General features: G+C 35.9%; 13 protein-coding genes across 31 annotated transcripts in view; 9 read left to right on the top strand and 4 right to left on the bottom strand.

Moving 5' to 3' along the window:
- Positions 1-2167, top strand: part of LOC131522420 (ubiquitin carboxyl-terminal hydrolase 5-like) — a 3181-nt gene extending 1014 nt beyond the window's left edge. Inside the window, exons 3-4 of the mRNA XM_058747902.1 lie at positions 155-1321; positions 2056-2167. Of these exons, the coding sequence (XP_058603885.1) occupies positions 155-248 (94 nt within the window). The 3' untranslated portion in view covers positions 249-1321; positions 2056-2167. The remainder of the gene's footprint in view (positions 1-154; positions 1322-2055) is intronic.
- Positions 1-7294, top strand: part of cd4-2.2 (CD4-2 molecule, tandem duplicate 2) — a 16467-nt gene extending 9173 nt beyond the window's left edge. Inside the window, 8 exon segments of the mRNA XM_058747903.1 lie at positions 3307-3466; positions 3554-3685; positions 3782-4012; positions 4118-4362; positions 4543-4645; positions 5137-5312; positions 5391-5458; positions 6954-7294. Coding sequence (XP_058603886.1) covers positions 3307-3466; positions 3554-3685; positions 3782-4012; positions 4118-4362; positions 4543-4645; positions 5137-5312; positions 5391-5458; positions 6954-7059 — 1221 coding nt within the window. The 3' untranslated portion in view covers positions 7060-7294.
- A 1791-nt stretch (positions 7295-9085) lies between these two features.
- cd4-1 (CD4-1 molecule) lies at positions 9086-24756 on the top strand. 3 transcript variants are annotated; one of them, XM_058746982.1, is made up of 12 exons: positions 9086-9199; positions 17190-17305; positions 18084-18118; positions 19944-20037; positions 20132-20299; positions 20398-20541; positions 21380-21628; positions 22098-22475; positions 23139-23393; positions 23482-23588; positions 23707-23753; positions 24207-24756. In XM_058746982.1, exons 4-12 carry the CDS (start codon positions 19983-19985, stop codon positions 24241-24243), a joined length of 1440 nt encoding a protein of 479 aa, XP_058602965.1. In that variant the 5' UTR covers positions 9086-9199; positions 17190-17305; positions 18084-18118; positions 19944-19982; the 3' UTR covers positions 24244-24756. The 3 variants fall into 3 exon arrangements, with proteins under 3 accessions (XP_058602965.1, XP_058602966.1, XP_058602964.1); XM_058746983.1 differs by lacking the exon at positions 18084-18118 and having other exon boundaries at positions 20164-20299; XM_058746981.1 differs by lacking the exon at positions 18084-18118.
- Positions 24757-57490: 32734 nt separating this feature from the next.
- On the top strand, positions 57491-61600 carry LOC131521837 (C-X-C chemokine receptor type 3-like). Its single transcript, XM_058746932.1, has 3 exons — positions 57491-57620; positions 59004-59387; positions 59750-61600. Exons 2-3 carry the CDS (start codon positions 59007-59009, stop codon positions 60473-60475), a joined length of 1107 nt encoding a protein of 368 aa, XP_058602915.1. The 5' UTR covers positions 57491-57620; positions 59004-59006; the 3' UTR covers positions 60476-61600.
- A 3336-nt stretch (positions 61601-64936) lies between these two features.
- Positions 64937-74179, top strand: LOC131522429 (C-X-C chemokine receptor type 3-like). 6 transcript variants are annotated; one of them, XM_058747918.1, is made up of 4 exons: positions 64937-65149; positions 70776-70851; positions 70957-71156; positions 73212-74179. In XM_058747918.1, exons 2-4 carry the CDS (start codon positions 70779-70781, stop codon positions 73860-73862), a joined length of 924 nt encoding a protein of 307 aa, XP_058603901.1. In that variant the 5' UTR covers positions 64937-65149; positions 70776-70778; the 3' UTR covers positions 73863-74179. The 6 variants fall into 6 exon arrangements, with proteins under 6 accessions (XP_058603901.1, XP_058603897.1, XP_058603896.1 ...); XM_058747914.1 differs by having other exon boundaries at positions 64937-65091; positions 70776-71156; XM_058747913.1 differs by having other exon boundaries at positions 70776-71156.
- Positions 74180-81802: 7623 nt separating this feature from the next.
- Positions 81803-88809, bottom strand: cxcr3.3 (chemokine (C-X-C motif) receptor 3, tandem duplicate 3). Of its 3 annotated transcripts, none has more exons than XM_058747909.1 (3): positions 88737-88809; positions 84261-84611; positions 81803-83091 (listed from the first exon to the last, which is right to left on the bottom strand). In XM_058747909.1, exons 1-3 carry the CDS (start codon positions 88785-88787, stop codon positions 82333-82335), a joined length of 1161 nt encoding a protein of 386 aa, XP_058603892.1. In that variant the 5' UTR covers positions 88788-88809; the 3' UTR covers positions 81803-82332. The 3 variants fall into 3 exon arrangements, with proteins under 3 accessions (XP_058603892.1, XP_058603894.1, XP_058603895.1); XM_058747911.1 differs by lacking the exon at positions 88737-88809 and adding an exon at positions 85136-85425; XM_058747912.1 differs by lacking the exon at positions 88737-88809 and adding an exon at positions 85268-85424.
- Positions 88810-91075: 2266 nt separating this feature from the next.
- cxcr3.2 (chemokine (C-X-C motif) receptor 3, tandem duplicate 2) lies at positions 91076-94999 on the bottom strand. Of its 4 annotated transcripts, none has more exons than XM_058746976.1 (3): positions 94982-94999; positions 93070-93188; positions 91076-92983 (listed from the first exon to the last, which is right to left on the bottom strand). In XM_058746976.1, exons 2-3 carry the CDS (start codon positions 93094-93096, stop codon positions 91877-91879), a joined length of 1134 nt encoding a protein of 377 aa, XP_058602959.1. In that variant the 5' UTR covers positions 93097-93188; positions 94982-94999; the 3' UTR covers positions 91076-91876. The 4 variants fall into 4 exon arrangements, with proteins under 4 accessions (XP_058602959.1, XP_058602960.1, XP_058602957.1 ...); XM_058746977.1 differs by lacking the exon at positions 94982-94999 and adding an exon at positions 93959-94942 and having other exon boundaries at positions 93070-93184; XM_058746974.1 differs by lacking the exon at positions 94982-94999 and adding an exon at positions 93959-94941.
- Positions 95000-102052: 7053 nt separating this feature from the next.
- On the top strand, positions 102053-112022 carry cnfn (cornifelin). Of its 3 annotated transcripts, XM_058747336.1 has the most exons (6): positions 109263-109432; positions 109904-109945; positions 110740-110894; positions 111138-111251; positions 111470-111606; positions 111754-112022. In XM_058747336.1, exons 4-6 carry the CDS (start codon positions 111140-111142, stop codon positions 111841-111843), a joined length of 339 nt encoding a protein of 112 aa, XP_058603319.1. In that variant the 5' UTR covers positions 109263-109432; positions 109904-109945; positions 110740-110894; positions 111138-111139; the 3' UTR covers positions 111844-112022. The 3 variants fall into 3 exon arrangements, with proteins under 3 accessions (XP_058603321.1, XP_058603319.1, XP_058603320.1); XM_058747338.1 differs by lacking the exons at positions 109263-109432; positions 109904-109945 and adding an exon at positions 102053-102139 and having other exon boundaries at positions 110797-110894; XM_058747337.1 differs by lacking the exons at positions 109263-109432; positions 109904-109945 and having other exon boundaries at positions 110362-110894.
- A 153-nt stretch (positions 112023-112175) lies between these two features.
- On the top strand, positions 112176-117579 carry tlr21 (toll-like receptor 21). Of its 3 annotated transcripts, none has more exons than XM_058746990.1 (2): positions 112176-112358; positions 114370-117579. In XM_058746990.1, the coding sequence occupies exon 2, from the start codon at positions 114479-114481 to the stop codon at positions 117407-117409; it is 2931 nt and encodes a 976-aa protein (XP_058602973.1). In that variant the 5' UTR covers positions 112176-112358; positions 114370-114478; the 3' UTR covers positions 117410-117579. The 3 variants fall into 3 exon arrangements, with proteins under 3 accessions (XP_058602973.1, XP_058602972.1, XP_058602974.1); XM_058746989.1 differs by having other exon boundaries at positions 112320-112358; positions 114373-117579; XM_058746991.1 differs by lacking the exon at positions 112176-112358 and adding an exon at positions 112935-113074 and having other exon boundaries at positions 114373-117579.
- Positions 117580-117752: 173 nt separating this feature from the next.
- On the bottom strand, positions 117753-121489 carry LOC131521878 (uncharacterized). The gene is made up of 5 exons (XM_058746993.1): positions 121341-121489; positions 121184-121249; positions 119548-120941; positions 118919-119067; positions 117753-118773 (listed from the first exon to the last, which is right to left on the bottom strand). The coding sequence occupies exons 3-5, from the start codon at positions 120932-120934 to the stop codon at positions 118237-118239; spliced, it is 2073 nt and encodes a 690-aa protein (XP_058602976.1). The 5' UTR covers positions 120935-120941; positions 121184-121249; positions 121341-121489; the 3' UTR covers positions 117753-118236.
- On the top strand, positions 121207-126304 carry pafah1b3 (platelet-activating factor acetylhydrolase, isoform Ib, gamma subunit). 3 transcript variants are annotated; one of them, XM_058746995.1, is made up of 7 exons: positions 121257-121274; positions 121377-121497; positions 122091-122174; positions 122323-122412; positions 122526-122642; positions 123419-123541; positions 124669-126304. In XM_058746995.1, the coding sequence occupies exons 3-7, from the start codon at positions 122097-122099 to the stop codon at positions 124924-124926; spliced, it is 666 nt and encodes a 221-aa protein (XP_058602978.1). In that variant the 5' UTR covers positions 121257-121274; positions 121377-121497; positions 122091-122096; the 3' UTR covers positions 124927-126304. The 3 variants fall into 3 exon arrangements, with proteins under 3 accessions (XP_058602979.1, XP_058602978.1, XP_058602977.1); XM_058746996.1 differs by having other exon boundaries at positions 121207-121483; XM_058746994.1 differs by lacking the exon at positions 121257-121274 and having other exon boundaries at positions 121366-121497.
- A 1922-nt stretch (positions 126305-128226) lies between these two features.
- zgc:158701 (uncharacterized protein LOC100151367 homolog) lies at positions 128227-130233 on the top strand. The gene is made up of 4 exons (XM_058748243.1): positions 128227-128456; positions 128694-128783; positions 129156-129212; positions 129358-130233. Exons 1-4 carry the CDS (start codon positions 128393-128395, stop codon positions 129477-129479), a joined length of 333 nt encoding a protein of 110 aa, XP_058604226.1. The 5' UTR covers positions 128227-128392; the 3' UTR covers positions 129480-130233.
- On the bottom strand, positions 129984-139963 carry ceacam1 (CEA cell adhesion molecule 1). The gene is given in 14 exon segments (XM_058748244.1): positions 129984-130496; positions 130633-130866; positions 130966-131241; positions 132601-132852; positions 132938-133084; positions 133087-133230; positions 133517-133750; positions 133869-134144; positions 134287-134538; positions 135257-135535; positions 135638-135901; positions 136028-136306; positions 138767-139069; positions 139814-139963. Coding segments are annotated over 14 exon segments (3078 nt in total). The 5' UTR covers positions 139863-139963; the 3' UTR covers positions 129984-130407.
- Positions 139964-142920: the final 2957 nt, after the last annotated feature.

Below are 142920 nucleotides of genomic sequence, written 5' to 3'. Positions count from 1 at the left end.
TGAACCCAATAGGTACAAAAGTGTACTTTTTGAAAAGGTATTCCCCTGTGACAGCTTTTGTACCTTTATTTCTGAGAGTGTATGTAGCTCTTGTACAGCAATATCATTTTTTCCCAGTATTAATGTTTTTATTGTCACTCTTTGCTTCTTTCAGGTGGGTAATATTTAATGATCAGAAAGTTTGTGCCTCTGAGAAACCACCGAAGGACCTGGGCTACCTGTACTCTTACAGAAGAGTGGTGGAATAGAGTAAACTAGAATAGCATTTTACACACACACACACACACACACACACACACACACACACACGTTTGTTTTTGTGAAAAGTGGGGACATCCCATAGGCATAATGGTTTTTATTCTGTACAAACTGTTTGTGCTATATCCCTACACCAACCCTACACCTAACCCTACCTCTTACAGGAAACTACTGGCAATTTTTGAATTTCATAAAACACCGTTTTGTATGTTTTTTAAGCCTTTTGTTTTATGGGGACACAGGAAATGTCCTCATAAACCATGTTTACGTTGTAGTACCCATGTCATTATACACATTTGTGTCCTCGTAAATCATATATATACCAATACACACACACACAGGTTTCCATTTTTTGGTTTTTATACTGTACAAACCGTATTTTCTAACACCCAACACAACACCAATCCTACACCTAAACCTACCCCTTACAGGAAACTTTCTGCTATTTCAGATTTTCAATACACTCCATTCTGTGTGATTTATAAACTTGTTTCCTCATGGGGACCTAAAGAATGTCCCAACAAGGTCAAAATTTACTGGTATTACTATACTTGTGGGGACATTTGGTCCCCATAACGTGATACACACCAGGTACACACGCTCTTCTGTATGTGATCTACTGGAAGGCCCAGACTCCTGCTTCTGAACTGATGCACTATTTAATAAGTCAAAGCACTTCTCCATCAAATATATTCACTACCGAGAGAACCCAGATGTAATAATGACAGAAGGAAATAAAATAAGATGTAGGATGTGCGAATTAGAGTGTTCTTACTCGAAACGCCCATGTTGTACAATGCCTTACCACACACACACACACACACACACACACACACACACACACACACACACACACACACACACTAGTCTCCTTCGTGCCTCCCCCTGATTGGATAGTGGCTATTGTGACATCATCGCTTTTAGAGCTAAGCTCCACCTTCCTTCCCTTTATGTGTTCCGGAATGTTTCTGCAAATGTTTAATGGCAAGTAAATGTCACTAAATCACAAAAACAGCTAAATATTATATATTGGAATTTGAAATGTAAAAAATGAATGCAAAAGGTATTGTGCAGTTTCACATTTTTCCTTATGTTTTGTTCTCCTTTTTGGGGGGAGGAAAGAATTCCTTTTGTTCTTTTTGCTTTAAAATAAATAATAATAAAAAAAGTGTCTCTTTGCTTCTTCTAACTCTGCGTATTGCTTGTAGGTGTGTATAAAGGAATTTTCTGCTAAATGCAGCGTCAGCAGTAATAAACATTTTATGTTTGTTACAGAAAGTAACCCATGTGAATGCACGTTTGCTGGCAAGACTGGAAGTGGAAAGAGTATTGATAAATGTAAAAGCATGAAACACTTCTAAGTGTATAAACAACACGAATGAGATTTGGTAATTTAGGCCAATCTGGTTAACAACAGAAAGTTTAAGCACTGCTGATGAGTATACCAAAGTATAAAAGTATATAATTAGTTTAGTGGCCAAAGCCTGTGTGTTTATATGAATGTAGGCTACATGGCTTATCATGTATTTATAAACGTTTACTGTACTGAGAAGCCAATACTTGTATCAATGTGCAAATGCTATGTAGACTTGTTGATTTGTGTAAAAATGCTGACATCTATTTTTTATTAATTTGTATATTACGTTATTGTGACCCTATTTATAAGCTTAATTCTCAAATCTAACCTTATTTGAAGGATTTCCCAGTGAGAAGTGCATGTGAGAGGCGTTTTCTGCTCTACATTGGTTGTTTCTCTCCAAACAACAGTTTTTGCTTTCTTCCGCTCTCATACCTCAGGTTCAGGTTTTAGTGTCGGCTGGTTTCTCGCACGCGCTGGTTTTTATCAGATGGACTAAATGCGCAGAACTTTCTTCAAACTTTTTCAACAAACATAAAACAACCTTCAAAAGTGAGTATGAAAAGAAGAGCGTTCAGCTATAAAAAATACCTAACTTGCATAAGCGAATGGTTTCTCAAGTAAAAACCGGGAAAAAACATGATAAAAAGATAAGTACCAAAATAATTGGTTTTCGCTGTTTGAGGTCTAAGTGTTTAACAACCAAAAGAAGATAGAATTTCTTTAACATTCGGTCTGAAGCCATGATACTCGTGTTTGATCTTTTCGTTAACTTTATTGAGCTTTAAATATTAAATATGTAATCATATAAATATATGGACTGACTTGCTTTTTTCAAATTTAAAATTGCTAGTGTTAAGATTTGGAAGTAAACGACAAATACACATTTTTAGATTATAGCCTAATATTATCACATGATTTTGCAGGATTATGAAAATTTGTCATCTTAATCTGTAGTGACAATAATCTGTAGGCTAATATTATTGCATATTGAAATAGAAATGTTCATTTGCTCTACAACTACTGAGGGAATCTTGCGTATGTTAATATACATTAGAAGTACATTAAAGCTTTGATTTAAAAAAATTACAGTAAACATTTTCATTGTTTTTTAAGTTTTTCTCTATTTTGCTGGTAGTATGTTTAGTTTAAAAGTAAAATAGGCCTAAGTGCATTTATCTCAGATTATTTGAATTTAATGTTAATCAGTTTAAATTATGAATATTTCTAGACCAAATGAAAGGAATAAAAACGAAACAAAATTACTTTGCGTGAGTTGCGTTTGTGGCTCACATATGCTTTTTCCTGTTTGCTCTTTTTCTTAAAAGCATAAGCCTCTTTTAATGAATAAAAATATATTAGTTAAGGTTTTCTCACCGAAAAGAAATGTTAACATAAATCCAGCCTTTTTATTTAAAAAGAACCTCATTTTCATTGACTATAAAGAAAAAGGAACAGAATGGCAATTTTCTTTTTTTTCTTTTTATTTTTTTAGAAAAAGGAACAGAATGGCAGTTTGCAAGATCCTTTTTTTTCACCTTGGTAAGCATAAATACATGAATAAAGTGCATTGTATTATTCTAAGCTTTACTATACATTTTATTTTAAACAGTCTATAATTATTTTGCCTATACAGATTTCTTTGTCTTGCTGTGTTTAACCCTTCTTGCTCTCCTTCCTTCTCTCCATCAGCACTGTGTATATGGTGTGGGAAATGTGAGGTGTTGTATAAGCGAGTCGGGGATGAGGCTGTCATAAAGTGTGGAGTGGATTCAAACAGTGATATAGATTGGAAATTTAACGACGAGCTCATCTTGGGCATTAAGGGCAAAAGTGGAACTAGACGGATGGGTATCAGTTCTTCTCCTTTCAATACAAAAATGATTTGAATGTGAAATTTTTTGAGTAGTCACACTGTAATTGATTTAATTTGAATAGGTAGCTCCCATATTACGGCTAAAGCAAGGTCATATGGAGACACTTTGAAGGTTCCCAGACTGGAGACAAGAGACGCTGGAGTCTATTCCTGCAAGCAGTCAGGAAAACAATACACTCTGCATGTTGTGTCAGGTGAGAGACAACAGCAGTGGTTGTCATTTTTATGTATGTACTTATTTATTTTTAGAATTATTGTATTTTTCATATTTACTCCCTTTTCTCTCTCAGTCTTTGTTAAACCAGGCCCAGTTCTGGTGCAGTCTAGTGATGCAGAGCTGCACTGTGACGTTACAGGAGACCCAAATACTGAAGTACAGTGGCAGAGACCCCCTAATGGTGAAAAATATAATGAAAAAAATCGAGTAATTCACCTGAAGTCTGTGACTTCACGAGACGCAGGCCAGTGGACGTGTCTAGTCAAGGACTTGAAACTCAGTGTAACATTGACTGTTGTTGTTGGTTGGTGTCCCTCAGTAGTTATTATTATTCAGTATGAAAGTGTTTTTATTCCAGTAATACTTCACATTTCATGCTGTCAGTGACATTTGTCTGGGTCTTCAACAGGTCTCCAGACCACAACTGTTAATGTTTCTAAAGGGGACAACATAGAGCTGCCCTGTTCTCTTCCTCAGAGTGTATCTCAGCGTGTTGTGGGTGGGAAATGGAAGGCTGACCACCTTCCCGCAGTCTCTTTCCCATCCCTGAAGAACACAGAAGACAGAGGCTTACACTGGAATGGCAAGAAGTCACCAAAAGTCAACTTTACTACTGGACAACTCGGCACCAACTTTGATGTCACATTGAATGATGTGAATACTTTACACTGATTTAATAATATTTTAATAACCTAAAGAACACTTTTCCTGTATAAAGAAATGTTTGTGGAATTGAAAAGGATCCATGGATGTTAAAGGTTCTTCGTGGAATCATCCATGTCAATACAGAATCATTTTTTATATGTTTAGTAATTTCCCCTCATATTCTCTCAGGTGCAGAGCAGTGATGCAGGGACGTTTGTGTGTACAGTGCAGTTTGAGGGTAAAGCGAGTCTAAGTGTTGAGACGACTTTGAGGGTTGTGGACAAAGCTTCAGGTAACAAAACAACACTGCACAGCTTAGCAAAATAAGTCTTGTAGGAATGCACACTTCATATCAGAACCTTATCATTTATTGGCAGATGTTAGAGATTAGTCTGTATTGTATATATTCACATTGATATTGGACATTTAATTGTGTATGCTCATTTACCCTATATTTAAATTTAGATTATGTTAGCTGTCATCTAACTCTCACTTAAAATTTATATTTAAAATGAATAAATATAGTTTTTCATATTATACATTAACATATTAGATGTCTAAATTGTCACAACTGAAACAATTTATTATATTTTTTTGTGTTATTTTTAATTTGACAAAATAGCTTTATATCAGCCATTTACCTGTTATCAGTCAGAATTTTAATATCACTGCATCCCTAGAAGCATGAACTTCATTCCACAATAGAAATTATGCCCTTTTATGAGCACTAAGCAAAATCCCAGATAAATGGTTCAGTCTCTGTTTATAATGATTACTGAACAGGTGGAAAGGGGTCCACTAAAAGGAAAGGGAAAACAGCTGCAGTTCAGGAAATCTTGAATAAGGACGTGTATGGTGTACAGCTGTGGATCTGGATTGCTGTAGGAGCCAGTTCTGTGGTTCTGATTGGACTTATCATCATGGCTGTTTTCCTCCATAAAAGGAACAAACATAAGAAGGTGAGAGAAAGAAAAGAAGAAGGCAAGCAAGCAAGCTAGAAAGGAAGTGGCTCATCTAATGTTTTTATTTCTACCTAGCAGAGGGTGAGAAAGCTGAGATCCTTGCGGCAGCCTCTGACAGCCAAAGACTACTGCCAATGCAACAGGTACTTCCTCCACTTCCATTCGTCTGTGTAATACAGTGGTACTAGTATTAGTAACCATAAAAGTTTGTACAATTTATATATTGCCTTGAAAGGATAGTTAAAAAAAAAAAATCTAAATGCTAACCCAGAAAAAGATACACTATATTGCCAAAAGTATTGGGTCACCCCCTTCTAATGAACAGGTTTGACTAATTTAGTAATTTCCATGAGTACAAATCTTAATGTTTAAGTATATAATAATATTCTAGGGAATTGTGTGCTTCTAATTTTACAGCAACAGTTTGGACAGGACCCTTTTCTATTCTAACATGACAATGCCTCTGTGTATAAGGCAAGGTTCAAAAAGAAATGATTTAGTCAGTGTGGAAGAACTTGACTGGTCTGCAGAAAGCCAAGTCCTAATCCCAGCTGAACACCTCTGGTGTGACTTTAAATGCAGATCTCGAGCCAAAAACTCTTTACCAAACACCAGTGACTTGTACATATGGGTGCAGTCATTTTAGACACATTCAAAACTGTTGCAACAGAGATGGAAATACAATTTTTAAATACATGAATTATGTTTCCATCTTTGTTGCCACAGTTTTGGAAGTGCCTTTTTCTGTTCTAAAGAAGTGGGTGTCCCAATACGTTTGTCCATATAGTGTATGTACAAGTCACTGGTGTTTGGTAAAGAGTTTTTGGCTCAAGATCTGCATTTAAAGTCACACCAGAGGTGTTCAGCTTGGATTAGGACTTGGCTTTCTGCAGACCAGTCAAGTTCTTCCACACTGACTCAATCAATCATTTCTTTTTGAACCTTTCCTTATACACAGAGGCATTGTCATGTTAGAATAGAAAAGGGTCCTGTCCAAACTGTTGCTTTAAAATTAGAAGCACACAATTCCCTAGAATATCATTATATGCTTAAACATTAAGATTTGTACTCATGGAAATTACTAAAGTAGTCCAACCTGTTCATTAGAAGGGGGTGACCCAATACTTTTGGCAATATAATGTATCTAATGTTGAAATTGCAATATATATTATGTTAAAATTTATTTAATGTGACCTTATTTTTAATTTTTCAGTATTGGATATTTAAATGTTTGTGGTCGTTTCCCTATTTTGACATTTAGATTGCCTTTTTAATACTGTACATTAAAATGATGCCTACATTCACTTGTAGCATTTTAAGAGATTTTAGTCTTATTTTAAAAATTATTAAAAAAAAATAATGTAGAGTTTTAAGATCTGCCATTTATCAGTATTGAACAGAATACAGGTGCATCCCTATTGTTTACACCATATTGTATATTTACTGGTAATGTCAAAATGGATAAATGTAGGGATGTTATATTTACACAGTCCATATTTCTTATGTATTCTGGGGCCCAACATTTGTTTATTTCCTAATTGGTAGTTAACAGTTCATATAAGTTTAAATTTAAAGCATAAATGCACTATAGTAACTGCTACATTGTTATAGAAGTCTTACATCATTTGTTTTTTTTAGAGATGAGAAAGAAGTGGAGTTGGGAGAGCAAATGAGGCCACTTCCAGTGCCCAGACAACAGCGCAACCCACGTACACGTACAGCAGGCCCAAACCATACCAACTGAGAGGAGCAGAGCGCAATACCTGGGCCTGTGCTTTTAAATGTGCTTCTTGCTTAATGATGACAAATAAGACATACACTTTGCATGACTTGCTGTAGAACTGGGCGATGAATATGTATTATTTACTGTACATTTAAAACAAATTCTGTTGCAGAGTATATAATATGTTTTTACAACTGTACTTTTTGAATGACAAGAATGTTGAATGTTTTTAAATAAAAATTTTATATTCTTTTAACATTCTTCTGCATGTGTGGCTGCTGTGCGTGTGTGTATTTCCCCACATTTTAATGAGCAGAAACTGGTGCAGCTGGAATTGTTGTAGTTCACAGGTGTCCATACGTGTACAGCTGTTCACAGACATCAAAACAAACAGAACAAAATTGCATGTTTATTTTTTTCATGTGCAGCAATTTGAAAGAATACTATCTTATGAAGAACTTTAATCAGATTTTGACTACAAAAGTGTGTTTCTGTGTTTTGACATACAGTCTCAAATAAAAGGTAAAATGCTGCCACTACAGTGGTACCCTAAGGTACAAAAGCTGAAAGGTACATCTTTACTCTTAAATGGTACATATTACAACCTTAAATGTATATATTCATATTTTAAAAGTACATATTATTACCTATTTTGTCGTTAATTACTCACCCTTCATGTCGTTCCAAACCCGTAAGACCACTGCATAGACAGCAATGCAACTGAAACGTAAACATTCAAACAGCCCAGAAAGGTAATACTTAAACTAGTCCATGTGGCATCTGTGGTTCAACCTTAATGTTATGAAGCTAAGAGAATACTTGTGCGCAAAGAAAACAAAAATAACGACTTTATTCAACAATTTCTTTTCTTCCGCATCTCCACATGCATGTGGTGCCAGAGCCAGTGTTCTGACATACACTGTAAAAAAAAAATCCGTAAAATTTACGGTAAAAAACGGTAACAACATTTTTGGTTTTACTGTTTTAACTTAAATTTACAGTTAAATACTGTAATTTCATTAACTGATATAATGTTAATATACCAACCTATAAAAGTACTGAAATCTGTTTTGTACTTTTGAAATACACTGATAACCACCAAATGCAGGTGGTGATGAGAAAGTCACATGATGAACCAAAGCCCATCACAAGCAGCTTTTAAATAATAACATATATAGATGGTGCACAGTGTCATTCACACAAGCACTAAACACTATCATGGTGAGACTGATTAAACTGAAATATGCAATAAACATTAATTTAATAACATTAGATGTAACATACAACCCTAATAAACATAACTGATAAGAAAAAACTAAGAAGAAACATAGTTATTTCAAAGAAAAAACATCAAATTCAAACTAAATTTGAAATGCAAGGCAGGGAATTCTGGGAACTTCAGTTTACGGTTTTTCCCTGTAAATTTTACAGGAACTTACCGTTAACCATTTAACAGGTTTTTACTGTAGTATTTTCACAGTTTTTTACCGTTAAAATCACAGTCATTTTTTACAGTGTAGAAGCTGATGCGCTGCACCTTGTTTACAAGCAGAGGAATGCAGTTATTGTCTATCATTTTTATGTTGATGGTTGTATTACTGTTTGTAAACTGTTTTTGACTCTTGAGCATTAATAAAAATGCACATGCACATGCGTGCATCGTAGTAAACGCACAGCGGAGACTGATGCAGAAGAGAAGAAATTGTTGAATAAAGTCATTATTTTTGTTTTCTTTCCACACAAAAAAAGGGTTCTTTTTGTGTGCATTTTTTGTCCTTCAGAATTTAATTTTTTTGGTGAACTAACCCTTTAATACCTTTTGAAAGGGTATTGTTTTATACCTTTTTGAGTTTAGAAAAACATAAAAATGCAAAGAAAGGCAAAGACATTAAAATGCAAGAGAAAGGAGCTTTAAGAAAAGCTATCTGATGCAGACGAAAGGCCTTTGGTGTGATAAGTCATGTGTGAAAATGATATAGGAGTAAATAGTACTTAACTGTCAGAGTAAAAACAAAGGCATAAGATACCACAGACACACGAGTGTAGAGCCGCGCGAATCACGTTACAGTTTCCTGTCGTGTATGACAAGAGTGTGTTTGGAAGAAAATGTCAGTGTAGCTCTGAGACCCTGAACAGAACACACACTCGTCTCATCACAACTGTAAGTATTGTTCTGTTACTATGACAAACACAAACCATGCTGCTTTTTGTTATTGTCCAGTCTGAATGCCTTTGTTTTCTCATATAAAGTCAAAAGTGTTTTGTCTTCAGCTAAATGTCTGACACAAATAGTGAGCTATAAAATATTCCGATCAAAATGACAGTCGTGGATATAGGTTTGTTAGTTAATGATGTTAACAAGCAGCTTGTTTTGATCAGTACAATCATATGGTCCTATATAAATTTTTAATACTCTATTGTAGCGTTAAGTTTTGCGCATATGTTTTAGATGCCGAACTGACGTTTCTGATGTGCTGTTTGTATTGAATGATCAAAAGTTTAATTGCTAATAATAACATGAATAACCATTTGAAAAGAGATTTTTAGGTGTACTGGTATGTATTATTTACATATAAATATTTGGGGTTGTTTTTCAGATATTTTAATGCAAATTTGTATCCTTAGAGTAATGTTTTTGCGTTTGGTAATAAGCGTTTGTAGATTACTTCTTATTACTCTTTGCTGTAGATATGAAAGATTTGAAAGTGTTAGCCTTCATAATGCAGAATATTAACAGATATTAGATGTTTTATTATTGTGTTTAAGTCTATCTGTTCTGTAGGCCAAGGCCTCACTATGGACCGTTAATTGAATATTCAAAATTATTTGTTATTGACAAGGTAGACTCTTGTAAACTGGATGAAGATTAAGCCAAAGACTTCATGTATTGTTAAATTTTAGTGTTTTGTAGTTTTGTGATAAGCAGAATGTTTTTGAAGTTTTAACAGTTTTGTGATACGTTAAATGTTTACAGCGGTTGGGTTAATACCACTGGGTCAAAACAACCCAATAACTGGGTTTGTCCACATTTTAACCAGTGCTGGGTTGTATTTAACTGGGTTGTGTACACGGTTACACTGAATCAGTCAAATTGGATACTTCTGTATTTGCCTTTTTGTATTTGCAACATTTAATTTGTCATATAAGGTCACTGAGATACCATTTCAAAAAAGTAAAAAAAAATGTGTACATTTAAGTAACGGTAAACAAGTAGTGAATTTTCTTAACCTACATAAAACATCATTCACAAAATTAGACGTTTTTACATTTCTATTTTCAAAGTATATTTATGTTAAAGACACTAGTATAAATCACATAATGTATTGCTTCAAAAATGTGCAGGTGCGGAATGCCGTTCTTTCTCTATTATTAGTTTGATACTGTCTGTGCAGGAAACAAAAACTGAGGACAGCGTTTGCGCATAACAGCAATTATTTATTTATTTTAACAGACAACATCCTCGCTTCCACCTAGTTTTATTAATGAAAATCTATCCACGTTAATTGCAGTTTATCCAATTCTTTTTTTATACATTGCCCACAAAAGTCAGACTTAAAAACTAATGTCATTGCATCAGATATAATAACAAATATAACATCAAAATATAAAAGCAAGTGGCATCTGCGAACAAAATGCTGCTAGAGCTTTGCTCTGTCTTTTCATAGCTAAAACACGCTGTTAGCAATGGCAAGGTCATAGGTTTGATTCCCAGGGGATGCTTTAACCTGATAAAATGTTGATTTGGATGACAGTCTGCCAAATGTATACCCTGGCTTTAAATTGCTATTTAGTGGCTACATGAAGTAATTTCCCCCTAAGGTTACACAGGTGTCTTAGCAGATGAAACCACAGGTGTAGCTTATCACATGAACTCGTCTGACAAACTAAAAGCATCCAAATATTTCTAGTCTTCATTTAAACAGTAAATCTATTATAATATTATTTAATATAACTCCTATCAAATAGTTTGCTTGAAAATTGTGCTATTGAAAAAACAACAATGCAATTTAATGTAATATTTTGTTATCTAATGCAATGATTTTCATATGTTTGGCTTAGGTGTCCAAATACATTATGAAAAATAAGTTACGATAGAAATACGAACACATGCCCGATGAAAAACAACAACTGTGCGTCATTGTCAGACATCGCTGTCTTCTGTTGAAGATCTAGTTTTGTTCTTTCTGAGGAAAAATCGCAAACAAAACATGGAAGAGATACTTCGCAACCACATTAATTTAGGTTTTTTTCAGGAGTCCAACAGTGTAACACGTTGCATCCGTCAAGTGAATAAAACATGCAAGCATGTCGAAGATGTCATGTAGACATTCTATTTGTCAGCGTATACTGTACTCGCAAATGTCTGGATATGGATATCTTCCATGCATGCTTTTTATGACATGCTAAGTTATTCTGAATGTATTATTATCATTCCAGGATGACTAACTTTATAGAAGTCTACTGACCTTAAGCAACAACAACAACTAAAAAACAGTATTTTGAACAAGTAGTGTTCAGAGGAACATGTAGTAGACACAGCTAAACTGAAGCTTTATTACATTTTTGTCTCGTTCTGTCATGGCACGATAAACCATTTGAGAAAAAATCAATGCAAATCATTAAAAACATCTTTCCAAAATTCAACCCACCAAGAGCACTTTTGACCTCAGATGCAGTTAACGCCGCACAGTGAAATCATTGACATATATTTTTAATAATCACCTTAGGTTACACTTTATTTTAAGGTGATATTATTACAATGTACACAAGCAAGTACTGGGTAATATTAATTAACTACATATACTTACTATATAGGGTTAGGGTTGAGGTTTGGTTTAGGTAATTATGCATCATTTACTATAGCATGTACATGTAACAAGGGTAATAACATCATCTTAAAATAAAGTGTTACCTCATCTTATGTTTTTAGTTATTGTAGATACAGCATTATTAATGGTGAAAGTGTAAAACAACATTATAACAGTGGATTTTGCCTCCAGCCGTTTGCTGTCTAATGCAGCGGCCTGTAGTTGTGGAATGGCTCATAAAAACACTTGTAAGACAGACACAAAATGCTTCTAGACATACACTGAGATAATAAAAGAAATTCTGGATCAAAATGATTAAATGAGTGCAATTATAAAATGTAATGTCAGCTGTTTGCACACACCTTGCGTATACCAAATACCTTACAATGGGAAATTATGCACAAGACATGCACATCTGCAGTTTCTCAGGCAAGGAATTGTTTGGTCACCGTCGAGATCTTTTGCTATCATGTTTTTCTGCCTATCTGTCCGATAACATAATATTATGCTCAATATAATACATTACAATTAAGATTATCCATATGCGCAGGAACGGAAAGTACAGTATGTTGTTTATCAGTTAAAAAAGTATATACAATAAGCCATTAACCCAATACATACATACAGATATACATATACACAAAGTTTAATTATGTGCATACATGCATTTATGTTAGTTTATGAAAGAAGTTTGAACGACGTGTATATGCAGTATGCCGTACATGTACAATCATCTTTAATATAGCAGCAGTCCTACATTAACGTGCCAGTCATTAGATGTTTACTCTGAAAATTGAAGGAATTAGCGTGAATCAGTCGGACAAACTATGTGGAACAAGCCGTTAATCCACAAGGGTGTAACATGTTTAGAGTATTAATTTCATTAAAATTTACACAACTTTGAATTAATACCTTCTCATTTTGTTATTTCAGTAGCTGAAATTTTAGTTATTTTGTGTTATCAAATGAAAGTCATAATTGTTTTACAGTATTTTATGCACTCTTAAATAAAGTCACGAGACAACGACATGATCTCTTGATCTTCTGAGAATTCAGTCTGGCAAAAAACATCCTTTTCTGATTGTAACTGATTGTAAATTGTCTTGAAATCATTAAGTCAAGAGAATAAGATATAAACAGCAAACCAAGATTCTCAGATTCTGCATCACTGAATGTGGAATTAAACTAAGAAATATTATAAATGTGTTTTAATAGAAATCACCTTTTCGTGTGGTTCAGTGCCATTGCAGATCACAATGGGTGACCCTTTATTTTCATTAATGCAGTACTTGACACATATTGTGAAACGGTGACTTTAACAAGTCTGAAAATAGAGTGCACCTGTGTTTGATTTTGGTGTTTGTGCTGCTGTTATGAAGGAGGGAGTGATTTTCATAATGAGAGCAGGATTCCCTCTTTCACAGTGTGTCATACAGACATTTTTCTCTATTTCTCATCCTCTCACTTCAGCTTTGTCCCACACACATACCACACATTTTGTCAAAGGGTTTTCCTACCTGACCCTTAGTTTTATTATGGAACAGAAAATGCAATTCATTAGAAAGAAATTAGCATGTGGCTTTATGGATGGTCTGGGACGACTGTTATGGGTGAGGCATTCAACAAGTTAGTATGTTTTTGAATGTTTCATAATGTCCTCTCAGTTTGTCACACTCAGGATGTCTAGTGATTTGTTCAGCTCAGTATAGTAAACAACCATCATCATATCCAAATGTGAATTGCAAAACAACATATTTTTAATGTATACTCTGCATTCAGAGGAAAAAACTCCACGTGAGAATGAAAATGAGATCACATAAATATAGGAAATGACACAGCAAATGGCAGATTCCTGAAAATGAGTGTGACCTTTTTATAAGCATTTCTGTGAAAGTACATCAATAATAGGCTAATGACAATAATTTGCAGACTTCAGCAGAAAAAACACAACGTGCAAGAGATAAAATGACATGAACTTAATTACGCAATGGAACAGAATCACAATCTGTATCATGAGGTTTCGAAATTTGCCGTCTAAAATATGATCTAATCTTCTATACATTTATCTAAAAATACACATTTTCGTAAGCATCAGACCAAATGTCAGTAATCTCTCGTTCTCTCGACATCTCTTTCCACTGACATTTAGCCATGCTTGCATTTCAAACCTACAGGACTTCATTAAATGGAGGAGGTTTGTAACTGAAAACTCAAGAACGAAAGAGACGAATGCAATTTGTCTTTATATGTAATTTCCATTCACTTTTCCAAAACAGTTCGTCTACCATGTGAAACTCTTACTGTAGAAAACCAAAAGCAATGGTGTCCATCTTAGTCCTCTTCAGCGCTCTGCACACCTCAGACTTCTTCAACATTTCCTACGGCCCACAGTCTAAGCAGATGTGTGTGAATCACTGAAAGTTTCTGAACATTCAGATCTGCTAGAGGGATCCCCTCTTAGTCACAAAACCATAGCGAATCTCTTACAATATATGCATAAAGTTCTCACTAATTTTAGCAGACCACACGAAGACTGTAGATAAAATGGCAACAAAGAAGAAAACTGCAGATTGTTCCCTCTAAAAATACCTTCACACAAGTTACCCGGGTTAGATGTGTGGGAGACGAAGACAATATCAGTCTTCGGTTCTTCAGTCGAGTACACACCGAAATGACTTGCTGAAGGGGAAACACGTAACGAAAACCTGTATGGGACATATTGAAATAAATCGCCCACTTTTCCTGCTTGCTTTCTTTCTTTCTCTCTTTCGGTAATGATTATGTTGGTGTCTCAACACCTTTTCAGTCTATGTGAGTAATGAGGGATCCCTCTAAAATGGGTCTTTCCTTTCAGCTTTGAGAGAAAAATGAAAAATACATAGTTAGATAGATAGATAGATGTAACTGGTGTAATAAAGAACTGTGTAAAGCTAAAGGTACTGTATTTTTTGAAGAAGACGAACAGAACATGGCAGGAAGAGAGAGAATGACAGAAGGGTGAAACCTCAGACACAGATGTGAGGCAGGCAACGTGTTTGTTTCAACCTTCATGTGGTTCCCCTTAGCAAACCACTCCTGTCCTACAGCGCTGAAATATGCTCTACAGTACCTGTCTCTCTCTCTCGCGCTTTTCTTTAACGTACTTATTCTTCTACAGCAGGATGCTTTATTCACCCTTAAACATGTTACAGTTTTAAATACTGATGCCATTGGAGAATCCACAACTTTTCGACACATAAAAACTTTTTTTGTGTCTGGTCTTAAAAAAAAACAAAAAACAGACAAAATCAATGAACTGGTGCTTAGAGATGTAGAGTTTCTTAATTTCCAAAGAATTTGGCCAAAAAACAAACAAAGATAAACCTTCCAGTGTTGGTTCTGGTTAAGAATGGTGCTCTTTGCCAAACACAATATGCTGCAAAGTATGACTGAAGTATCTTCATTTTTAAGAGTGCAGCTTGTTTAGATAGGTGTGTATGAAGATTTGTGAATCGCTTATGGGCTTCTAAATCCTCTGCAATGCAAATGCAACAACAATCATGAGACTTACAAGACAATTTGTGCTTATGAAGCATTTAATTTGCTGAGTTTCAAACTATAAATGTAAGAGATAATCAGTAAGCAGCTCTAAAGAGAAGTATTGTGCAGAAAGATGCTGACTTGACTTCAAAACAGGTGCCTTCAAGTAAAAAAACATTGTTCTCATTTCCTAAAAACCACTTGGATGACCAATGTATTCCATAAGCCTTCATTTCAGTATTTGTTTTATTTGTGTTCCTCTACAGAACCGCATTGGTTTAAATCAGTTTGTCTTATTGCAGAAGTGATACATTACAGAGAAACCTTTTTTTCAGGCGTTAAAAAACAGTCAGGTTAGCACATGGGATTTGTCCATTTTTAGAGGAAGTTGAGTTGTGATAAATTGCAGTCTTTTAATAATATCAGAAACAATAACATTTTATCCATGACATCACTTCTTTAAAAGATATGATCTATATATATGATCTATTTAATCATCATTTTCCTCATAATTGCTTATTACATAAGTATGCATTAAATGATAAATGGATCCAAAGAATTTACACTAAACAAGTTCACGAGTCGCATTCACACTTTCATATTTTTTTCAAATACTGTTTCTCGTTTCTGTTTTCCACACATTGTTTTGAAATGCTTGGAAAAATAACATAGATCAAGAAAATCTTTGTTGTAATTTACAATACTGGGCATTTTTGAATATTATTTGATTTCTCTATCAAATCAAATTTATCTGTGTGGATGTACGGTTATCCATTTTAAAGTCTGGATGTGGTGTTTTATGCTGATTTAGCAAAACTGAGATTGTTTGTAAAGGTTAAAATGATTAAAGTTCTTATACAAATTACACCAAATGATCTGTTCATAGTGCAGTCGTTATACGTTGTAACATTCCACCCATGTTTGCTCAAGCCGTATGCGCACTCGGGGATTCAGATGAAGGTTGATATTAGAATAAAGGATCTCTTTGGATCTCTTTAAACAAATAACAGATTAAAAGAATGCGTAAATGTAAGGACAATGGAACAAACAAAAAAACAAAACAAAACAAACAAACAAACAAAAAAACAAAAAACCCAGAGGAATAGAAAGAAATATTTATTTTGTTGGGCTCGGAGGGTCAGCATTGAGGATGGAGGAGATTCGATTATTATTAGAATTTATCAATTGCTCTGTAGCAGTGCTCGTGGTTACTAATAGGAGACTGACATTTAAAAAAAGACAAGATAAAGTCAATTATGCAATAATTTGGCAAACAAACAAACAAAACAAAACAAAAACAGACAAACTAAACATAAAACTACATAAAAACTAGCAGTTCAAAAATAAAATGAAAGGTAAAATAAGTCAAATAAACAGGGCTTCAGAGAAAGTTATTCTTGATAATCAAACACCTCCGTTACGCAGACCAGAAAAACCTACTTAGAAAAAAAAATTAATTAAGCGTAACACAGCGATGTCAAGTTTTTTAAATGTATTATTAGAAAACTTAGAAAACATTTCAATTTTATCAATTAATTTTATTTCATGATTGTCATTGAAACTTTTCCCACATGGATCTGACTATATATTTCTATTATCTGTTATTATAAATTTATTATGAAATTTTATATTGGTCTAACAATAATGTTTTAGAGGGAGAAACAATACGGTTAGAAAAGTAATTATCACACACATTTGACAACTCGTTTGACAACTCAAGATATTCAGTGGAAAAATGTAAAACTTTTTTTTTATTTTATTTTTTTAGAAATCTTAATTCAACAGCCTCAAGTCAATAACCGGACGTCTTCTTTTACCTCTCAGGCCAATCAGACGAAGGGGAGGCGTCAACGAAGGTTAAATAGAAATATTTTGGCCTGTAAGTGAACACATCCGCTGCACGACTTTGAAGAGGAACGATAAAGAATTTTGCTCATAAGGTGAGTATATTTACACATATACCACATTTACATATACCCTGTTATCTACACATGGCAACTTTAATTATTTTTTTATTATGAATCTGTTTTTATGTCTTCTCAAAATCACAATAGGGAATAAAATCCTTTTTAATGTTGATCTTTTAAAACCTTTTTAAGTTGTATAAAAAAACTAAATGAATCTGCATTATTTACTGAGAATGAAGTCTGGAATACAGTAGGAATTAATGGACAAATTAGCCAAATTTGCATTTACATATTATCGGTTCAATTAATCTGACAGCATATATTGTGCATTGATAAAAACTTGGTTCATGTTAAATTTTCAAATAGAAACATGAAAACCTTCCTATACACAATGTATAACACTAGACTTCAAATGCACGGGAGGTAAAACAGAAGTGTATTCTCCTAGTGCATGCGATGCTGAGAGTAGATGTGAAAATTAACAGAAGGACTGTCTTCGGCTCTTTTATAACATGAACAATACGGAATATTAGAATCAATGTTTATATTTCCACTGTGTTTAGTTTTAACTAAACTGAGCATTAAAATAGCTTGGAATTCCATCAGAATAATTTATTGTAATCAAAAAAAACAAACAAAAAAAATTAACATGAATGAAAATTAACATGCTTAATCCATCAAGTCCATTACTTTTTTCTAAATGTTTTGTCATGCATTTAGAAATTGAAGTTCTTGGTCTTACTAATGTTCCCCTCCCTTCTCCTCCATCTCTGTGTGTCTGTTTGCTGTTTAACCTCCATCCTGACCACAGCCCTGATCATCTGTCTTTCTGGGTTACTTGTTCAGGTGCAGTCTCTGGCTTTCTTTATCTCTGCATCTATCGTCTGTGTGTCTTTGTGTGCTTCTCCTTCCTCTGTTTCTGTTTCTCATTCTTCACAAACTTTTCCCTCATTTCTTACACATTTCTGTGCTCCACTGGAGACTTAAACTTAAAACTCACAATATTACAATTTTCCCATTGGTCATTTTCGTAATAAATGGCAGCAAAATCAAGGCAAATTTTAATTCTGAATCAGAGCAATAAAAATATGACTTAAACTATTATAAATTTATGTCTCAACTAATAGTTTTACATTTACTTTTATTCATTTAGCGGGCGCTTTTATCCAAAATGGATTTTACATTCCCGGGATGCAAGCACTGCTCATTGGTTGATACTGATTTAATTTAACCGTTGATAACAGAATGTGTCTGAAAATGGCACTTTTTCATACTAAAATTCAGCACTTTAAATTCAGCCAAATCATAGACGCATAAATAGCCTGCACCACGTCGCCCTTGTGAATATTTAGTACCCCACTCTGCATGAAAATGTGTATTCCCTATAGTTAATCGCACATTATTGCGGATTATATGTTTTTGGATTTTTAGTACTTGTAATAAAAATGTAACTGCCATGAACAGAAAGTCACAAACTGTTCTATGCAGTATACTTTTGCGTGCTTTATTGCTGCAAATTATGCTGCAGAAGTTATGTTTACTAAACTTATTTACTATAAGAAAGCACATTTTCACAAGAATGCGCTACTTCATTTGTCAATAAAGTGCGTGTAGCACAACGAAGCTGTATCTTGTTTTAATTTATATATCAATTAAATTACTCATCCTATAAATCTTGATCCACTTTTTTCTTGGTGGTTCTCAGTGGTGGACAGGCAAAAATAAAAATAATACATAATTTTAAAACCAAAATCACTAAGTTGCAAGTGGAACAATATTGGCTGTACATGATTATTTGCCTATATTTTATTGTTTCTGATGATTTTCTTAAATGTGCATTTATGTTTGAGCATTAGTATCTTAAAATAGTCATAAGCATTTATTTATGCTTTTGTCAGATGATTTATCCAAAGCGACATTTAAGTATATATTTTAACAATTCATGCATTCCTTGGGAATTAAACCAAGACCTTGGCGTTACTAGTTTAGGAATCTTTTTCTCGAAGAATATTGTGAATTAACATTAATAAATAAATAAAAAGGTTTACAGAGTGGAGTCACAAAGATACTGCATGTATACAGTATAAAACATTGTAACAAATAAATGAGGTATCTGCATTTTTCTAGTTTGAAGCGTCAATCTCTTCAAAAGGAGTAAAAAGAGAGATTTGTGTGAACAAATCACATGCACAAAAAGAGAAAAAGGCAAGATCAGATATAACAGGCATAACACACACCGCACTCCAAGCACAGCGACACCACCAGCAGCGCCATGTGGTGTTCTTTTTTCTGTGTGTAAGCGTGGAGAGATCCGCCTTTCGTGGAACAAGGGAGGAAGAGAGGGGGTGTTATGGAGGAGGAGGTGAAGAGGTGAAAACGAAAGGGATAACAATCTACTCCCTGTACAATCTCAGCCCACCACAGACACACCTCTCGGCGTCTTTTTCTTGCCGTCTTTCTAGCTGTTGTTCTTTCATGTTTCTTCATTGACACTCGTCTTCCTTTATGTCTGTAACCCATAGCCCACCACAAAGCTTCTGTCTCCCCCTCACTATCCGCCACTGTTTCTCTCAATCACTCCAAAAAAATCTGAGCCCACCACAAGCCCCTTCCTTCCTCTGTATGTTTATGCTCTTTGTGATGCATTTCTCTATGGCTATATGTCTTACAGATCACCCTTCATCCTCTCTGGCTCTGCTCTGAGGACAGAATGATGTTGTGTTGGATACTAATATCACTGTCTGTTGGATTTCTTAAAGCACAAGGTAAATTGCAAATATCTTGATAGTTGTTATATGGCGAAGATTGTAAAATGCAGTCTGTATAAGTATTTTTTTTCTGTCCAATCTGTTCTTTTAGTATCAGACAACTCTGTGGTAATTTACGCACAGGTAGGAGGGACTGTTACCCTACCGAGAGACAAGATAGAAGGAACTGGAGGAAAAGATAATCTTTATGTGAACTGGTACCGCGGGTCAGACACAGACACAACTATCAGCAAGAATCCTCAGAGTGTGATCCAAAGGGGTGAGAAACATGTTTTTGAGGTCATGCATTTTCACTCTACAGTAATAATCAGGCTTTCATGTTTGTTATAACTGGACATGTATGTTTGTCTTTTGTAGCGAAAGAAATGAAGACATCTGTTGATCTGTTGGATGATTTCTCTCTCCAAATCTCACCAGTACAGGATTCTGATTTTGAAATCTGGCGCTGTGTACAACATGTATTAATGAGTACCTTTGAAAAGTCCTACAAACTGTACCATGGTAAGAGAGAGTGTATGTTTGAGAAACAAGAAGTTATTTAGTCACATCATCTCTTAAAGGGATAGTTCACACAAAAATCTGTCATCCTCCTTTTCTGCGGAGCACAAGAGAATATATTTTGAAGAATGTTTTGAATTGCTTTTGTATATACAGTGAAAGTCACTGGGGTACCAAAAACAGCATTGGACCCCATTGTCTTTCATTGTTTGGGGTATTTTTATTTTATTTTCAAAATATTTTTTGTGTTCCACAGAAGAAAGAGTAAAAGAAGAGCACTTTGAATAAATGATAAGATAATTTTTAAGGGTAAACTATCCTGTTAATTGCTCTCATTTAATTTCCTAAAAGTAAAGGTGAGAAATAAAATTAGTATTTCTAATACATTTTTCAAATATGAGGAAATGACACTACGCATACTGTTGAGCTCGCTTTAGGATGTGAACACAGAAGGAAATTTCCCCCCTTTGTTATTCAGCTGAACTGCAAAAAAAAAAAAAAAAAATATATATATATATAAATAAATAAATGAATAATACATGACAACTTAATCTATTAATTTAAACTAATAATTTATCTCCATATTACACACATGAAGGCAATGAATTATTCATGTATAATATGACCACTAGAATTATATTAACCTAAATTCTGCACTGCATATTTGGCAGTATGAACAGGTTACTCCAGTTACACACACACTCTTCATAATCAGTTACACACACAAACTTTGACATTATTGATATTTTGTAGTGTAGGCTATAACTTTACACATTACATGAAAAGATTCCTCTAACATTGTCGTATTTCACGTTTCAAAATGTGTTCTTCTCTGTTTCAGTCACTATACCCAAAGTGCCGGCTGTGATGGCTGGTGACTCTCTGTCTCTGGAATGTAAAGTGGATTCTAGTCCAGTTAAACCCAAAGTAACATGGATTCCACCTAAAAACTCAGATTGTAATCTATTAAATCATTACCGCGAGAAAATTGAAGTCAGAGATGTGTCTAGGTGTCATAGTGGTGTTTGGACATGCAAGTTGGAGTATGATGGGAGAAAAACTGAAGCAACAACAACTGTTTCTGTAATCGGTGAGACTATTGTGTTATTAAACTCCCCAATGTATCTATCCATTTACTTGAGTGTTCTCATTCTCAAAGTACTAAAGAATATAGGTCTACAATACACATGAAACATACACAATGATTACAGTCAGGATCTATAAGCAGAAAAAGGAATGTAGTGGATTAATGAGAGAGCACCGATGAAACCTTTTTTAATCTCATAACCCCAGCCTAAATATAAATATATAATATGCTAATATAATTGCTGCAATTTATGTAGGCGAGACTACTTTATTAAATAGTTCAAATGAATTTTCTTTTTCAAAAAGTGACAAAGTTAGATTTATTTAATTCGTTCAATTTAGATATGCCTTCTAAAAAGAAAGAAAGAAAATTGTTGCTTTTTATTTTATTTATTTTTTATTATTTCCTTGACACAACAACAACAACAACAATAATAATAACGTTTCCTTTATTTGTATTTTTTTTCCTCCAGACCTTTCCACTTTTTCAGATACCATTCATACCTCATATTCGTCCTCTACAGTCAACATTCCTTGTTCCTTGTCTTCTAACATTCCCTGGTCAGTCTTGAAAGAATCTGGCCTCAGGGGTGGTAGCTGGAGCTTCAAACCTCTCAGCGAACCAGAGCCAACACAATCTCTCCTGAGCCTCGACATTGGTCCGGTGGTCAGATGGAACATCACACAGGGCGCAGACAATACCATCAAAGCCAAGGGAAGAGAGTTGAAAGACCAGGATCTATCGATACATAATCTGCCCGTATCAGAGAAGATCAGGGGGGATTACACATGCGTTCTAAAATTTAAAACCAAGACCCTCAGCAGTAAAGTCAAGGTGGAGGTTCTGAAGGGTAAGTGAAATAACAAGTCTTGAACTAATGGCTACTTTCAGTTAGTAGTGTGAGAAAATTTATGGCCTCCTAAACAAGTGGTATTCACTGAATGGATCTCTCACATGTAATTCCATGTGCTTTAGTACTGCTGTTTTATTAGTTTTCCCCACAACATCTACATTGCTTTCTCTTGTCATTACAGTCATGAAAACATATTCGAGTGGGGGACTTTTTAGGTTTTTTCGTTATAATCACATATTTTATTATATGCTAGGACAATATTTTTAACTCCTAAGTGCATTAAATTGTTGTGCTTGTTATCTGTTTAAATTTAATGACAAATTGAGTCCTTTGAAATTTGCTCCCCACCAAGTGCACTAGAACAACTAGAAAAAAAAAGGAAGATAAAATACCACTATCCTATATAAAATAAACAAGATTTTATTAGGTTATTTATATAACCGTTGTCACCTCAGAGTATTATTAAATGTTATTCAAAGTAAAAGTTTAAGTGTTCCTTTAAATTATGAGTAGCTTGTAGCTTGAAGTTGATTCTCCAGCGTTGGAATAAAGGGTTACTGTGCATTAACTGTGGCTTGAAACAGAAAGTGTTTTCTTACTGCACTTGCAACGCAAACATATCCTTCTTTTAATCTAAACTCTTGAAATTTCTCCTATTAGTTTCCTCTTCTGGAGGATCTCGAGTATATGAAGGCCAAAGTGTGAATCTGACATGCACATTAGGACATCAACATGCCTCTGACCTCGAGGTGAAATGGAACTGCTCGTCTTGCTCCTTTGTTTCCAGTCTCAAGACTCCTCATCCATCTTCTCTGTCCATCCCTGAAGTGAAATTGAAGGACCGTGGAAAATGGACATGTGAACTCCGGAAAAACGGGAAGAAGCTGACATCTGCTGTGCTGTATTTAAAGATTGGTAAGAGAAGTGAAATAAAGAGGGAACGAGTGATACATGTGAAATAAAAAGTGTGTAACACTTCTGCTGTCAAAAACATGTTTCACAGAGAAGGCTCCTGTGGACGTCTGGCTTTGTGTTGCCATCAGCGGTGGAATCGTGGGCTTCATCTTGCTCCTAGTGATCGTCATCATATGCATTCGCAGACACAGACAGGTTAATGTTCACTACTCGGAGCGATTTTATCCAGTTCAGCACACTAGGATGTCATTTGTAAAGTGTGTGAAAGGTGAAAATCAAATGCCTTAAATTTTCTTTTTATTCCTCTTAACAGACGATGATGTACAGACGACGCAAAACCAAATTCTGCTGCTGCAAAAAGTGAGTTTGGTGGTTATTAGATATGCTGCTTTCAAAATAACACATACAGTTGCCCTAAGATGTATTTAGCCACTTAAGCCACACTTAAGCCACAAATATATGAATGTCATTGATACTCAACTGACATTTAAAAAAATAAAATAAATTAGCACAAATACACCTGTTTCAAGAATAAAACATCACAAAAAGCTGATTTAAATGATAAACTACAGACATACTTTCCAATATTTGGACACATTTCAGCTGCTTCATGACATGTTTATTGTAGCTACTCTAATAGGGCATCATTTGAACTGACTTCATAAGTTGTTTGGAAATATCACATTTTGCTAACTAATGCAATGTAATCACATTTACAGACAATTTTAAGTGTCCAAATACATTTGGTTGTTACTGAATATATGAACATTTATCATTGTTAAAATCATGTTTGTTTGTCTATCTCTGTCTCAGTCCCCAGCAGAATCAAAAGGGATTCTACAAGACGTGAGGATCCTCTGCTTTTCATTTTTATAACCATATTAATGTACAGTTGCCTGAACAAATCCTCCCGTGCCAGAACTGACTGTCGTCATTGTGCAGATGATGCTGGAATTTCTTTATAATTGTGTCAAATGTGAACATACTTGATCACAAACTATGTTAATATGCAACTCAAACAATATGCTGTATCTCTTTCGGAGTATATAACATGATATCTTTTGTTTGGAGGATAAATGTGTAAACAGGATAAAACTAAGTGGCTATTGTAATTTAAGCACAGTCATTATATCTGTAAATTCTTTTATTACAATTGCCCATATTGCCTCCTTATGTTGTTCTGATATTATCCACTCCTGCTTATTTACCTCCTTATCTTTTGAATGCTCTTTTGCATTTGTAAATTAACATTTTTGTTTGTTTGTTTTTTGTATTTCTTTGTTTCAGAAAACAGGACCTGAAAATATTGATAATGTAAAATAAAATATATTCGATGAAATAAAACTGTATGATCATTCTCGCACCAATATGTCATTTAACCCCTAATAATAATAATAATAGTAATACAATGCTTGTTCTCATTTGATCCACTAATATCTGCAGTCTTGATTAATCGTGTAGCTAAACACACAGGTGTATGCAGGATGAATAGATTTGTCTCCACTAGATGGCAGTCAATAAAACTCATGTCATTGCTGATATTTATTTGGAGAGAAATGCAGGCACAACCTGAAACCAAAGAGTTATCATTTATAGAAACTACAGCTTTGCTATTTATTTCAGATATGTTAAAATTAAAATTAAAATATGTATCTACAAATAGTAGCACACAATGTACTAACTATTCTAATTCCTTACAAGTCAGTGATGAGCATAATTTAACCAGCAAAATGAAAACATTGAAATATGTGAGAATAATGAGTTCCAAAAGACAGGAATCTATGTGTGTGTGTGTTTTTTTTTTTGCACAGCACAGGAAACCGCATGTGTAGTGAGTATTGAGACTCAAGCACAAGTTTATTTATTTTTTTAACTGATGTTATCACTGTAGTACTGCAGAGCACTTGTGGTTTTAGGGGGCACATATTTATCTTAACCTATTTTCAGTATTATTGGAAGTAATTTTGCTATGTCTTGAATCACATTTAGAGGACGCTTTTATCCAAAGTGACTTACAATGAGGAATACAACAAGCAGTTCATCAGAGGCAATAAACACAAGAAGTAAACAGAGGTGTGATGTGGGCTCTCTTGGGCTCATTAAAGACCAGTTGTGCTGCTGCGTACTGGGATCATTTGTAGAGGTTTGATTGCGCATGATGGAAGTCCAGCCAGAAGAGTGTTGCAATCTTCCAGCTTAGAAATGACAAGGGCCTGGACAAGAAGTTGTTCAGCATGCTCTGTTAGGAAGGCCCTGATTCTGTTAAATACTGATGGGAGGATTCATTCATAGCATCTGTCATTTGACAAATGAACAAATGACGCGGGAGGTGAAATAATCGTTTATGTTTTACATTGTATGTCTTTGGCTGCATTATATTATTTAATCAAGTCAAGTCACCTTTATTTATGAGATGGTTTCAAAGCAGCTTTACGGGGATAAACAATAGTGCCACTGTTCAGCTAAGGTCAGCTCAGTGTTCTTCCCAACTAAGCAAGCCAGAGGTGACAGTAGCTTTGCCAAACTCCATTGGTGACAAAAATAAAGATTTGCCTCTGGCCATAAGGATGAACATGGTGTGGTTTAATTCCAGGCTGCACTGCAAGTCAGATTGCCATTTTATGTATTAGTAGTTGTATAGTAAGCTTTATAATATGTGTTTTAAAACTCTTTTGGCTCGAATTGTTCATGAATGACCATCATTTCTCTCTTCTTGCAGTTTCACTTCTCTGCATTTATCTTCTACATGGAGTTTAAAAAACTGTGGCACAAGTGTTGATTTTAAATAAAGACTCAGAGCTCTTTTCTGTCAGAACGCAACCAACCTGCTTGAAACTCTTTACTTTCACTTTCAAAACATCGTCACAGAAAAGCTAAGAAAAAAATAAATAAAATATATATACCAACAGCACCTCCCAGTGGTCACTACTTAAAATACGAGGAAAAACCTTTCATGACACACTGCTTAATAGTTTAACAGTCTTCAAGAAGGGAGGAATAAGAATAAACATACACAGGTCCAACAAGAAAAAGAAAACATTCTGATAAGAGTGCTTTCCAACACTCCTTCTCACTCGCAAACAGAATGATCGATTAACTGGTTTCACTCCAGCCATCTCTCTAAGCTTTTTGAACTTTTCTACACTCAGTCCTTTCATGAACATGTCAGAAACCATGTCGTCAGCGTCAGTGATTTCACTTGCAATTTTATCTCGAATTAAGTGGTATTTAATGTCAATGTGTTTGGCACGTCCATGATATTGAGGATTCTTTGCCATGCAGATAGCATGATTATCCTCAAACATCACTGTTGGTCCTGCTTGGTTGACCTTTAGATCTGTCATCAGTTGTTGCATCCAGACTGCTTCTTGAGCTGCACTTGCCAATGCTATGTACTCAGCTTCAGAAGTGGAGAGAGCTACACACGTCTGTTTCTTGCTTCTCCAACTCACAGCTGCTCCACTGATTTGAAACATATATCCTGACATGGACTTGCGGTCATCTTGGTCTCCAGCCCAATCTGCATCAGAGAATCCAACGCAAGCATTCATTCGTTTATTACTGCATCCAGCCAAGAGAATGTTATCAACATACACAGCAATAAAGAACATTTCATCTGTTGCTGCAGTATAAATGCATGGATCACCTGTGGTCTGCACAAATCCCATTTTCTTCAGCTGTTCATCCAGAACAATGTTCCAACACCTTGGTGATTGCTTCAGGCCATAGATACTGTGATTTAGTTGGCAAACTAGGTGTAACTTTCCTTTGACAACAAAACCTTCAGGTTGTTGCATGCATAATTCTTTTAGTTCTTCATTTAGAAAAGCTGTTTTGACATACATCTGATGTAGCTTTAGTCCATGTTGTACAGCCAGAGCAATTATTGTCCTAAATGACTCAAATCTGACCAATGGGCTGAATGTCTCATCATAGTCTGATCCAAACTTTTGAGAAAATCCTTGTGCTACTAGACGGGCTTTGTGCCTTTCAAATGTTCCATCAGCATCAACTTTGACCTTGAACACCCATTTACTGCCTACTGCTTGTCGACCTTTTGGCAGTTCTACCAGATTCCAAACATTGTTTGCATACAGGGAATCCATTTCTTTCTCCATAGCTTCCTTCAATTTGGCCTTGTCTGGACTGGATAAGACATCTTTTACTGTCTTGGGTTCAGTTGTCTGGATACTAGCGACTGTCACCCATTCTCCATAATAATCTGGTGGTTTTCTCACTCTTTCTGATCTTTGGATCTCTGGTCCAGCTGAGTCCTCATTGTCAAGATCTTGACAGTCAAATTCCACAAACACAGCACCTTCCTCATTTGCATTAGGCTCCTTCTCAATTGCATGAACTGATTCAGTATCACATCTCGACTGTAGAAAACCTGTGCAAGTTTTGAATCATAGAGTTGATATCCTTTTGTTTCTGTTCCATATCCTAGAAGGATACACTTTTTTGCTTTGGGATCTAGTTTCTTTTGTTCATCTTTGGGTACATGCGCATATACAGTACATCCAAATATGCGCAGATGATCAACCTTTGGTTTCTCACCTGTCCAGGCTTCAAAGGGAGTCATTCCTTTCACAGATTTCGTCGGACTTCTGTTTCTTAGATACACATCTGTTGACAGCGCTTCTGCCCAGAACTTTTGTGGTAGCTTTGCATCAGCTAACATTGATATCACTGTCTCCATCAGTGTTTTGTTCACTCATTCAGCTACTCCATTTTGCTCAGGAGTTTTCGAATTCCTTCTTTCTTCAGGAAATCCTTAAACTCAGACAATGTATTCTCCTCCTTTGTCTGTGCGTAAGGCTTTTAGCTGTCTTTTAGTGGATTTTTTTGTCATTGCTTTCCATTCTAGAAACTTCTGAAAAACTTCACCTTTCCGCTTTAGGACGTATTCCCGCATATAGTGAGTATTTTCATCAATGAATGTCAGGAAGTATTCAGCCCTACTTAAGAACTTTGCATTCATTTTTCCACATACATCACTGTGCACTAAGCCAAGTGGTTCAACAGCTCTTTTGCGATCATTAGTTGTGAACTTGCTGCGATGATGTTTTCCTTCAGCACATGAATCACAAAAGTCTATGTCTTTTGATACATCAAAGTCAAAGCCATCGACTAGACACTCTATGCTTCTTCAAATTTTGTATCCCTAGGTGGCCATAACGTTGGTGCCAGATCTGTTCCTTACTCTCTTTATGCACATTCACATTTTCTGTTACATGCACATGTTCACTGTCTCTATAAAGTTCACATTCCTCTTCGATGTGATCACCCACAACTGACAGTGCATCAGATGTTTCTGTCATAACAGAATGTGCTCTTGGACTGAGTCTCCGTCTTTTAATTGTAAAAAAAAAATAAAATAAAAAAAATAAAATAATAATATACAGTGAGGAAAATAAGTATTTGAACACCCTGCTATTTTGCAAGTTCTCCCACTTAGAAATCATGGAGGGGTCTGAAATTGTCATCGTAGGTGCATGTCCACTGTGAGAGACATAATCTAAAAAAAAATCCAGAAATCACAATGTATGATTTTTTACTATTTATTTGTATGATACAGCTGCAAATAAGTATTTGAACACCTGTCTATCTGCTAGAATTCTGACCCTCAAAGACCTGTTAGTCTGCCTTTAAAATGTCCACCTCCACTCCATTTATTATCCTAAATTAGATGCTCCTGTTTGAGGTCGTTAGCTGCATAAAGACACCTGTCCACCCCATACAATCAGTAAGAATCCAACTACTAACATGGCTAAGACCAAAGAGCTGTCCAAAGACACTAGAGACAAAATTGTACACCTCCACAAGGCTGGAAAGGGCTACGGGAAATTGCCAAGCAGCTTGGTGAAAAAGGTCCACTGTTGGAGCAATCATTAGAAAATGGAAGAAGCTAAACATGACTGTCAATCTCCCTCGGACTGGGGCTCCATGCAAGATCTCACCTCGTGGGGTCTCAATGATCCTAAGAAAGGTGAGAAATCAGCCCAGAACTACACGGAGGAGCTGGTCAATGACCTGAAAAGAGCTGGGACCACCGTTTCCAAGGTTACTGTTGGTAATACACTAAGGCGTCATGGTTTGAAATCATGCATGGCACGGAAGGTTCCCCTGCTTAAACCAGCACATGTCCAGGCCGACTTAAGTTTGCCAATGACCATTTGGATGATCCAGAGGAGTCATGGGAGAAAGTCATGTGGTCAGATGAGACCAAAATAGAACTTTATGGTCATAATTCCACTAAACGTGTTTGGAGGAAGAAGAATGATGAGTACCATCCCAAGAACACCATCCCTACTGTGAAGCATGGGGTGGTAGCATCATCTTTGGGGTGTTTTTCTGCACATGGGACAGGGCGACTGCACTGTATTAAGGAGAGGATGACCGGGGCCATGTATTGCGAGATTTTGGGAACAACCTCCTTCCCTCAGTTAGAGCATTGAAGATGGGTCGAGGCTGGGTCTTCCAACATGACAATGACCCGAAGCACACAGCCAGGATAACCAAGGAGTGGCTCTGTAAGAAGCATATCAAGGTTCTGGCGTGGCCTAGCCAGTCTCAGACCTAAACCCAATAGAGAATCTTTGGAGGAGCTCAAACTCCGTGTTTCTCAGCGACAGGCCAGAAACCTGACTGATCTAGAGAAGATCTGTGTGGAGGAGTGGGCCAAAATCCCTCCTGCAGTGTGTGCAAACCTGGTGAAAAACTACAGGAAACGTTTGACCTCTGTAATTGCAAACAAAGGCTACTGTACCAAATATTAACATTGATTTTCTCAGGTGTTCAAATACTTATTTGCAGCTGTATCATACAAATAAAGACTATGTCTTTTTTTTAGACTATGTCTCTCACAGTGGACACCTACGATGACAATTTCAGACCCCTCCATGATTTCTAAGTGGGAGAACTTGCAAAATAGCAGGGTGTTCAAATACTTATTTTCCTCACTGTATATATATGTGTGTGTGTGTTTTCATTATTATATGGTAGGGGGCACTAGTACACTAGTACACTAGTATACAAAAAAAACACAAGTGAAGAAGAAACTGAAAGAACAGATGCTTCCACATATAGGCCGTTTCTCAAACAGAAGGCTGCATCCTCCGGAGGTCGCATTTGTAGGCTGCATACGTCATAAAGAAAATCTTATTTTAAAATATTAACAGTTATAAATTTGACCATTATTCTTAGTTAAGCGTAAATTGTTGTAATATGCTTTTGACTCGTAAATGTAATGCTCAGTTAACTGAAATAAACCAGGCTTGATGACGTATGCAGCCTAAAAATGCGACCTCCGGAGGATGCAGCCTTCGGTTTGAGAAACGGCCCCTATCTAACACGATCATCAGACATAAAACAGCATCAAAACTGTTTAACCTTATGGAATAAAATGTCGACCAATGAAGAGGTAATAATGACTGTCAAGCTTTGAGGTGTTGATCGACTCCATCTACATTTTGATTATATCATTCTGAATCCAATTAATAGTCTTTTTTCAGCTTTTTGTTCAAAATGTTGTTTATTTGTTTATTTTTTATTTATGAAACTTACCCACATTCAAGTGTTTAAAAAGAATGCATGAAGCTTGAATAAAATGTTTTTGTTTACAAGCAGATACCCTTTTATTTATTTTGATGTTTTGTATGTTCAGATATTCATATAACAAAATATATACAAATTAATACCTAAATAGGGACATAGTAGTACTTAAAGTATGATGTAAAGTTCACTTAAAGAAAACTTATGAGTATACTTGCAGTATAAAACTGCTAAACTAGCACTTTACTGAGACTATACTTCAGTGTACTAAAAATGCTACAAGTATTTAATTAGTAAACTATCAGTATACCTATAAGTTCACTTTTAGTATAGTTGCAGTACTAGCTAACAACATTGATATAAACTAGTCGTGTACTCAAAGTTTACTACTTTTATACTTAAAGTATACTTAAAAGTATACTAGAAAGTGGGCCAATTTAGTCAGGAGTGTTGACATAGTACACTTACAAGTATACCACTAGTACACTGATAATTGTATACTTACTACATAAAGTATACTTAAAAATATACTTGAACTTAAGTATACTTAATAAAATAAACTTGAAGTATACTACTTTTTGGTAAGGGACACTGCTAGGCCTAATAGTTTAACAGTCTTCAACAAGGGAGGAATAAACCTACACAGGTCCAACAAGAAAAAGAAAACATTCTGATAAGAGTGCTTTCCAACAACAATAAATTACTCTTTTCATCACTACTGCAGTAGGACAAACTGCGCATTGTTTCCAGTTTCAGACAATTGTTTGGTGCGATACGATTCCAAATTACGGGGCCCAGAGAGGGGGTTCAAGCTTGTTGACAGGGGCACTGCCCCACAGCCCCTCTACTAGAATCACCCGTTAGTTATGTAACGTTGTCCAGTTGGAATTTTCACCCCAAAATGGCGGCCGCGCTACCGAAGCGCCACCTAGTGGCTGTTACCCCAAACGCACCCAATATTATCAGTCTGCACGCCTCTTGGTCTTCTATAGGTCTACTCTTTGCTAATAACAAGTGAGATTTCAGTGATATTTTGACCACTGAACTAATGTCTCTGTTTACATTTCAGATATCTGGTCACTTTATTCAGTCAGCACAGTCATTCTTGAGAAGTGGGACAAAACAGGGTGCAAAACTGAAAAAATAAAACCTTGTACTCGGACAAATGAAACTATATTTATGTATCTTATATGTACTAAGCTACTGAGCTATGCTTTGATTCAACCTCCCAACTTTTCTTTTTTTAACAAAATGTTTAACACTTTAACAGCATTCAAGATGTAACATTTCAAAACACATTGTCATGTTAGCAGACAGATATTACACTTTCACATGTGACCAACAATTCCACAACAAATATAAAATATCATAATGAAATATTATCAAAATATTCATCTGACGGAGGTGACAGATCTGACGGTAGTGATGAAAACATGAATTTGTAGTCATTTTAACTATCAAATACATTGAATCAATCATGCTAGATGCTAATGGAACCTGCTTCAGGAGAATGATCTAAATATTTCAAATAATTTCCTCAGAAACTGGAAGATGGTGTTGACATTTCATAGTTGTGACCAGGAAATATTAACATTAGGATTTAAAATATTCTAAAACTATAAAACTTAGCAGAGAGCCTGTCTGACACTGATGTACTCTGCAGAGGAGGATTGTGGCAAGGGGGTCCTTTAGAGTGACAGCTGCCCCTGATATTCCCTGATTTTATTACATTTTAATAAATGTCTGACAGAGTTGACAAAAAGTGGGGTAACTTTGAAACCTTATGAAACATGCATGTGTCACTGAAAAACAACCTTGCTTTGATATGAGATATTACTAAGTGTTGCTTTTCATAAAACAAGGTCTTTTTCATCATTAAAAAACATTTTTATCCATTTTATTGCATATGAATGATTGAACCCTTCTCTGTGGACACACTGTTTTAGATGTAGTGACAGGACAATAAGAGTCATAGATTTGGAACAATAATAAGAAAATTAAATTTAAGGGGATAATTGTGTTGAATACATTATATTATTAATCCCTCATAATTATTTTTAAACCGAATAGCAGTTAAACTTGCTGGATTTGTTTTGTCCCATGTCTCTTCCATAATACTGTAGATTTTACAACAAGTAGCCTACCCAACAAAATGAAATATAGGCCTAGCTGTGTGTTCAATCGTACTACTCTGCAGCTTCAGAATTAATGGTTCGTTCAGACGGTTCGTGTAGCCTATATGAACAGACAAAAAAGATTAGAGTGGGCGACAGTTTATTTTTTTTCTTTATAACAATATGTGTACACAGTGTAATAAAGAATCACAGTGCATCAATTACAACATTTTGGCTAGAAAAAAAAAAAGATTAATGTTTCTGATACTTTTCTAAATGCACTTACAATGCAATCACCTCTGATCTCAAAATGAAATTGAAATGTCAGACTTGCTCCACTAATCCTCTTTCCAGCTGTATCCTCTGACATGTTCATTGTGGTTACTCTGATTGGACACTAGGGGCCAGCATAAACTCAGCCACCACGTTATGACTGTGTCTTAAGAACTAGTTTGACCAACTAGCAGTTGTCAAGGGGTAGGCCTAATCAGTCTTACTTTTCCAATACAAATAAGACCAATCTACCTTTTCATAACTGAATTAAAAAAGTTATGACTAGTCTTGAAGAAATAAAATTAGGTGACTAAATTTTTAAAGAGTTTATGCAACCGGCACCTCTTCGAACTGACTTTATATAGCCTAAATTGGTTTAAAATAATTACACATATTTTTCAGAAATGTGTAGTATAGCCTAATTTGTTTGCAAATGACACATTTTGCTGAATAATGCACTGAAATCTCTGTTTCAGTCCACAGCAAAATCAAAAGGGAATCTACAAGACCTGAGGATCCTCTGCTTTTCATTTTTAGAATCATATTAATGTACAGTTTATTGTCAAATACATTCATAGGCACTTTGTATACACTTGAACATGCTTGATCACAAGCAATGTTTATATGTAATTTAAACAGTATGCTGTATCTCTTTCACTTTATATAGCATGATATAATAACCTATTGTATATTTGAGGATAAATGTGCAAAATTGGATGTGTTATTTCCTATAACATAGAACTAAAACAAATAATAAATTGTTGATATTAGCCTACTCTATTGTGCATTGTAATTGAGGCACCGTGATTATACCTGTATATTTTATACCGATCATAATATAAAGTGCCTCCTTATATTATGCTAATATTTTTCATTTCATCCTCCTCCTTACATTACTCCTGCTTACTTACCTCCTCATCTTCTGAATGCTCTTTTGCATTTTGCTCTTGAGCAATTTGGCCAGGAAGAACAAACAAAAATGTGAATACCAAGATGTGCATAGACAGATAGACAGTTAATAATATTACAAGATAATACAGGATAATAATAATAAATAACAATATAGGATAACTCTTGATTTTCTCCACTAGATGGCAGCCAATAAAACGTAGGCCTATTTCATTGCTGAGGTTATAGAAACTACAGCCTCGATAATTTCAGATATGAGATTAAAATAAAATTCAGTATTTTAGTTGAATAAATAATATTATTAGAACTATTCAAATCAAGTATCGACGAAAAGTACCACACAATGTTGTCAGTTGTGAATCAGCAAGTTTGTCATTAAAGTATATCATTGAAATCAATGCAGAAGAATTTTAAATAGATAACGTATCTTCTTTCCAACATAAATTCTCGGTGAGTTCTTTTAACCATTTATTCATCATCATGTTGTTCCAAAACCATATGAGTTTTCTTCTACAGAATAAAAAGATAATTAGACTTTTTTTTCATTTTGAGTGAAATATTCCTTTGAAAATATCAATGTGAAACACTAGTGGGAGACCACAGAATACTGGGTTTGACTATATCAAATGTAAAAGAACAAAAATCATAAAAAATGTTTCTGTTTGTGCGTAGTGCTTAATATATTGCCTTGTGTGATTCTCAGTTAACTTTAAATTTTCTTCAGCATACATTATATAAACAAAATGACAAAATGACTCTTGAAATGTTACTGAGATGATAATAAACTTTTGTTAAAATGCTTACAAGCAACACATTTGAGTACTGTAATTCTGTCCTTTATATCAAGGGTGCTCAATTAAGGTGTCCCTTGCTGAATAGCCTAGTTTGGATCAATTTGAGTAGCTGTTCTTCAGTAAGACAAAAATATTACTAATTAAATTCAATATGCAAAGTATGTAGAAAGTTCAAGAGTTAACACTGCTTTGAGAGAAGGGCTAGGGGCTTAAGAAGAAAAGTGATATTTCCTGTCTGCAGGGTTTTTTTATTTTGCGCAGCACAGGAAACCACAGGTGTAGCAAGTATGGAGACTCAAGCACAAGTATTTTTTTACAGATGTAATTTTGTCACAGTTACAGAGCAAAATACACACATCATTTGAAAGAGGTTTATAGTACTGGTCAGAATGTGGAGAAAAAGTTTGCAGTGTGGTCATACTCAGTGCCACAGTTCTTCCATCCCTCCTCTCAAAATGAATGTGAGAACGTGGTAATGTGGTGGCGTCTTTTTCTTATTGTGTAGACATAGGAAGCGAGGGGTTATTCAATCAATATGGCAGTGTTGTTGCAATTGTTTCTATAATTGTTTTTCAAGTTTGTCTGAAATTGCTTGCCCTGACAACAGTCAAAATCATTCAGCTGTGATTCAAATAAATGGGATATTTTTTTTTTGGTAACACTTTATTTTGATGGTCCCTTTTGAACATTCTGTTGACACAAAGTAATGTTGCAACTACATGTCAACAAACTCTCATAAAAGTATTAGCAGACTTCATATCTACTCATTATTGTGTTGGTCTCCCAACAGATATTCTACTGACTATAATTAACTTTGCAAGAACGTGTCAACTTAATCTAACCCTAACCCTACCAGTCAACTAATACACTACTAACACGCTAATGAGAGTCAGTAGAAATGTAGGTGTAACATTACTTCTAGTCAATAGAATGTGTTAAAGGGACCATCAAAATAAAGTGAAACCTTTTTTTTTTTTTTTTTTTTACTTAACAACCAAACCCATCTCATACAGAAAATATACAAACAGCAGTTTTTCCTAAGCTTCAGCAATTCCCTCACTTTCCATTTCCCTAATTTAAGAAAGGAAAAAAAAATAAAAATAGTCTTCACAGTTTTCAGTGGCCCTTGCTGTAGCACTGAGCATGTGCCTACTTCTACTAAAAAAAGAGGCAAAAATGTGATATTTTCCTAGGATATCATAAAAATACTGATACACAAGAGTAACAATTACACGAGAGTCTTATGACTGTAGTGCAGTGTCATGAAAGTTACTCAATGTCTAAGTAGTCTCAGTTCCTCAAATAAAACAAGACCATGGAAAACAACACCTGCACTCAGTATTGTTTTGTTTTACATATTCACAGTTTGAACAACCCATACTGACATGAAATACTGTGTAGGCACTTCAGTAAGATGCAGAACAACAGACCTGTGCTGCAAAGATTATATACAATGCAAATAAATAAATTAATAAATTAATCAATATTTGTATTGTTTTCCAGTAACAATATCCTTATTATCTTTAAAATAAGAGACATTTGTTTAAAAAGCAAACTTTCTTAAAGGGGTCATTGGATGCAAAATTCACTTTACAAGTTGTTTGAACATAAATGTGTGTTGGAAGTGTGTGTACACATCCATCCTATAATGATAAAAATCCACCCAGTGTTTTTTTTTTTTAAATCCCTATTTTAAAATCCCCTTTCTCAAATCAGGCTGTTCTGATTTGTCTCCTGTCAGAATGATGTAGTTCTGTACAGACCGCTCCCACTATAGTTGATTGACAAGGCCGTCTTACCTTAGATCTGCCCTGAGTGAGCTGAGAGCTGTCCGCCATTGTGTTGACTCTGGTGCAGGGGAAGACAAGATGTCTCCGATTAAGCGATTGAGGCATTTTGTTGCTGGATGTAATAATGAATATAACACTCGTCATTTACTCCTGACATCTGAGCTGCTGAAGACGCAGAGGATTAACGTTACTTTAGTTTTTTTTTTTCAACTTTTTATTTTCTTTAAATAAAAAAAACAACAACATCCATTCAAACAAACAACAGGGAGGGGGGAGCAACAGACGCACTATCAACAGTTTCACAATCAGAAAAAAAAGAAAGAAAAAAACAACCAACCAAAAAAAAAAAAAAAAAAACTTTATATGGTCATTCCTTTATATAGTCCAAAATGTTGGAAGAAAAACGTACTCGCTTACGTAACCTTGGTTCCCTGAGATACGGAACGAGTACTGCGTCGCTAGACACTAATGGGAAAAACTGCACGGCCATTGGTTCGTGCAGTGTATTAAGAACGAACCAATGGCTCGGCAGCAGTGCTGCACGAGCCTATGGTGGTGAAGCCCGCCAGAATGGGTATATAAGCGGGCATTTCGCTATAGGATCTCAAGTAAATTCGACTGAAGCGACGAAACTGAGTCATGCAGTGTCATGGCACGGCAATGAACGCATTACTCGTACCCGTATCTCAGAGAACCGAGGTTACGTAAGTAACCGTGTACGTTCCCTTTCGATACTTCACTTGTACTGCGTCGCTAGACGCTAATGGGGAACCAATCCAATCCCGCTGTGCCATGTAAGAGGAACGACTGATTGACTGGCCTCGAGTGATAAGAACTCAGAGGGACCAATTATAACTCAAAAGTTTTGAGAGGGTAAGAGGCTCCAATTCTGAAGGAAGCCGCGAGCTGCTGTATAGCCAGCACACGATCTGGCTCAACTACAGCCCTCATGTGGACTGAGTTGAAAACTGCTCCCAGGAACGAAGTTCGTTGGCTGGGGGACAGAAAGCTCTTGGCAAAATTTACCCTGAGTTTCAGGCATTCTATGTGGCTGAGGCGGAAGGATCTGTGAGAGAGTAGCTCGTCCTTCGACTGGGCCAAAATGAGACAGTCGTCGAGGAAATTAGAATGCGGATTCCCATCTGTTTCAGCATGGATAGAGCCGCATCCATGCACTTCGTAAAGTGTGAGGAGCTAGGGACAGTCCAAAGGGAAGGTCCGTACATTGATAAGCCACTCCTACGAAGGCAAATCTCAAGATTTGCCTGTGGTGGGGGGCTATCTGGATATGAAGGTAGGCATTTTTTGCAGATCCAGCGAAAAGAACCAGTCCCCTGGGCATACTTGCGAGAAGATCTGTTTCAGTGTAGTCATCCTGAACGGCTGTTTCATGAGGGCATGGTTCAGGTGACTTTTCCTAAATGTGTTTCTATTTTTACTTACAATAGATTTGATATAAATTACATAAAAGGCAAAAAAAATATGAGCATTTCTACCTATTAAAGCCATAACGGTCTAACGCGATTCTATTGTTCTTTCCCGCGGTTTATTGTCTCTGTCAGCGTCTCCAGTACTATTAGCATATGCTCATTTGATTATAAATACAAATTCTTGGACTACAAATTATTATTGCCTTTTAAAAAATGGCAGCATCGCAGTTGACACAAGGTCCCAACCAAAAGCACAATCAACCCCCGCAACTGACACCAAAACGGAGACAGTGCCAGGTGCGGAGAATCTGCAAACAAAATAAAACGCGCGACACCTGTTGCAAATGCCACAAACCCGTGTGTGGAAATTGTGCGAGAAGAACAGAAGTAACTTGTGCTGACTGTGAATCTTAAATAGCCGAGCATGATATAGATATATTTATTTAATATAAAATTTGTAGCGTAATTGTTTTATGGTTCCAAACTTCGTTCGTGACTCTTTTTAACTTTAGAGCTGCTTGTTTCCAGCTTATGTTCTGTGTTATAATGTATCATAAATGTTGTAAAAAAAAATCATAATCAAATAGATCATTTTAAATGTTATTTTGTTGTTCTGAGTTATGTAAAATAAATACAAAGAAATACTGAATATGCAATAATTACATTTTACTATGAAATGATGCGAATATTTTCATTTTTAACTAAATAAAAAGTCTACATGTTGGTGTTATTTGTTTTTTTTTAAAGATATCCTAACACAGTTAATACATTAATCTCTCATTTGGGCAATTTATTTAGAGATTATAGAGTTTATAATATAGCGGTCAAAATGACTGCTCACGGCTGTTCTAGTAGTTTTGGAATTCTGGCGCTTCTAGTGTTAATAGGAATGAATGAGGGGATAGGAGAGTTAACTTCAACATTGTTGATTGGCATTAAAGCAGATTTGGTCCAGTTTATCTTGTACCCCGATAAACTACTAAAGTGATCCAATTCCTTAATTATACTGGTTATTGATGTATCAAAATGATCTAAATATAAGATAATGTCATCAGCGTACAACAAAATAATATGATTATGAATCTTAATCGGTGGAACGTCAGAGTTCCTAATGGCTTGTGCTAGTGGTTCAAGTGATAAACAAAACGATAAAGGGGAAAGCGGACACCCCTGCCTCGTTCCACGCTGTAAAGGGAACGGGGGGGGGGAGATAATATCACCAGTTAAGTCTGATGCCTCAGGTGGGTGGTAAAGTGTCTTAATCATAGAAATGTAATGTTCACCGAAACCAAAACTTTGCAGAACTGCCCACAAATAGTTCCACTCTAGCCTGTCAAAGGCTTTTCCTGCGTCAAGTGAAAAAACCTCACAAGGACTCGAAAGGGTCTGCAAAATCAAGTACGTGAAACAATCGCCGCATATTATCGGACGCATGACGCCCCTTAATAAAACTGATTTGGTCCTCTTTGATTAAGCTATGAATTACTTTCTCTGTGCGAGAGGCAAGAGTTTTAGCATAAACTTTTAGATCGCATGGGATACTGGGTGATACTGGTCTGTAATTGGAGCAATTTAACGAATCTTTACCCTTTTTAAGAAGCAGTGATATCAAAGATGTTTTTTGGTCTCTATGAAATGTACCATACTTAATCTCAAAATTAAATGAATCAAGCATGAGAGTCCCTACCACATCCCATATGTCTAAATATAATTCAGGAGGGAGGCCATCTAGGCCTGGTGTCTTGCCCTTCTGAAGGCTTTTTAGTGCTTCATGGAGCTCCTCCAAACTTAACGGGGCCTCCAAAGAGTCTTTATCCATCTGTGTGATCCGAGGCAATTCTAATTTATCCAAGTACTCTTTACAAACTGACTTATCAAAATCGGTTTCGGTTTTGTACAGATTTGTGTAAAACCCTTTAAATATGTTGTTAATTATCATAGGATTTGTGGTTACCTGGTAATCCGAAGATTTTATTGTACTGCTGTACACCTTAGACTCACATTCCCTCAGCCTGAGGGCCAATAAGTGGCTAGGTCTCTCCGATTCAAAATAATATTTTTGCCTCGTCCTATGTAAAATAAACTCTGCCTTAGATTGTGAGAATAAGTCGTATTCCTCTTTCAGGGAGTACAATCGTGTAGCTTGTTGATCAGAAAAATTCAGTTTTTGTAGGTTTTGTAATAATTGGATCTTATTTTCTAATTGTGTAAATTGGCGGGTTTTTGCTTTGGCAAGAGCAGAAGAAAAAGATATACAGAATCCTCGTATTGCACACTTCATCGTTTCCCACAGTATTTGAGGGTCTACATCACAAGATGTATTCATTTCGAGAAACTCCTTTATATGATCTTTTAGCGAATTAATGAATGTCTGATTATTTAGTAATGATGTGTTAATACGCCATCTAGGGGCCTTGGTCTTAATGTTGGAAAGGTGAACGTTACATTTTATTTATTTATTTATTTAACCTTTATTTAACCAGAAAAGACTCTCTGGTCAAGGTCAAGGTCAAGGTCATTTTTATTTATATACCACCTTTAAACAACATTAAATGCTGACCAAGGTGCTTCACAGTAACAAAGCACAATGATAAAACAAATACAAGGTATCAAAATTCAAAGAACAACATAAAACCTAGTAAAAAGCAAGAATAAGAAATTTCATCACTAAGACCAACATATCCAACAACTATGAATAGGCCTGAGAAAAAAAGATGCGTTTTCAATGATGATTTAAATCCAGACAAGGAAGAAGATAACCTAACAAATTGAGGTAATGAATTCCACAGCTTAGGGCAAAAACAGAAAAGGCTCTGTCACCTTTAGATTTTAAGCGAGATAATGGGACAGTTAATAGATTATCAGAGGAAGATCTAAGAGATCTCCGAGGTGAATATGAACAAATAAGGTCTGAGATGTAAACTGGAGCCAGACCATGCAGAGCTTTAAATACAAAAGTTAAAACCTTGTACTCAATTCTAAATTTAACTGGTAGCCAATGCAGATGTACTAAAATAGGGGTGATATGCTCCCTCTTCTTCCTCCCCATTAAAAAACGGGCTGCAGCATTTTGAACCAGTTGCAAACGTGAAAGGGACACCAGCATATAATGCATTACAATAATCAAGCCTTGTAGAAACAAAGGCATGAATAACTGTCTCTAGATCACCAAAAGATAGAAAAGATTTCAATTTACGTAAACCCCTATAAGCTGGAAAAAACTAGCACTCACAACAGAGCTTATTTGTTTGTCGAACTTCAACTCTGAATCAAAAACAACACCCAGGTTCTTTACGTGAGTACTGATATTTGGTTGCAAGGGTACTAAACTAGAGGACAGGGCGTTAACCAAATGAGGGGAGCCAAATAAAATGACTTCAGTCTTGTTCTCATTTAACTGAAGAAAATTATCACCCATCCAGCTTTTGATGTCATTTACGCAAGCAAACAACACTGATAAGGACTTAGAACCAGGTTTGATTGACATGTACAACTGGGTATCATCCGCATAAATGTGATATGGGACCTTGTGAAACTCAAAAATGTAGCGAAGAGGGAGCATATATAAAGCAAACAAAATAGGGCCCAAGATGGAGCCCTGTGGTACCCCACCTGTAACAGAAGCAGTTGATGAATAAGACAGACCTAACTCCACAGAGAAACTCCTTGCAGTAAAATAGGATTCAAACCAAGCTAAGGCTGAATCACAAATACCAACCTCGGTTTTTAACCTGTTTAAAAGAATATTGTGATCTACTGTGTCGAAAGCCGCACTTAAATCCAACAGTACCAAAACTGCACAATTTCCAGAGTCCACAAATAATAAGTCGTTCAGCACTCTTAACAAAGCAGATTCAGTACTATGCTTAGATCTAAAACCTGACTGAAAGGGATCCAATATATTATTCTCAATTAAGTAAGGTGATAACTGATTCAAAACAGCTTTCTCCAATACTTTTAACAAGAATGGCAATTTCGAAATAGGTCTATAATTGTTAAAATCAGCTGGATCCAGATTTACTTTCTTAAGCAGCGGATGAACTGCATGTTTAAAATAGGATGGAACTAAATTTGTCTGTAAGGAACTGTTGATAACGGAAATAATATTCGGTGCAACTGCATCCATCACTTCCTTTAATAGCGAAGTTGGTATAATATCAAGAGAGCAAGTGTTTGATCTTAAACTAGACACTATATTCAGGGCTGGACTGGTAATCTGGCATACCGGGCATTTTCCCGGTGGGCCGACGCACTGAAGGGGCCGACAGAATTTATTTATTTTTTTTTTTGCCAAGGACCATCACGAGCAGCCAGTGGCCCATTGGTTTGTTTCCTGAATTGACAGCATAAACCACCCAATCACAATGCGCTACAGACGGAGCTATGAAGTGTTTTGCTCCGCCTATATAAAGAACGCTTCACCCCAACTTCTTCGTCGTCGGCTTTTCCCACGTTTTCACAGCAGCTTTATCAAGAACAGGCTTGCTCTGCGGTGAGTGATGCGGCGTAAAGAGCCAGCAGGAGGAGGAGAGGAGAGCAGTTGAATCGGTAAAGTGCTTGATAGAGACTCGCAACGGAGGCAGGCATCTATATCCTGTGTGCACGCGCCATTAGTGCAGAATACACAAACACTTCTTAATTAAACGTATATTCGTCCACCGCGATTTTTTTGGCCAAGTCATGTCAAGTGTGTCCATAGAGGTTTCCATGGGCCAATGCGAATAAATCTAGATTTAAATTCGAAAAGACACGATATTGTCAGACCTGAAGTTTTTTTATTATCCAAAACAACTAGATGCAATGATACATATCTACACTACCAGTCAAAAGTTATTGAACAGTAAGATTTTGAATGTTTTTTAAAGAATTCTCTTCTGCTCACCAAGCCTGCATTTATTTTATCCAAAATACAGCAAAAGCAGTAATATTGTGAAATATTTTTACTATTTAAAATAACTGCTTTCTATTTGAATATATTTTAAAACGTAATTTATTGCTGTGATCAAAGATAAATGATCAGCATCATTACTCCAGTCTTCAGTGTCACATGATCCTTCAGAAATCATTATAATATGCTGAATTGCTGCTCAAGAAATATTTATTATTATTAATGGATTCTTTGATGAATAGAAAGATCCAAAGATCAGCATTTATCTGAAATAAATAAGCTTTTGTAACATTATACAATACACCATTCAAAAGATTGGAGTCAGTATAATTTTTGTTTTGTTTTTTGGGAAAGAAATTATGGAAATTAATACTTTTATTTAGCAAGGATGCTTTAAATTGATCAAAAATGAGGATAAAGACAAAAGATTTCTATTTCAGATCAATGCTGTTCTTCTGAACTATTCATCAAAGAAACCTGAAAAAACATTATACTCAGCTGTTTTCAACATAATAATAAATGTATTTTGAGCAGCAAATCAGAATATTAGAATGATTTCTGAAGAATCATGTGACACTGAAGACTGTAGTAATGATGCTGAAAATACCGCTTTGATCACAGGAATAAATTACATTTTAAAATGTATTAAAATAGAAAACAGTTATTTTAAATAGTAAAAATATTTCACAATATTACTGTATTCAGACTTGGTTAGCAGAAGAGACTTCTTTAAAAAAAAATAATGAAAAATCTTACTGTTCAAAAACTTTTGAATGGTAGTGTATATCACATTATATATATATATATATATATAGTGGTGGGCCACCAGGACCAAAAAATGCCAGGGCCGATTTTTTGTCCCAGTCCAGCCCTGACTATATTCAACAACTCAGTGTGCGAGATAGGATAAAAATGTGAAAAGTTTGCTAAACTCGTAGGTAAATACCAAACCTTCTGGGATGGATTCCTAACAATCTTCGATTTAATGCAAGCAATTTTGTTTATAAAAAAGCTGCAGAACTCTGAGATTAAAAATCTCTTTCGCAGGAGTGTCCTGGCCAAAATGGGCAGCAATACATCAGTTTCATCACAAAATATTACAACACAAACAGACTAGAGACACTTAAAAACAGTTACATATCATTGAGTCAATTTCGATTTGTTTTAAAATGATCCAAAGACAGCAAATTTTGTAATTTCAATTTCGATTGCAGAAGGTTCCAATCAGTCGGAGCAGCATACATAAAAGCCTTTTTACCTAATTCAGATCGAACAAAAGGAACAGAGAGAGTATAACAATTTTGTGAGCGAAGGAAGTATTTCTCAACAATTTTCTGTTTTATAAGACAGCAGAGATATGAGGGCAACATCCCCAGAATGGCTTTATAGATAATTAAATACCAGTGCATTTTTCTTCTGATAGACAAAGAAGACCAACCTACTCTGTTATACAATATACAGTGATGAGTTGAGGGTTTACAATCTGATAAAAATCTTAAAGCACCATGATAAACAGCATCTAAAGAGGAGAGAAGATATGATGGTGCGAACTGGTACACTACATCACCATAGTCAAGCACGGGTAGAAAAGTAGTAGTAACCAATTTCTTTCGTACATTGAATGAGAAACAAAACTTGTTCCTAAAATAAAACCCAAGCTTGATTTTCAATTTTTTCTTCAATAATGTGAGAGCTAAAAGATAGTACATCGTCCACAATAATACCAAGATATTTGTACTCTTTTACTAATTCGATCATGGTACCTTGTAGGGTCTGAAGAGAAGATAAATTATTATAGTTTTTTGAACCTGAGAACAACATATACTTGGTTTTATCAACATTCAGAACAAGTTTTAGATTGTAAATCCGTGATTGGATGACATCAAAGGCTGACTGGAGCTTAAAAAGGGCTTGTTGTCCAGAAGAAGCACTACAATACATGACAAGAGTCATCTGCATAGAAATGAAAGTTGGCATCCTGAAAGTCATAATCAAGACAGTTTATATGAATGGTAAAGAGAAGTGGACCGAGCACAGAACCTTGGGGAACACCTTTGGCAATCACCAATGAATCAGATAATTTACCCCCCGCTTGTACACACTGAGTTCTTCCACTTAAATAGTTTTTAAACCAGGAAATAACATCACTTGAAAAACCAACACTCTTCAATCTATGCAGCAATATTTCATGATCCACTGTATCAAAAGCCTTTAACAAATCAATAAAAAGAGAAGCACAGAAATCACCATTATCAATCGAGCCCACAATATCATTTAGAACTTTCAAAGCAGCTGTTGTAGTACTGTGTTTTTTACGAAACCCAGATTGATTAATGGACAACACTTTGTTTGCATTCAAATAACATGCTAACTGTTCACTGATGAGGCTTTCTAAGATCTTTGATAAGACACAGAGCTTTGAAATTGGTCTATAATTATCTAATATAGTAGAATCTCCCCCTTTTAATAGAGGAACAACAAAAGCTGATTTCCAGATTTCCGGAATGACACCGGTATTTAGTGAAAGATTAAAAATATAAGTCAGAGGAGATGTAATAAAGTCTGCTGCTAATTTCAAATAAACAGATTCCACACAATCAGGGCCTGGTGATTTGTTTGTGTCAAGTAATTTGAGTGCTTTATGAACGTCAGAATTCTTAATTTGTTTAAATCTAAATTCATTCTTTTTTAAGCGACTTTCTGCGTTAATAAAATCAGAATCAGAACATGCTAAATTATGTGATTCAAATAAAAACCCGGAGGCAACAAAATGATTATTAAAACAATTAAGCATTTGTTCTTTATCAGATATACTAGTGGAATCCATATTTATACATGAAGGAAAGCTAGAGGTGTTTTTACTACCTGTTATAATTTTTATGTTTTGCCAAAATTTCTTGGGATTATATGCATTAAGAGTAGAGTTAGCAATGAAATAATCAGCCTTAGCCTTTCTGATAGTGGCTGTACATTTATTCCGAAGCTGCCTACAATAAATCCAGTCAGAGCTTAAGTCAGATAGTCTATCTTTTGCCCAAGCAACATCACGCTCACAAATAAGAGCAGATAGTGCTTCAGAAAACCAGGGATTATCCCTACCTTTAACACGAAATGTTTTAAGAGGTGCATGCCTATTTATGATCGGTATAAAACCATCGTAAAAATATATCCAGGCTGACTCTGCATTGAGGATAAGAAAAATCTTATCCCAATTGTAATGTGCTAAGTCAAGAAGAAAACCATGTTCATTAAAGTGTCTCAAACATCGTCTAGTAATAATGCATGGTTTATGCTTAGGTAATTTGGTATCTCTGACTATGGCAACGATGCAGTGATCACTAACATCGTTAGCATATACAGAAGCTAAAGAGTACTTATGGGGAGCATTACTAAAAATGAGATCGATTAATGTGGACTTTTTACTATCCTTCAAGTTAGGTCTAGTAGGTGACTCAACTAACTGAAAGAGATTAAGAGCGTCACAGATTGCTTTAAAACCATCAGATGCAGCCAGTTCACATTAAAATCACCCAGGAGGACCAGCTCTTTGTGATTCAAAGAAGTCACTGAATGCATCAGAGAGGAAATGGCATCATTACTAGCTGATGGAGGTCTGTAGCAGCCAACTACTGTAAGATATAAGGTCTTGGAAACAATAAGGTTTAAAGCTAATAATTCATATTTTTTAAGTACTGACTCAGAAAGTAACACAGTAACTTCATATCTATCCTTAACATAAACTGCTACCCCCTCCCCTTTTTGGTCTATCAGCCCTGTAAACAGTATAACCATCAATATCTATGGCTTTATCTGGAACCGTTTTATTAAGCCATGTTTCAGATATTACTATAATGTCAGCACTGGTATTTTTTGCCCAGATACGCACTAAATCCAACTTGGGAAGCAGGCTTCTCACATTCATATGAATAAAACCCAGACCCGATCTGGATGCAAAATCGGCAGGAACTTTAAAAGTCGAAGCAGTATCATTATAAGGACCAGGTTTTGGTAAAACATTTCCTGATAACAATAACATAAGAATTATAAAACTCCTCCTTACTGATTAATTTACATTTCTAGCAGATGAATTTGAACAAGTGAAATGATTAACAGAGCTGGGTTCTTTTTTTGTTTGAGCAGACATTATTGAGTCCTCATACACAAAATTTGAAAGCAGTAACTTCAATCGGCAGTCCCAGAGAACATGAAAGTTTGTGTATACGCCACTTGTCCAGTTTGTCGATTTTAAAGTTACAGGAGTATCGTGATGTGACGAGGAGAGTGAGTCATACCTGTAACTGATGTTTCCCTGGTTTAATATAAGAAGTAGTAAGGCCACCAGAGCCGCGCAATTAAAAGTAAGGAACAGCATTGTCCATCTAAAGTCCGACTGAGTTGACTCGATTCGATGATTCGAATCCTTCTTACTGATGCGTAGTCTAGGGCACTCCAACTCGCCCTTTTCCCACGAAACGCTGACCGACGCCACGAAGCAGAAGAGACCCACGCCAACACCAAACCACGTCCAACGCCGAAAAGAGAAAGCCAACAGAAAAGGATCACCACCAAAACTTTGACCAGTAACCAATTACTCAAAACGCTAAATGGACAGAGCCACTTGCGTTACGATGTAGAGTTAGCACTTTCCTTAGCGAATGAGGGTGTAATCCATTAAACCCAATGGGCCAGCACCTTCCCTTCCTTGTAGTAGCGATATCAGAGCCCAAACGCGATCAGCAGAGCCGGCCAACGAACGAACCATGTCCCACGCCAAAGGGAGAAAGCCGACAGAAGAAAATCACCATCAGACAACAAATAGTAATATGTCAAAGTGCTAGTGGACAATGCCACTTGTGTTACAGTATAAAATAAGCACTTTCCTTTAAAAGAGGAGGGCTTAATCCTTTTATCTCAATGTCCAACGTCTTCCCTTTCATTAGTCCACACACGGTCGGCAAATGACCGCAGGGAAGATCCACTCACAGAGATAAAATTTTTCTTCACTTCACTTAACATAAAACAACAAGCTCCGAAGTTAAAAGGAACAAACGAACATAAAAAATCTAAGACAAGCTTACACACAGACATAGACGTGCCGCCATCTTGGATCATAATACTGCAGAGTGATCAGACAATAAAATTGGTAATACAGAGATGAAAGAGTTAGATGAAATTAGAGATGGGCTGAGAAATATGTAATCTATCCTAGAGAAAGTCTTATGTCTATTAGAAAAAAAAGTGAAGTCCTTAGATGTAGTATTCTGGATTCTCCAAAGATCGATTACATTAAGTTCAGTGATAAATTTATTCAATAACTTAGAGGATGGGTTAGCTGTAATATCAGGGTGAGACTTATCCAGTGCAGGAGTTAAAACAGCATTAAAATCACCACCCATCACTAAAGGACAATCAATCTGCTCAAGTAATATATTGGAAATATTTGTGAAAAATGCACTGTCTGCCTCATTCGGGCAGTAAATGGTGACCAGTGCTAACCTGTCATTATGTATTTTACAGCGTATAAAAACAAATCTACCTTCATCATCATTCCCGGTATGTTCAATACTTAAATGTAACTTCCTATCGACTAAGATAAGCACCCCCGTAGCTTTATTACGAGCACAAGAGAAGGCTGCCAGTTTGTAATACTTGTTTTGAAAACATGCCACATCGCATTTTTTTTAAATGAGACTCTTGTATCAGGGCACAACAAATCGATTTACGGTGCAAATATTCTAATATCCGGGTACGCTTAATAGGAGAATTTAGGCCATTCACATTCAACAATAAGATGTTCAGAACATGCATTGTGTGCTCGCAATGCCAAGATTCTGTCTAAGTGAAGAGAAACAAAAGCAATGCCATTCTGCCAGTGAAATGAAAACATTAGTATGTATCCTAGATATCAGTCTACCTACATAATCCTTTTAAATGAAAAGCAAAATAAATAAAAGTATTGATGTCTGTTGAAGGGCATAGAAAAACAAGAAAAAGGAACGACAAACAACTATGTACAAAAATAAAAGCAGACCGCACATTACTGAGCGTGTAGGTCTGCATAAACAACAGAAAACAAATGTTGATGCGTGACCAGTCCACTTCAACGCAAGACATGTCCCCAAAAGGCCCACTGAGCCAAAAGCGTAGTGATTGAACCTGCTCTCCATCAGCCCAAAGAATAATAATAATAATAATAAAGAAAAATAAAGAAAATAAATCGTTATTATTTACCAGTCAGTGGATGAGTGTACAGGACAGGGGCACGATTCCAAAAAGAAATGAACAAGTATCTATGGCCACCTTGTTATTGTCCTCTTCAGGGCAGTTAGGATCACCACAGACCTCCTCGTTAATTTTTCCTCGTTGAGCTGAGAGGATGGAGATGGTAGCCGCTGCCTTCCCGCTGCTTTGTAGCGCTGCAGAATACGTCTTCAGTGACAGTGAAGCAACAAAATCCTCTGCCTTTTGAGGAGAGTCGAACATCATCTGCTCACCTTTGTGCCGTAGTTTAATTACAGCCGGATAGGTGAGGAAGGGCTGGAGACCAAGTGCTGTCATCTTCTTCAAGACTGGATTAAAGCTCTTTCTCTTGGTAGTTGTGGTTGGACTAAAGTTGGAAGTCGGTAAAAATAGTAGCGTACGTGACATTGTCCTGTGTATATTTCACCGGATATGAATGCCGAGCACCTTTCAGGATCGCTGATCTATCATGCCATCTTAGTACACTGAAGATGAGAGTATGTGACCGATCTGAGTTTTTCCTTCCGTCATACACGCAATGGGCCCGGTTAATCTTGATGTCACGGTCTTTCAGGGAAGGGATCCACTTGGAAAGATTAGCTCTGAGGAAGCCAGCTGCATCGGAGCCCTCTGCCCCCTCCGGCAACCCCACTGGTCATATGTTATTTTTCCTGCTCCTATCTTCAACGTCCGTAATTTTTTCGGTGAGTTGCTTCAGCTGATTTCTTAAGTTTGTGACTGTCCTCCTATCCTCACGTGCAGCTGCTTGAACGGAATCGACCTGGTCAAATGTCTGTTTCGCCGCGATGGCTAGCTTTTCAACTTCTGCTTTTAGCTCTTTTACAGAATCGTTGGTCGTTTGTATATCCAAATGTAGATCACGGAGTGCTGGAGTCAGTACAGCTTCTCTTACAGAAGCCACTACCGAATCGAGAGTACTTTGTTGCTCTTTAAGCGCTAGCTTGATACCGTTAGCTATAGCAGCATCGAGATCCTCTCTGGAGATGGTGGAATCTTTGAATTTTTTCTTTATTGGCGATTGTTCACTCTCTCTATTCCGGCTGTCCTTGACTGCTGGGGTACTCATAGTGAGCTAAATAAAGAGTAGTTCAAGATTTACTGACAGGATATATACAATTTCTGACAAAGTGAGCACAGCGAAGGACTATGCGTGCATTGCTGCCAAAGGGTCACCTTTGCCTTTCATAATAATGTGCTAGTTAGCCAGTTTCACGGCTGAAGTTTAAAGTCTGCTTGTCACCTAGTCTCAGCCTCAGACGTCACGCCCATGGAATGTTGGCTAAATGTCTGATGCATACGGCACACTTAGCTGGAAACACTTCAGGAGTTTCGAAGTCGTCGTCGGATTGGTTGAATTATATGCAGGATTTCCAGGAGACGTGTGTGTCGCGTTCTTTAACATTCCGCCTGGAAACAAAAATGCTGTGGCGCCAAACCCCTCGCAAAAGAAGAAATATCAACTTGTGGAAAATGGGCATCCGATGACCCCTTTAATATATTTGCAAAGACAACACATTGACCCAAGGAAGGAATTCAATGGTGTGGGCGATGGTACACATGGGTTTATTTGCGTTTCTGTAAAGTTCACTTAATTTTTTAGAATTTAGTTTCAGTTTGTGGTTAATCTGACTCCAATTTCAAATGATTTTAAAAATGTAGACTAAGATTATTACTAAAATAGTTCTGTTTTAATTTTGGTATGATTTAATTTTGAAGATGAAAAAAAAAAAGAAAAGAAAAGAAAAGTCAAGTTTATGTGAATTTTTACATTTCAGTGTCTGACACACTCACATTCACACTGGTTCCCATGTTTAATGGGGAAATTCCATAGGCATAAAGGTTTATTCTGAACAAACTGTATTTTCTATCCCTTTACCCTAACTCTATCCCTAAACCTACCCGTCAGACAAAACTTTCTGCATTTTAAGAATGAAGAAAACTTAATTTAGTATGATTTATAAGCTGTTTTCCTCATGAGGAGCAAAAAAATATTCGTACAAGGCAAAACATTACTGCTATCACTGTACTTGTGGGTACATAATGTAGGGAACACCAGGCACATACACACACGTCTGGTTTACTATCCTTATAGGCAGTGTTGGGAAGGTTACTTTGGAAATGTAATAGGTTACAGATTACAAGTTACCCTACTTAAAATGTAATAATTTTCAATTACTTTATTAAAGTAATGTAACTGATTGCATTTGATTACTTTTCTAAATTTATAATGTTTTCAACTGTTAATCATTTTCAAACATGTAAACCAGGCAGGGTTAACCTTACAGTAGTACTCAACACTGATAACTGTCAGACTTCGAAATCCTTCATAACTTGAATTAAGATTATACTATTTTAATTTTAAGGAGACATTGGATGCAAAATATCTTCATTTGCATATAAATGTGTCTTGGCAGTGTGTAGACAACCACCCAACAATGATAAAAATTCACTCCTTTTTTTTTAATCCCCAAAAACCTAAACATTCTCAATTATCAAGCCATTTTGATTTTGGAGTGAATACCAGCACTCTCTTCCACCTTCAATACCATGACTGAGGTGAGACCTTTGAGCAAGGCACCAAACCCCCAACTGTTCCCCGGGCGCCACAGCAATATGGCTGCCCACTGCTCCGGGGGTGTGTATGTGTATGTGTGTGTGTGTGTGTGTGTGTGTGTGTGTGTGTGTGTGTGTGTGTGTGTGTGTGTGTGTTCACTGCTGTGTGTGTGCACTTGGATGGGTTAAATGCAAAGCACAAATTCCAAGTATGGGTCACCATACTTGGCCACACTTCACTTCACGTCACTTTCACTAAATTTGTTTATGTCTGGCTGCGCAGATCATGCTTTCTGAATGAGGGACAATTCAAGGCAGGTTTTGTTAAAAAGTTAAAACTCAAGGATGGATCAGCACCCATTGTTCATGATCCAGCTGCTCCTCCAGAAGAAGTAAGTGTCACTTTTTATTTTTTATGATTATTTGCGAATCGCATTTGCTCTTCCACAGAAGAGAGGGAGCAGAGCTCATTAGCATGTAAAGAAATATGCACCGAAACAAGACGCTGTGAACAGAGCTGTTTTTGACGAGGTAAAAAGGGTGTTGTTTTACACGACCACTGAGACCATTTCAAGAATATAGGGACTGCTTATAGGGACTCTCCATAGGTATAATGGTTTTCATACTGTACAAATCTTATATTCTATCTCCCTGCACCAGCCTACACCTAAACCTACCCCTCACACAAAACTTTCAGCATTTTTACATTCTCAATAAAGCTCATTCTGCATGATTTATAAGCTTGTTTCCCCATGGGGACCTCAATTTAGGTTCCCACAGTGACACGAGTCCTCATGAGTCAGTGTGTAAACGCACACACACACACACACACACACACACACACAGTACTTATCAATGGCACAGTCCCAAAATAGATGTAAGCAACTCTAATATGCTAGTAATTGTGTAATAATAACTGGTCTTTTCAAAAGTTTGATTTACAAGCATTTTATACTTTTTACAGGAGTAATACCTCTGTGGCCACCAAGGGTTAAGTGCCTTGCTTAAGGGCACAGTGGGAAACTAATAATCAGAAAGGTCATGATTCACCCTCTCTGAGGTTTGAACCAGTTTTCTGGCACATGATCTTCAACCACTAAGCCAAGATCATGCAGCAACATTTTTTTTTTTTGTCAATTAATGTGTACATTAACTAATTTGTGATGCTTTTAATGCTATTTTTTTTATTTGAATGCAGTGCAAAGATGAATGTATATGTAATAGTACAGCATCTATACTCATTATTTGAATTAAATAAGAAAGTAAGAAAGAAAGAAAATTCAGAGAAGCTTCAGCTACTGAAATAGGTCAGACTTCCCCTGAGTGCAAGTTCATTTACTCAGATGTTGCTACTGCAAGAGTTTGCATACAGTAAGTACCAATGATTGCTCAGAGGTTTGTTAATGCTGGTGAACACCATGTGAATCCTGTTATGCTGTGTCAAGAATACTTGTTTGCCATTTAATTTGGTTTATTGGCTTGATGACGGGCCAAAAAGCAGTTTAATGACATTGTAGTTTAAAGGCTATAGAAATGTCTCCGTGGATTTACATACATTAGTAGTAAATAGTAACCAAAATAATTTGGTTAACAACATTCTTCAAAATATCTTATTTTGCAGATATTAAGACAAATAATTATCTTATTATGCAAAATTCATTTTACATGTTGTTTGAACATAAATGTCTGTTGGCAGAATGATAAAAATCCACCCACTCATTTATTTTAATCCCCATAAATCATAAGCAATATCTCAGTATACTGTATATTACGCTGCTGTAACTTAATACTCAGATCTAATATAAACGTGATTTCTTTCTGTTTACCTTCACAGACAACTGACTGTGTTTTTGTAACTCATGATTTTTTAACATAAACTTCAGTTTAAGCGCAATAAGACATGAAAGAGAACTTAGTTTAGTACTCCCATGCTGTGTGACAGCCACTTTTTTTGCGCGTGCTTCAGATGTGTGCGCTCGGAAAACCGTCAGAAGTTTAAACTGATATGGCTTTAAAACGTATAATTTCAGCACAATAGAAATGATAATAAAAACCAAACAGATATTTTTTTAGCAGAGTATCTGAGGTAGGAGCTGTAAAAGCATAGCCCTATTCTGGAAAAGAGGGGCGGGGAGCAGCAGCTCATTTGCATTTAAAAAAACATGCACAAAAACAGCTTTCAAAATTATATAATAAATGATCTGTGGGGTATTTTGAGCTGAAACTTCACAGACACATTCTGGGGACACCTGAAATTGATTTTACATTTTGTAAAAAGGGGCATAATATGTGCTCTTTAAAGCCCTAGATGTCCTGAAAGGGGAGCATTACATTCTTACTTCAGTTTAAAGCTGCGATTCCCAACCATGCTCCTGGAGCTGATGAGCTGATGACCTGAATCAGGTGATTTGAAAACATGCACAATTTGCCGTGTTGGGGCCTTTCGAGAACATGGATGGGAGCCACTGGTTTAACTACAAAAATCTTTGTCTTTGAGTCCACTGGCATTCCGAAAGTGCTGAAGTGCTTTTACCTGTTTGCGTCCCTCCAATTTTTTTGGACACCCCAACTGTCAGGCTGATAGGAATTTCGATTGAATTCTGCAGATCGGGTCTTTCGGATAGCTTGTTTCAGTGGATGGATGCACGTGTTAGTAGTGTACTGATCAACCAGTTCCCTGAAAAGTACAAAAGCAGCCTGTAAATTGCAAATACAAAAATATTATAAATTAGCATACAGAACTACAGTTACAGTTTCTCAGTATATATCAAGTTTTTGCTAGAAAGTAGCATTTCCCAGGGCATAACTGAACATTTGAAATAGAATTGTGAATGACAACTGACTGTTATCATATTTCCTCTGTTTGTCACTGTCTCCTCCTCCTATGTGTGTCTTACCCATCTTCATGCGTTGACCTTTATTGATGAGTAACCCTCAATGGGTCAGTCATTTCAGCAGCTCTCAGCGGTATGCTGTGGTAAGTGATGCCCTGTCAAACAACATTTATTCTTATTTTTGCAATTTTCTTAAATATTTTTATGGATTACACATCTTGATTTGATGTTCCTTTTTATTTGGTAACATTACAAGTTAAAATGTGTAATTTATTTTGTAGACAAAAATGTGAAACTGAATAATATATCACGAATTCTCGTATTTTAAAAAAACACTTCCAAACAATAGTTTTTTTTTTTTTTTTACTTTTAAAATCTAGACTGATAAAAGTTATAAAAAGTCAAATAAAGCTTTGTTAAAATAGACTATATTGGTAGCACTGTAGCCTAGTAAATAAAAAGTAAAATACACAAATAAGATTAATTTACTTCTGTTTCTGAATAAAGCAGGAACTGATGTAATGAAATAATGTTTGTTTTGATATATTGGTCTGAAGTTATGCATGAGGAATAAAATAAAGCTCATAAAAATCATTTTCAGCTCTGAGAAAGGCAGTGTCAGTCTTCTGAAGGCACGTTGCATATGCTTCCTGTATTCATAGTTTCCATGTGACTACACATTCTTACACAAAGCTTTCCTCCACTGCCTGCCAGTTATTTATTTTTATTTTTTTTTACCAGTTTTATACTCGGTAGTAAGTACTATTGTATTAAGAGAGTGATATTACAAGACCAATTTCAGCATACATCTTATTGATGATGTGTACTAACTATATACAGGCAAGCATACATGCTCAGAATATACGCAGTACATTAAATTGCACAGTAAGCATTGCCCTTAGAAGACTATTATAAACAAATTTCTCAAAATTGGCTTAATGCATCAAGACAAGCTTGTGCTGCAGTTCAGTGCATGTTTTACCCTCGATGAATCCATGCCGGTCACATGACTGAAAACTCTGAATTGACGGCTCCATTGCTGTTCATTTAAAAATGTTGTATACACATTAAAATGTTTAAACAACTGTTGCTGAAAAAGAAAATCAGCAGTGATTGATTTGATGTTTTCTTTCAAAACGTTTTAGCACAATGAAGTCTCATAATTTAAAAAATAATTAAATTAAAAGTTATTTTATTTAATTGTTTTCGAAGACCACGGCCACGTTCTAATACTGCTTATTAGTTTCTAAATAAAAAGTGGATTTCTGATACCAAGCAGCAATAATGCATGATCTCCCTCAAAATGTGGAGCTGAATTGAACGTCGCAGCCATTTTGCAGCTGGTTATTATTTGACGTGGGGCCAGGATGAGCCAAGCTCCTGTGGAGACTGGCCTGGTCCACAATCATTGAATTACGATGCTTTCTTAATGCAGATATATTGTACAGAAGCTCAGATTTTCAGAAAACTCCTTTTGTGTCCTATAGTAAACAAACACAACAATGAAATTAATAAGTGATGATTAAAGGAAGACGGAATTCTTTTTTTTTTTTTTTTTTACATTTTTGTCTTGGGTAAAGTATAATGGAACCCCTAAGAAACAGGCTGACTGTGGCACTAAAGTGATGTTTAAAATTTGTTACAAAAGTGACATTTCCTTTAAAGAGTGTGTCTCCCTGCTAAGTCCAATGAGAATTTAGTGGTTTAGTGTGGGCTGGTATTTTAGGCTCTGAGGCTGTTTTCTAGGGTCATGAGGTTTGCAAGAGGTGGTACTTCCTGACCTCAGGTGCAACTTCAACAGTTTTTGATGTACTGGAGCACGCGTTTAAGAAAGTCATGTTTGTCAAGATTGCATTTAAACTGAGCATCTGATCTGCTGCTCCATCTTTAGCTATAACCACTCTCTAGAAATATGCTCATCGTCTCCCGGTTCCCTTTTCTTTGCTTAAAAGAACACGTCCAGATTTCTCTTCTCTATTCTTCTTTAAAAATGTTTTATATGTAGCTTTCACTTGGCATTTAATAGCGACAGGTTCAACCTGACACAGTATCAAAATCTCTGCACGTAAGGTAGAAAACCATAATCAGTCAACAAAAAGTACACATACATAATTGTGAGCAGTGGTGTGTACAACTGAGAATAACGAGAAAACTTGCGAACAGGACGTGGTGTAAGGTGTGAAAAAAACATCCCGCTGTATGAGTATCTGTGACATAAGGATGAAACAAGCAAACAGAACAAAAGACGTTCTACTTTGCAACTATTACTTTTACAAAGTCAGCAATGGAGAGTTTCATAATCAAACTTACAGAAAATAAACATGAACCCTACAAAACAGATAACAGACTATAAATAACATATTTGACTGGATATTATGGTTTTCTAAATGAAATGCTGGAAAAAAAGCTTGTCAATTACAAATACTCTGGACTGGAATATTATAAGTTAGCATACAGAACTACAGTTACAGTTTCTCTGCATCTCTGTATTTGTCTAGTGTTTTGCTGGACAAGAGGATCCATAAGATTGATGTACAGTTAACGTCTGAACAATGACAGTTTTTCAGCCTGTAACATGCATCATATATTCCCAGAGCACGACCTTTCATTGAGAAAGCAAAATCAACATTTGAAAAAGAATTATGAATGACTGACAACTGATCTTTATCTTATTTCCTATTTCATACTCTGGTGCTCCCTGCCACTGTCTCCTCCTCCTCTGTCTGTCTTCAACGCATCTGCATGCTGTGACCTTTTTTAATGAGTAACTCTATATGCCAATCATTTCAGCAGCTCTCAACTACTGTGAGATCCATCACTAAAACAGGTACGTTTTCTTCCTTCCAAACCTTTTCCGTTTTCCGACTATTTATTATACATCTCCATCCATCATATATCCACACATCTACTTAACACTGTATTATTGCTCAAATGAATGTTTTATATTTGTCATAATTTTACGTTTGAATAAATTCAGTGACCGTCTAATTTTTTTCAATTTATTATTGGATTTATTTATTGCTACAATGTTTAGTGCATTTTTCTTCGCATATACTAATGAACATGAAAGAGTTTTGAAGGCGTTTCACTTCCAATTTTGATGAATTATTTTAAGACTTTAGTTAAGTTAATGTTAAAGTTAAATGTATTTCCGGCACCAACAGACTGACTTTATTTCTACTGCAGCATGATACAAGGGAAATACCAATGGGTTACACATATCACCTCCACAGATTTCAGGTTTCAATCACAGACATTCAGAGCTTTATTGTAAAACCCATGGTTTCCCATAAATGTAGGGTTCATGACAATCGATGTACTACTCTATCCAAAACTAACCACAAGCACATCTTCAAAGAAATGGTACTTTTACCAGGGATGACCACTCAAGAAAGTGACAGACTGCTACCTCAGCAGCAAATGTGAAGGTCACGGGAGATTTAACTTGATCTCATCAATGATGAGAAACTGAAATGCATTATGACTGATAGGCATCAGTGATGAATGTGTTTTGTGGCCACTGTGGTTTTATATTTTCTCTTTTCTGTTCAATTGAGTGATTCCCGGAAATTGAAAACACCTGATTTTGAAAATTAACAGTACGCTGTAAAGACGCTGTAACTACACACACAAAATCATGGATTTTCTTCCAGAATACAAATTAATATATTCCTGAATAGGGTACAGATGAATACTAATATATTCAGCAGTATAAAACATTCTGTCATCATTTACATGTTGTTTCAAATTGGTATTTTTTTTTACATCAGGAGAACACAAAAGAAGATATTTTGATGAATGTTAAAACTGGTTTGTCCATAAAATAAGAGTCAGTGGAATCCAAAAAAACTTTATGAAAATTTGAAACAACAAAGGATGAGTAAATGATGACAGACTTTAAATTTTTCGGTGATTGATCCCTTTCACTTGAGCTTGAATCCTGTATGCCTGCCACAATGTCTAATTATTGCCCCCTTCTGGTAAAAAAAGAAAAAAAGTTTCTTCAGGGAAGCTGCTTCATTTGAAACTTCACCCTCAGACTTTAAATCGCATATTCACACAGAATGCTGCTATACACAAAATATCATATTCACTAGTTTAACATCTCACACCTAAAACACTCATAAACACTCATGAAATTATTGTATACATAAATAGTGTAAATGGATTATAGAAATAGATATGAAATCTGAAGTATGTTTCTTTGCAGAAGATGAATGCTGATATAAAGATCACCATTGGAGCGGAAGACTTGGGCTTCTACACTGATTACAATGACAGCTACAGTGATAATTATAATGAGTCCTGCTGTGGTGGACTTGTGTGTGATTCTGAGTCTAGCATGCACTTTGATTCCATTTTTATTCCGGTCCTTTACTCTGTGGCGCTGGTAGTGGGGCTGGTGGGAAATGGGCTGGTTCTGGTGGTACTGTGGAAGAAAAGGCTGTACTTGAACATTACCGACATCTTCATCCTCCATCTGAGCTTAGCAGACATTCTGCTGCTGCTAACGCTGCCCTTCTGGGCTGTAGAGGCAGCGAATGAGTGGATCTTCGGCACAGTGCTTTGCAAGCTGACTGGAGCTCTGTTTAAGGTGGGCAGAAGAAACTTTAGGGTGCAGTGTTTAGGGTTTTGTGCATTATTGCATTATTTAAATTATTAAATTCTAGTGCTCTTCATTTTTTTTGTTTCATGCTTATCTTTAATGAATAATTTCCATGAATTACAAATTTATACAACAGATACAGTATATTATGTGGGAAGAATTAAAAGGATAAATGAATAAAATAAATAAATAAATAAGCTACTCATTTTTATTTTTTTTTTAAATTTCTTCAAAAATGATTTTTGAAAAATGCATGTAAAAAAATACTGAAACATCAGCAATGTGGAACTGTCCCTTTAAGAATCAACTTTAGGTTTGCAATCTCTCATTGACACATCTTTCTCCATCAGATCAATTTCTACTGTGGCATTTTCATGCTTTCCTGCATCAGTCTTGACCGCTACCTGTCCATCGTTCACGCAGTGCAGATGTATTCTCGTAAAAAGCCAATGGTGACTCACTGTTGCTGCCTGATGGTTTGGCTCTTCTGCCTTCTGCTCTCCATCCCTGACTGGATATTTCTTACAGACTACAAGGACTCCAGACGTCAGGAAAAAATAGAATGTGTTCCAGATTACCCATCTGATTCTTGGCATCTGGCTGCTCGTATGCTCTACCATATTTTGGGTTTCATTCTTCCAGCACTGATAATGCTGTTCTGTTACTCTTGCATCCTGCTGCGGCTGCGCCGTGGCTCCCAGCACAAGCAGAAGAAGAGGGCCATCCGTGTCATCGTAGCCCTGGTAGTAGCCTTCTTCATCCACTGGACGCCCTACAACATCACCCTCATCATTGACACCATAAAAACCAATGGGACCAACAATACCAGTAATCAAACGTCCTGTGAAAGTGCCACAGCATTAGATGTAGCTATCACAGCTACTTCCACACTGGCCTACTTACACTGCTGTGTAAACCCAGTGCTTTACGCTTTCGTGGGGGTGAAATTTCGTCAGCATCTGCTGGACATGCTGAGACCACTGGGCTTCACGCTGAAGGTCCCAGCAGGCCTGGTGTCACGGAGGAGCTCTTTATGGTCAGAGTCAGCGGACACCTCACACACATCTGCTTTCTGAAACATTGTGTGCAATCACACTGATACATGTACAATCAGCCAGCATATCATGTTTTTATAAAAACTTTAACATCTGTATCAGTCAGAGGAGTTTGGCTTTAAGTATGCACACATTGCTGTTCACACCAAGGATGAAAACTATAGTCTTAATAATCATTATAATTGAGAGGACGGAAGTCCACACCACCAATGATAACATCATATAGAGGAACAATATCATTGAAATCACTTTCAGAATGATTTTCCAGTTGATGAATGAGAAAAAAACATTGACAGCCAGTCAGAATTCATACAGCTTTAAAGGGCTTGAGCATTTAAAGCTACAGACAACAAAACTGTAGTGCACATTTATAATAAACAAACTTCATCGTTCTTTGGTGTGGACACTATTTATCTTAATAGTGATCTTTATAGTTATCATTCTTGAGGTGCACAGGTCTTAAGTCTCATGATAGTGCTTTTTAGTATGCAGACTGCATAATAAACATGAATACAGAGCAGTCTTATTTAATCTTACTTTCAGATATTTCTCTTTGCACTTATGGCAGCTACTGCAGATTCTCAACTGTTTTGTATTTCTCAAGCATATCGACTCCTTACAGCTCACACATTTTGTAAAGAGCTAAAAAAGTTTCTATTTTTGTCATAATGGCAGATTTTTCCAATAGATCAGACATTTGACAAAACAAGAGCCTCTGAATTTTACTACTGTACATCAGGCCCGATCACCCCCCCAGTCAACGTGATTTGTGCCCCCCCTAGAAATTTAAATGCCCCCCCGACTGAGGTGCCCTGGCGCCGGCCCTGCTGTACATTGTTATTGTGTGTAGTGTCTAAAAAGTTCCTGATTTTATTTGTTAATTGTCTTGTGTTTGTTTGTTTGTTTATGATGATTTTTTTATATCTTGATTTGCTGTAATACATTTTGAAAACATCTTAGAACAGTTTCTCATGTGTATTTTAGTGTTTATTGTCTTCTTGTATGCTTTTTATATTTTGATGTATAACTTTGTTGAACCTCCCTGTCTTTTTTGTATGCATAAAACCTGTAGTTAGAATGCAAGAAGTCTTCATTAATGCTGTAAAACACAATATAACAAAATAAAAGAGAAATTATGTATGAAGAGAAGTGAATATGAATATAAATGGTTATATATGACAATCATGATGATGAATTAACTAAATTAAAATGAGGGAACAAATTAGTTTGTCTGCTAACAAGGGAACAAATGATTAAAACATGGCCACAATTTAACTAAAACGAGAAAGAATGAAGAAAATGCAATGAATTCTTAATTTGTGGCCACCATATCAATCTTTTTTTTTGGCTTGACATTGTGCAGGGCTGCATATTAGTGTGTTTACAGCCAGGCACATACTCCTAAAAGAAATGCACATACACAGATGATCCAAAACATTATGACCACCTGCCTGTTGCTGTTGGTCCACGTACGTGCCGCCAAAACGAGGTGGAGCCGCCGCGGTTCCAACTGTTTTGTCCAGTGTTCCTGAATTCATCTTTTTATTTTTTTCTCAAACTCTTCCTGAACAATGTGTGCACTGTGGCAGGGAGCATTATCCTGCTGAAAGAGGCCACTTTCACCAGGGAACCTGGTTTGCAACAATGTTTAGGTAGAGAGCACATGTATCATTTATGTCCACATGAATGACCAGGGGGTTTTTTTTGTGGGAGTTGTGTCACCAGTGTAAACTCCACTACTCATGAAGAGAACTAAACTGCTGTACCCAAAATAACCACAAGATAGCAAAGTAATTATTTTACAGTTGTTTTTTTAAGTATTCAAACCCATTCTGACAGTTCTCATCCATTTATTTGACATTTTATGTTGCAGGTGTAAAATGCTTTAAAACATATTTTTTGTTACACATATATCTATACTTCATACCACATTATGAAAAATCAAGAGCAGATTTGTGCTAAGTTTGCAAATTTATTATAACGAGAAAATGGAAATCAACTAGCTAATTCTTGAAATTTAGTTCAGGTGCTTGATGTTTCTCTGGATCATCTTTGAGATGTTTCTACTTTGACAAATTCTATTGATTGCACGTGATTTAGAACCTTTATGTAAAATGTCTAACAGATGAAAATGCATATCAGAGCAAAAAGAAAAACAAGCCATGGGGTCCAATGCACAGAAACCAACACAGAGCATATTTCTTACAGATTGCACATCCATGATATGCATATAATTGGAAATATATTTAATTATGTATGTTAACTCAGGTTTTATTCCTTTCCTTGTCATAGGGGGCAGTTGAAACCATAAAATGAGTGTTAACCATAACCACGCCATATTTGCTTATTCGCTAACTGCAGCATGAATCATGTCATCATTGTTGCCATTCATACATTCTTGATATCTGTGTGTCAAAATGACTCAACAGTTAAAATTCAAATTCAGAATATCCTATCCGTATTTTCTTAGGTTAGTAGTGTGAAATTGAAAGAATGATAAATCTTACATCATCAATAAACAAATCAATGATCTCCTCAGATTTGTATTTTCTTTCCAACAAATAATTTTTTTTTTCTAAACACACTGTTACCACAAACCAACATAAAGTACCTAAAGAGTCAAATGCCTAACTAATACAAACACTAGTCACCATAATGGCGACTTCAAACCAAACTATTGTTTTCAATAAAACACCAACATCTAAACCTGTTTACTCTCAATAAGAACTTTTGTGCACATATGAAAAAATACAGTCAATCTGGTTTGTGATAATTAGAAAGATGGTAATGCTGTTTAATCCTCCTCTGCTGGGATCCTTTTTTTTTCTTCAGTTGATTTCTTTAAGGCAGTGGCTGTATGTTGTCTCTTTTTTCTGTTCTTGTAGTCTTCTTTCCTTCAGTGATTCTACTTGTTATCATCAGCTGTCGTCTATAATCATTACTCAGTTAATCACTGAATTATCTAATTAACTCCAACAATGACTCAGTTTTACTTTTAACACTCTGTAGTAGGAGTGTGCGATGATAAAAAAAAAAAAAAAAGATATCTCAATATTTTCTGTAATTTTGTCGGTAATGATAATTAGCTAAAATTTTGCTGAGAGTGCTATTGTTCTGGTACTTTGACAGGTTTAGGACTGCTGTGGTCAGCTGACTCCCAAAGCTTTTGATATTCTTCATATTCTGTGCAGTGATTCGTTTGCAGGAGAAACAGAAATAGTTTTTTGTGAATTTGACCTTTTTTGGGCATTTTCATCTTTATGAGGCCATTTTTTTCTAAACTAATTAAATTTATGCATCTTTGATGTCAAATTCTTAGATATAATCAATAAATTTAAATTGTAAGACTCTATAGGGCTATTAACAATCAGATGAAATCAGTATCAACAAAATTTGTGTTTACAGTGCAGAGGTGGCACAGAATCTGCATCTGAGCTGGCATTTAGATGCATTTACACAGACTGTTCACTGAAGTCTGTGAAGTTAACAGAGACTTTCAGGACTAGTCTGTATGGAAAATCTTAATTATTTCTAACAATTTACAGAAAAGGATGCAACTGTGAAATATAAGTAATGCGCTGAGAAAAACAGTGTATGGTAAACAGTACATGTATCTGTCAAACACTTAACAAACTGCATTAAACTATATACATATGAGTTTGTTTGAAGTGCTAACATAAAGCGCTCATATTTTGCATACATTAGGTCATGAACTTTTCCCACAGCAGCTCACTTCATGTCACGTGCATTTTGTCAATAGAAATGTGTCATTTACTACTGTAAAGTGACGTGTTTTCGTGCACAACACACAGACATGATTAATTGCTAATTAAATTCATTGTCGATTTTCAATTTCAACGATTTGTTGTTGTAGCCCTAGTCCATAATTTGCAATTTTAAGGCCACACCCGGTAATAAGTAAAATTATATGAAAAACAGATGACTGAAATAAATGATTAACTCTATAAAGACTCCAACTTTTCTCTTTGTAACATCTTGTTCAGGTTTGATTCTAATCATAATGTAACATTATTGAAAAACTGATTATTTTTCAGTTCTAAAAATTCAAAACTTTGACAAAGTAATTTTTATTGTTATAATTGTGATTTCATAATATGTAGATATGAATCCAAATAAAAAAAATTTTAAAACTCCTGAAAAGATATCTTTCAGAAAACTTCAGCAAATCACTACTACCTGCATAAATTAAGTGCTGAGACTTGACATCATGTCTCCAGTGTCACATAATACAGAACGAGCACCTGCTTGTTTTTGCTTATTTATTATTCCCACTGGGTTAACATTTTTCCCCCATACATTATGCCATTTCCCAGAAAGCAGCTTCCATTAAAAGAAGTGAGAGTGTAGCAGTGCAGAAAAATTCATGTGACTATACTGTTTTACTTTTACTTTGTTGAAATAGGAGAAGTGAGTCAATTAACGAGGGTGAGGTCTACATGAACACAATTCTCATGAGGTTTACAGAGAGGATTCATAAATATGGGTTACTGTGTGAAGTAGGAATTGTGTCTTCCAGTTGACTTGGTGTTCTGGGAATGCTGTCTGGTGCAACTCGGAGATCAGTAATTGGAGTGTTACACTTTCGAGACCATCTGCTTTGTTGAGCTGTCCAAAAGGCAAGTGAAGCCCACCGAAGACTGCTCTCTTCAGTCACCTTCCATTCTCCTAAACTTGGTCAGTGTCTCAAAGCTGCACCCTCACAATAGTATTCATCCACATGCGATCAACCAGACAAGCCACACATACAAACACCTTTTTTATCTGCACTTTTAATGAGATCACTCCTTGTAGTGAAATTAACTGGTTAAGATATTGTTTTTTCTTCTTCAAATAACTGCTTATACAGTGCACTGTAAAAAATCCAACTTTCGAAAGGTTCTACTAACCGATGTAAAAAAGTGGCCTGAACAAAGAATTTTTAATAGGGGAAGTCAGTTAAATTTTTTTGTGTGAACTGAGCAAAAATACTCTAAACATGTCGCTAGCAAAAGTTGTTTTGTTTACCTTACTTAGATTCTCAAGTATTTGTTCACAACATATCCAAATGTTCTCCCAACTTTTCAAATTGAGTCATCTGAACAAACAATTTTAAATTGAACAACATTGCACAAGTTCCCAGCATGCATTGCAGCTTGAAAATATTTTATGTTAATTATTATTAAAATATGATCATTGTTTTAAATTTTACTGGCTCAATTTATGTTGCTGCTGCTGTTGTCACTGTCAGTATACTGTAGCTGTCATGTGGATCAGAGTTCATATTTTTACTGATTTAAAATTTGTTGATCCTCACCATATTTGAGAAACGTGTGCTGAAATACTGTATATGTGCATCCCATTGCAACTTGTTGAATAAATTTGTCTATTTGCATTCATGTTTGCCTTTAGTTTAAAGAGGCAAATACTGTCCATACTATGTAGAGGGCTTTGAAAATAAATATAAATCTAAAAGAAAGAGGATTGTTAAAATAGATTAGCATTGTTAAATGCTAAAACATTTGTGGTTGCTCTAACAGATCTTTCAACACTCAGTAGACTGACTTTTATTCATTAGGTGAACTGAAGTTTTTAAGTTGTCGGTTACTAGTTGAGTTAACTTTAAAAAGTTGAATGTGATAGATTGATTTTTTTTGAGTTAGGTCAACTTTTTTTTTTTTTTTTACAGTATGTGTAAGTGATTTGTTTTGTTTTCTGCTTTTTATACCTATCGGACATCCAAATTTTTATTTAAAAAGAAACAAGAAAAAGGAAGAAAAGAAAATAGGGCAGCCACCACCATTACAAGCTTTTAATTACTTTATTAAGTGAAAATAAGATTAAGGGTGGAACATTAAAAAGCACTGTGTACCTTACACCTAAATGACAAGACACATACAGCCAGGGACCAGTGACTTGAAGACATCTTTTTTTTTTTTTTTTAAAAGGCATTGTTAAAAAACTGACATGGGAACAGAAATTATATGCATTTTGCTTCCCTTGGGTTAATATGCAATCTGAAAGAATTTCAAAGGAGCTTAACTTTTGATTATGATGAATGATTTTAATAAAAATAAAAATAAAAAGTACTATGCATTTGCAGCACAAACAGACTGACTTTATTTCTACTGTAGGAAGGTAAGAGACTGCTACCTCAGCCACAAATGTGAAGGTCACAGGCGATTTAACATAGTCTCATCAATGATAAGAAACTGGATTGCATTATGACTGATAGATATCAGTGATGAATGTGCTTTGTGGCCAGTGTGCTTTTTTCATTTTCATTTCTCATTTCAATCGAGTGATTCACAGAATATGAAAACACCTAATTTTGCTGTAACCCAACACTTAATGTTGCTGTAACTGCACTTATAAAATCCTATATTTTGCTCCCAAATAGAAATGAATATGTTCCTGAAAAGGCTATGGATGAATCTTAATACATGCACTAATATGCAACATTCTGTCATCCACATTAATCCTGTTTCTGGAGATAGCAACCCCGATTAAACACAGCTGTCTGTAATTAGCAACTTTGCAGGAAGGCTGAAATCCAGAAACGGGACTGGGCACCCTGATGTTGTTTCAAATTTGTAAAAAGTTTTTTTTCTTTTTTTTTTTTCTTGCAGCAGAACACAAAATAAGATATTTTGATGAATGTTTAAACTGTTTTGTATGGAAGCCCGTTTCCGCCACCTTGAGAAAAAAAATATAATTCTGTAAGTCATAATAATGAGATACTTTCTCGTAATAATGACTTATTTTCTCGTAAAAATGAGAAACTTTCTCGAAATAATGACTTATTTTCTCGTAATAATGAGAAACTTTCTCGTAATAATGACTTATTTTCTCGTAATAATGAGAAACTTTCTCGAAATAATGACTTATTTTCTTGTAATAATGAGAAATTTTCTAAATAATGACTTATTTTCTCGTAATAATGAGAAACTTTCTCGAAATAATAACTTATTTTCTCGTAATAATGAGAAATTTTCTCGTAATAATGACTTATTTTCTCGTAATAATGACTTATTTTCTCGTAATAATGAGAAACTTTCTCGTAATAATGACTTATTTTCTCGTAATAATGACTTATTTTCTCGTAATAATGAGAAATTTTCTCGTAATAATGACTTATTTTCTCGTAAAATGACTTATTTTCTCGTAAAATGAGAAACTTTCTAATAATGACTTATTTTCTCGTAATAATGAGAAACTTTCTCGTAACAATGACTTATTTTCTCGTAATAATGAGAAATTTTCTCGTAATAATGACTTATTTTCTCGTAATAATGAGAAATTTTCTCGTAATAATGACTTATTTTCTCGTAATAATGAGAAACTTTCTAAATAATGACTTATTTTCTCGTAAAATGAGAAACTTTCTCGTAATAATGACTTATTTTCTCGTAATAATGAGAAATTTTCTCGTAATAATGACTTATTTTCTCGTAATAATGAGAAATTTTCTCGTAATAATGACTTATTTTCTCGTAATAATGAGAAACTTTCTCGAAATAATGACTTATTTTCTCGTAAAATGAGAAACTTTCTCGTAATAATGACTTATTTTCTCGTAATAATGAGAAACTTTCTCGTAATAATGACTTATTTTCTCGTAATAATGAGAAATTTTCTCGTAATAATGACTTATTTTCTCGTAATAATGAGAAACTTTCTCTAAATAATGACTTATTTTCTCGTAAAATGAGAAACTTTCGTAATAATGACTTATTTTCTCGTAATAATGAGAAACTTTCTCGAAATAATGACTTATTTTCTCGTAATAATGACTTATTTTCTCGTAATAATGAGAAACTTTCTCGAAATAATGACTTATTTTCTCGTAATAATGAGAAATTTTCTCGTAATAATGACTTATTTTCTCGTAATAATGAGAAACTTTCTCGTAATAATGACTTATTTTCTCGTAATAATGAGAAACTTTCTCGTAATAATGACTTATTTTCTAATAATGACTTATTTTCTCGTAATAATGAGAAACTTTCTCGAAATAATGACTTATTTTCTCGTAATAATGACTTATTTTCTCGTAATAATGAGAAACTTTCTCGTAATAATGACTTATTTTCTCGTAATAATGAGAAACTTTCTCGAAATAATGACTTATTTTCTCGTAATAATGACTTATTTTCTCGTAATAATGAGAAACTTTCTCGAAATAATGACTTATTTTCTCGTAATAATGACTTATTTTCTCGTAATAATGAGAAACTTTCTCGTAATAATGAGAAATTTTCTCGTAATAATGAGAAACTTTCTCGTAATAATGAAACTTTCTAAAATTTCTCATTAATGACTTATTTTCTCGTAAAAATGAGAAACTTTCTCGAAATAATGACTTATTTTCTCGTAAAAAAAATAAATTATCTGCATGTAGTCTTTTGTTAATTTGTAGCACTTACCAGCAGAAACAGATATAGAGGAATATATTCCAACAAAAATCACACGCATTTGATGAAGAAATGAAAGACATTACACATATAAACATATAGATGTTCATTTCTATGATTTGTTAGTTTTATTAGCTGTCACTTTCATGCATCACATGCATAAACCCACAATGTTTATACAGTAGCCCAATCTCATCTCGCTAGCAAAGCGTAGTTGTTCGTTACACGGCAACCGCTTGGTCTTCAGCGTCCACCGCTTCCTGCAGGACATGTGAACGTGAAAATGCTTAATGTGGCTTAAAGTACAATGACTAATTCAGCATACAGTATTATTGATCATGTATACAGGCAAGCATAAGAGCACAGAATTTGAACACAACACCCAAAGTTGCATGTTAAGCGTTTTAGAAAACCGTTATAGAAAATGCTGCATAAGCGTTGCTGTTTTATGCGTTGCATTCATATTTTGGGTCCACCTGAATGCCTGTATATACAGTATGCATGTCATTAAGTTGTGTACTGAATTTGGTTCAATCTGTCTTTGTACTTAAAGCTACCTTAAGCATTTTTCACGTTAAGCGTTTGTCCTGCAAGAAGCGGTGTGTGACGCTGAACACCGTTTACTGCCGTGGTAACGAACAACGATGATTTGTGCTTTTGGAATGAGATGGCTTACTGATGAAGCATGTGATGCATGAAAGGGACAGCTAATAAAACTAATAAATCATTGAAATAAACATCTATAAATTAAGTTGATATGCGTAATGTCTTTCATTTCTTCATAAAATGCCTGTATTTCTTAACTGAAATATTAGTCTGGAATGTTTGAAGCCATAACTATCTGGCAGAGTAACTTGGTAAGTGCTACAAATTAACAAGACTACATGCAGATAATTTATCTGAAATCGTTATTTAATGATATATTATACACTTTAGATTACAGAACAAGCAATGTTTGCAGTGTTCCTGCATGGCTTTGACCAGCAGATGTCGCTAGCGTGCCGTCACTCATGCATTGCGCATGCGTGGAGTAAGTCATTATTACGAGAAAATAAGTCATAATTTTGAGAAAGTTTCTCGTTATTACGAGATGTTAAGTCATTATTTCGAGAAAGTTTCTCATTATTTCGAGAAAATAAGTCATTATTACGAGAAAATAAGTCATTATTACGAGAAAGTTTCTCATTATTATGAGAAACTAAGTCATTATTACGAGACAGTTTCTCATTATTACGAGAAACTAAGTCATTATTTCGAGAAAGTTTCTCATTATAATGACTTATAGAATTATATTTTTTCTCAAGGTGGCGGAAACGGGCTTCCATAGTTCTGTACAACAAACGACAACAACAACAAAAAAACCTAAATTGATATATTTCATTTTATGGGGTAAAAAAAAAAAGAAAGAAAGAATCTGAGTATCTTATTTTGTGTTCCACAGAAGTAAGAAAGTAATGAAATGGCATTAGGGTGAGTAAATGATGACAGAATTGTCATTTTTGGCTGAATGATCCTTTAGCTTGAGCATGAAGCCTTTCAGCCAGCCACCATGTGTCATCATTGCCCTCTGTTGGTCAAAACAAATTACTTCAGTAAAAGTAATAGTGATAAACTAAAGGGGTTCCCAGTTCTGTTACTGGATATCTGCCATCCTGCAGAGTTTAGTGTTAGCCAAGCTCTAAAGAACCTGTATGTAATTATAAAGTGCTTCTGAAGATTTTAATTAGCTGGATCAGATGATTTGATTAGGGTTGGAGTTGCAGAAAGTTAGCAACTTGCTGCCACACACAAAATAGCTCATTCACTAGTTTAAGATCTCACACCTAAAACGGCATTAAAACACTGTATTGACAGTGGATGACAGAGATACTATTTCTAGTATTCAGTGTAAGTTCTTTCTTTTTTTGCAGAAGATGAATGCTGATATAAAGATCACCATTGGAGCGGAAGACTTGGGCTTCTTCACTGATTACAATGACAGCTACAGTGAGAGTTATAATGAGTCCTGCTGTAGACTTATGTGTGATCATGAGTCTAGCATGTTCTTTGATTCCATTTTTATTCCGGTCCTTTACTCTGTGGCGCTGGTAGTGGGGCTGGTTGGAAATGGGCTGGTTCTGGTGGTACTGTGGAAGAAAAGGCTGTACTTGAACGTTACCGACATCTTCATCCTCCATCTGAGTTTAGCTAACATTCTGCTGCTGCTAACGCTGCCCTTCTGGGCTGTAGAGGCAGCGAATGAGTGGATCTTCGGCACAGTGCTTTGCAAGCTGACTGGAGCTCTGTTTAAGGTGGGCAAATGTCTATGAGGTCAGTTTTCTATGGCCTTGTGTTGATTTTGTGAAATTATGGGTTGAATTGTATGAATTACAATATTCTATAGAATAAATATGCAGTTGGTGATATTAAAGGGATATTTATTTATTTATATTATATTTAGTCATAAAGGAATTTTTTGAGAATTTAAATTATTTAATATTCAAATTTGAATACTATACAGTATTGTTCAAAATAATAGCAGTACAATGTGACTAACCAGAATAATCAAGGTTTTTAGTATATTTTTTATTGCTACGTGGCAAACAAGTTACCAGTAGGTGCAGTAGATTCTCAGAAAACAAACAAGACCCAGCATTCATGATATGGACCCTCTTAAGGCTGTGCAATTGGGCAATTAGTTGAATTAGTTGAAAGGGGTGTGTTCAAAAAATAGCAGTGTGGCATTCAATCACTGAGGTCATCAATTTAGTGAAGAAACAGGTGTGAATCAGGTGGCCCCTATTTAAGGATGAAGCCAGCACTTGCTAAACATGCATTTGAAAGCCTGAGGAAAATGGGTCGTTCAAGACATTGTTCAGAAGAACAGCGTACTTTGATTAAAAAGTTGATTGGAGAGGGGAAAACCTATAAAGAGGTGCAAAAACTTATAGGCTGTTCAGCTAAAATGATCTCCAATGCCTTAAAATGGAGAGTAAAACCAGAGAAACGTGGAAGAAAACGGAAGACAACCATCAAAATGGATCGAAGAATAACCAGAATGGCAAAGGCTCAGCCAATGATCACCTCCAGGATGATCAAAGACAGTCTGGAGTTACCTGTAAGTACTGTGACAGTTAGAAGACATCTGTGTGAAGCTAATCTATTTTCAAGAATCCCCCGCAAAGTCCCTCTGTTAAAAAAAAGGCATGTGCAGAAGAGGTTACAATTTGCCAAAGAACACATCAACTGGCCTAAAGAGAAATGGAGGAACAATTTGTGGACTGATGAGAGTAAAATTGTTCTTTTTGGGTCCAAGGGCCACAGGCAGTTTGTGAGACGACCCCCAAACTCTGAATTCAAGCCACGGTACACAGTGAAGACAGTGAAGCATGGTGGTGCAAGCATCATGATATGGGCATGTTTCTCCTACTATGGTGTTGGGCCTATTTATCGCATACCAGGGATCATGGATCAGTTTGCATATGTTAAAATACTTGAAGAGGTCATGTTGCCCTATGCTGAAGAGGACATGCCCTTGAAATGGTTGTTTCAACAAGACAATGACCCCAAACACACTAGTAAATGAGCAAAGTCTTGGTTCCAAACCAACAAAATTAATGTTATGGAGTGGCCAGCCCAATCTCCGGACCGTAATCCAATCGAGAACTCGTGGGGTGATATCAAAAATGCTGTTTCTGAAGCAAAACCAAGAAATGTGAATGAATTGTGGAATGTTGTTAAAGAATCATGGAGTGGAATAACAGCTGAGAGGTGCCACAAGTTGGTTGACTCCATGCCACACAGATGTGAAGCAGTTTTAAAAAACTGTGGTCACACAACTAAATATTAGTTTAGTGATTCACAGGATTGCTAAATCCTAGAAACAAAAACGTTTGTACAAAATAGTTTTGAGTTTGTACAGTCAAAGGCAGACACTGCTATTTTTTTGAACACACCCCTTTCAACTAATTGCCCAATTGCACAGCCTTAAGAGCGTGCATATCATGAATGCTGGGTCTTGTTTGTTTTCTGAGAATCTACTGCACCTACTGGTAACTTGTTTGCCATGTAGCAATAAAAAATATACTAAAAACCTTGATTATTCTGGTTAGTCACATTGTACTGCTATTATTTTGAACAATACTGTATAAACTGAGTATTTTAACTAATTTTATGGATTGGCCCTATTCATTTCCATTGTTCTTTTTTGAAACCCAGATCATTTTTTAATATATGGAAAATTATTTTTGTATGACACAACATTATGCTAAAAATGCTGTTGATTGAGCTTGTACTGCACCAGGAATATTGCTTTAAGAATCAACTTTGGGTTTGCAATCTCTCACTGTCAAATCTTTCTCCATCAGATCAATTTCTACTGTGGCATTTTCATGCTTTCCTGCATCAGTCTTGACCGCTACCTGTCCATCGTTCACGCAGTGCAGATGTATTCTCGTAAAAAGCCAATGGTGACTCATTGTTGCTGCCTGATGGTTTGGCTCTTCTGCCTTCTGCTCTCCATCCCTGACTGGATATTTCTTACAGACTACAAGGACTCCAGACGTCAGGAAAAAATAGAATGTGTTCCAGATTACCCATCTAATTCTTTGCATCTGGCTGCTCGTCTGCTCTATCATATGTTGGGTTTCATTCTTCCAGCACTAATAATGCTGTTCAGTTACTCTTGCATCCTGCTGCGGCTGCGCCGTGGCTCCCAACACAAGCAGAAGAAGAGGGCCATCCGTGTCATCGTAGCCCTGGTAGTAGCCTACTTCATCCACTGGACGCCCTACAACATCACCCTCATCGTTGACACCATAAAAACCAATGGGACCAACAATACCAGTAACCTAACGTCCTGTGAAAACATCACATCGTTGGATGTAGCTCTCACAGCTACTTCCACATTGGCCTACTTGCACTGCTGTGTCCATCCAGTGATTTATGTGGGCCTGGTGTCACGGAAGAGCTTTCTGTGGTCAGAGTCAGTGGACACCTCGCACACATCTGCTTTCTGAAACATCATGTGCCATCAAACTAATATGTACAATCAGTCAGCATGTCATCTTTTTCTGCAAACTTATACAGTAATACTGATACAGATGTTAGTCAATTTATTATTATTTGTTCAATGGATTGTGAGCAGCTGAAAATCACATTACATTATATTATTATAGTACAGTATTAAATTGTGATGTATAACAAACCTTTTTGTTGAAAAATTTTTCAGTTGTACTAGCATAAAACCTGTAGCTGTAATGCCAGAAATCTGTCTCTTCATAAATGCTGTAAAACTGCAATACAATTTAAAAATAAATGATGAGTTGTGGTGGGAGAAAAGAGGCTCAGACTCAATGTGTGGTGAAATAACCCCAGAGTGGCATTTACTGAGTGACAATATAGAAATTACTCCGAGATGCAGAAGAGGCAGAGCTTCAGCTTTGAAGTGTGCAGAAGTGAAGGCATGGAAACCTGCAGGAATCTTGTGGTCTGGGCTCCTTAGTAATCACTGGAGCCTACAGACAAAAAGAACCAGAGAAACCATTTACCTGGTCTTGTGAGATCTAGCCTCCCCAAAGCTTCTTCTGCTGTGTTTATCCATCTTTTTCTTCTCGTAAGAGCAGGCACGGCCATTTGTAAATTTTATAGGTCTAGCTTCCAATCTCATCCATGTCCAGCTATTTTTAGCTGTACAAAACAGCTCGTTTTACTGCTTGATATTGAAAATCAGTGTCTTACCATATTATTAACATATTATCTTAAAGGGATCTTATGGAGGGTCTGAGAGCTCTCAGATTCAATCAAAAATATCTTAATTTGTGTTCCGAAGATGAACGGAGGTCTTACGGGTTTGGAGCAACATGAGGGTGAGTAATTAATGACAGAATTTTCATTTTTGGGTGAACTTCTTGTTATTTCCCTATACTATATCCCTATAACTAATGAACCGGAAGTCTCACCCATGAGCTTACTTCCGCGTTGAAGAATATCATATGATATCATCTTTTCCTGATTGCTCTCAGGTGGCTTCTATTCCCAGACTCCACCTCCTGGCAATTGGATTCTCTCCACTTCCATGACAAAATGTAGTAAGCAATGTTCTTTATATTACATACACTTTATTGTAAATCGATTGCCCTGTGGAGTAGCATGTACACGTCCCGGTCACAGACTGTAATAAAAAAATGGATGATGTGTCTTTATTTCCTTCCACTGTAGAAAAATAAACCAAAAATGTCCCAGAAGTGGCAGCTGTAATCTTGAGCTGATAACGTAATTTGGAGCCAGAGTCTGTGCAGTAGTGATGGTGAAGTAGAGATCGCAGCATCAAGGACACAATCATGATGCCACACCCCATTTTTATAGCATCAAATAATTAACTAAACCAAACTTATTAGAAAAATTAACACTTGAACGTACATTGCAATTCAACGTGAGAGGAATTACATAAAATGACAGAAACCATCTTTGGGAAATATTTATTGAAGTGTAATTAGATTTTTTAAATTTGACTCACGTCCCATTCATTTACATGGAGAGGGCGGAGTTTATGTCACTGCTGTCAAAACAATAAATCCTTAATTACAAATCAATATAGCCTATTTAGCTTAGACAATAGCCCTCCATTAAACTTAAAGTTGCAGTATGTAACTTTTTTTGGTTAAAGATAAAAATCAGTTATTGTACAAATGCATAAGACATCAGTGTTCGAAACTGTCTCCATACCTTCCCTTGATTTGCAACAGTATGATTGATTCATAATTTGAGGTGTTAAGTCTGATTTTGCTGAAAATTTATGCCATATTTCATCTTTGCGGTTGTGCTACGTCCATAAACAGAAAGAAGAAGACCTGGCAACTATATGGCCCATCGTAGACCCATTGCTACCAATGGAGCTACGATCAACTTAGGCTTACGATGCTTTTGGGAAATGCAGACCAGTTCTGTTCTGTGATCTGACTAAGCAACCATTAGCGTTAAACGCCACTAGCGTGATTCATTTTAAAACATTTAAATTTTTATTTGGTCAGAACAAAAGCGGCAGATATGTTACTTGTTCAGATGACATTCTGTCGGATATATGCCTGGGTAGGACGTATGGGGATATACCATGACAGATCCGCTCACAAGTTGATATGATTCTTTAGGGTCTTAATGAAAAGTTTATAACATACTTTGGTTAAAATTTCTCAATGGTAGTGTAAAACAACACCCTTTTTACCCTGTCAAAATCAGCTCTGTCCACAGCAAGCTGTTTCGTTGCATGTCCCTTTAAATGCTAATGAGCTCTGCTCACCCCACCCCTCTCTTCCGTGAGATGCTCTGGGAGACTGTAAACTTTAGCTGCATTCATCGTGAAACTTGCTAATTAGCACATTATTAGGAAAGGCAATATGCAAAGATTCATCAAAAAAAACTTATACTCACTTCTTCTGTAGGTGAGGCTGGATCACGAAAGATTTGTGCGAACATAGACAAATTTAGGCAGATCGGGGTGCATTCCCTTCAATGCAGTTCAGTGTCAATCAACAATCGTGGGAGCAGCCTGGGTACGTGTGATGTCACACAGCCAAGAATCTGAGATTAGATTGATTTTAGAAAGGGGTTATAATTTATCGGGATTTAAAAAAAAAAAAAAACAACAACAGGTAAAAGTGAATTTTGCCTCCAATGACCCCTTTAAGACCTACTGGCAGTTTTAGTTTTGAGTATAATACTTCATATTATACATTTCATATTTCTATATTCAAAATGTTATATTTAACATTAATCACATAACATTATTTCTTCAATTGTAATTGTGTATTAAATTGATTTTGATAAAAGGTAATGGAAGTTGTACTGATTTCATTAAACTGGTAGCTATAACAGCACAATAGTGTAGCAATGTCCAATCCTGGAGGGACTGGATACCCCTGTATAGTGTTACTTAGTATAAAAGCTTCAACATTATGAATCTTTATATTTTTTAATGAATAATTTTAAGAAGGGTGCCCTTTTTCACTTGAGCACCAGCCCCCTAAACGGCGATTCAATAATAGACATTCAATTTGTTGTTTTGTGGCCACAATTTAAATTAAAATGAAGAAAGAAATTAGTAGGCTACAACGTCCCCACGATTTACCTTAAGCGAGTGAACCAATTAGTAAAAAGAAGCCAAGATTTAAAATAAGGGAACGAATGAAAAAAATAGAGGCTACAGGCTTTATATATATTTTTTCAACATGTCATGTGTGGGGCTCCCTATTACAGCCAGGCACACAAAATGTGAAGCACACATTTACTCCACTACACATAAAAAAAAATAATAAACCTAAAATAACCACAAGATGTCACTGCTACCGCAATTATTTCACAGTGCATTCACATTTTGTTTAAAGTATTTTTTCATATAATGCCACAAATCAATCAAAGAAATAAAACTGATCAAAATAAGAGAAAGCTGACTTTTCTGACATTCAGATTGTTTGATACAACACTTGAAATTGAGCTCAGACGAGTCTTATTTCTATGGATTATCTTTGAGATATTTCTAAGAGCCCACAGATTTAATTACACAGTATAGAGCCTTCACAACATGGATATTTAATTGTGCTTGTTAGTCGTCAATTGTAAATTAATATGAACATACATCCATAGTGTTAATAATCGAACCTATGTTCATTATCTTTTGAGTTACAAAACACACAAGTTCACCGATAATGGTAAATGAACTTGGCTTGTTGTCCTTGAATGAGTCTCAAACTCAAGGTTCAGGTTGACGATGGGACAATGAAATGACTGCTGCTGCTACATATGCTGGTACTGATGATTGACAGGACTGTATGTTTAGGCTCCTCCCAAACCAACAAACCAGTCTCATGTCGAAGACATGTGAAAACAAGTTTGTGTAGACATACTATAAGAATTAAACACGTTATTCTAGTGCTCTCAACCATCATCTACCAGGTGTACTACAGCACACACGCTACTTTTGTAATACTCGACCAGCCAAAAAAGAAGAACTACAAAAACACATTTCAAAACACCGGATGCAAATTATGGGTAGAGAGCACTGACTAGAAAAATAAAAAAATAAAAATTGAAAACAAGTATCTATCACACTTCACAAAAAAAGATGTCATACGCAAATACACAATATGACAGGAAATGAACACTTAGCAAAAATGCAATTTCCTCATACAGAAACTGTTAATATATAGCTGAAATTCTGAAACTCCAACTACATCTACTCTCATTTTGTTTATTTTCCTTACTGTAATAATGACTCATGGGAAATGTCTGATGGAATATTGATGATATTATTGTCGCATGACAATGCAATCATGCTGTCCTTTTCACATTTATGCTCCCCACATGTTCTGTTTCAGAAGCGGAACTGAGGCGTCACATGTGGTTATTTTTGTGCGCATGGCATCAGAACACATTACAATACAAAAGAACTTTCTAAGAAACCAATCTATTCAAAATGGATCACGAGTATTAAAATGTGCTTTGGGAGTTTACAGATATGTAAAAATAACTACTTTAAGGGATAGTTCACCCAAAAATGAAAATTCTGTCATCATTTAGTTCCAAACCTGTATGAATGTCTTTGTTCTGCCGAACACAAAAGGAAGATATTCTGAAGAATGTGGGAAACTGAGCAGTTCTGGGGCACCATTGACTTCCATAGTGTTTTTTTTTTTTTCTCCCTACTATAGAAGTCAATGGTGCCCCAAAACAGCCTGGTTACAAAATTTCTTCAAAATATCTTTGTGTTCGGCTGAACAAAGAAATTCATACAGGTTTGGAACTACTTGAGGTAAATGTAAATGACAGAATTTTCATTTTTGGGTAAACTATCTCTCCCTTTAACGGTCAGTTTCTCTCACTACTACACACAGGCCCTTCTGTTGTTCAGGATGACGACATCCTGAAAGTATTTAGTAAGGACACTACATTGCAGTACAGTACAAAGACTACAGCACATACAAAGCCCTGTTTTTTCCCTCTCTCTGTACACCACATGTTGCCTTCTCTGTCTATGGGGATATTCCACTAATGACAATACCAAAAAATGTCTGAAAATCCCAACAACGTTCTTTCCCAATTACCAATTCACCCTGTACAGAGAGTGCTATGAACATCACACAGGAAGACAGTGCTTCCTCCAAAAGGGTTCAGAAGAACACTTGGTTATGCAACATGGGAAAGAAAATGCTTTATGACCCCATCTCACAGAAAACTACACAAAATTATGTCAAATCATTATTCTCTCAGCATTATTTGATGAGCAATGAATGAAGTCCTTTTCCATATTTTCTCTTTAATAACCATTAATATTTTGAGTTTCACAAAATTAGTAGAACATAAGCTCTACTAAGGAAACTACTTCAAAGTGAATAGAAATAGCAGTGTTCCTTTATACAGTTCTTAACAGTTACGTATGTAACAGGACACACCCTTCCAGAGACCACTGACTTGAAAACATCTTTAAAAAAAAACAAAAAAAAAAACACCCATGCAAGAAACTGCTAAGCAAGTGACATGACTTCCTGTCATTAGAGCCGAAATTCTAAAATGAAATCTCATTCATCAGCAGGTCCGCTGATGCTATTGATTAAATTTAGGCACACATTTGAAAACTATTTCTCCCATCTACAACAGATTTAGTAGACAGAAATACATTTATGGTACAAACACGTGTAATATAGATATTTAAACGATTGTCAAATGTAACATTTCATGTGTTGTATAATTGTAATTTCACAAGTTCACACTTACATATAATAAACTGAGTAAAGGTTATGCGTATTTGGCGTGCAGTCCAGGGAGAGGGCTCCGAGCTCTGCATTTAGCCCGGACCCAGAGCGTTCCCCCCAAAGATGCAATAAGCACGGGACAGCAGCCAAAAGGTGCGTGTTGATACCCCCCAAAATTGGCAGAGCTTAATGTTGGTGGGGTGCTGGACGTCGCTTGGAGTAACGGCACTGCTGTGGCCGTAGAGAAGAGAGAGATTAGCTCCTGCGGGAGCGGACACTGCTGCGGCATCTGAAGAGAGAATGTGGCTTCTGCGGAAGCGGGCACTGCTGCAGCAGTGAGAAGCAGAGATGAGTGGGAAGTAGGGATAGAGGGTCCTGCGTGAGTGAGCACTTCTGTGGAATCTGAAAAGAGAATGTGGCTTCTATTGAGACGGGCACTGCTAAGGCATCTGAAAAGAGGAGGCTTCTGCGGAATCGAGTACTGCTGCGGAAGTGGAGAAAAATCAGATAAGTCTCCTGCAGGAGCGGGGTGTTGCTGGGATGGTTGAAGTGGAGATGAGCCGCTATGGGTGGATTTGGTGGTGTTAGAGAGGATGGCTATGGCGGGTCCGAGGTACGAGTGAACAGGGATGGACTGGCGTTGAAGGGGTCTGCTGATGATGGTTCGGTGAGCTTCTTTGATATGGATGGATCTTCACCACTAGCGGAGGCAGCCTCACGCTAGCGTCTGCTATGGAAGCTGGAGGTCACTGAAAAGGAAAAGGGGTTATTAGTGGTGGCAGGAGAAGACTAAGATATGTGGGCCTGTGTTGCCAGCGGAGGCTGCCACACGCTTGCTTTGGCTGCTGTAGCTGCATGACACGGGGGTTTGTGGCGTTCTGAGAGAAAAGCTGTAAAGCCTGTGCAGCTTGCACTGCTAGCAGAGGCGGCCTCGCGTTAGTACCTGCTACAGGAACTGGAGGCTGCTGAAAAGGAAAGGGGTTAGGGGAAGTAGAAGGAAAGTCTGAGATGGGTCTGCAAGCGAAGGCAGCCACATGCTTGCTTCTGCAGCTGTCTGCTGCGGAAAAAAGGGGAGTGGCTTGTGACTTTGGCGGGACATGCTGAAATGTCTGGGTAGTCTGCAGCGTTGCCAATTTAGCAATTTGTTGCTGGATTTAACAATTTCTCAGACTACCCTAGCAAATTGTTTTCAAAGCAACTAGCAACACATGTAGCCGTTCTAAATTTTTATTTGGAAACCTTTAAAAAGTGATAGTGTTAAAAGGCATACGTTTTTCTCTTAACCACACAAAAGGAAAGCATATTGAAACAGCTATCCAGCCAAGCGGCACATCGCCTGGTAACGTAGACACTTTGAGGGAGGTGCCTAGCAGTATGCACTTCATATGTGAATTAAGTTGCAGGTTGCACTTGTTCAATAATTGTTTATTTATGGTACGACTTAATTTTTTCGTTTGTACTTATGACTGTTAATCATTACTGTTGGTCCACTGAGATTAATTTTGTTTTCTGTTTAAGATCAACAGTGGAAGATAAGTTTCACTGTTGATCATCTGACTTATCTATCCATTTGTCAAAATGGAATGAGTAAATTAAATACGGGTAAAATGCTGGTGAAAAATAAGAGTAATTTCAGTGTGTATTCTAGCACTTGCGTCATGATTACGTAATGACATTAACATCCGATGATGTTGCGACGTCATTTAACAACAAATTACCTGCCTTTAGCGATTTTTACCTGAAAATTGTTTGGCAAGATGGTGGCCTGCGCCGCTAGCGGAGGCAGCCTCGCGCTTGCGTCTAGAAACAGAAAGCGGCGCTGCGGCCGGAAGAGCCGCGGTGCAGGTTGAGCCGAAGCGGGAAGCGAGTGAGGCTTTGCCGCGGTAAAAACTGGGCGCGGCCCAGGCTCATTGAAGGCCTGCTTCTGCGACCCGACGCTCGCGGTTTGGATGGGGAAAAATTGGGTCTGTGATATAATGGCAAAGGAGCGAACCAAACGCTGAAAGACTAGAGCTGATGGAAGTAAGACTGCTTTGATTATTTATAGGGTTCTCTCTCTCTCTCTCTCTCTCTCTCGAGCTGATTGGATAGATGGTGTGATTTTTTTTTTGTAAAATTTAAATGGCACAATTAAATATACACACATTATATACACGCATACATGTATGTACAAAAGTTTTGAATACTGAAATGAAATTGATTTCATACAATAGTTATTTAAATTTGACCAAAAAAATTAGAAGAAATGTTTATTATCCATTGACAATGATTTTGTAATTGAGTGGGAATGAAGACATCTGTTGATGAAGCAAGTAGGCACAGAACTGGCTAATGGCCAAATATTGGCTGATAATATCATTCCATTACTAAGAACATTGTTCTAGAACATTCCAAAACATTTACACAGCACAACAAAAATAAATAAATACAATAACCAAACAAATTTAAACAATTCCCAGTATGATCATTTTACTGATGAAAATAAACAGAATAAAAGTGCAAATGAGTTGGCCAGCATTTCATGTCCTTCTTTCATTTAATGTCCATCTTTTTCATTTCATCCTTTATCATCCATAATGAGAGAATCTTCCAGAATACATGTACAGAAATCACCCATCATTGGGTTATTCCATACTTAGAGATATCTATTAAATGCTCACGTTAAATGAAGAATGCATAACATACATTTTAGGAATTACGAGATACAGAACGTCCATCAGTGAATGTATTATGATCCATGCTTTCATACATCATGATCTTGGGACTTTATTGTTTGTTTAATGTCATTCATAGGTTGAAGTGAACCTTGTTCCTCCTGGACAGAAGCATTACCATTTACTCCACTAGAGTCCCAAAGCGAAACCTCATTAGTCTCCATTTTACAAGCACTGAACTTTATCACAGTCAGTACGCGACGCCGGAACTCTTTGGAGAGACAGAGATAAATAACAGGATTAACAACGCAATGGAGAAGCCCAAAAACTGCTGTTATTTTGCTAGCTGTCCACTGCCTCCCTTCACAGTCTTCTTCCACTGCTGAAGAGTCGCTATGCATTGACTGAAAAGTGTTCACAATGAAGGTAATGCTGTAGGGTGTCCAGCAGATAAAGAAAACCAGTATGAGGGCTGCAATGATAGCTGTGCTTTGGCCCTTCTTCTTCTGCTGACACTTTGAGTTATGCCGTAAATTTAGCAGAATAATGGAACAGCAGAACAGCAGCACAAGTACCAGTAAAACAAAAAGATGTGGAAGACGAGAGGCAAGACGCTGGGAATCAGACGAGTAACGGTGAATGCATTCCCGGTTACCCTGATCTGTGTTAACACTGAGAAAGATCCAATCAGGGATGGACAGGAGCAGGCAGAGGACACAGATGATCAAGCAGCAACAGTAAACCACCACAGGCTTTTTACGAGAAAACAGCCGTACTCCACGGACGATGGACAGATAGCAGTCGACACTGAGGCAGGCCAACGTGAAGATACCACAGTAGAAATTGATCTGAAGAGATAATGAAAAGGAAATAGTTATTATTACAATACTACTATAATAGACTGTTAATGACAAATTAGAATGTGCAAATTCGTTTATAAAAGGTAGTTTAAAAAAAACATGTCATGTCCTGTAAATGTATTTATGTTGGCTACATATGGCTTTAAAAGCTTTATTTCTTATTATAATAATAATTAAAAAAAAAACATTTATTGACTCAAAAAATGTCATGTGCACCATCCATTAAATATAAAGTAATAACATATTTCTTTATTTTAAAAATCTAATATATACCAATATATTTACCAATATTTTGAATATCTTATAATATTAAATATCTTTATATTTTAAAGAAAAATTCAAATAATTTATTTCTATGTATACATTTTTGGGGGAGTCACACACCACATTACATTTTAAAACATGAACTAACCTTGTCTTTTAATATAAAGGTCAAATTATCTGATATTTTAGTCTTATTGTCCTTGATACACAGTCATGAGGGTGGTCCTCTCTATGATATCGTTTCTTGTTTTAGGTTTTTATTATGCATTTTAGCTGCACCAAGTGACTTCAATTCATCAGACAATGTTTAATAAATAGTAATAAAAATACTATAATAATAATAAAGTATAAATAATAATAAATAATTTTGTACATTGCTTATAATACTTTGAAATATTAAGGTTTTTTCTTCACTATGATATTAGGACAGTTGTATCACCATGATATTTTTTTACTTTGTGTCCCCCCAAAAATATTAAAATGAATTTCAATTCAAACAAGATAATCACAGAAGGTGTATTCAAGTCATTCATTTGTATTTATATATATTTCATGTATTTAGGATTAAGTACATTGATCTAGTCAAAAAAAGCCTTAAGACACTTGTCTAGATGTGGATGTCCAAAATGTGACCATATAACACTAAGTTACTCAAAAGCTTTGTTTTTTAACTCTTAAAAACGAGCAAACAAACAAAGAAGAAGAAGAAAAAAACTGTTTCTTTAATGGATGCCACCAGAAGTTCCAAAACATGTCATTCCAGGCTTTGCCAGTTTGATTTCAGAGTGTATTTAACTTTTAACCATGCCTGATGGTTGAAATGTGTGTACAATCAAAATGCCATATCTACGAACTTATCAAATCGATACATTAACAAGTCAAAAGTAACTCACGTCTAACAGCACTCCAGACAGTTTGCAGAGCTCGGTGCCCATGATCCATCCCTTAACCGCATCTACAGCCCAGAGAGGCAGTGTAAGCAGCAGCAGGCTGTCTGTTACACTCAGAAGAAGGATGAAGATGTCCATCACACTCAGGTTCAGCGTCTTAAGCCACAGTATTGCCAGCACCAGTCCGTTTCCCAGCAGCCCACACACGAAGCCCACCGAGTAAAGCAGGGGCATGAAGACCGCCAAAGCGCCAGAGACTGTGCTGGACGGACAGATCTCCTTGTACTCATAATTATCATAGTCGAAGGTGTTGTTATACTCAAACAGTCCGTGCAGGTCCACCTGCATGTTTGACTAAAATAAAAACAGACCAAGGGTCAATTAGAAACTAGATTAATATCTGACAGCTGCTACACGTGAACTGAGTTGTCAACAGCGGTGAGTGTTTTTATGCGCAAAGAGTCACATGCTGGGTTTTCACATGATGTTGCAACAATTGCTAAATGGAAAGTAAAACCGTGGGTGGAACAGCTGACTACGGTAGATAAAACTGAGCAGAAGGTGAATACGCGCGCGCATCCAAAAATAAACAAATTCTGCTTTGACACTTAACTAGGCTACTGCACACAGATATGTGGGTTTGTTTTTAAGTTTGCAAACCCCTTTAGGCTTTAGCTGCTCTCGAACTGTTCATTTCGAAAGCTATGAATATCAAAAACTCGGGTTGTTTGGTTAGTGAGTAGATCCAGTTCAAGATATCTGTACAACAAACGTAGCTACGTTAAACTTGACAGTACGACAAAACATATAAGTTATGAAACCGACTGCAATTATGAAACTTTAAATATATGCATCTGTAAGGCTAAGAAAACACTCACAGGTGTTGCCATGTTCCTGCTCGTCTTTGTTTCTTTGTCTTCCTTTCTAAGCAGTCCGCATTTTCTGTAGTTTACGTAACCCGTCTATTGGGACATGGGAGTATGTTTGTTCATTGCAATACATTTGGTTACCGTGCACGCGCAGAGTGAAAGACAAGGAGTAGGTAACGATGATCCTGCCCTTGTTAAATTTCTTCGTCTTCGTCTTATCAGTCATTACTTCATCCGGGTAGCTCTCTAGTTCCTCCCTACCTACTACCCCGTACACTCTTGCCCCAGCTGGTTATATCTATAAATATACCACTTACACCAACAAACTTGATAATGTAGCCTACACCCTCCGCGATGATTTCAGTAGATGTACTGCGCCCTCTAGTGTTTGATAGTCTAAAATGTAGCTGGATTTATATAATACTGTAGATTTACAGTTTTTCTCGATTGCTAACACACAATTCATGAAACAATTCACCATTTTCTCACAACTATAAACACAATCTCAAAACTACACACCAACTTGTGCAAACTTCAAACTTCTAGGCCAAAGTCAAACATTTTAGTCAAAAACATATTCTCTTTTGTCAGAATCTAATATTTGGCCTCAGATGACACACAAAGCTGTCAAATACACAGACTATTTTCCTGAGAACACTAGTGAGATCAATTCAAAACACTGTTATAAAAACCTTCTTTTGGGAAACAGGAAACATCTTGCAAGTCAATGTCTGTTACAGTGTGCAGCATAAATAAAGTTGTGCAGATACAGTAAAATTCACCAATAAACTTTAAGAAAAGTTTACTTTCATTACACTACTGTAAAGTTATCTTACAGTAGATGAAAAGCACTAGAAGAGAAAAGTAAAAAAACCAAACAACTGAATATACAGTAAACACACATTGGAATATCCTGGCAGTTTCTGTACAGCAATAAATAAATAAATAAAGCATCCTCTGCCACGTTGCATTACAGTATTGGTAATATCCTTGTTTGTTATATTATAACAGTTTCTTAGTCTTCTGAAAAAAGACTTTCTCTGCCTCCCCTAGACAGTCGACTCTCAGTTCTGCACAAATGTTAAAAAGTACTTGGCTACAAATCAATTCAACAGTTACGCGTTTGTGGGTGTGTGCTACAGTATTTACAGTACAAGTTCTCTCATCTGAAGTACTGCTACTAACTGTAATTGTAATGTGTAAGTAGATGAGCCTGCAGGCAGCATTCCTTATGCTCATTCCATGCATAAGAACATGCTCAACTATAGTGCTTTATATTTCCTCAGGAACAAATGACCTTTGACCTCATACCCTTAATTTTTCTTTTCTCATCCTATTCCTCTTTGTCTCCCACTGCCAGGATTCATTTTCCAAAACACATGATCACCTGTGCTCTTGTTCATATCATCCTGAGATTCTGACTGCGGTGTCATCAGTTTTGCTACTAAATGTTCAAACACGGATAAATGTGTGCTATTTGTGTTCGTTTTGCGATTCTTGAGGTTGTTATATTGTGTATTTGTGTTTTCTAAATGATAACATGGTTAAACCTTTGCAAAATGATGCTGTTATTGTAGAGTTTTGCAGAAAACACTGAGCAAATTGGAGCATGTGTGAAAGCAGGTGGAATGTGTTAAAAGTTTTGAGAAACTTGTCTTTGTTTCGAGGACTGTATGAATGGTTTGGAAAATTGGGCCAAATGAATCAGTTATAGTGTGTTAGCAATCGAGAAAAACTGTAATATGGCCACCTTTTTATTGGTCATTTTGAGTTTCAAGAATAAGGTCCAAGGTTATGAATTATGCTATGTAAAAATCTGAGGTATTTCTTTTTTCTCTCCTTTTTTTTTTTTTTTTTTTGTGTTTTGTTTTGTTTTGTTTGTTTTTCTGTTTTTTTGTTTGTTTTGGGTGATGTTTTATCTTTGTAAAACAGTAAAAATTCAATAAAAAAAAATAAAAAATTAAAATTAGGCTCAAAATATGGGATGGTTGGTGACCCTACCTATAAACCAGTTGATCAGCCCTCAGGTGTGCAGACACTTAGGTGCTTAACTGCACAATCAGGTGCAAGCACTATAAAAAGGCAAAAGATGAGTTTATGTGTCTTCAAAAATGGAAGGCAATGTTGCAGTAAGAGGGAAAAGGAGAAACATCGTTGGCCACAGAGCTATTTTGAATGTCTCGGGCCAACGTGGTGGTAACATCACAATATATGCTGCAATCATGCAGAATAGGGTCCTCCACCGGCATGCCAACTTAGGCACTTACATGGCCCACATATTCACATTTTTAGACAGACTACACAATATTGTCACAGCAGAAGACCAAATGGATGGGATACATCTGGGACAATGTATCTTTCCACTAATCTGCTGTGGTCCAAAACTGGTTTCATAAGCATCCACAATTTTCACTCCAATACCTCCCACCATCCCCCAAACACACTTTTTTTTTTTTTGACATGGCAATGGATGGTTTACGATCTCCAGCCAGTCAGGATATCCCTCATTCAAGCCACAGAGGAGGCCTGTGACCTGATTGATTCAGGGTCTGTGAAATAAATATTTTCATCAATGTACAGTGCTGGCAGTGTTGGGCAAGCTACTTGGAAAATGTAGTGAGCTAAGCTAACAGTTACTCTACTGCTACGGCAACATGGCAAAAGTAGTTTACTACATCCAAGCTATTTAAATTTTTTTAAATTCTATTGAACCAACATCATACCACGTCAATGCTCTCTCAGTGATCAATAAAACTGTCAATAGTTCAGTTTAATTGTTTATCCAACAGCTGTTCCAAACCAATTTGGCAACATAATCAGTATCAAATACAGGGCCGGATTGACCTCAAATTGTGACATAGGCAAAATAAATTTTCGCTGTCGGCCGGAAACCTCCTATTGGTAGTTGGTATTGTGGCTTTATTGTATACAGATACATTTATATAAATGGTAACACTTCACAATAAGGTTCAGTAGTTAACATTAGTTAACAATACTAAGAATAAACAATACTTCTGCAGCATTTATCTTAATGTTAATTTCAACATTTTCAACAATTTCAACGCATTATTAAAATCAAAAGTTGTTTGTTAACATTTGTTAATGCACATGAACAAGTGTTAACATGAACTACCAATGAACGACTGTATTTTCATTAACTAACATTAACAAAGATTAATAAACACTGTAACAAATGTATTTTAATGAAATCGTATTGTATAGTGTTACCATATAGATGTTTAGGCCTACAGATAGGCTATGTATATTTTCATCGTTGCATGTGTCATTAGATATTAATATAAACATTTCACCAAAATCAAGTTCAAATACGAAGCTTTTGACCAGCGAATGTGTTTTTTTTTTCTGACTTATGTCCCGTTTTCCCCAGTTTTCTGTCATTATGTGGGTGTTATTTGGCCAAAGTATCATATTATGAAAGATTCAGCGCTTCGCACGAGCTGTTTGGCTGTGACTTGACAACAAATGCTAGATAAACTCTTCTCCGCGCCTCAAATACAAAAAACAAACAAAAAAAGAATTAGCCTTTATAAACAGTGTTTTTTGAGTAAAGAAACCGCTGTACTTATTCAATCAACAGTTCTTTATTTACCTTCAGACTGCAAACAAGCTGAGATGCTCTAAACCTCGCGCCGCACTTCATTGACGAGAGAGGCGGGAGGAATAATGAGGTTTGACTGACAGTTTGAGGAGCCAATGGCGTTACGAGCTTTAGTGTCTGTGGCGTCACTTACTGATCCAGGATCAGTGATCCGTAGCTGTTATATTTCTGATTTGAGCTCGAGTTTCAGAATGCTTTCTTTGAATAATGTAAAGTTAGCTTTTGTTGACGCTACCGCGCTACTTGATCAAAAAAGAGCTTAACTACCGAAAAGCTATTTGATTCAGAAACCAGCGACGCTACCACCACGCTACTGAGAAATGTAGTTAAACTAGTAGCGTCACTACTTGTAGCGACGCTACTGCCCATCACTGAGTGCTGGTCTTGTTTGTTGTGTTTGGTACAGTGTGTAAGTGGTTCAAACAGAATCAGGTTGTATGTGTGTGCCATACATGCCAAAATTGGGTTTTGTTAAATTATTGTAAAGTTTTGAATGAAGTGCTTCATTTTGCAGATCATTTTGATCTGAGGTGTTCTGATACTTGTGTGTCTGGATGTATGAATTGTGTGTTGTGTTTTGACAAAAAGAGCCTTGTTTTTAAAATCGTGCTTAAGCAATCGTAAAAAAACTGTAAGCCCAGTTCTTCAGAGGTTCTTTGGGGTGGTTAAGGTGCTGTAGCACTACTGCCATACAAAAGATCCCTTTAAGCCTGTGTATAACTCTCTGTTAGTTTTAGTTGGGGAAAGGATTAAAAATCAGCATTAAAATAAATACAGTGCATTTCCTGAAGATAACACGGTTCTCATCCTTTTATTGCCCCTATTTCCAGGGCTCCACACAAGATTTTTATATTTTTTTGACTTCAGCAAGTGCTTCAAAACAGCTTTAGCCATTGTAGTAAATTCCTATTCATAGCAAACGAGTTAACTAGAGTTGATCTAAAATCTAAAGAGGAGACTACATTTGACAAAGGCGCTGTGCACCTTTAAAGATCGGTGCTATATAGCACTTTAAATGGTTCCCCTATGATTACATGCCAATTAACCACTTTTAGTGCTATTTAGCACCATTTTCTTTTGCTTAGAGTGTATTGCTTAGTTGCAAATATATGGTTAGTGTTGCATTTAATTTTTTTTTCCCAGTTGTAGGCTACATTAGGAGCACTTGATAATTATTGTTGGATCAGGGTCTAAATAAATAAATAAAATATAAAATAATAATTATATAAAAATAAATTAAAAAAGACAAATAAATAAAAGTCTAAATGAATTTACATAAATGTAAACATTTTAAGCAATTTTTTTAAGCATGACATCTTTCACAGCAGTTATTGCCTAACACTTCATCCATCTATTGGCCATTATTGTCATAATATCATTTCATTTTCGACGTAACATGAAGTCATGGTATTTTAATTTTTTTCCACTAGATGGCAGCGATCTTACACAACTAGCTACATTTATTCTCATATTTTCTTGGTTTCATCTTAAGTTTAGATTTATTTATTTATTTGTAGTAAAGATGCTCTGAGTCGACTTGTGTACAAACTTTTTTTTACATATATGAATATGTACAATGTCAAAATACATGCAAGGTGATTTCATGATAGTTATTGCTCTTTAAAATTTCTGTAATGATTTGCTTCATAAAATCTTTTTAGAGTAGCTATATTAGCCCATTTTTGGTAGTTTATCAAAAAAAAAAAAAACTTAACCGGCAAAGGATAAAAAAAAAAAAAAAAAAGAAAAAGAAAAAGAAAAACGAAAGCTGTGAAACCTATACCTTCAGAGTTCAGGCTCAGCAGATGTTAGGTGTGGTGCTTATGCGGGTCATAAAAGTTCCAGTCTGACTCACATTTCCTGACCCCCAGACTGCCTTTCAGCTAAAAGAGCACTAGTTGCAAGTTGCAAGTACACTTTTTATATTATCATTGTCACCAACACTAATTTGAAAACTGTAGTATTTATAAATATAAACACTTCCAAAATGCTTTCTGAAAGTTTCTGAAACTTAATTTTTAGAAAAGTATTTTTAAAGAGGTATTTTTCATAGAGATGAACAAAGACGATTACACCGTTGGGTTTCCTTTGTGGCTGTCATTCTCAAAATAAAATAGATCTTCAAGTAATTTAAATACAGATGAAAATAGAGATGAAACAAGAAACTGAAACCAATAATTTCAACAGAGATGAATCAAAAACGATTACAGCTTTTGCTCTGGGCTTCCTTTGTGGCTGTCATTCTCAGAATTAAAATATATACTCAGAGTGTCACATCCTCCATAGTCCAGAGCTGAGGAAGAGTAATAAAAGAAAGTGACTCACACAAATCTATACTGCAAATTTAATGGATTCTACACTTTATCAGAGGTGGCAACACAGAACTCACAAAAATAACAGTAGAAATGTCTTACAAAAATTACATAGAAGAAAGCATCCTGTCATGTTCATATCTATTATATACTGTCTGTGATGTGTTATCCATTATATTATGGCATCTACTTACAATATCAAACAACAGATTAATAAAATGATAAACAAAACTCAATTTGATGTTACAGCGTTATTTATGAAGAGTATTTATATATATATATATATAAAGAAAAGTAAAGGAAGTGGATCTGGAGTCTGTTTTCAGTTCCTGTTTGTGACACCAGACGCAGACAACTCGTTGTCACGATTACAGCTGCCACAAAAAACATTCTACAGCATTTTTCTGAAATCTTTTTTTTTTTTTTTGTCAGCATGTAAGGTTTGGAGAATATAAAAGATATAAAAATATGAATATATAGCTATATACAGCCTATAGCTAAAATGCAGCAAAATCTGAAAGAAATTGCATATTCTCAATTTTGTCTAAAAATTTCCAAATTTTTGGATATTCTCATTCATATTTATAAACATGAAGGTAGATCTTTAATAATAACAACAGAAAATTGATGACAAAGTCTCCTTTGAACAGAAAAGATGTTAGAAAATTAGAAAATGCCTTGCTTCAAAAAAAGAGAACATGAAAAAGTTTTAATATCTCTCAGACAACACAAGCTGAAATTGTGGTTTCTTCCCAATTCCAGAAAATTACAACGCTCACTTCTGTTCTTGCACTCTTGTTCATGTCATTTGCACTCTTTTCAGGCCATGACAGAGAAGTACGAGGTATTATCACTCTCCACCGAGCTGAATGATCCAGTAGGCCTGCGGGACGATCCCCGACCGTTTGCCCATCCTGCTAATCCGAGGCACCCCTGGGGTCCTAAAGCAGCCTTGCACATCTGGGCGAGCTCACGACGGAACTTTACCCCCACAAGGCCGTAGAGTAGTGGATTTAATGCGCAATGCGCCAACCCCAGGCTTTCTGTCACAAAAGTGCCCACATCTAGCACCTTGTTGAGCGCGCAGGTTTTGACAATGACCCCAAGCATCTGCAAGCTGTCGGTCATCCGCAAGGCATTGTAAGGCGCCCAACTGACTACAAACACAATGACCAATGAGATGATGAGCCTCAGCGAGCGCCGTCTCTGCCTACGCGTGGCGTGGCAGAGTGCTTTGAATATGCGAAGGTAGCAGTACAGCATGACCAGTAGGGGAAGTATGAATCCAAGAATCATGCTAACCATCTGCATGCCGATCTGCCATTGCTGACTGTTCTCTTGAGAAAAATCTATATGGCACATCAACCGATTTATGCCGTATACGTTCACCACATTGCGGTAGTACACGTCCACCATCGCCAATCCCAGGCAGACGCCCCAGATGATGGCACAGGCCAGCTGAGCGTGGCAGGTCTTGCGTCTCCAGCTGATATTGATGGCATGTACGATAGCCAGGTATCGGTCAAAGCTGATGCAGGCCAGGAAAAGCACCCCACAATAGACGTTCAGCGAGAACAACGCTCCAGCTATTTTACACATGAATACGCCGAAGACCCACTCGTTGATCCACTCGACGGCAAAAAATGGCAAAGTTATAGCCAGTAGGAGGTCAGAGATGGCCAAATGGAGCAGGAAGGTGTCTGTCAGTGAGAAGGAGCAGGGGCTGTGTCGAGACTGCCGATAGCGGCGGATCACGCACAGAACCAGGATGTTACCCACTAATGCCAAGATAAAGACTAGGATGTAAGCCACGGGGGCAAAGCGACCAAGAATGTCCCATGTTTCCATCAGACTGCAGGGGGCAGCATCAGTGTCATCCTCATGTCCATCATAGTCAGAAGTGTTTAGGTAGTCATAATCTGTGTACTGAAACAGAGCAAAGGACAATATTCTGTTAAATCAGATTGTTAACCTTTGTTTGTTTTTCTCAGTATTGTCTTCTTAACACTCACCTCTGAGACTGTTGTGGTGTGCTTCATGATGAGCTTCAGAGAAGTGAGACATACAAATAAAACAGTGGGCACGAGATGCACTCGTCTCTCACGTCGTCTTGTCTATATGTCTCTCCTTTCTTACAGAAAAATAGAGGGAAAGAGAGCGAGAAGTCAGACCACAGAAACTGAGTCCTACTCATACATCCACTGCAAAGGGGAACTGGAGGTTTTGTCCAGGGAAATAAAACTGCACTCATTTGATAAATTTAAACAAAAACATGTTTTTGAAATCCCCAATTTGCTGAGAGCAGACATATTCCAAAAGTTTCTCGAAAACACCTTTACAGCATCAAGCAAAGTTGGTTGTCACAGATCTGAGAGTGTGCGAAATTAAATCATACTTTTTTAGGGTCATTTATAAAGGGTTCTTGGGACAAAAGTGGGAACAGTAGAGTACAACTAGAGGGAAGTGAAAGTACTAAGAATTAGCATTGCATAAGTTTGGCATATACAATCAAACATATAATAATAATAATAATAATAATAATAATAAAATAGTTTCACCATTATCTGCCATTACCATATATTTTAATTATTTTAATTGGATGTGGTGTTGTTACTAGTAAAATCATTGAGAAGAGACAAGGAATTATTATTACTTGCAACTTTAGATTGAATGTAAAATAGAGAGAATATTCTAATTTTTTTGTAATTAATTTCAAAACCAATATATTTTCACACTGCAGTGAAACTATTTAAAGTCTAGTTAATTATAATTACACATTTTTCAAATATTTTCAAAAAAGTCTATAGTCTAAAGAATCTATTTTTTAAGGATGTATCATAGTTGTATAAAGGACTAACATTAAATATTAGAGTACAGTAGAAGCAAAAATCAAAGACTTACCTGTTCTCTGTGCTGTCTGAGCAGGGGTTGACTGGCCGAGATCAGACGATGGTCTGATTATAACTGACTTTGTTCAGGAAACACATTTATCTTAGTGCTTCCTGACTTTTTTTTCTCTCTTCCCTTTTTGGTCTCTCCCCAAAATTTATTCTTACTGAAAATATTTTCAACAATGAAGTGTTTTCTAAAAGGTGCTTGTAAAACTAAAGAGAAGCATTTTTGATCAAAATATCTTCTCTTTTACTGCTCAAGTCTATTTTATCGAATTTTAAATCTAATGATATTCTGATTCATCTTTCCTGTTGATTGACAGGAAGCCGATAACCTCAGTCTGTTCTAAACAAATTAGTGATACATGATGATCTATTGTTTAGACTATTTACATTTATGTAGATGATTTCTGACCAAACTAATATGCAAGTAAGACCATTATATTTGTGAGGGTTATCTCAACAAAAGGTTGACACATAAGTCTAGTCTAGCACTTGGGTGTAATTTGGTTAACTTATTTATATTTGCTGTATTTTTGATTTTGTTTTAAAGCAACAACAATAATCTGGTTTCAGAAGATTTTAATTTACATCAAACCATTGGAGCCGTAGTCTTGTGGCAACATTTAATGCAGCTGTCACTTTGAGTCCCAGTTCAATGTCCTGTTCTCTCTCACTCTCCTCCTTGTTTTTTCATGTCTCATCTATCCTGTTTCTATATGCAATATAAGGCCAAAAATATAACTTAAAAAAAAAAAAAAAGTTACTGTGACGTACATACTGCTTTGGGCCTATAAAATATGACAGCCTTTTTTTTTTTCTAAAGCATTCTGGTTAATTTGCTTTATAACGTGCTAAAAATCCTCAGCAACAAAAGCGGGTTTTTCACACCCTGAAATCACATTCAAAGTGTTGAATATGGATTTTGATGAGGCCATTGTCACAGTACAATTATTTTTTCACCTGTACGACTTTCTAGGTTGAGCATGAATACACTGTAACATAATATTGTATAAGAAAATGATACTCTTACCTGGTAAAGCAAATGGTTGTGTTTACTTGTTTACTGAGTGCATACATGCTACTTTAATTTTCAAAGAACAGCTCTGATGTGTGTTGACACCTTCTCAGAAGTTTAACCACATCCTATCTGGCCTCACTAATACAAATTCAAAAGAATAGCACAGACAGATTTTACAGTAAATGACTCTAAAATTATCATGAACTACCTTTTTTAATTTTGTACTATTCTATGAGGTCCACTTATAATGTTATTAAGATTTTTTACATCAAAAAACTAAATTTAGAAGTAATATATTTTCTGTCCTGTTTTTAACCCCTCTCATCAGAACGATTGTAGACTACTGCTATGATTGACGAACAGCCTACATGATGATGACTGACAGCCTGCATTCCTCATGAATGAACGCTACTGTGATATAGGCTAAAACTGCATACAGCGGGTAAAATAAGTATTGAACACGTCACCATTTTTCTCAGTAAAAATATTTCGGTTGCACTTTATTTTACAATACGTGTACTTACATGTACCTACAGTGTAGTGTACACACCTAAGACAGTACTGGTAATATAAGGTAACTACATGGGGTAGGGTTAGATTTAGGGGTAGGTTCAGGGTTAGAACCTACAGATATTACCCAGTTATTGTAATTACTTCAATAAATAGTATATACATGGGGAATAGAACTGTAAAATAAAGTGCTACCTATATTTCTAAAGGTGCTGTTGACTTGAAATTTTCACCAGATGTCGGTAACAACCCAAGTAAGAGGTGCAAAAAGAGCTGATAAAATGTAAAAAAATTGTAACTTGAATGCAATGTAAGTCGCTTTGGATAAAAGCGTCTGCTAAATGCATAAATGTAAATGTAAATGTAAAAGGCATTCTTCTCTGTGGAAGAATGGGGCAAAATCACACTTGAGCAATGCATGCGACTAGTTTCTCCATTCAGGAGGCGTCTTGAAGCTGTCATTACCAACAAAGGCTTTTGTACGAAGTATTAAATACATTTCAGTAGTTCAATACTTTTCCCTGTGTTATTCCATTTTATTACACACAACTTCATTTCTGAACTTATTTGTTGTGTTTTCTTTGTATGTATGGTTACTTGTGTTGTAACCGACATCTGGTGAAAATTTATGTCAACAGCACCTTTAGAAATATATTTACTGAGAAAAATGGTGACGTGTTCAATACTTATTTTACCCTCTGTAAATAGCAAATGATCTGTTCAACGGACAAATAGTTACCACGTAATAAAAACAGTTACTCACACTTGTGTGAGTATATAGCTGTTTTTAGACGAGAATGGTTTGAGTTCTGCAACTTACAGGATGTTTTTATAGTACAAAGACCTCGTATATGTGACCCTGGACCACAAAACCAGTCATAAGAGTACATTTTTTTTTTTTAAATTAAGATTTATACATCATCTGAAAGCTGAATAAATAAGCTATCCACGATGAATGGTTTATTAGGATAGGACAATATTTGGCTGAGATACAATTATTTGAATATCTGAGGGTGCAATAAATAAATAAAAATATTGAGAAAATCACCTTTAAAGTTGTCCAAATGAAGTTCTTAGCTGTATAATACTGATCAAAAATTAAGTTGATATATTTATGGAAGAACATTTACAAAATATCTTCATGGAACATGATCTTTTCTTAATATCCTAATGATTTTTGGCATAAGAGAAAAATCTATAATTTTGACCCATACAATGTATTGTTGGCTATTGCTACAAATATACCTGTACTACTTATGACTGGTTTTGTGGTCCAGTGTCACATATGTGCAGAGGCGGACAAATGACATAACTTCATTACTTGAGTAAAAGTACAGATACCACAGGTCAAATACTACTCCACTACAAGTGAAAGTTGTAAAGACAGATTTTTACTTAAGTAAAAGTATGAAAGTACATGCTTCTAAAAGTACTTAAGTATCAAAAATATAAAGTAAACGCATTGTTGTATTGTCACATTGTTGTATACAATACCATATGCCACTAATGCAACCTACTGAGTACACTGATTAGCTTGTATTATCTCTGGAATTAAGAGCTTTTATGTTACCAAACCTACAGAAATGGAACAACTGAATGAAGATAATCATCTTTATTTTTTATTTCACACTCCTACAGCTACATTGAACTCATTTTAATACTTGTCTAAAAGTTACACAGTTATTTTTCAAAGAGATATTGAAGGCAGTGGTTCATTTTAGAAAAAAAGTGAAAGTGTGGTTACATGTGGCCAAGTATGGTTACCCATACTCAGAATTTGTGCTCTGCATTTAGCCTATCCTAAGAATGCGCACACACACAGAGAGCAGTGACATTTATGCTGCGGTGCCCTGGGAGTGTACATTCACTCCCCCCACCTACAATTCCTGCCAGACCTGAGACTCAAACTTGCAACCTTTGGGTTACGAGTCCGCCTCTTTAACCATTAGGCCACGACTGCCCCTTGCTTTTTTTTAGACAAACAAAGCAAACATTGAAAAGAAAACAAATCTTTAGTCTTTTCAGAAAACTGGAACATACTCTCTCGGTATATCCATGGGCAGGGGCCTTAAGATAACCAGAGGCCTCTGGGCTACAGCATTACGGCAGGCCCCCCTACCCCGGAAAACATTTTATTTATTTTTTTAAGCTTCCTGGCAATTATTTATGTCAAATTTTGATTTTTTTTCCTTGTTAATATGCCAGTTAACATTCACAACACTGTTCTGCGTAAAATGTGAATATGTGAATATGCAAATTCACTCTTTGCCACAAGGTGGCGTTTAGGAACAGCAGAATTATAGCCGTTACATAAAGTGAACACCACATTATTACTGGCTTTTTACGGAGGTAATATGAAAAGAAAATGCCATCAAAACGTTCCTGGCTGAAATGTGAGTTTACAGGTATGATTTAAACACCATAAATCACACAACATATTCATCATCAGTAGAACGAAACAACACGACATTTTTGCATAAATGTGGGCTGTTTGGTGATTGCTAACTGCGTTTTTATTTTGAAACATGCCGTGCTCGCGTTTAATTAATTAAATTAGAGCAAAGTGGCGTTACAGAAAGTTGTCCGGTCCAGTTCCTTTCACACAGCAATGTTTTTTCTCTTGTTAATCTGCACGTTAACAAAAAGACACTCGTGCTGGGCTAACGTTACTTTACTAGCGAAATAAGCGAATGCATTGATTGTGCATTCCGCTTACAGTATATCGGTGGAAACATACCAACTATACAAACTGTGTGGGGGCAAGCTAAACTGAACCATTCACTATATAGGCAACTACAACCAGGGCGTCGCTGAAAATGAGTGTGTGAGTTTGTTTACTGAATGCTGTTTTCACTGCTGCAAATTTCCATATAAATAATTATTAGAAAAATATAATTTCCCTGCAGCCAGTGGGCCCCCTTTCCAGTGTAGGCCCCTGGGCTTCAGCCCCTTGAAGCCCGTGCATTAATGCGCCCCTGGCCATGGGTGTGCAGGTTGCACCAAAGAACCGTCTTTTTGAATTTTGCCATCAACTGAGCAGTGTTCATGAAATGCTCAGAAATCAGTGAACCTCACAACTTGTGGCTACGGTTGAGTATTGTTTGAATTTTATCCATTCCGATTCCGATTCTGCTTATTGATTTCAATTCTTATAGATTCATTTAACCTACTTATTGATCATTTGTTTGTAAAAAATATATGTATTCATGTGCAGTGTTTTGACAATAAAATAACGTTCAGATTTATTTACTTCCTTGACCAGTTTTTAGCTGCAATTTACCAGTAGGCCTGAGTAGTAAGGTTTTTTATATATGGTAATATATGTTCGACTCATTGGTATGATTGACCTTGATAATGGAAGACAAGCCAATGTCCAAATATAGCTCTGCATTAAGTGATTCAGACTAAATTTAGAGTAGCAAAACTACAACAGTAACAAGTCTGTGTTGACTGAATATATTTAGCAGCTTTTACAGTTAAAGATAAAACTTAAAAAATTTAGTTACTAAATTAAATTAAAAATATTTCAAAATATTTAATGCATTATTTAATTGTTATACCATTAATAATGAACTTATTTCATTTGTAGTTAACTAGTTTAAATAATTCTCCCTTATTCGCTGTTGGTGTCGGGGCATATTTATTTATTTATAAAATGACATGAGACTTTATGATTCCTGCACTTGCTATACTTGATACTTCAGTACAATGAAAGTTGAAATGGCAGCTGAGCTAATGTGATCCTCTGCTGCCATCTACTAGTTATAATGATAATTTAATAACATTTTCATCTTAAAAGTCTTTGTTTTTCGCTAGACACATTGTCATCTTCATGAATTAAAAGTATATCTATAAAGTGAATTTTACTGCACAGCCATAGAGTTGAGAAGGCAAATATTATAAGTTTTTAAAATGTGTTCATGACTATGAAGGTAAGTTATTGATTATCAGTAATACCATTATGATGTCATTTTGGAGATAGCATCTCTAGCTACCTAAAGTTAAAGGCATCATCTATCATTGTTGTTATCATTATTTACCATGTTGCAATTATTATAATTTTTTTCTCAATTTCTGACAAGCACGAGGCAGGAGAGGTTTCTATAAGGGTCTCAAGAGTCTCTACCTATATAAACCACAACATTAAATCAGCTTTACCAGATGTTCACGAGCTGGCTTGTTATAAAAGATGTATAAAGGATCATTTTAAATGCAATAATCTATCTTGTCTTTTTAAATTTATTTTATGTACCATATGGGTTGTTTTTTTGAGTATATTATTTCTGGGTTTTATTATTTATTATCATTATTCTTTTAGTTTTATAAGTCTGTTTTTGTTTTGTTTTTTCATTGTTTAGGTGGAGGCTCTAAATAAGCCCTTTGGATTTTCTGCCTCTCCCTGCACAGTATATGGATTGTGTTTGTGTGTGTGTATATATATATATATATATATGTGTGTGTGTGTGTTTGTATCTATTTTACTCTTGTGCAAGAATAAACTAAACTAAAACTATGCAGAAGTTCAAAAGAGCGCTCTGTGCATATGGTCAATTGGTTACCAGGCAACACAGCAGGTCCTTTAGCTGACATCGGCTTGTCATGCACATCTTCTCCATGTACGCACACATATCACGGGAGAATCGTTGTCCAATGTCAAACTTTTTAACTGGAACATAAAACCTGACCTGGACAACAGGCCATAAGAACATCTTATTAATCCATCAATGCAAATAATTAAAATAGCGCTATACAAAACCGTAAAGCACAACGCAGGGTTGCAGCAGGATTTTTAATCTCAAATTTAAGACTTTTTAAGACCTTTTTTAAGACCTGCACAAATAAAATTAATACCATATGAGCAGGGTAGGGCAATGTCTATGGTAAACTGTAAAATGAATGTAAAAAGCATGATTTACAGTTCAGATAGAAGTTTTCACAAAACAAAAAGTTTTATAAAACTATACAATTCACATTTCAGCCTTCAAACCATTTTTTTTAAGAAAATGGATGAGTCAAAAGTATTAATTATATTAATTTAAACAATTATCAATAAATTATTATATGTGACCCTGGACCACAAAACCAGTCTTAAGTCGCTGGGGTATATTTGTAGCAATAGCCAACAATACATTGTGTGGGTCAAAATGATTGATTTTTCTTTTATGCTAAAAATCATTAGGACATTAAGTAAAGATCATGTTCCATGAAGATATTTTGTAAATTTTGATATTACTGTAAATATATCAAAAGTAAATTTTTGATTAGTAATATGCATTGCTAAGAACTTCATTTGGACAACTTTAAAAGCGATTTTCTCAATATTTAGCTTTCAGATTATGTATAAATCTCAATTTTGAAAAATTTACACTTAAGACTGGTTTTGTGGTCCAGGGTCACATATTAATTAAATAACATACAAACACATTTTAGTGTTTAGATTTTTATAATGAATTATCTCCTTATCGATCCACCAGTTCACATTTACAGCTCTGCGTGTTTGCAGGGTAAAAACATGGGTCGATTTTTGCATTGGTCTGGACAAAAACAACACAATGTTCCTGCAATACTGGAGGCTGCAGTTCTAGGACTGCATAGGACCCTATTTTTTGGGACAGCACCATCTATTCCATCAGAGGAGACCTGATTCAAACATCAAACAAACAGATGCAAACAAACAGCACATCAGACGTGATAATTAACTGAACTCTCGCACAGACACAAGTCTTCTTTCCAAGAAAACTAAATTTTAAACCAGAATATATTGAATATTGAAATAAATTAGGTTAAATATTTCAAGAGGGTTACCAACGGGCATGTTTAGAGTTAGGAGTTGGTTAGGACAATAATTAAGTGTATACAATTAAATAACTACATAATTCCTTAAAAATAATAATATACAGAATTGAATACCAAGTGCTATAAAATAGTATGAGCCACTAATATTTAGTCATTTAGCAGATGCTTTTATCCAAAGCGACTTACAAATGAGGACAATGGAAGCAATCAAAATCAACAAAAGAGCAATGATATGCAAGTGCTATAACAAGTCCCATTTAGCCTAACGGAGTACATGTAGCAAGAGATTTTTTTTAATTATATAATAAATAAAAAGAAAGCATAGAATTGAAAAAGAATAGAGCAAGCTAGTGTTAGAGGCCTTTTTTGCTTTTGTTAATTGTATAATAAATAAAAAGAAAACAGAATACAAAAAGATTAGAAAAGCTAGTGTTAGGTTTTTTTTTTTTAAAGAATAGAATTAGAATAGAGAGAGGTGTGACGTTCTTCATTCTCTCTTACATTCTTTTTGGCTCATTAAAAATTAATCTTGCTGCTACGTTCTGGATTAATTGTAAAGGTTTGATAGAAGGCTGGAAGACCTGACACGATACATACATACATACAAAAAATAAAAAATAAATAAAAATAAAATAATGAAAAAACAAACAAAAAAAACTATAGGGTCCTAGAAATCCAGTTCTGAAACCACAGCCTCTGGCTACTCACAACAACAGTCTAATAGAACATGCAGATTCATTGTCTGTCAGCAGGAGGCGCTTTCTATCGGTTTCCCCGGTAACAGCAGAACACAAAGCAGCGCAGCACCGGACTTTGAAACGAATTTATAGTTTAATCGTCACATTAAGCTGTATCGCGATTCTGGTCTGTACCCAAATTTAAGACCTCTTGAAATCATAATTAAGACATTTTATGACCTTAAATTTGATAAAGTAAATTTAAGACCTTTTAAGACTTTTTAAGGACCCGCGGGAACCCTGACAACGCTATTCAAAACAGCTCAAAATGGTGGCTGAACATACATTTTGTACTCACTACTCCAGTGTTTTATATAATGACATTTTATTATAAACAGCATACATTAATATTTCATTAATATCTGTTGTTAAACAATATCTTTTGCTATATAAGGGCGGACTCCTTTGCTAATCACATACAATAAAACGAGCTCAATAACTCACCAACAGATATCGTTCACCCAAAACTGTTCGTTTAGGATGCAGATAAGATAATACAATACAATACAATTTTATTTATATAGCACAGTTTAAAAACAACCGAAGTTGACCAAAGTGCTTTACAACACTATACAGACTATAGGCAGAATTAAATACAGCTAAAAAACTCAGATATTCACAGAATATACACAGGCTATAAGAATGTGTGGCACTCCAAACACAAGGACAGAGACAATTTATCATGGAGTATCAAACGCCAACGAGAAGAAATAGGTCTTTAATGTGGATTTAAAAACCGACAAGGTTGGAGCAGTTCTGATATGAGAGGGGAGACTATTCCAAAGTTTTGGGCCGACAACAGAAAAGGCACGGTCACCTCTCGTTTTTAGTCTTGTCCTAGGAACATGCAATAGGTCAGAATTAGTGGATCTGAGAGATCTCGACGAAGTATGAGGCTGTAACAACTCAGTTAAGTACATTGGGGCCAGATTGTGAAGAGATTTAAAAACAAACAATAGAATTTTAAAATCAATTCTGTACTTTACTGGAAGCCAATGAAGTGAAATTAAAACCGGTGTAATACTATCGTATTTGTGCTTTCCAGTAAGAAGCCGAGCTGCTGCATTCTGGACTAACTGCAGACGAGAGACACAGGACTGAGAAACACCAATGTACAGAGAATTACAGTAGTCAAGCCTAGATGTAACAAATGCGTGCATTATGATTTCAAACATCCGTGATGATAGAAATGATTTCACTTTGGAGAGAAGCCGGATATGATAAAAACAGGACTTGACAACGGAACTTATCTGCTTATCAAATTTGAGGTTATTATCAAACCAAACACCCAAGTTTCTGACACAAGTAGTGCTGTATGGTGACAGAGAAGTAGTTTCGAGATCATATACACTTTTATCATTGGGACCAAACATGATGAATTCAGTTTTAAGTATAAGTATTACCATTTCTTCCTTTTTAGCATCTGTCATCAATAAGTTGCAGATTGGTCCTCAATTTTTGAGTACATTATTTCAAATCGTTTTACAGTGTTTCCAACACACTTTTTCACAGCGCGCATCATGCGCTCAAATATGGAGTCAATTTAATGCCGCATATATATGCAAAAGAAAATAAAGTTTTGCAAAAGAAAATAAGTTTTGCAAAGAAAAATAAAGAATTGCAAAAGAAAATAAAGTATTGCAAAAAGAAAATAAGTTTTGCAAATAAAAATAAAGAATTGCAAAATAGATAAATAAAACAATACATGATTTTGCAATACATATTTTCCATGGCCATATCTACTAATTTATTTGCAATGCAACTTTTATTTTGCGTTTCAGTCAAGTTTGAGTTTGCGATACCCTTTTCCCTTTGCGCTTCACGTTTCTGCGCGTCTCACTTTGTGGCGCTGTTTTGACATGGGGGTGGAGTCAGGGGACGGGGGCGTATCCAACAGGCCTGGGCATGCCTCCCTGGAAGTGACGTCATCGGCCCGAGACGCAGATCACAGCTGATCCAGGCACCGTCATTGAGCAGAGGCATGCGGGCGGATCGTTTCCTTTTATTCACTAGCTTTAAAACATGCATGTTTTCATTTTATTAACAAATCTATATGTGTATTAGCAGCGTTTGCTCAAGTTAAAGAAGTTGTTAATATGAACATCTGCTGTTTATTTCTCTCAATGTGTGCACACTTTTATAGCATTAAAATGTGTATTGTTTCATCTGGTTAACTAAATGTGCATTAATAGTGCTTGTTTAAAATCTCTTAACCTGTGCACAGCGCTCTTTGTTTACATTAGTTCAGAGTTACTGCTAGTTTTAATGTAAAAGAATGCAATTAACTTCACAACTATACATCATTAAAAAGGTCTAAGACTCAAGCTTCATATCCATCTCGACCTCGTTTTTCATTTACATAACTCCTGGCATAAATTAAGAAACGACTGGCACTGGAAGTTTAAAAAAAGATTAAAAAGTATTTTTGGTTTAGTTTTGTCGTGGCCACGAGATATTAAGTCGTGGGAACATGATAATACTGTATGTCGTGGCCATGAGTTTAATAAACAAACCCGCGTGACCATAGCAACCTGAGATTAGACTGATCAAATATATTTATCCATCCCACAGTCCGTTGATCGTGTCTTTTTATGTAATATATGTGTATATTAGGCTATTATTATTATTATTATACAGCCCTGAACGTTAAGAGATCGAAATGAAGGGAAAATAAATCAAATACATAACAACGAATATAAAAATATTACCAATACTAATAAAATACATGGACTTACAAGACTTGTGGGATGGATAAAAATGTTTTCTTGTCGGCCTATTTTATTATACTTTATGTAACATTTATTCATAATAAACTTATGAATACAGTCCGATACAGTCCAGTACGTAGCCTATGGTTAACACTTCAACCACCAGAGGTCGCTGTATACCTAAAAGCGCCAGCGGGTCAAATTTACCCATGCCATGACTACTGTTTTGATATGGCTAAAAACGTAGTTTGTCACTGTATTATGCCACTGTCTTCACAATGTCTAGAGTCATAAAATTATTATTTTTAGTCATCAGCTATGTTTTTGTCCTGTTGTTTTAAGTTCACAGCTATTTTTAAGCAGGTTACACTAATCACTTTTCTTAATGATGAATAAACCAGCCTGCAATTACAACCAGGATTACGAGGAAATAAATACATATATGGGTGTTGTAATATTATAGCTAATAAAATGTTTCAAGATAACCCATGTTATTTAAATGACTAAAACACCCTAAATAGACTATTATAAGCAATACTAATTCACCACATTGCAAAGGATGTACAATGACAAATTCAAGTGCACAGTTTCACCTAATTAATTAATTTGTTTAGTTATATAATTTATCATTTGAATAAGAGAACAACACCAATAAACTTGGGGTGATCATAAAAATTGTTTTATTCATTACATAATAATTCAGATTTTTTTTTTCAGGAATAAATAAGTAACACAGTAGCGAACCATAAACGATAAAAAATTGCAAAAACAAATTAATATTTAATCCAAAGTTTGAACATTTATGAGTAGAGGAATAAACATCCTCATTTGAACGTGATGACAGGAATTATGCGTAAATTTGTCCTGATGGCGCTTATAGGTATAAATGCCCCATTTTTGTTCTGGTTTTATCTAAACAATTTTTTTAACAATAAACAGGGGATTGTAAATAACACAATTTTAGTAAAAGTCAATGACTGTAAGACTTGGATATTTTTAATTGAAAATATATTATGTAGCCTATTTGAAAAACAGCCATGGGTAAAATTACCCCGTGGTGGTGTTAATATAATAATTTAATAATGTATTTTTTTTTTGTATAATTTCTTAATTAAAAATAAAATATTAATAAATACATCTCTGATAATCCCAGGTTGCTATGGTCACGCTGGTTTGTTTACCCATTAATATATCGTGGCCACGAGAAATTTAAACCAAAAAGACTCAAGCTTCACTTTTTTTTTTTTTTAACTTCCAGTGCCAGTCGTTTCTTAATTTATGCCAGGAGTTATGTAAATGAAAAACGAGGTCGAGATGGATATGAAGCTTGAGTCTTAGACCTTTTTAATGATGTATAGTTTGTGAAGTTAATTGCATTCTTTTACATTAAAACTAGCAGTAACTCTGAACTAATGTAAACAAAGAGCGCTGTGCACAGGTTAAGATATTTTAAACAAGCACTATTAATGCACATTTAGTTAACCAGATGAAACAATACACATTTTAATGCTATAAAAGTGTGCACACATTGAGAGAAATAAACAGCAGATGTTCATATTAACAACTTCTTTAACTTGAGCAAACGCTGCTAATACACATATAGATTTGTTAATAAAATGAAAACATGCATGTTTTAAAGCTAGTGAATAAAAGGAAACGATCCGCCCCCATGCCTCTGCTCAATGACGGTGCCTGGATCAGCTGTGATCTGCGTCTCGGGCCGATGACGTCACTTCCAGGGAGGCATGCCCAGGCCTGTTGGACACGCCCCCGTCCCCTGACTCCACCCCCATGTCAAAACAGCGCCACAAAGTGAGACGCGCAGAAACGTGAAGCGCAAAGGGAAAACAGTATCGCAAGCTCAAACTTGACTGAAACGCAAAATAAAAGCTGCATTGCAAATAAATTAGTAGATATGGCCATGGAAAATATGTATTGCAAAATCATTGCTTTTGCTCTGTTTTATTTATCTATTTCGCAATTCTTTATTTTTATTTGCAAAACTTATTTTCTTTTTGCAATACTTCATTTTCTTTTGCAATTCTTTATTTTTCTTTGCAAAACTTATTTTATTTTGCAAAACTTTATTTTCTTTTGCATATATATGCGGCATTAAATTGACTCCATACTCAAACTCATCAAAAGTCAACAAGTTCAACAAGCAACAACGACTTATGCATGTGACTGCTGCAGATCGCGCGTCTCATAAATGAGCGGGAATTTACCGAACGTGGCACTTGCGAGTCCACTGTAGGCTACGCAACACCCGCAACCTCACACCAAATTTCAGGCCGTGTAGATAGGCAAGCATATATACAAAACATTTAGTAAGCAGAAATCCGAAATTTACCTTAACATATTAGAGGAAGATGCGACTGAATTGATGCTTGAAGAATGCACTTCCAGCAGCCATGATAAACAGCAGTTGGCGGTTAAAGGGATAGTTCACCCAAAAATGAAAATTTGATGTTTATCTGCTTACCCCCAGGGCATCCAAGATGTAGGTGACTTTGTTTCTTCAGTAGAACACAAATGACGATTTTTAACTCAAACCATTGCAGTCTGTCAGTCCTATAATGGAAGTCAATGGGCACACAATATTTGAGAGTAAAAAAAACATGCACAGACAAATCCAAATTAAACCCTGCGGCTCGTAACGATACATTGATGTCCTAAGACACGAAACAATGAGTGACGTATACACGCAACAGATCGCTTCCGGTGCTTGCGTAAACTACGCCAGAGCACATACAGACGTCACGCACCGGATGCTGTGCACACGCTCAGGGCAGTTGGACATAGTGGTGTGTTAGAGGTAAAAAATGATAAAAATACTGTTCAGTTTCTCGCACAAACCGATCGTTTCATGTCTTAGGACATCAATGTATCGTCACGAGCCGCAGGGTTTAATTTGGATTTGTCTGTGCATGTTTTTTTTACTCTCAAAGATTGTGTGCACATTGACTTGCATTATAGGGCTGACAGACTGCAATGGTTTGAGTTAAAAATCTTCGTTTGTGTTCTACAGAAGAAACAAAGTCACCTACATCTTGGATGCCCTGGGGGTCAGCAGATAAACATCAAATTTTCGTTTTTGGGTGAACTATCCCTTTAAAGTTTTCTATGCACAATTTGATTTGACGAAAGTCACGAGACCGATTACTATCTCTCTATCCAATCACATTGATGGATAAAAATACAATTAAAATAAGCATGTAACGACCACAAACGGAGGAAAATAGCGAAGAAAAAGTACCGATACATCACTTAAAATGTACTCAAGTAAAAGTAAAAGTTTTTAAACTACTCAAAAAAGTACAATTACTGATAAAAACTACTTAATTACTGTAACGTATTTGTAATTCGTTACTTCACACCCCTACTGTCCACCTCTGCATGTGTGAAAAGATCAAGGGAATTTTGGTTTCTCAGTTCATGAACCATTTAAAAATATAGTATGCTTATATCAGAAGCAAGTATTTTAACTCCAAAGTGAGAATTATGTATTGAGCAATGACTGTATGGTAAAACCATATTCTCTATAGTGCTTGATTCTTATTCATGTTCAGTTTGATTTATTGCAAATTGTGGTTTAGATTCAGTTACAAGTTCCCAACATTTACTGTATATAGATCAACATGTAAAACCAGAGCAGTGTTTTGTGTCTCAAAATATATACAGACATTAATTTAAGCAAGTCCACTTGTAGATATGACATATTTATTCACAAATCATAGCAATGTGTCTCCTGGATTGTGGTTAAGACATGTAGCTCGTCTCTTTAGACAGATGACTGACTACTTATATACAGTTTATTAATAGACAGTTTTAAGTTGATAACTTTGGCTTGCTTAATATTATTCATTAGGTTTATTGATGACTGATCACAAATCAACCAATGGCAACAATGACAGAATAATTTGTGACCTGCAATGATTCTGTCCACCACAGAGCAGCAGTATTCTCTCTTTTTATATGTTTTAACTGTATGTTTCAAGTACAGCTGTAACCTGAGGAAGATTAACATTATTTATCACAGCAAGGAGTAGATGGACATTTGCTCTATGTTTCAACTTACCCATGAAAATATGTCAATATATTTATTCAAGTGACCCTCTTTTGACATATAGTCCAATTTTAAATCCTTTATCCTTTATTATTTACTTTTTTATTTTGTTAATGGCATTATTTCTGCATCACAGATTAAATAAAGTTAAAATACAGAAATGTCCACACAGCTCTACATTTCAACAGTTGCTCATGTAACTGCACGTAGAGCTTCTTGTTTCTAATGCTAATGAAACAAGGACTGTGTTTCAGATCCGTTACTTGAACCACATCCAATACGTTTGAAACTGTGGAGTGTGATTTTGACAATACAGTTGTGCAACATATTATCTTCAGGCATTGTGAAATCATGTGGCCTGCACACATCTGCGGGACCAGAATAAGGAACTGACTGTAGAACTTGCACAATAGACTTGAAATATTCATTTAAATCGGTTACATAAAACAATAGATAATTTATTTAAGGGGCTGGAGGCTGGTTACTGTATTTGTACAAGCTGACCTCACAATCGCACATGAAAAGGCGAAGAATGAATAAGTGTTAAAGCAATGCAATACATTAGATAAGAAAACCAGAGACATGCCCTGATGTGTAAACAATGAAGTCAAACAGCTCAACAGATCCGCTGCACTATTACGAAACCGTAAGCCATCTTTTAACTTACCTTTATCCTCAGCTGCTCTTAGATGTCTGAAGATGTGGCAAATCTGTATTAATAACCTATTCATGCAGATTTTAACTGATCTAACAAATTTGAAAGAAAATACACCAAGACTTAGCCAAAGAAAACACTTTCACACTTTGATTTTGGTATATCGTTCTCAGATTTCAACCAGAACATGGTCAGACTTGTGGTTTTGACTGTAGGGACAAGTGTTCTTCCCTAGAAACCTGTCTAAAAATTGTGCAAATAATACACTCACATTCCAGTTTATCTGAGCTTCCCTTTTCTGTTACTATAGTGTTTTGTTTGAATATGATTCTTGTGGCAGTTACATTTAAAGTGTTGCTTTCGAAAGGCCTGCAAATCAAAGTCTACAAGTTACAGCCATTTTTCTTTTTTGATGTCTGTTGTTTTGCTCAAAAACGGGTTAACAGGGTGGTATTTTTGTAGGTTTGGTGCAGTTCAGGGGTTAACAGTGACTTTCTCAACCAGGTATGCTGAAACGTCCTACTCTCTACATTGAGACTCAATGCATAAGGACTCAAAGACAGACTAAAATCTGAGAAAAATAGAAACACCATGTCAGGTGTAAAAGTATGCAATTTTTCATACATTATTTGTAAATGAAATTCATTCTCGGAAACAAAATTGTTTTTCTGCTTGGATGAGCAAATCAAGTAATTTTCTTGTGTATAAAATCGGTCATATATGCCAACAAACTAATCAAAACATAGCACAATAACAACAATTCATAGCAAAAGAGTGTAGACACCAAAGCAATTGTGAATCTGAACCAAAAGCAATTGTGAAAACTACTATTTAGCAACTGAATAATTTGCAGAGATTTCAATTATGAGACAAGTTGAAATGACCAAATAAAAAGTAATAATTAAGACATTGTAATAATTATAACAGTAATTTATTATGATTAAAAAGTAAAGATTTTTACATAATTATGACGTTTTATCTAATAATTTGGTTCTCCGTTTCATCATTTCTGCATGTGTTGTAATTATGATTTACCATGATTATTTTTCTTATGCTCTGGAAATGGGCTTCCATATATTTCTAACATCAGCTTCATGATAATACCTCATATGACAATGAAATATATTTTGGTGATCACTGCTGCATCTGCTAAAAAGGCCAATGTTCATGCAAATAACACAAAGCACTTTTCTAAATGTTTTAAAAGTTGTAGATAACATATTGTCACAATGGAAGGGTGTGTAGACCTAAAATAGAGCAAAACTCCTCGCCCCCAAATCAAACATTTCACCCTTTAGTTTACAGGTCACATAAACCACTCACCACTAGTAAAGTTTCTCCTCCCCTTCGTCAAGCTTGAGGTGATTTCCAACTTCACTGAGATCTATCAAAAATTGAACATCATTCCTGAGGAAGACATATATAGTAACAGGAAGCCTCTCCACAGAAACAGGTGAGAGAGAAGATCTCATTTTAACCATACTTTCTATAGCAGAAATTACATTTATGTTTTGTCCTAATTAATACTTATTCAACCATTTAAAATAGCTCTCTTTAATATAACAGCCATCAAACGAAAAATGAGTTTTTATATTCACAACAAGACAATATTACTGTGTTTTTAGCAACAATTTATAAAAGTAAGTTGTAATTGTAAATCATTATATTATACCATTTGCTATCTGTCTTTTGTCAGTGATGTCTTATCAAACAGAAGCAATGACTTCCCAGCCTCAAATGACTGTAACCAGCTACACTGTCTCTCACTGGAGCTCTGATGTCTGCGACTGTTGTGACGACTGTGGAATCTGTGAGTGTGTGTGAAGCAGGGAGATTCGTTTAAGAATAACTGTGATAGTGATTATAAGTTGAGTAAGTTGTTAAAGGGATAGTTCACTATACAGGTTTGGAATGACATAAGGGTGAGTAAATTCAAATGAACTATCCCTTTAAACAATTTGTTGAACCTTACATTGTGCATTACATTGTGAAATATAGTGTGAATTCTGACACTAGTTTACTCCTCAGGTCTGTGCGGGGCATTTATCCCTTGCATTTTGGGATGTAAGGTGGCACAGGATAATGGTGACAGCTGCTGTTTGCCCTTCCTACCTGGTGCTATGATTGCATTGAGAACCAGCATCCGTGACAGATATCGTATTAATGTAGGCCATGCAATAAAAATCATTTTCAGTATTAATTATTGCTTATTTCTGCTCTTGATGTAGTGTTGTAATTTCTGCTGAAATACACTATTTCATTACTTTGATGTCAAAGACTAGCACTGCATGATTGACTTGTGTTGTTTTTAGGGCTCTGTCTGTGACGACTGGGTGATTATGACCTGCTGTCCTTTCTGTGGACTCTGTCAGATGGCTCGAGAACAGAAGGCAAGAAGCTAACTTAAAAAGAAAATGAAGAGGAGAGAATGGATGGCTAATTTAGATGACTGGGATTGTTATCTTTTTCTTCTGTTTGTTTTTAAAATATTCCAAAATATCAGTGGTTTGTGTGATCCTTTAAAAATATATGTATGTAATGCTGCATGAAATCAAAGACACAATGTTAGTTATGTATGACATTTTTACACCTTACATTAAATCATGATACTAATAGATTTTACATTATGAATAAACTTTAGTTTGATAACTTGTCTTTTCACACTTAACTGCCTAATCCGATTTAGGGCTATATAATGATGGTGATGATGATATGATGATTATTATTATACATTTATTTGCTTCTCTGAATAATGGATCAAAACAATTGGATCAGGCTATGTGATCCGTTGTCTGATCTTATTTGATCTGGCATGAAATCTTTTTGGTTCCTCTTTCTATTCCTGTGAAGGGAATGTCCTGTTTAAAAGACAGAGAACGCCTAGTCTTGCAAAATTATCAGGGACGATTTCATGAAGGTAAGCTACTGAATCACGTTAAATCTAGTTTAGTTTAAAACACTACAGACTGTTTTAAGCAAAATAGTCAATGTAATAATATGAATTAATGAAAGATGTGAGATTCAGGCTATATAGGATTGCTCACTGGTTTCGAACTAGTAAGTCTGAGATTTTTCTCTGTATTTATCCTCTTAATATTAGAGAGAATAATGTGACATATATAGCTCACTGTCCACTTTGTTCAGCAGGAAAGGTTTCTTGCCTTTGTATGTATTCGAATGTTAGTATCGCGAACAACCGGAGAATGTGAAAAAAGAGAAACATATTAAAGGGGTCATATAATGCCATTTTTGTACAAGCTAATATGATTCTTTAGGGTCTAAATTGAAAGTTTGTAATATACTTTAATTAAAAATTCTCATTAGTATTGTAAGAAAACACTCATTTTACCTGCTCAAAAACAGCTCTCTGTTCAGCACACCGTTTTAGTGCGTGTGTTTTTAAATGCTAATGAGCTTTGCTCGCCCCGCCCCTCTGTTCTGTGGGGCGTTTTTGACACAACACACGTGGAGTGTTGCCTTGACAACAGTTGAGGGTATATTTTGAAGAATGGCAGCGGGAGTCTCTGAGGATACTGTGCAACCGTATCAATTCGAACCGGAGTCGGACCCGGAACAGGATGACGGCCCCGAAGAAGTTCGACAATTAAGGCTCGAACGGGACGTTTCTGAATGGTTGGTTAACGTAATGTCACTTTTATCTATTTTTGTGTGTACTGTCAGGTAGAGTAGTGAGATACGAACGCTATGTGTTTACTGATACCTTAGTTCATTGACAGATTGATGTTACAGCTAATGGTCATGAAAAATAAATTTGGTAAATGTAGGCTTGTCAGTGATGCGTAACGTTATCTACATACATCGTAAAGCGTGCTAGCGATTTGCAAAGATTAATATAAAGATTAATATAAAGGTTAATTAAACGTTACACTCACTTCTTCTGGAGGTTCAGCAGGAACACGAATAGTTGGTACCGATTCTTTTTTCAGGAGCAGCTTCTTAGCAAAACCAGCTTTATACTGACCTTCATTTATAAAGCAGTCTGGTGAAAAATGATTCGCGCAAACATGAAAACATTGACGTTGCTCGTGGGGAATATTCCCTTCAAAAGCAAAACTCAGCCACTGTGTCTTCAGCGGTTCGGACTTAGGAACATCAAAATGACTGCTGTGTTCATTATTGCACCGAGAACAGAACACCACAATCGCTTAGACGCCATTCTGCTCATAGACAGCTCCAGCGTATATCAACAATGACGCGCGGACTATGATTGACAGCTCGCTCACGAGCAAGGGCGGGTCTGTGTTGAAACACTGCTGTCAATCAACCATCGTGGGAGGGGCGTCCGACCGTGTGACGTCACATGGTCGAACGGCTTGATTTGAGACAGGGTAAAACAAATAAGGAGATTAAAAAAAAAACACTGGATGGATTTTTATCATTTTATGATGGTTGTGTACAGGCACTGCTAACACACATTTCAGTACAATCAACTTGTAAAAGTGCATGTACCATTATATGACCCCTTTAAGAAGAGCTTGTCATGCATTTCCATGAAAACCTTCTTTAAGAAAGATTTAGTTTCAACCCATTATTGTATACTTCTTTACATTTTTAAGGATGTAAATAGAAAAAAAGGGAAAAAGGGGCAAAAAAAGGGAAACTGGCAGCTGAGAGGTTATGTGAGAGTACATTAGAGAGGTAATGAGTAACAAAGAGGAATGTAATTGTAGGATGTTTTTGTATATGTTGCCCTGCATGTATTCAAATAAATTGGATACTTCCATCATCTTTGAAGTGATTTTATAATAAATAAATAAGACATCCATAACATGTTCTTGATGCATGTTACATTTAAAGAGGAAAAAAAACTATGTAAGTTTGACTAGCAGCATTACATATGGATTAATATGTAATAACAGTTTATTTCTGATTCAACCTGATTATAACCTTTCCCTCTTTTTTTCTAGCAGCTGGCTGTATTAAGCTCTAAGTATTAGGTGCTACTCATACCTCATAGTGTTGGACTTTCATGAAGGCAGTCAATGGGAGTTACATTAAAAAGTGGAATTGAAAAATATGGCAGATTCTGCGTGTCGTGGACTGATCATAAAAGCAATATTCATCTGCCTCCTTAAGCTTGCCTTCAGCTACAGTTTCAGGAGTTGCATAGAGATCCCTGATTCTAATCATACAATCTTCAGATGTATTAAATGTCATGAAACGGACATAACTACAATTGTGAGTGATGTATTTCCCACTGCAACAAACCTCACAGTTTCTCGGAATAACATTACACACATTCAAGGCCAAAGCTTTCATCATCTGTCCGAACTGACTTCTCTGGTACTAGATGTTAACCATATTTCTAGCATCCACAAAGATGCTTTTAATAACCTGCAAAAACTTCAGACGTTAAATCTGTCCTGCAATTCCATATCATCTCTCCACCATGATGTTTTCAGTGACCTACATAACCTCACAGAGCTGCTCCTGGGAAACAATAACCTCACTTATATTGATTTGTTCCTGTTTTCCCATTTGACAAACCTCCAGATTCTTGACCTACGCAGGAACCACCTGGAAAACTTTTCATCTTTGGTTGAGTGCATAACAAACCTGTCCAGCTTGATACAACTGGACCTTTCTTTTAACAATCTAACCACCCTGCATCACTCCACCCGTCTGCCAAGCTCGCTTGCCAAACTCTACCTCAGTGATAATAAACTACACAAACTGGGATGTGACGAGTCCTTCCTTAAGTATGTGAAAGTGCTAGATCTGTCAGACAACACATTACTGTCATCCAAGGCTTTTCAGGGCCTGAATCTGGAGAGTATAATATACTTGCGCTTGCGCTTTACCAGTGTCTCCGTTAAAAAGCTTCTTAATTACACCAATATACAACCAAGGCACATCGACTTCTCTGGTTTGAAACTGAAGCATCATGCTCTGACTTCGCTGTGTTTTCATCTGCGAGATCATCAAATACCTAAAATGATACTCCAGAGCAATTCCATAAGAGTTCTATACAAAAACACATTTTGTAATTGCTCCAGTATCACTGATCTAATGGACCTCTCACGGAACGAGATGAAAACCACAGGCTGCTTGCAGTTTCTGCACTGTCAGAACCAACTGAAAACTCTCAAGATAGAACATAACCATCTGACCAAGCTATTGTCCTGCAACAAATTTAAAAATATTAGCTTGAAAAGCCTGAGCTATCGTTACAATCGTATTCTACAGGTTGGAGGTTATGCCTTCAGTACCACACCAAATTTAACAAACCTTGAGCTAAACATTAACATAATTGCTTACTTGGACCATAAAGCCTTAAGTGGACTCAGAGATCTTGTCACACTTCGTCTCGACAACAATCTTTTGAGCGATATCTACAATGATACCTTTGAAGATCTCACCAACCTAAAAAAGCTCAACCTGCGCAACAACCAAATAGCTGTGATTTTCAACTATGCCTTTAAATATCTGTCAAATCTAACTATTTTAGATTTAGGAGGCAACAAGATCACGCAGATGAGGCCACATGCATTTGATGGGCTGAACAGCTTGGCCAATCTATATTTAGACAGAAATCGTCTGAAAGAGATTGACAGCACGCTCTTTGGGAAACTTCATGCCACCCTGCAGGTGCTGGATTTACAGGCTAACCGCATCCTGTATTTTACAGAACATACATACTCACCATTTATAAATATGTCCATGCTTCTTGATCTGAAACTTGATGCACAGGAACCAAATGGCATAAACTTGTTGCCACGTGCATTTTTCCGTGGTCTAACTTCTCTGAAAAGTCTTTACCTCACCAACAACCATATCATTGGATTTGGCGCTGAAACATTTGATGACCTGAAAAGCTTGGAGTTCTTAACTCTGGACAACTCATGTGTTGGGATTGCCCAGCTCAAACCTGGTATTTTCAAAAACCTTCGAAAATTAAAGACATTATACGTTGAGAACATGGGCATTAAATCATTTTCTAAAGAGGTCTTTGGAAATCTCACAGGACTGAAGCTACTACATCTCAATCGCAATGCCATGATGTCTTTGGACATGAGTCTACTGGACAATCTGACCAATCTTACATACGTTGACATGCGCAGCTGTCCTCTCAGTTGTGGCTGCCGGAATAGTGAACTACAGAACTGGACCATAAGCAGTAAGAGACTACAGTTTCCTTATCTTTTCAATATTACATGCCAAGACCACCCAGGCTCATTTTTTCACAACTTCGACACTAATGTGTGTTATTTAGACATAGCACTCTACCTGTTTTCCTCAACGTTTACATTCACAATCTTACTGAGCTTGATACCACTTCTCTATGTCAGACTTTACTGGAAATTTAAGTACGGCTACTATGTGTTTCGGTCATGGTTTGGGGAACAGTGGCGTCGCTTAAGGGACCAGGAGGAGAAATACAAGTATGATGCCTTTGTTTCCTACAACTCAGCAGATGAAGACTGGGTAATGGAACAGCTGTTGCCGAACCTCGAGGGTTCTTCATTTCGGCTCTGCCTCCACCACAGAGATTTCGAGCTGGGCCGCGATATTGTCGACAACATTGTGGCTGCCGTATATGGCAGTCGTAAAACGATCTGTGTGGTCAGTCAGAGCTTCCTTCGCAGCGAATGGTGCTCACTGGAGATCCAGCTGGCCAGCTATCGCCTCTTTCAAGAAATGCAGGATGTGCTTTTGCTGGTCTTTCTGGAGCCTATCCCTGAGCGGCAACTGTCCACTTATCACCGTATGAGGAAGGTCGTGCTCAAAAAGACTTATTTGCAGTGGCCTGGGCCAAACTGTTCTGATCCAAATAGTGCAAAAGAACTGTTCTGGAATCAGTTAAAGAGAGCACTTAGAAGCAGCAACACTGGAAGCCATGAGGAGCAGAATGATCAGAGGAGGCAAGACAAAGAGGACCAGGAGGAGAGAGAATATTTCGTGAATCAGCCACCAATAGATGATGAAGTATATTACCTGATGCCCTGATTACACTGACATATAAAATAATCTGTACAATATAAGAACAAATTGAATGAACTTCAATAAATGTAAATTAAAGGGCTGTAAATTCTGCAGGCTTGCAAACATGTAAAAAATAATAATGGAAAAGATATAAACTCGCCGGAAGCAATTTTGAGTTTATGGTAACATTTTTTATAAAAATTTAATATATAAATAAATAAATGTATATATATGTACACTGAAATTCAACAGGTAAAATAGCTGTGATTGGTTTACCTTCACAAGAGTATTGCACAGTTGAATTCTTACATTTAAGTTTAAAAATTAAATGTAAAATGTAAATTGTGAAATCAGTTTGATGTAAAAATGGTTTTAATTTTGTATTGCTTTATTAAAGAATATCACAAAATCATATGCATCTTCTTTTTTTACAGAATGCTGAATTTAATGATAAAAGTCCAGTCAAGATATACAGAAGAAATCGGATTAAATAAAAAAAACAAATAATAATAATAATCAAATAAGTGACTAGACAACCAGCATCCTTGCGAACAAACATTTTCCCTATTAATTCAGGAGAATAAAAGAAAACTAATGTGTGGTGCTTTTATTATTTGTGCAGCACAAAGAGTGATTTGTTTTTAATAAGTTTCATTCACTCTTAATACCTGTGTTACCAGTATATACAATACACCAGAGAAATCATGACTGTACATAATTTGAGCACACTGAACCCTCAAATTCAAATCTCACGGAAAGGTGATGATCTTTCAAAAAAAAAAAAAAGGAATGTGTGTTACTCATACAAAGATAATCTTGGCAAACAGCCTCAATTGTGGCAAACAGCTTTGCTATAGGTAAAGGGGAGGGTAAAATACCCTATCTGGTGTGTTTGTCCTGGGACAGTGAGTCATACCAAGAGAGTCTGACCTGTGCTGGGTGTTAGATGGATGTGGACAGCGAAAAAAAGAGTTGTACTGAAAGCCCTCTGAGAGATAGGATGCTGGAAATGAGAAGGGAGTCCATCTTTCTCTTTCATCCTGAACTTGCTGCTGGTGGGACCAGAATCTGGATCCTCCAAAAGATGTTTGGGGTTTTTGTTTTCTGCTCTCATATATGTGATGTGAATTCAAATCAAGATCTCTGTCTTCCCTCCACTGTTGAGAGATTCTAGAGAGATCTAAATCTATGTTTTTCAAACTTTCCCCTCTGCTCAGTGACTGCTGCTGAGAATAGGAGTCCACAGGATGATCCATCCAGGTGGGGCTTTTGAGTATAGGGACGGCATGCTGGGTAAAGGTCTGTTCCTGGTTAAAGAGCTGTCTGCTGCGATGATGCTGAGCTCTGATGCAATCCTGAGACAAACTAGCTGCCCTCCTCTGGTCAAACTGCAAAGACTAACTAATCAAATTCACATGCAAAATAGCCATACAATCCTTAACTGCAAGCTGTGAAATTTTTTAACTTCTGTTACAGTCCAGTTTACAACTATTTTGATATTATTTGGATTTGATTCTTTACTTCGTTACTCACCATGTCAATGTGTGACTGTCGTGGTTCTTCAAGGGAGAAGAGATTGGACGAGGTCTTCCACTCTTGTATCCCACGTTTCTTGGTGAAAACTCCTCTGTCCAAGTCCTGCTTAGCATCCTGTGTTAAGTAATCTTGTTGCATGGCACTGTCTAGGATGCAGAAAGGTCATTTTAAATATCCATCGTAAATGATATCCATCATGTAAATGATAAGCATATTTTCTAAATAAAAATTCATATTTTTGGAGTGCATTATATCAAAAATAGGTGATACAATTGTCCTGATACAATAATAATAATAAAACCCTACAGAGTAGTTTGGCCTAATCTGTTTTTATTCAATTTTTTTTAAAAGTGTGAGGACAATGTATGTTATTACTCTTTACTTGATGGTTACAACGTGACTTTTTTAAAGACATTTAATTTTCATTTATTAATTTTCATTTATGAATTTGGCAAACGCTTTTTATCTAGTGACTTACATTGTATTTAAAGTATACTTTTTTGCATTTAATGGGAATTGAACCAATGACCTTGCCATTGTTTTCATGCTCTACTGATTTCTAAAAATAAATTCTTCTATTTGACTTGTTGTTGTTTTTTTTTTACAAATGTAAAAATGTGACATACCTGTCCATATCTCCATGTTCCTGCTGAAGCACCTATCCTCGTTCTGCACTGCATGGCTAGAAGGTGAACAATTTTCATCTCTTTGTCCTGAGCTGAGCTGAGAAGCTATTTGATTCCCATTCAAGAATGAATGTAGCCTGTGGAGGTTGTGCTGTAACTGGAAACTGTGTCTTTTTTGTAAAGTCTGTAGTAGCACCTCTCTACACTCGGCCAGCAGGGGATGCCGATGGCTTGGCACATGGAGCTCTGAACTCTGGCACAAACGTGTCAGGAGCCTTTTCACTGCTTCCCTACATGACAGTGACATTTGCTCTTCTTGCTCAATACTGTCTCCTACTTGACCAGCCCCAGAGTCCAGGTCAGACAGAGAGCTTAGTATCTGCGGGTTTTTGAACATTTGCGTAACTTCCATGTTTGGGAATCCCAGTGTTGTAGAGTTTTTCTCAAATCTCTGAATATTCATAAAACCGTTTTCTTCATCATGGGATTTGAGATTGCCTGTTTGTGAAACATCAGAGTTATTCATATTAGTTTCAACTGGAGTAGAGCATAACTGATGAACCGGTTCATTTTCTGAGGATGACAAAACCACTTGCTCAGTTTGTCTTGGGGGGCTACTCGGACTATCTTGTCTTGTTTTGCTATTAGTATCTTCCTTTCTGCTGTTGGCATTTCTGTCATGCTTCCCATCTTCTCTAGATGGTCCCATAGATACAACAACCCCTCTATTAGTCTGAAAACCACTTGTGTTTATTTCACTAGGCTCTTTTCTTGAACTTTTCTTCCTCTTCACTTGTGGCAGCTTATTATTTTCTGGTTCCTGTACTTCATCAAGAGTGCAGTCCGGGTCTAAATCAGGTACAGAGGGAGGCAGCGGTGATATAATGTGAATCATAGACTGTTTTCTCTGTTCTTTTCTCTGCTCGTCTCTCTTTATCTGCTCACTCACCAACCTCTCAATATCTATGGACCTAATCTCATGGCTGAAAAGGCCTCGGTTAGAAGTAAGGCGTCCGTCAGTTATGATGCTGGGCTTCTGGGGTATGAATGGCTTAGCAAATGCCCTCTCTTTTCTAGAGCAAGCCAGCGGATGACGTGCTTTCTCACCACCTTCTCTTCTGCTGTGCTGAGAACCTGGGTGATACCCGTTTCTCTCCAGACCTCGAATCTCATTCCTCTCCTTCCTGGTTTTAAGTCGCCTCACTTTATGTGACGGGTTGCAAAGCACATCTGTTCTCATGCTGCTAGAGCACACTGGTTTGCTGGTATGGGCAGCATTGTCTGTATGACATGAAGACTTGGCTGTGCTACTGTGGCGGTCACTGGATGTCTTCAGCAAATTATGTTTATGTAGAAAACTTCTGTTGGATTGGTGGCTCATCTTCATGTTAAGACTATTAAACACAAGTTATTAAAATGCAACAAATTAGTCTGTAATGCATTTATAATTCAGATAACTGTCAGAGTAAACAGTCTCATGCCTATTTCACGTAGCACTTTTAGGCTCACCATATGGCAACATTTAGAAACATACCTCAAATGAACAGCATTCTTTGTGCTCAAAGTGAAATAATTTCTTCATTGTCAACTAATAACAGCGGCATGTAGTTAAAGTCCAAAAGCCGTTACATTTTACCTTTCCGTTGCTTGGCAACGTGCTTCAAAGATGGACCTCAAACGCAGTTTTCGGCGAAGAAATAAACTACGGACAAAAGGATTGGTTTTAAGTAATTTTTGAATGTTTTGCGTACATTTGAACCACTGAAACATAAAAACGAAGGAGATTTAATGACCTTTTCGCGTTTATAAAGTATAGTGTTATTTTATAGGTCGACCGTGCTCGGTGATCCGCCAGTAATGCCTGGTTCGATACTCCAGCTTCCGGGGTTTGGCAGCAGACCGCTGGATGACTGATTGAACGCTGAATTCTGCTGTGGTAACACTTTTTTGGTAACGATATTTCCCCTGTCTCTAGTTAAAATGAATCGACATTAGTGTTAACATGTATTATGTATACTTATATAGCAAAAGTGTGATGTTACGCAGCGTTTTAACGCATTTGCGTCTTGTCCCTCTAAATGGAAGGTATCCGCATGCTAAGTGCTACATTAGCCATGTGAGCTGGTTAGTTATAAGCATAGTAAGCTGTACTAAGGAGAACGTTAAAGAACGTTAACTTTTGTATATATTAAAACTTCCAGTTATTATTTATAAGATGCTAATTTTGCACCAGCTTGTTTGTGAGGTTAACTACTGCAGTGCAAATTCACCCCAAAATTGCACCAAACTAGTTCAGTTGTGATTTTGTTTTCTGCTTTTTTTCTACTGCATTTGTGGTTGTCATAGGATGTGTACAAAGTACATAAACTAACCACAGTACAGCTTGTCAAAAAGTCATTATGAATTTTAATATTTTGGATGCTTAAAACACAACGTTGTACTCAAAATTTTAAATTAAATGTTGTTTGGTCTAATATGAGGATCCATATTTAACGCTATTGCAGAAAATGTAACCTGTCATATCTCTCTATGCCTGTCCTCAGGAAGTGATGAGTGAAGATTCTAACCCTGCAGCCACACCCACCCCCTGTCAGGACATACAGGGAGATGGTCGATGGATGTCATTGGTGCTTCTTTTATATATTAATATATTTTACAACCTTAGCGTCCCTGTTAGGCTGCTAATATATCACTTTGTTTTAAACACTTATCCTATACCTTCTCTTATATACAAATGGAGCCTTAGTTGCATTTTTATGTGTTCTCATCTTACAGCACAATCGATTTGTATCAGACAGTAAAGGAAAAGAGCCTGATGTTCTGTTTGTTGGAGATTCACTTGTCCAGCTTCTGCATGAGTTTGAGGTATAGCAAAGTATCTGCATCTCCTTCCTCATACTTCATATCTGTCATTCATATCAGTGACTGCACACACATTTATGTTTTTGTGTAAAATTAGTTTTTATGTTTGTTGGCAGGTTTGGCGAAAACTGTTTTCTCCTCTCCATGCTCTGAATTTTGGGGTTGGTGGGGATGCTACACAGCATGTATTGTGGAGACTCACGAATGGAGAACTGGACTACATCAGCCCAAAGGTATATGATTTAAGAATTTTAACATTTATTAAGTAATATTATTAAAAATAATGATTACTCTTTAAAATACTCATAGAGTTTGTGTTTCTCAAACTGACCTTTTTTTTTTAACCAAGCTTGCTCACTCTATCCACCTTATTTTTCCCGTAAGAGCAGTCGCGGCCATTTGTAAATTTAATGTTTCTGGTTTAGCAGTGCAAAACAGCTCTTTTTGCTGCTTGATATTGCAAATTGGTGTGTCTTACTATATTATTTTAATGTATTATCTTAATTATGAACACACTGGCTTGTAGTGCAAACATTTTTATGGTTTACTGCACTTTGTTGTTCTTCTCGTTATTTCTCTATGGCAGCTAATGAACTGGAAATCTCGCATATCTGGAGCATCTTGTATCCACCTTATTCTTCGACGCGGAAGTAAGCTGTTTTCTGTGAATATGCGAGATTTCCAGTTCATTACTGCACTTTGTTATTCTTCTCGTTATTTCTCTATGGCAGCTAATGAACTGGAAATCTCGCATATTCACAGAAAAAGGCTTACTTCCGTGTTGAAGAAAAAGGTGGATACAAGATGCTCCAGATAAACTTATGTACATGTAAACAGTAAATCTGTGCATTTGTATTTGTGTATGAATCCCTTATTCGTGTTGGGACATGAAAGAAAATGTCACTATTTAGGCATCTTAAAGAGGAAATGACAAAGCAAATGCAGCAGACCTTCTTTAGACCCAAAATAGAGTAAGTAGAAATGTGATTTTTTTTGTGTTTTTATACAGGTGGTGGTGTTGTGGGTAGGCACTAATAATCATGGTAACACCCCAGAACAGATCTGTGGAGGCATCATGGCCATCATCAATGTGATCCATCAGAAACTGCCCCATGCTCACACTCTTGTCTTGGTTAGTTATCTTAGCTCCTACCTCTCTGTTACAGCATTGTTTAATTCTTTACAATAATTAAATCTTTAATTTAATTAATCATACCAGTATTATCAAAGTCAAAGTGCCATTTTCTTAGTTATTGTGACATGATCAGCAGAGAATTAGGCAACAGAATACCCTTTAAATATACCTGTCCAACAAAACGTAAACACGTTTCCAAAAAAAAAAAGTTGAAGTGAAGGTTGAAAAAAAAAAAAGAATCAAGAGATAAAAATTATACAGTATGTTATTTAAAAAAAATATTCAAATACTTTCATCATATGAATGGAAGTATTAATCACATTAACTATAATGTACACTACTGTTGGGGTTGGTAATATTTCTTTATTTTTTTTAAGAAATCAATGCTTTTATTCAGCAAGGATGCATTAAATTGCTCAAAAGTGACAGAATTACTTTGTAGCATTATAAAAGTCTGTTGCAAAAATTTGCTGTTCTTTTGAAATTTCTATTCATCAAAAATCCTGGAAAAAAATTTTTTTAGTTTCAACAAAAATTTTTATCAGCACCGCTGTTGTCAACATGGATAATGATAAGAAAATTTCCTTGAACACCACATTGGCATATTACAATGATTTCTGAAAGATCATGTGACACTGAAGACTGGAGTAACAGCTGCTGAAAAATCAGCTTTGCCATCGCAGAAATAAATTTATTTTATAATAAATTTTAAGTTGGGATAATATTTTACAATTTTACTCTGTTTTTGATCAAATAAATTTCAGCCTCGGTGAACTTGGTGAACAAAAGACTTTTATTTAAAATATATTCTTTCTCAATAAAAAATCTTACTGACCCGTATCATTTGAACGGAAGTGTATATTCAGTACGTATTCATTTGAACCTTTTATTGTCAGTAACTGTTGTTTTAAATACAACCCCCCCTTTTCTCCATTATCAAATTATATTTCATGACATATAAACTGTAGTATCTCAGTCGTTGTCTTAGGCCACCATTTCTTTATTGCTTTTTCATCAGCATTATCCTCAATAGATATTGGTATCCCATTAACACAGTGTTTGGTGTAAAAGGCCCAAACTTATTGTCTGTAATGGAATGTAATGCTCTCTTTCCTCTCCACTAGGGGTTGCTGCCGAGAGGCAAAAGTCCAAACCCTCTTCGTGAGCGTAATGCGAGTGTGAATGCTCTAGTTCAGGCTGAGGTAGCGTCTCTGTCTCACGTCTCCTATCTGGACATGGACCCCGGGTTCATTCACTCAGATGGTTCCATCGCACACCAGGACATGTATGATTATCTTCACCTCACGCCGCAGGCCTACCAGAGGGTGTGCGAGCCCTTACATAAACGCATTAAATCCCTGTTAGATAAACATGCCCCCTGAACACTAAACAAAATACAGCATAAACACCCTTCCCTGTGCATTTCCTGTGGATCCTTTATGCTCTACAAATAGAGCATTACTGAGATATGAACACCCTCAGGAAAACTCTTGACTGTTTAATATACACAAACGCATATACTGTATATCACATGCTTTCCATCAATATACATTATTGCTTCCTTGTTACTACAAAAATAGATTTTATTGTTTGTTGGGAACCAGCTGAAAGGGATGGTTCATCCAAAAATAAAAAAAATCTGTTACGCCATTCTTCATGTAGATCCAATCACTGTATGATTCAACTATTTTTGTCCTCAAATGCATTTTCCTTTGTGCTCCACAAAATAAATAGTCATACAGGTTTAGAATGACATGAGGGTACGTAAAAACTGAATTTTATTTTTGGGTGAACTACCCCTTCAAATTCTGTCAGATTTATTCTCTTTACGCAAAATGATAGTGCATTCCAAAGTGTGTACATATATTTACAAGACGCAAAAACTCATGTGATGTTATTCTCTCTCGAGGACCTGTGATGAGTAATGGTTGTTGAAGTGTACATAAGGGCTATGTGCTGCTTGTGTAGGAAACAGTAGCTTTCCCGAAAGCATGCAGTATAGCCCTTCAGATTTTGACAACCGCTTGTTTGTTTGTTGGAAGGAATAATATAGGTTAATTTGGTTTCGTTTTCCATTACTGATTGTCCACAGTACATGCCCATAGGCTCTTTTCTGAGAAAAGGGTAGATGTTTCACACAAAGTTATGTACCTTTAAAATGATTCCCTCAGATTAGACACTTTGTGATAAACACTGAATTAGTGTTTCAATTATTTTGTACAGTATTTTTGTTGTTTTTGTAATTTTCTCCCACGTATATGTCTACTTTATGTTTGTATTGTTCATTTAGTGTTTTGTTCCAGTGTGTGATAAGCTGTCGAATCGCAAGACAGCAGGTGAATTATGTGAACTTTATGCACCGGGGTATCTGAAAGATTCATACTGTGGATGAAATTCTAAAATCGCATAACTAAAGACAAGGTTAAATTCTCTTTTAAGTTGAGAATTTAAATCGTAACGAGCCAATCACTGGTTTTATTTTTATTGTATTACAGTTGTATTGTACAACCAACCATCAAACAAACCATCACTTTCAAATGGTGAAGGAAATGGTTAAATGTTGCGGTGTGTGATTCTTCTGCTGCTTTGTCCTGGTGTTTGTGTTCATACTGCTTTGTCTGAAGGGTTTTTGTGAACGTTGTCATCTTCCAGTAGTCTTGGGTGATTCCAGGAATTGTATCTCCTCATGACTTCTTGAGATTATATTCTGAGGAGTTAGATGTCATGCCTGGTGCTGCAATAAACACTTATCATGGAAAACCTGTCAGATGTGTTGTTTTGGATTTCCGTGTAGTTATTTTAAAATTTCTTTCATTATGTTTAGTTTATGAATCATGACAGGATATAAGTGTCCATAATAAAAGGAAAATTTCACTTCACAACATTTGCCAAGTTCTTAGAAAGCTCTTATTGGAATTCAAAAAAGATTTTAAACATTAACCAAAAATTTGTGGTTAGTATGATTTAAATTTTTTTTTAAATATATTTTAAAAAGACACACCGTTTACCAAGGCTGCACTTATTTTATCAAAAATACAATAAAACAGCAATACTGTAAAATATTAGTTTAAAATAACTTTTTAATATTTATTAAATATTATCATCTTCAGTTTCACATGATTCTTCAGAAATAATTTTTGATGTTTCTCGAGAAATATCTATCAATGTAGAAAACAGTTGTGCATTGTTTTACATTTCAGGATTCTTTGTTGAAAAGTTTTAAAAGAATGTTTGGGAAAAAAGAATATTTGAAAGAGAAATTGTGGCATTATGTTTTTACTGTGACTTTGATCAATTTAATGTTTAGAAAAACAATTCATATGTAATTTTTTGGGGGGGCATGACATTTTACAGCCTCAACTAGCCATAACAAATATCAAGATGAATTCAATTTAGATATTAAAAATGTGCTTATAAATGACTTTAATCATGTGTGTATCTAACAACAGTTGCTATCAGAAAACATTCTTCAGTGGCTGTCAGTCTGACACCGACAGGTCTCCTTGAGCTGTGTGAACTGAAGTCATGTGTCACTGCGCAAGTACTGTTAAATGCCTCTTGGCACCTACAATCTGATAAGCATTGCAAAACACCCGGCTGGGACATGTTATGGTGTACACAAAAAAAGTGTTAGGTGACACATGAGATCATGCTGAGTGATTCAGCCTGTTAAAGATGGAATTACAGTTCCAGGATCTCTGTAAATCAGTGAGTGTCAAGACAACCCATCTGAATTTTAGTTCTTTTTAGAAGTTTTATTAACTCAAATGTCGAGCACAACATGTCAGCATGTGACAGGTAGATTTACAGGTAGAATCTGATTTCATTCCATCTAATATGAAAGCCCACTTCAAGACACTTATATTTCTGCATAACTTTGAACTGATATTCGCAGTCTGCTTAACACAATACGGTTTCATATCAAAACCGCCACATTTTTCTACAAATGTGAATCATACCTGCACAGCAATTTTGTACCATTCTTTTTAATAAAACTGTTTTATTTCAGCCATATTCTTAGTAATGCCAATGCATCTCAGTTGGGTTGAGTTTAGAACTCTTGACCAAGACGAGATGTTTTTTTCATTTTCGTTCAGCAGTTATACGATACTTTTAGTGAGACCACCATGTCTTTTCAGTTTAATGAATCTGAGTGAATACAAGATTGATTATGGAGTGCATGCTTGATATCATTTAGCTGTTAAGGAATTTTTTTGGTCCTGAGTTGTGCATCATTGACCCAGGGTCTTCTTGTTCTCAAAAACATCCATCATGTTTTTAACATGACATATTACTGTTGCCACATCAGTAACCGAATAGTATGTTATTAGACTAGAGAAAGAACAATTTATTTCTTCTAAGGTTTAGTGAAACTTGAACTATGGATTCCCATAAAATACTCAAATGCAGAACATTTGGCACTGGACCAAATAGGTCTCCTTTGAACTTAACTAAACTGAGTTATAAATGTGATATGGTAAGAATTCAAAAAAAACAAACAAAAAAATCTGTGAGGGGTCATATCAAAGTTTGAATTACAAAGGAGGCAAAATAATGGCTTTCTTTTCCCAAATTGCATGCAGCCCTCATCACAAATCTTGGCACTTCCCAGTAAATGAGATATGTTGTCAACTTTTCATTCACACTTCATTTCTAAAATTCTATCCAACAAGTTGGGGCATAATCAGATGTGGCTTTTGAGCCCCAGAAATCAGAGCTTTGTCATATAAATACTGTGTAACCCTAGATTTGAACGCAGAGTTCTCTTGAAAAGCAGGAGTCTTGAAGACTTAAAAGCAATCTTTTAGACGACGTTTCTCATTTTCTGACTAAGCGCTGCTGATAACAATGAACTTCCAGTTGCTTCTGCTGGTCTTTGCTGTGGTGATTGCCACTAACATCCACTGTCAAGGTAAAAAACATTTATGAATACATTTACGCCATGTTATGTCATTTTCTGCTGTAAGTGTTTTGTGTTATTTTTATATTGTGTTAGTTTGCTGTCATGTTACAAAACAACATTTTACCTGTTATATTACTGTTAAATCCTGTAATATAATACATTTTAATAAATGTTGTTTTAAAGAAGTAAAATTCTATGTATAATTTATATGACGTTTTGATGTTTCTATATACTTCTTTATTGCAGCACAACCTCCGCTTGGAAATTCAAATAAATCTCCAGCGGTCAAAGGTCAAGTCATATCCAGGCAACAGGGCAAGACATGCAACTGCACTGGTAAGCGATGATAGTACGCTTTCTCTATGCAAAAGGTTACAGAAAGTTGCATTTTTTGAAACCTACATAAGAGAGGAAACCATGGCAACAAATTATTTTTAAAAATAACATTTCGATGAATCACAACATACTAGTAGGAACCCAAAATCACAGATATTTTCTTATACCTTAATAAATATTAACTGATGATCCTTGCAATTCCATAGAAAACACTTGTTGTGCTTCTTAAAGTGTGGCGATGTAGGTTTTGGTTCAGAAATTCTCTAACTATATGTGCTGCCCATATGTAGTGCTTTGTAAAGTTTTTAAAAGTATCTACTGTATAAAATGAAAGAGTCCTAGACAGTTGGATTGATGTGTTGTTTTCCATAGGTAGAAGAAATGCACTGGAGCAGAACAACTGTCCTTGTGAGCTGCAACGTCAATATAGTGAGTCATGAAACCTGTATTTACCCAGATGCTTTTGTTTGTTATGTTAAACAGCATGAAACTCTGAGTCAAAAGAAAGCTTTTAAAATAATAGCTTTTCTGGAAGTTATAATACATAAATACATCTCTTTTGTTTTATTTTCAGGAATCCTCAGTAAAGAGCAGAAAGCTTTGTGCCTAAAGAAGGGGATTTCGACATTTAAAAAATGTCAACAGCTGATTGGAGGAAATAGGAAGGAGAAAAAAGGCTTCAGTATGCCGATTTAACTCTCAGTCACTATACTCACAAACTATTAACCCCCATAATTTTAAACATGTACTTATAATATCACACCACTTCTTAAGTAGTGTATACTGGACTATTTTTGTATCTTTTATATTCATTAACATTTATACTAGTCAATGTTCTACATTCATGTTTTACAATTGGAAAAAAAAGTACATACTGGAAAAAGACATGCAAGTGCATTTAAAAATAAAAAAAGAGAAATTCATTTGAATAGTTTACTTTTATTTGGTCTATAAATAAAGTGTATATCATTTCACGTTTTGATCTCTTAAATAACTGTAAAATGCATTTATAATTTGGAAATAATCACATAGAAGGCATATGATATTTCTAAAAGAAAAGGTCACAGAGAGTCACATTTGGGAAGCAAACAGAAAGGTAATTTGGATAATTGGTCATTCGGATATGTAATTTGCCTATATTTGCCTGAATTTGGAGCATGTTAGCTTTTCAAGATAGAGATTTAAAACCAGAGCTACAAATTAGAAAATAAGCCAGCCTTTATTAATTTCAGCAGATTTAATTACAGTATAGCATTCATGTCTAAAATTACTGTCCAATTAATGATAGTAATAAATATATCAAAGATACAGTGTTTAGAAAATAAATATATAGGCAAATAATGTAGTAGGATTAATTAAAATGTATGACTGTTAAAATGTTTTTTTGTTTTATTTTACTTTGCACTTGCCAAAAGAGTGTTTGGTTAATAAATGCTCATACTTGTCTTTACATGATGTTTAAATATGTTTTAAAATTAAGAAGCAGTTCAACTAATCTGGGCTGAATGATCTTGCCAGTGCGGGTTTTTTCTTGCTGTTTTTAAGTGATAAATGTACCCACAAGCCTCATTCAATCCACATACAGGCCTCAAAGACAGATGGCATGTTTACAGCAATATCAGTATTAGAGCCATTCATCCAGCACAGGGATCAGCAGAACGAGCAGAGCCGTCACCATCACACTCGCCTGGACACTGACAGCAGCGTTGGGGTCTGGGGTAAAGACAGAGGAAATGATGATCTGTTATTAGGTTACTTCAAAAAAACGCGGCATGAAAATGCATTTTCTGATCAGTTAACTTTTATTTTGCATGTTAATTGTTGTATGTGAATTTGGGCTAATGCTCACGATTGACAACTTGGCTGGTGTAGACCGTCACATTGGTCAAAGGGTTTTTGGCCACACAGGTGTAATTGCTGCCCAAAATAGAGCTTATGGGAAGTACTATGGAGGAATAATTTCCTACTACTGTGTTGTTTTCGAGGATCCAGTGATACACAGCTGGCGGCTGAGACACTGCCAGACATGTCAGGACGGGGGGAATCCCAGGGCGTACAATGATCTGCACACTCTGTGGTCCAACTGCCCAATAAACACACAGAGCTTTAGTTCATGCAAAATCAAAGTCTCTTGAAGTCAGATTTATATCAAAGTAATTTAAACATGTTTTATATTACTCACAGATGACCGCAAGATCGTATGGTTGACTGGTGTGCTGGTTCACTGCGTTCGAAGCTACGCACTGGTATCTCCCGTCATCAGCAGTCTGCAAGGCTTTGAAGGTCACAGTGGTGTTATCTGCTGAAAATGTAACTCTGTCTGATGGCAGGAAATTCTGGTTGTTTTTAAGCCACTGGAGTCTGTTGTAGTGTCCCTTCACACTACAGGTGAGCTTCAGGCTTTGGGAAGCCAGAGGAACAGAACGATCGGGGGTCACGTCCACTGTCACGATGGCCTCTGTGAAGTGTACAGAATATTAGACTAGTTCCTCACCATGTGGTAGGTAGCGTGATTATATATCAAGTATGATTGCATTTTTCCAATTAAAGGGATAGTTAACCCAAATATGACCCAAATCTTGTCATCATTTACTCGCCCTCATGTTGTTCCAAACCTGTACGAGTTTCTTTCTTACGTCAAGATATTTTGAAGAACGCTGGTAATCAAACAGTTAATCTTCCCATTGACTTTCATAGTATTTCTTTCCCTATTATGGAAGTCAATGGGGACCAACAACTGTTTGGTTCTTCAAAATATCTTCTATGGTGTTCAACATAAGAAAGAGACTTATACAGGTTTGGAACAACGTGAGAGTTAGTAAATGATGACAAAATTTTTGGGTCAACCTTTAAGAGCAACCTTTATTTAAATGATTATTAGTTTGAAGTCTGTACTGACAGTGAAGCTATAAAATACCATGTAGTTTCTACTGAACTGTGCTCTTGGGTGACCAAAAAAAACAACAACATGTAACAGTATATCCAATTCAAGAACAATGGACTCTTATGAGCCGGTTAATTTTTAGTGAATCAAATACTTACAATGTGACCGATGTAGTCTGATTCCTATAAATAAATGACTGTTATGAGCCAGTTATTTTTAGTGAATCAAAAACATACAGTGCGACCAGTTTAGTCTGATTGCCAGAAACAAATGATTCTGATGAACCAGTACTTTTTAACTGAATCAAAAACATATAGTCCCAACAATGTAGCTCTCCATTTTTTTTTAAATGAATCAAAAACATACAGTGAGACGTGTTGCATGATTCCCAGAAAAAAAATTACTCTTATGAGATGGTTCTTTTGACATTTACATTTACATTTAGTCATTTAGCAGATGCTTTTATCCAAAGCAACTTAGAAATTAGGACAATGGAAGCAATCAAAATCAACAAAAGAGCAATGATATGCAAGTGCTATGACAAGTCTCAGTTAACCTAACACAGTACACGCAGCAAGGTTTTTTTTTTTTTACATTTTATTATATAATAAATAAAAAGAAAACAAATAGATAGAATACAAAAATAGAGAAGCTAGTGTTCGTTTTTGTTTTTTAGTGAATCAAAAACATACAGCACCACCAGTGTTTTAGGAGTATTCAAATAAATGACTCTTATAAGACGGTTCTGTGAATCAAAAAGATGCCCTGGATAATTTACCACATTTGTAGAGAGAGAATTTCGTTATTACTTAAGCAAAATGTAAATAACTTTTTCAAATGATTCCTTTCAATATGTATATGAAAAGGACAATATGATCCTCAAAGAACATGAAAAGAGTCACTGTAAAATCACTGTAAGGAATTATGTCTTACCAATTACAGTTAACTCGAGTGATGCGCTGCTGCTGCTGCTTGTGATGTTATTGGAGGCTGTGCAGGTGTAGTGTCCACTATTGGCTAGCGAGAGATCTGCTTTCACATACACTGGACCATCTCCCACCTTCGAATTGTTATAGAACCAACTATACTGACTACGAGGACGAGAGATTGCAGAACAGTTGAAAGTCACATTGGACCCCGTCTCTGCAATACTTGGGCCAACAACTGTCGTGTTCCATGGACCATCTGAAAGATACCATATAAATTAAAAAAGACTCCCATGAACGTCCCATGATTCAATGGACGTGTTACAAATATCTGTGTTACTCACGGTTGACCATCAGTTCATAGGCAGGGCTAGTCATGTGGCTGACAGCGTTACTTGCTTCACACTGATAATGTCCGTCATCACTGACATTTAGACTTTGGAAACTCAAGGTCGAGTTGCCATTGGAGAAAGTGATTCCATTGTGAGGATGAAGAACATGCCGTTCTTCTTCCACTGAATGTGTTCAACATCTCCAGTGGCAGTGCAGGTCAATGTAAATGACTGATTGAATACTGGCTGCTGATTGCCTGCATTTACAATCACATTGCTGATTGGATCTGAAATTTAGACAGAAAAAAAAAAAAAAAATCAGACAGATTACATCACTTAAAGGGGTAGTTGAAAATTCAGTCATCATTTACTCCCTCTTATGTCACTCAAAACATGTTCATTATGCATTTCTTTATTCTGTATAAAGCACAAAAGATATTTAGAAAAAAAATGGACCTTTCCATATCACTCTATGTAAGAACTCAACAGATGTGCTGACCTGCCTGTTGAATAACCAAACTTATAAACTATTCATATAGTACAGTAAATACATTATTTCAAGGCATAACAACTCACATCTTAAAGTGAACTCCAGTGATGCATTGCTGCTCCTGCCAGTGATTTCATTGGAGGCCATGCAGGTGTAGCGTCCACTACTATTCAGTGAGAGATCTTTAGTTAACTCTGGACCCTCTCCCAACTTTGTGCTGTTTAAAAACCAACTGTATCGACTTGTTGGGTGAGAGTCAGCAGAACAGCTGAAGGTCACGTTATGTCCTACAGCTCCTACAAGTGGACCAGAGATGGTTGTGTTCCATGGACCATCTGATAAGGCACAGACACAGATAAGGCACAAGTCACTTTCTGCTCAGAGTTCCTTTCGAAAGTGTTGCTTACGAGAACACAACCCAGCAGCTAGGTCAAAGTAAGGTGTTTTACTCACAGAACACCTTGAGGTCATAGGTCACACTGGTCATGTTGTTGACAGCAGTAGTAGCTAGACATTGATACAGCCCATTATCGCTTAGAGTGAGTGGGTTGATGTACAAAACTGACTGGTTATCGGTGAAATTGATCATATTGTCGCTGTTCAGGTTTTTCTCGTTCTTCATCCACTGAATGTGTTGAACATCTCCATTGGCAGTGCAGGTTAGTGTGAATGACTGATTGAAGATTGGTTGCTGATTGTTACTAGTCACCGTAACATTGCTGACAGGAACTAAATTTCATACATAAAAAATTATGAATCACATTCACAACCATTTAGGATTTTAAAAACCAGGAGGTTAAACATTTTCACACTTTAGAACAAATGCATTTGCTGGTTTCAGTTAAGCAAAGTCCTGAACTGAATGACTCACCATACACAGCTAATGTCACTGAGTCAATGCTGCTTCTGCCTGTAATGCTATTGAAGGCCATGCAGGTGTACTCTCCGCTATTGGTTTTCGAGAGAGGTTCAGTCACATACACTGAACCATTTTTCACATTTAAGCCACTGAAATACCAACTGTATTGACTTTGAGGACGAGAGACAGAGGAGCAGCTGAAGGTCACGCTGGATCCCACTACTGCTATATGTGGACCAGAGGCTTCTGTGTTGTTTGGGCCATCTAGCAAATACATGAAGTGTTTTAATATTTTATCTTTACATTACAAGACAACTGGCAATGAAATGCAAACAGATTTAACCAATATTTTGGACTCATATATAAGGTGAAATGGTAGAAGATGCATTTACAGGATATCATTCAATATATTATTAGAGACAACAAATGAAAACATTTGCTTTGATTAGTTATCTAGCACAAAACAGAAAACGTGAAAGAGCAGTATCTTGCTGCACTACTGGGGTAAGATGGTTCCTTACCTAGTGCAAGACGACTCCCAAAGTATAATTTTTTTTTAAAAAGTGTCATTAATGTAAAATACTAAATCAAATATTTTATGTGCATGTACATGTTTCAGTTCAATAACTGACAAACCGACAGGCAAAATCAAATAACAGTGTCCCATTTAGAATATGAATTATAAAATACTATGGATTCAAATTAAATGATTCAGCTCAATTAGCCTATAGGTTATGACGAATACTGTTATAGATTGGTACAGTAAATGCACATCTAACTAAATAAATTATTTATAAATAATAATTATAGATAAATTTAACATAACATAAAATTCACAGATCACTATTATCTAATGTCAAAAAAGAAAATGTAACCTTAAAAAAAAGATGACTTTTCATGATCATTTGGTCAAGAGAAAAATTAAAGATAGGAGGACATCAGGAAACAGGAAACATAGATGTTCTGGAAATATCATACTCACAGTTGACCATAAGATCGTAGGTCTGGCTGGTCATGTTGCTGACAGCATTACTAGCAGCACACTGGTACAGTCCGTCATCACTAAGATCGGGATGATAAAAGCTCAAGATTGAGTTGTTATTGAAGAAAGTGATCGTATCATCGGTATCATCGTCCAGGTATTTGCCATTCTTCATCCAATGAATGGAGTCCACTGGCCCCACAACATTACAGCTTAGATTAAAAGCCGTGCCCTCTACTGGATAACCTGCTGGATGTACTGTCACTGCCGATATTGGATCTGAATAAAGATTTTAAAAAATGTATTGGGGATAAAAATGATCACAATTATAATCATGAGAAATTTAGAAAAAAAAAAAACATATTTCATGTGTGTTCTCACCAACTATTTGAATCATTTTTGTCACTTCAGCATATCTGAGCGTGACTGGATTTTTGCCAACGCAGGTGTACTCTCCCCTCATGTTCTGAGTTGTGTTTCTGAGGTTATAACTTGAACCATAGACATTCAGACGATTGCCGTTGTACATCCAGTAGAAAGCAGCTGTCGGTTTGGAGTCAGCAGAACATGACAGAAAAATGTCCGAACCAGAAACGTATACCATTTTCTCTGACGAGGCTGTAATTACCAGGTTACCGGGCCCATCTAAACACATAAAACCAATTCAGTTGACCTTTTGACACATGAATTAGGCGCTCATAGGTGCCCATCCCTCACCATGCTACTTTAGTGTTATGTAGTGAAATCATCATTGTGTGCTGTCATACTCACAGCTTATGTTTAGATTCATTTGATTAGTCTCTGCATGGCTGATGTTGTTTTTCACAAGACACTTGAATGGTCCTTCGTCGTAGCGTGTTACACCATTGATGAAGAGCTCTCGTCCACCGTTCCTGAGCTCGACTCTCTCTCCCGGTGTGACCGTAGAGCTTCCGTTGTGCCATGAAAACCACAGTGGCGTTCCGCTGGCGGAGCACGTGAGCGTAACGGTGTCGTTAAACTCCACCAGGTTTGTCATGCTTACAAATGCGGTTGTATTACTGACAGGTTCTACAAGTTAACAGAAAATGTTTAGTGCGGAAATTTAAAGTACATTACGTGTTTAATCAGTTTTTAGAATCCATTAGCATCCCCTCAACAGTATAATATTTTGGAGATGTTCACTGCAGAGTAGCCTACACGAAAACCATGCAGTCGGCAAACATAAAGCTACTGTCAGCTAACAGGTTAATGTTAGCACAGTAGCCTAAATAATGTTTTATAAGCAAGGTTTTTGTATTCAAAGAACAAGCAATCACGAGGCAAATATTGGCGTTATAATATTAAATTCTGTAACATTATGTAAGCAAAATTTATTGGATTATGTGCTCAAATGTTTGTTTTGAAATCACCCTCATTTAAAATGTGTGTACAAAGTACAGCAAATTATTCTGAGATCCAGTAGATAATGCTGGTAAAATAAGATTATTGTAGTTATTTTTCTTTCTGTCTTTTGTTTTGGTTTACAATGGTCTTTATATTATTTTATAATAATTTATAAAATGTCATTGTCAAATTTACGGTTTGCTGACCCTTGCTAAGCTGCTTCCTTGATTTAGGCTATTGTATAATATTTTTGAATGTTAAATGATTCAGTGGTCACATAAGGGAGCAGTATACAAAACACTGGACATGCAGTAGATTATCAGGCCTCAAGAAAATACTTTGAACATTTGAACAGAGTTCAAATACACTGAACTGTGAGGGTAACATTGCATTTAAAAATGAAGAAATCTTATTTGTAAAGATATATTAGGGCTGCCAGTCGATTAAATTTTTTAATCAAATTAATTACATGTGTCGCTTAATTAATCTAATCAATTGCGAAATAAATGTGACTTTGAACACACTCACAAAAGATTATTTAAAGTTTTTTTGTGTTAAATGAGAAAGTATCAAGTAGACATTACAAATTGTAGCTCTAGAAAGAAATATTTCATTTGATTTAACATAACATTTATTACACACAAACATTTACTTCAACGGCCTAACATAAACTATGGAACATAAAAGAAGATAATTTGAGAAACATCTCTGTATTTTTTGTTCATACAATGAAAGTCATTGGTAACCAAAACAGCTTTGTTACAAACAGTCGTCAAAATACCTTCTTTTATGTTCCACAAAAGAAAGGTTTGAAACGAGATGAGGTGAGTAAATGATGACAGAATTAAAATATTTTGGGTGAAATATCCCTTTAATGTTTTATTATTATTATTATTATTATTAATCCGCCAGCAGGTGACGGTAAATGTATTCATTTGATTCGTTCAAACGGCTGATTCATTCAGGAATTAAGTAAATGGCTCTCTTTATGAATGGGCCTTTGAATCATAATTGATTTTGTTCAAAACGCGGATTCATTCTGAATCTAAACACCGCTGTGTTTCTCGGAGACGCAAAATTCTGCTTTGGCTTTAATATGTTCTCTACTAAATTGAGCAAAAACACATAATATTGTGTTTAAAATATAACACAATATCAACTTCTTGTTTACTGAACTGTTGGATAAAATCACAATGTTTTATTCGGGTCAAAATCAGCACTCTTGTGATATCACTTATCCTATGATATAAATATGAGACAAAAACTCAGACAGGGACCTTTTTTGCAACAATATCTTGAATTTTAGAGCATAACTCTAACTGCATCATATTTGTGACCCTGGACCACAAAACCAGTCATAAGTGTCAATTTTTCCGAAACTGAGATTTATACATCATCTGGAGGCTGAATAAATAAGCTTTCCATTGATGTATGGTTTGTTAGGATCGGACAATATTTGGCCGATATACTACTATTCGAAAATCTGGAATCTGAGGGTGCAAAAAAATCTAAATACTGAGAAAATCGCCTTTAAAGTTGTCTAAATGAAGCTATGCATATTACTGATCAAAAACTAAGTTTTGATATATTTACGGTAGGAAATTCACTAAATATCTTCATGGAACATGATCTTTACTTAATATCATAATGATTTTTTGCACAAAATAAAAATGGATAATTTTGACCCATACAATGTATTTTTGGCTATTGCTAAAAATATACCCCAGTGACTTAAGACTGGTTTTGTGGTCCAGGGTCACATTTGTCTATAGTCAACTGTATGAAATGTAAGATTATGTACAGGTTTGGGGGTGGAGCCAGTGTGTTGACTGCGTTAAAAAAAAAAAAAAATCGCGTTATTTTTTTCATAACTGCTTAACACATTAAACTGACAGCCATAATATAAATATAAAAAAGTGTTTCACATGATAACATCCAAATGTGATCAGTGAACCTAAAAGCAAAAGTTCTATGACTCATTTTTACCAATCTTTACAATCTAGGCAGGCTATATGCAATTTTAAGACAAGTAACTTAACAAATTCTGGGAATACATTTTCTTAAGTAGATGAACTGAAGTTTTTAAAATTCTGTGAATATTTAATTTTTACAGTGTGTAGGATAAGAGGATCTTTTTCAACTTACCCTGAACATCTAATGCAATCTCTGCTCGTGTTTTGATCGGTACCATTGATTCTAATACATACAGACCAGAATTCTTCAGAGTTACTGACGATAAGGTGAGCTGATATGTAGAACTGTCAAATTCTGTTCCAGTTTGGAGGCTAGCTCCCTGAGTAAGGCCCCCTGGGTACCACATGTACAATGTACTAGGTCCAAATAACCAGAGCCCAACTGTAATGATCCCAGTGTCATTCACTTTTATAGTGACATTGGTCCCAACAGCCACAGGGTTTTTTGATGGAACCAGGAACACTGCATAAAGACCTAGGAGAGACGGGAGTGGCAGTCAGTATAATTTTGAATATATAAAGAAAACGTTCAACTCTTCATTGCTGTTGAAGAACTTGGATGGAACCAAGTCTACTGATTTACATTTGGCCTTTGCATATGCGTTGCTTGTTTCCATCTAGTACTAGAAAAACGTTTTCATGTTTAGTATGTTCTTGCTTCTAAAAGGACACACAGTCACAGCAAAATGATCAAGTGAGTATTGAGTACAACCAATGAACAACATATTTAATATGTAATTATTATTTCAAATGTAATTTATTTTCTATGTTTCTGTGTTATGTAATCTGAGCAATTTATTCTGAAAATCTGGTGTTAATGTCATTGTATCCACAAATGTACATGTCTTTAAATATGTACAAATATTTTGTGTCGATATCTAATATTGTCAGAGGAATCTGAGTAAAGTCAAATATTCAAATATAATATATAAAATGCTTTTGATCATAATTTAAAAAGCTATTTGTTGCTCAGTATTTCTGATAATTTCCTCAATTTGACATAAACCTACTTTTTAAGCAGAATTAAAAGTAAAATCTGAACAAATTCTGAAGATACTGAATTAAAAAAAAGATTTGAAAATTAATTGTTGTTAAACAATTGCTGACTGGTGGATTTACATGAACAAATAATCTCCTTTCTGCATTGTTGCTTATGAAAAACTAGGAAAATTAGAATTGAATTGAAAAATATTAAAGGAAAATACAGTTGAATAATTACCTGGTGCACAGATTAAGGTGAAGAATACGGCGAGTACTTTATGTCCCATTTTGGAAATCCTAATAAGAAAATTCTTCTCTTCTTCCACAGACTTCAGACAAGTCTGCGACGAAATGGTATAATCTCTATACGTTCATTCTGCTAATATTTACCTTGTTATGCAAATGGCGAGGTTCACCAATGAATAAGCATGTGACAGAAAGGTACACACACCTTTTGTCATCATCACACACATTCACATTGAGTGGAGGGTGTGTTTGTTGTGGTTGACTGCAATCCGGAACCAGACTGCTGGTACCCAGATGACGTGCTAGTCACAAATCGAAGGTCATGCCATACGTATTAAAATAGTTCCTGGTGTTGTAGGAAAAGATCTGTGGTAAGTAAAAAGTGTGGACTATCAACACTGAGAGTTGATATTAACATGGAGTGACTCATGATGACAATTAAAGTTTGATGTTTTCTTTCAAACCAGCTTTCAGCGTCACTCCTGGTTTCGAGTTCTGAGTATGTACAGTATGTTTCCAGGATATTGAACTGTTTTATCTCAAGTGCAGGATGTAAAACAAACATGTTATTGAAAAGCCATGTTTAACTTTGCCTCATTTTGTTTGCATTCTAAAAGATTACTTCAGATTGACAAGAATTTTTATGCAATAAAAATAGTGAAGGATCACGAATCACTGTTTATTTTGCGATTATATAAATGTGATAGCGGCCTTTTGACTTTCATGTTCAGCGCTGATGCACCCAAGAACCATTCCCATATACTTGACCCTTTAATAATAATAAAACGTTTTATAAATGAATTTTAGTCACCTTTTGATCAGGGACTAATAATAATCAGACATAATCACAAATAAATTGGAAAAGCAAATCAAGTACTGGTGTAAGATATGCCCTATGAGGGGTGGCAGGGATGCTGGATCCTATCAGAGCATCTCGGGCCATAGACAGGGAAACCCTCTACAGATGGACAGTCCATCACACACTGAGTCTGGGCAATTTACAGTCTTCAGTTCACCTAACCTGCTTGTCTTTGAAAGTAGTGGTGCAAACCCACATCAGCAAACTCCACACAGCATGTCTTCTGGCTCAGTCAGGACTCTAACCAGTGACCTTCGGTGACCATTGCTACTCTATTAGTGTGATCCTCTTCATCATAAATTTGGAAATGTCAACAGTAGACAACTAAATCAAATAGTCTTGTATTTATATGTAAATATATCCCCAGGGTGATATACCACATAGTTTGTTTATGAAATATATTAAAACAGGGTAAGATGGCACCTTATTTATTCTCTTGACCATATGGCGCAAAATCTCATTTCGACACAGCCTGTGCTATTTTTAATTTTGTCATTTCATCTGAATATCAACATTGTGAGTTTTAATCAGTCAAAACAGCTTTGAAGTTAATTGATCAAATTCTGTGTCAAAATAGTGACCCATGACATTGTATTGCTGATTTTTTTATTATTATTTTGGTCCATTTATTAACGAGGGATTTATGGAGTAAAAAGTAGTTTGTATTTTGAAATGAAAAGGACTATTGGGGTAAGAGGACCCTCAAAAATTAGGCACAGACTAGTGGTATACTTAATTTTTTTTTAATTAAGTTTTTAAGTTTGATATAGTTATTATTTAAGAATTAGATGAACATTTAAGACATAAGTGAGTGAAATCATGCAATTTGAAATCATAGTATGAAATTAAAATATGGGCAATTAAATATGAAAATTTTCATATATTTACATTTACTCATTACTGTCTATTGTAATATACCTGTACATACAATTGTCATTTTGTATATTGCTATTCCCTATTTACTTGTTCTATTTTTATTCTTTTATTATTTGTGTTTTTGTCTTGTCATTGTCATTCTGTTGCACTGTGGAAGCTTCTGTCACAAAAACAAATTCCTCGTATGTGTAAACATACCTGGCAATAAAGCTCTTTCTGATTCTGATTCTGATTAATGCCTGTATATAAGTCCTATAAACCTATTATTCTGCTTTGTCTGTCATTGGTTATTCAATTCTAAATTGTCAAAACAGTTTTGAACAGAATGGCTGGTTTAGATTTATACATTAAGAACACTATATAAACTATATATAAATATTAATAAGAAAACTATTTATGCATTCTGTAGAAGTTTAGCCAGCAGGGGCTTCTTTCACCAGCAATGGCCTCTTTGAATAATTTTACAATTTGTGCAATGACAAATTAGCAAATGTTTCTGTGTATTGCTGTCAATAACATATTGATTGATACATCATCGCCATGCACCTGCTAAACTTATATCTAAATGTTACAATTTAAAATTAAAAGCACATTGTTCTTAAGGGTGTCATCTTCCCCCATCTTCAGATATTAACAGCACGATCTTGGAAAATTTCTACCTTCACAGCTCGTCGCTGAGGCAGTGCTCTCCAAAGAAACACCTTATATATACTCTTAAAGGCTGCATATTAATATCATAACATAATTGGCCATTATGTTCTTGTTTTAAACATAAAGTCCACAGTATGTGTTGGATTTATGCTTATGTAGTTGACATTTGATGGATAATTAAATATTTCCATTGGTGGTTGTAAAACTGTAAACATTTTCTAATATTTACATGCTTATGCTGCAATCAAATGCAACAAAGTATGATTAAACTATAGTCTATCTTATGATGTACTGTAGTAGTCTAGACAGAACATTACTGTAAAAAATATGGTAGCAACATTTTAGGTTATACAGATTATACTTACATTTTCAGTAAACACTCGTATTTAATTAACTGATATAATATCATTATACCAGCCATTTTGTAGTTTATAATATGCTGACAGCAACCAGTGATGTGAAAAATGCTTAATGAATCAAAGCTCACCAAACAGCTTTTCTACATATATAGACGGTTCACAGTGTCATTCACACAAGTACTCATCAGCACCATGGTAACACGTATGAATAAACATTAAATAAACAATATAAGATTTAATATAAAACCCTAATGTACATAACTTTTTTTTTTTTCTTTTTTTTTTAAAGTGCCGCACAGGGACTTCTGGGAATGTCAATTTACAAGATATTTAACTTGTTCTTTTTCACTTTCA

Source organism: Onychostoma macrolepis, chromosome 16 (assembly GCF_012432095.1).
Source record: "Onychostoma macrolepis isolate SWU-2019 chromosome 16, ASM1243209v1, whole genome shotgun sequence".
In the NCBI taxonomy this organism is placed as follows: domain Eukaryota; kingdom Metazoa; phylum Chordata; class Actinopteri; order Cypriniformes; family Cyprinidae; genus Onychostoma; species Onychostoma macrolepis.
The sequence above is the reverse complement of the archived record's forward strand: the minus strand, read 5'-3'. Positions and strand labels throughout refer to the sequence as shown.

Bases quoted from the DNA above. Each gene is read 5' to 3' on its own strand.
- cd4-1 (XM_058746981.1), top strand. From the start codon at position 19,983: ATGATGTTGTGTTGGATACTAATATCACTGTCTGTTGGATTTCTTAAA. The intron at 23,589-23,706 runs GTTAATGTTCAC...TCCTCTTAACAG, and splicing joins GCATTCGCAGACACAGACAG to ACGATGATGTACAGACGACG. The intron at 23,754-24,206 runs GTGAGTTTGGTG...TCTCTGTCTCAG, and splicing joins AAATTCTGCTGCTGCAAAAA to TCCCCAGCAGAATCAAAAGG.
- LOC131521837 (XM_058746932.1), top strand. From the start codon at position 59,007: ATGAATGCTGATATAAAGATCACCATTGGAGCGGAAGACTTGGGCTTC. The intron at 59,388-59,749 runs GTGGGCAGAAGA...TTTCTCCATCAG, and splicing joins TGACTGGAGCTCTGTTTAAG to ATCAATTTCTACTGTGGCAT.
- LOC131522429 (XM_058747914.1), top strand. From the start codon at position 70,779: ATGAATGCTGATATAAAGATCACCATTGGAGCGGAAGACTTGGGCTTC. The intron at 71,157-73,211 runs GTGGGCAAATGT...TTTCTCCATCAG, and splicing joins TGACTGGAGCTCTGTTTAAG to ATCAATTTCTACTGTGGCAT.
- cxcr3.3 (XM_058747909.1), bottom strand. From the start codon at position 88,787: ATGAAGTGCGGCGCGAGGTTTAGAGCATCTCAGCTTGTTTGCAGTCTG. The intron at 84,612-88,736 runs GTAAATAAAGAA...TTTTTATTTTAG, and splicing joins AGCTTGTTTGCAGTCTGAAG to TCAAACATGCAGGTGGACCT. The intron at 83,092-84,260 runs GTGAGTTACTTT...TTATCTCTTCAG, and splicing joins TGTCTGGAGTGCTGTTAGAC to ATCAATTTCTACTGTGGTAT.
- cxcr3.2 (XM_058746976.1), bottom strand. From the start codon at position 93,096: ATGAAGCACACCACAACAGTCTCAGAG. The intron at 92,984-93,069 runs GTGAGTGTTAAG...GCTCTGTTTCAG, and splicing joins ACACCACAACAGTCTCAGAG to TACACAGATTATGACTACCT.
- cnfn (XM_058747338.1), top strand. From the start codon at position 111,140: ATGTCTTATCAAACAGAAGCAATGACTTCCCAGCCTCAAATGACTGTA. The intron at 111,252-111,469 runs GTGAGTGTGTGT...TTTACTCCTCAG, and splicing joins TTGTGACGACTGTGGAATCT to GTCTGTGCGGGGCATTTATC. The intron at 111,607-111,753 runs GTAGGCCATGCA...TGTTGTTTTTAG, and splicing joins GTGACAGATATCGTATTAAT to GGCTCTGTCTGTGACGACTG.
- tlr21 (XM_058746990.1), top strand. From the start codon at position 114,479: ATGGCAGATTCTGCGTGTCGTGGACTGATCATAAAAGCAATATTCATC.
- LOC131521878 (XM_058746993.1), bottom strand. From the start codon at position 120,934: ATGAAGATGAGCCACCAATCCAACAGAAGTTTTCTACATAAACATAAT. The intron at 119,068-119,547 runs GTATGTCACATT...TCTGCATCCTAG, and splicing joins GAACATGGAGATATGGACAG to ACAGTGCCATGCAACAAGAT. The intron at 118,774-118,918 runs GTGAGTAACGAA...TAGTCTTTGCAG, and splicing joins GACAGTCACACATTGACATG to TTTGACCAGAGGAGGGCAGC.
- pafah1b3 (XM_058746996.1), top strand. From the start codon at position 122,097: ATGAGTGAAGATTCTAACCCTGCAGCCACACCCACCCCCTGTCAGGAC. The intron at 122,413-122,525 runs GTATAGCAAAGT...GTTTGTTGGCAG, and splicing joins AGCTTCTGCATGAGTTTGAG to GTTTGGCGAAAACTGTTTTC. The intron at 122,643-123,418 runs GTATATGATTTA...GTTTTTATACAG, and splicing joins TGGACTACATCAGCCCAAAG to GTGGTGGTGTTGTGGGTAGG.
- zgc:158701 (XM_058748243.1), top strand. From the start codon at position 128,393: ATGAACTTCCAGTTGCTTCTGCTGGTCTTTGCTGTGGTGATTGCCACT. The intron at 128,457-128,693 runs GTAAAAAACATT...TCTTTATTGCAG, and splicing joins CACTAACATCCACTGTCAAG to CACAACCTCCGCTTGGAAAT. The intron at 128,784-129,155 runs GTAAGCGATGAT...TGTTTTCCATAG, and splicing joins CAAGACATGCAACTGCACTG to GTAGAAGAAATGCACTGGAG.